The sequence below is a fragment of the Megascapheus bottae genome, chromosome 2 (assembly GCF_031878675.1).
Source record: "Megascapheus bottae isolate mThoBot1 chromosome 2, mThoBot2.hap1, whole genome shotgun sequence".
NCBI lineage: Eukaryota > Metazoa > Chordata > Mammalia > Rodentia > Geomyidae > Megascapheus > Megascapheus bottae.
In genome coordinates, this window is record NC_143510.1 from 61098283 (window position 1) to 61242461 (window position 144179).

Sequence of the window (144179 nt, forward strand, 5' to 3'; positions counted from 1 at the left end):
AATTAATTCTGTAATTTTAACTGGTCTCAAAAATAGTGTGAAGTTTTCAGAAAATTTTATGTTATTATCCTTTAAAGATTAATTAGCTATCATTAGTAAATGTAGGTAGACAGTACAAGGCAAATCTACTATGGGTAGATTTTTTTATTTGCCAGTCCTGGGGCCTGAACTCAGAACCTGGATACTATCCTTGAGCTTTCTCAAGGCTAGTGCTCTAGTATTGGAGCCATAGCATCACTTCTGGCTTTTTCTATGGAAAACCTGGAATAGAATCCAAGTTTTTGTGCATGCTAGGCAAATACTCTACTACTAGGCCATATTCCTGGCCTGTGGGTAAATTTTATTTTAATTTTTTTCTGTGGATATATTTTATTTTATTTTATTTTCTGCCAGTCCTGGGCTTGAGCTCAGGGCCTGAGCACTGTCCTTGGACTTTCTCAAGGCTAGCACTCTACCACTTGAGCCTCAGCACCACTTCTGGCTTTTTTCTATGTATGTGGTACCGAGGAATCGAACCCGGGTCTTCATGCATGCTAGGCAAGCACTTTAACCACTAGGCCAAACTCCCGGCCCCTCTGTGGATATAGTTTAATATATCAGTGAATACTCCAAACTAGTCAGGATACCTGTGGCTTACACCTGTGATCCTAGATTCTCAGAAGGCTGAGATACAAGGATTGCATTTTTTGTTGTATTTTTCTTTTTGCTTGAACTCAGGGCCTGGGCACTGTTGTTGGATATGTTTTTGCTGAAGGCTAGTGCTCTGCAACTTGAGCCACAGTGCCACTTCCGATTTTTCCTGTGTATATGGTACAGAGGAATCAAACCCAGGGCTTCATGCATGCTAAGCAAGCACTCTACCACTAAGCTACGCTTCCAGGCCAAGGATTGCAGGGTTTTTTTGGCCAGTCTTGGGATTGAACTCTGGGCCTGAGCACTGTCCTTGGATTTTCTCAAGGCTAGAGCTCTACCACTTGAGCTTCAGCTCCACTTCCCACTTTTTTCTATGTATGTGGTACCGAGGAATCCATGCATGCTAGGCAAGCACTCTACCAGTAAGTCAAACTCCCAGCCCCAGAAGGATTGCAGTTTTAAGCCAGCCTGGCAGAAAAGTATTTGAGACTCATATCTTCAATTAATCAACAAAAAAGCTGAAAAGTGGAGCTGTGGCTCAAGTGGTTGAGCACTAGTCTTGGAAACAAGCTCGGGAATAGCACCCAGGCTCTGAGTTCAAGCCCCCAGGATGGCACAAAACAAAAACAAAAAAAAATCCCACAAAACTATAAAGACACTTGGTGTATCTCATCTCTTGTCAGCAAAATGGCTAAGAACAACACCAAAAAAAAAAAAAAAGTGGCTAATTGTAAAAAAAAAAAAATGAAGGGTGAAGTGACAAATGATAAATGATAACTCAGGAATGTTGGCAAACATTAGCAAGTGGTCAGCATTGTTTGCTTTGATTTTATCTTGGTTCTGGGGCTTGAACTCAGGCTCAGATGATGTGCCTGAGCTTTGTGTATGTGTGTGTGTGTCTGTGTCAGCCGTGGGCCTTGAACTCAGGGCCTCAGCACTGTCCTTGGGCTTTCTCAAGGCTAGCATTCTACCACTGGAGCCACAGCACCATTCCCAGCCCTTTTTTATATATGTTACCAAGGAATGGAACCTGGGTCTTCACGCGTGCTAGGCAAGCACTCCAAACTCCAGGCCCTGCCTGAGCATTTTTTTTTGTCCTTCACTGGTACTTGAACCATAGCTCAACTTCCTACTTTTTGGTGGGAAGAGTATCAAGGACTTTTCTACCTGGATGGCTTTGAACCATGTTTCAGCTTCTTAGACAAGACTATCACTTGTGTCAAGCCTCCAGCCCTTTGTGCTCTAGCTGAAGTTGCTGTTATTACGATTATGGTACTGTAACTGGAACCCAAGTCCTTAAGCCGGCATTCTACCACTTGGGCCAGGCTCTCAGTCCTGCTTTTTGCTGGTTGTTTTGGAGATGGAATCTATGGACCTTTTCTTGCCTTGCTGATTCGAACAGCCATCCTCCAGAGTTCAGCTTCCTGAGTAGCTAGGGTTTACAGGCATGAGCCATTAGCATGGAGCTGTTTATTGTCAGTACTGGGCTTGAACTCAATGTCTTACCTTCTAGGCAATTACTTTATTGCTGAGGTACACTTCCAGCCCTTTTGAAGGTCCTGGGTCTGGAACTCTGGGTCTAGGCTCTGTCCTTAGCTTTTTTTATTCAAGTCTCTACCACTTGAGCTACCATACTTCTTTTTTTTTTTTTTAACCGAGTAGCTTATTGGAGATGAGTCTCTCCCGGACTTTCCTGCTCAGGCTAGCTTTGAACCACAATTCTCAATATGAGCAAATATGAACTGCTTTTTTTTTTTTTTCTTCTAAACTGGTTACTTTGCTTTTCTAGGCTTCTGAGTTGTGGCTGGAATGACAGCTGTGCACCACCACACCCAGCTCTGGGTTGAGGTCTTGTGTGCATGCCTGGACTGGCTTCTTAAACTGTCACCCTCCCGAACTCAGCCAGCGTCGTGGCTAGGACTGCAGACACAAGACACTGGCGAACAGGCTATTTTTAATCTAAGTTTCGAAATAACTCATTTGTGCACAAGAGAGGCAGCTGGCGTCCTGTCTTTAAAAATAACAGCTATTCGTTTTAGTTTCCTTTTGGTGGCAGGAACACCGGGTCACCAACTTACCCACAGCTTCTCTGCCTCAGAGGTGTAAACACACAAAATACCAAAAAAAAAAACAACCCCGCTGAACTGCGGTCCCAAGCGGAACAAGCGTGGCGCGCTAGGCCCCGCGGGCACCGCTCCAGACCCACGTCTCAGCGCAGAAGAGCAGCTCGTCGGCCGCGCGCGTGCGCGCCCCCGATCCGGAGCGAGCCCCGGCCCCTCATTGGCGGAGCTGCTGGCGCAGGGCGCGCGTGCGCAAAAGAGCGGACGGGCCGCGGCTTCCGGCGCGCTCCCCGGGGGCGGTAGGAGGAGGCGCCCGCCCCGAACTTCGGATCCGTTGGAGGGGTCTGGACGGTCCAGCGTGCGTTCCCTTCAAGATGGAGCCGTGAACTGAGCCTGAGGGGTAAACCCTGACCCCTCTGGCCGCCGCCCTGTCGCTTTCGCCGTCAGGAGCCACCTTTCTCGTCAGACTTAGTGCGTTCGAGCGCCCCAGTGGCCTGACTCTCCGAGCGGAATGGTCGCCGAGCCCCAGGACGTCGGGCTTCCGCGCGCCCCGTGAAGGGAACCCAAGGCACCTTGAAGGACTTCCCCCCCCACTCCCTGCATTCGAAGCCGAGACGCCCGCCACGGGAGGAGCAGGTACGTGTCCGGAAGCGAGGGGCCAGCACGAGGTCCGGCGGTGCCCACCCGTGCGCCCGGGGCGGCTTTTGTGCTGCTCGAGGTGGGGGGGAGGCTGCGGCGCGGAGGGTTTGCCGGTGGGTGGTCCGGGCGCCTGGGCCGGGAGGGGGCGGGGCTTCCTCTGGGTGGGCGGGGCTTCGGGCCCGCGCTCTGGCGGGGTGGGGGCGAAGGGTCCGCTGGGAAGCCCAGCTCGAGGGCCACGTGGGCGGGGGCTGCGGCCCGGGGCTCCGCTGGCCCGCCCACGGACGCGACGCTTTGACAGGTGTCTTGTCTGGGCGAGATCGAGCTGGGTTGACTCAGCTTTTCCTGCTGGGCTGGTCAAGTTCGGACACGTCCCGAGAGTGCCGTCGCTGGAGCTAAGTCCTGACTTGTCTCCATCTGGGGATATTTAAAAACCTTGCCTTTTCCTCCGCGGCTGTCCACTGGCGGACCCGACTCGAGGCATCCGTGTGGCCGAGAGCTCTGCTTCGTCATCTACTACTTTTCTTTGGGGGTTTTTGTCTTCTTTTTTTTCTTCTTTTCCCCCCTTTTTTCTTCGCAGAGGTTTTCATTCAAGGTTTTAGCGTGCGTGTATAAATTTTTCTAATTTCAGGCCAATGTGTAATACCAACATGTCTGTGTCCACTGATGGTGGTGTAAGCACCTCGCAGATTCCAGCTTCGGAACAAGAGACCCAGGTAGGCGTTCTTTTGTTACAAGTATGACTTAAAAATAACTTCGTGGGGGGGGTGATCAAGTAAATTTTATAAACCTGAATTGTGGCAACGCTGTTTACATGTACTGTGTATTTAATTAAGTGTATGTCTAATTATCTTCTGTTTTCACAGGTATAATTGCATCGGGAAAGGGTTAAATGTAAGACTATGCAAATACCATTTTCTTCACCTGTTACAAGGTTTTTATGGGGTTTTTTTTGGCCAGTCCTGGGCTTGAGCTCAGGGCCTGAGCACTGTCCTTGGACTTTCTCAAGGCTAGAGCTCTTACCACTAAAGCCTCAGCACCACTTCTGGCTTTTTTTCTATGTATGTGGTACTGAGGAGTCGAACCAGGGTCTTCATGCATGCTAGGCAAGCACTCTACCACTAGGCCAAACTCCTAGCCCCGGTTTTTTGTTTTTGTTTTTTTGTTTTGTTTTTTAGTGAATACCATTATATTTTTTAACATAAATACTTATTATGTAATTTATGTAATCTAGTTTGGCTTGTCACTTCAAGTGGTTTCTAAGTCACAAAAATAGTTCATACTTACAAAGCTATTCATTAAATAAGTAAAAAGGGAAAATGCCAGTGTTTTATCCCATGCCTCTTATTTTCTCTGTTATATTAACATTTTAAGTCTGTTTGTGTTTGTACTACTAACATATTCATAAGTTATAGTTGGGTAATTAGGTACATGTGATGTGTAATGCCTAAATTAAGGCTATTAACATTTCCATTTAATTAAAGAACATCATTTCTTTGATGAGGATAAGCATAGGTCAGGATGAGATTAGAGGTATTCTGCAACTCATCAGGGTTTGGAGTTTTTTGTGCTATATAGTATTTGATAATATGAATATTATTCTTTTCTAGTTATGTCCTGACAGTTTTAAAAATTGAAAGAGGAAGGGTAGTTTAGCCTAGTGGTAGAGTGCTTGCCTCGCATGCACAAAGACCCAGGTTCCATTCCTCCGTGCCACATACATAGAAAAAAGCCAGAAGTGGTACTGTAGCTCAAGTGGTAGAGCTCTAGCCTTGAGAAAGCTCAAGGACACTGCTCAGGCCCTGAGTTCAAGCCCCAGGACTGGCAAAAAAAAAAAAAAATTTGAAAGAAAAATTTTTCAGTGTTAGGAATTGAACCCAAGGACTACACCATGAAGCTAGTCTATTATTGAACTACTACATCTTTAGCTTTAGATTGACACTTTTTTTTTTTGCTGGTCCTGGTAAATTCAGGACCTGGGTGCTATCTCTGAACTTTTTCAGCTGAAGGCCACTGCTCTGCACTTAAACCACAGCTCAAGTGATTAATTGGAGATAAAATCTAATGTATTTGGGCTAGCTTTAAACTGTGAGCCTGAGAACTCAGCCTCCTGAGTGGCTAGAATTATGAGCATGAGGCATGGGCTCCTGGCTTATGCTGATAGACTAAACTTCTGATTTTGTACAGTACTTTTTTTTTTTTTTTTTTTTTTTTTTTTGCCAGTCCTGGGCTTGAGCTCAGGGCCTGAGCACTGTCCTTAGACTTTGTCAAGGCTAGAGCTCTACCGCTTGAGCCTCAGCACCACTTCCGGCTTTTTTCTATATGTGGTACCGAGGAATTGAACCCAGGTCTTCATGCATGCTAGGCAAGCACTTTAACCACTAGGACTATTTACAGGACTCTTGGTCCTGTAAATAGTACTTTTTTGGGCATACATTTTAAGGCAAGTAAATGTGGTTATTTCTTTAAAAAGGTATAGAACTAAATCTTGAATTATATACATATTTGATTGCTAACTATATAATGTGCTCACCTAAAGGTTGTGAATTGTCACTCCTAATGACACTAAAGCATTGTGTATATGTGTTTGTGCATGCTCTAGTCCTGGGGCTTGAACTCAAGACCTCTGCACTGTTCTTAAACTACATGCTCAAAGAAAGCTAGTGCTCAGCTACTTGAGCCACAGTTTTACTCCAGTTTTTTTCTAGTTAACTGAAGATGAAAGTTGGATGGATTTTCCTGCATATCTTTCAAACCGTAGTTCTCAGATCTCAAGCCTCCTGAGTAGCTAGGAATTATAGGCATTAAAACAGAAGCTTTTTAAAGTCATATAATTGTACATATTTGTAAGCTATAATCTGATAAGATACCTGTATTTGATGTGTAATGACCAAATTGAGGTTACATTTTTATTTCCTTAAAAAACTATCATTTCTGGCCGGGAGTTTGGCCTAGTGGTTAAAGTGCTTGCCTAGCATGCATGAAGACCTGGGTTCAATTCCTTGGTACCACATACATAGAAAAAAAGCTGGAAGTTGTGCTGAGGCTCAAGTGGTAGAGCTCTAGCCTTGAGAAAGTCCAAGGACAGTGCTCAGGCCCTGAGCTCAGGCCCAGGACTGGCAAAAAAAAACAAAACAAAACAAAAAAAAACCTATCATTTCTGCTGGGCACTGGTGGCTCGTGTCTGTAATCCTAGCTACTCAGGAGGCTGAGATTTTAGGATTAGGGTTCAAAGCCAGCCCAGGCACTAAAGACTTTAAGACTTTTATCTCCAATTAATCACTAAAAAAGGGGAAGTAGGGCTGTGACTCAACAGGTAGGGCAGGGCAGGCGGTAGCCTTGAGCTGAAGAGCTCAGGGACAGCCCCCAGGCTCAGAGTTCAAGCCTCACTACCGAAAGGGGGAAAAAAGGTATAATTGTTGTGAATTAGTCTTTATTATTAATGCCTTTTTTTGGTCTTTTTTTGGAGTTAAAAGATACTGTGCTATTTAAATTTGAATATCTGAAGTCTGATGAGGTTGGGTATCTTTTCTTTTGCTAAACTTGTTTATTCTGGAATTTGCCTGGTCTTAAATGTTCATTTTTCTTTGATAAAAAAAAAACAAATATTAATAGCTTGAGTAGTTCTCTGTATTCCAAGCATTTAACTTTTGTTTACAAATTCTACATTTACCTTGTTATGTATTTTCTGTATAATCTGTATTTTCTTTTTTCTTTTTTTTTGTGAATCATGGGGCTTTATCTGGACCTGGGTGCTATCCCTGAGCTCTTCAGCTCAAGGCTACTGCCCTTCCCTGAGCCAAGCCCCACTAAAGGTTAGTTTGAGATGAGAGACGCAAGTCCTTTTGTGCCTGGACTGGCTTTGAACCTTGATCTTCAGCTCTCAGCCTCCTGAGTAGCTAGGATTACAGACATGAGCCACTGCACCCAGCTATAATCTGTATTTTCTTCTAGTATTTTTTAACATTCATACTTGTATCATCATCTGGAATTTGTGTTTTTAAGTATAATATTACAAATTATATATTCTATAGTTTTTCTTATTCATCTATGCTATGTAAACCTTAAGGATTGCCTATCTGGGCAGAAAAGTCCCTGGGAGACTTATCTCTAATAAGGCACTTGAAGTTCAGAAGTGGCGCTGTGGCTCAAGTGCTAGAGCACTAGCCTTTAACACAAAGAGATTCAGGGACAGTGCCCAGGCCCAGAGTTCAGGCCCCCACAACCAACCAAAAAAAAGGAAGGAAAGCAAAAGAGAAAAGAAATTCGTTTTCCATTGCTCATTTTTTACTTTAAGTGCACATTTTTTACTTTGAGTTATTTTATGAAATTTGAAATTAGCATATAGAAAGACTCTGGGAGTGTTTGCTTTGGAAACACATATACTAAAATTGAAACAATATAGAGAAGAGTAGCATGGCTGCTGCATAAGAGCAACATGCAAATCATGAAGAGAAAAACTTCAGGAGAAAACAAGCCATTTTCAAATCCTTTTTGAGAGTTCTTTAATCTGAAAATCAGCTTCTACTATATGCACTTTTTTAAAAGCGTGTGAACAGTGAACAAAGTAACAGTTTAATTCTAATTCCTATTTTAGATTTTCAGTTAAGTGATTAGTTTGTTCATGAGTTAGAAATAGGCGTAGTTTTTAAATTTGGTTTTGAGCATTAAGTCTGAAATGGAGGTGCTTTTAGATTTCATAGTTAAACACAGGATGGGTGATGCTGAAGAAAGGTAAAGGAACAGATTTGTGTGACTGTGGCAAACTAAAATTGAGTGTTGCAAATGTTAGTACAGAAGGTATGAGTATTTTAAGCTCCTATCACATATGCTGTGTATTTTCTTAATGTCACAAGTCAGGCAAACAGTTTGGCTTTGGGATAAATATAGCCTGCTGCCTATTGTTTTTACCATCATTATTATTGTTCATCATTATTGTTGCTCATTATCACTTCCAGTTTTCTAGTAGTTAATTGGAGATAAGTCTCTCAGACTTCAGTGCCTGGGTTGCCTTTGAACCATGATCCTCAGATTTCAACCTCATTAGTAGCTAGATTTAAAGGTGTGAGCCGTTGCACCTGGCCATTATTGTTGTTGTATTATCATCATAGTTGGCTTAAACTTGGGGCCTGGGTGCTGTTCCTGAGCTCTTTGCTCAAGGCTAGTGCTTTAACACTTTGAGCCACAGTGCCACTTACGGTTTTCTGGTGGTTAATTGGAAATACTCACAGACTTTCCTGCCAGGGCTGGCTTTGAATTGTGATCCTCAGAGTTCAGTTTCCTGTGTAGTCAGGATTCCAGGCATGAGCCACCAGTGCCTTGCTTGCCACCTGTGTTTTTTGTTTTTTATTTTATGCTTTTTTTTTTTTGCCATTCCTGGGGCTAGAGCTCAGGGCCTGAGCACTGTCCTTGGGCTTTTTCTCAAGGCTAGAACTCTACCACTTTAGCCACAGCACCACTTCCAGCTTTTTTTCCCCTCTATGTGTGCACTACCACTAGGCCAAATTCCTGTTCTATTGGAATGCAGTCATCCCTATTGAGTGTATAGAATACCTATCATTGAAATCAGATAGTCCATCTGATGTGAAAATACTCAAATATTTGATGTCAGACTCTTCAGAGAAAAAAGTCATTATCAAGTGTTTAAATGTTATGTCTTATTTGTAAATTACTAATATCACTATTCTTTGCCATCTCTAGTACTACTGTTGGGTGTATGGTAGAAGCCTAGTAAGTGTGTAATAAGAGTTTTTTTGTTTTTCTGGTCCTGGGGCTTGAACTCAGGGCCTGAGCACTGTCCTTGGGCTTTCCTCAAGGCTAGTGCTGTACCACTTGAGCCATAGGACCACTTCCAGTTTTTCTGTGTACATGGTACCAAGGAATTGAACCCTGGTCTTCATACATGCTAGGCAAGCATGTATTAAGATTTTTGAGTTAGAGACCACCTAGAAAGAAATGCAAATTGTAGTTGAGGGAAATGAATACTCTGATTGGTTCTTAATTACTCTTGCATGCTTGGGTTATTTAAGTTCTCTAGCAGGAACCTAGTTAATAAAACATTGGTAACAGGAATCACCCTAACACTTTGTTCTTTTCTCTTAAATTCTGTAAATTTTCTTATAATGGGTTGATTGAATCTGTGTAGAGTAGTTGTTTCATTGGGTTTTAACCATTTATGAGTATTAATGTGGCAGTGAGATGATGACAAACATCTGGAGGAGAAAAAAAAATCGTGTCTACAGTCATGAAATTTGTGCTGTTTTTGGACACAACTAATTCTTGATGAATTCACGATATTTGATCTTTCCCAATATTTTTCTTTTTCTTTTTTTTTTTTTTTGCCAGTCCTGGGCCTTGAACTCAGGGCCTGGGCACTGTCCTTGGGCTTTCTCAAGGCTAGAGCAATACCACTTGCTTAAGCCACAGCACCATTTCTGGCTTTTTTCTATGTGTGTGCTACTGAGGAATCGAACCTCCATCTTTGTGCATGCTAGAAACACTCTACCACTAGGTTAAACTCCTGGCCCTTCCCCAGTATTTTTTCAAGCCTCATAATTATTGGTGGTATTTAGTTTACCTAATGTGTTGTACTTAGTGTAAAATGTCAAATTGTTGAAAGTAAAGTTTGCTACTTTTATTGGACTTCTTTCAGGACATTTATAGTTTCAGAACAATTTTGCAATTACCTGATAGCAAATTTTTTATCTTTGTAGGTTAGACCAAAGCCATTGCTTTTGAAGTTGTTAAAGTCTGTTGGTGCTCAAAAAGACACCTACACTATGAAAGAGGTAAGCTGAGTTTAAGATAACAAATACGTCCTATTAAATACACACACACACACACATGCACACACACGCACACACACGCACACGCACGCACAGAGCCATACTTAAGTTTTCAAGAGCATGGTAGAAATTGTCTAAATAGAGATTTCAGTAAGTACCAACATTAAGTTTTTGGTCATCTGGTGTGTGTGTGTGTGTGTAGTTTTTGGCCTGGTAGAAGCCTAGTAAGTGTGTAATAAGAGTTTTTTTGTTATTCTGGTCCTGGGGCTTGAGCTCAGGGCCTGGGCACTGTCTTTGGACTTTCGCAAGGCTAGTACTCTACTACTTGAGCCACAGCACCACTTCCAGCCTTTTCTGTGTATGTGGGACCCAGGAATCTCTATAGCTTCGTGCATGCTAGGCAAGTATTCTACCACTAGGGCATGCTCCCGACCCCATGAAAACATTTTGATTTATAGTGGTAATAATCACAGGTACTAATAATAGTGTTATGATTTGTTACTTATATCTATAATTAAAGGAAAAGCTAAATTTTAATTCTAATACAGTGAAAATAACAAGTTTTTTTCTCTACCCAAATTAATGGACCCCTGAATATTATCTAAAGACTGACTTTCCTGTATCCCAAATTAAGAACTTGTGCACTAGAAATACATGAGTACAGTATTACTGTACTGCAATTTTGGGATGGAGGTGACCTGATTCATGAACATATCTTCTGTTTAATGGATACAGTGTATCAATCTACAGATTGAAATTTTGTTCATTTGAAAAGCATGTTTTCAGTGAGCAATTAGGCATTTTAGCCTAATTTCAATGTGAAATATGCTTGTTCCTCATCTCTCCCATTTTAGGTTGAGGGGCTCATTTTCTGAATACACTAAAGGTTCTTTATCATGACAAAATAGTGGGGAAGGAAGAGATTTCAGAACATTTTCTGTGTTTAGTTACTCTTTTGTAACCTTTCTCAAGGAATATTTGGTAGGAAGAAAAGGTAAATTCTCTTCCTTCTTTTTCCTATTAACTGTCAACAATCTCTCCAACCCATAGTTTTGTAGGAATATTCCTTCAATCTGGAACCATGCCTCCAGTCATGGTTGGATGGCAGAGCACTTGCCTATAGGCCCTGAGTTTAAATCCCATACCATACACGCACACGCACACATACACGCACAAAAATTTATTTCTGCTGGGCCGGGAGCTTGGCCTAGTGGTTAAAGTGTTTGCCTAGCATGCACGAAGACCCGGGTTCGATTCCTTGGTACCACATACATAGAAAAAATCTGGAAGTGGTGCTGAGGCTCAAGTGGTAGAGCTCCAGCCTTGAGAAAGCCCAAGGACAGTGCTCAGGCCCTGAGCCAAGCCCAGGACTGGCATAAAAATAAAAATATAAAAAAAAAATTATTTCTGCTTTCTGGGAAGTAGTAAATTATTAAATTATGTTTTTAGTGCTTAAAATTGATTATATAATTTAAGGAAACAGATATGATTCAAACAGTAGACAGAAGCAAGAAAATAGAATGCTTATGCTAACTCTGTAGCAGAAACAAATTATAGCCCTCTTATGCTAAGGTATTGGTTGGTTCTAGGACCCTTGTTTCCAAAGTTCAAATCTCTTATGTAATCAAATATTTTAAGCTGTGCACCATTGAATTATTACACTAGTAATCCTAAATACACAGGAAACTGAGATCTGAGGATTGCGGTTAGAAGCCAGTATATGCTGAAAAGTATCAGACCAGCAGATGGAAAAAAACGGAATTGACTGGAGGCTGTTAGTACACCCATCTCAGTGAGGCCATAAAATCAGCCCCCATTACTGGCACGCCCCTCAAAAAAATGTTTTAGGTTTAGTTTTTCCATATAACCTTTGTTCCCATATATCTAAATTATCTTCGGGCTACCTAAATTATCTTCGGGTTACTTGGTTACTTGTAATGCCTAATATTTCTACTTTTATCAGTTAAAAAAAAAAGTTGCTGTGTGACATGATCATGGCTGTGATTGCTGTTTGTTTAATGTTTTTTCATATAAATAGGGTACTGGGTATTTGTAAACAACATTTGGCTCATTTAATGTTGAAATCTTTTTTATTTCAGGTCATTTTTTATCTTGGCCAATATATAATGACTAAAAGATTATATGATGAGAAACAACAACACATTGTATATTGCTCAAATGATCTTCTAGGAGATTTGTTTGGAGTGCCAAGCTTCTCTGTGAAAGAGCACAGGTAAATTCTTCTGCTTAGTGTACTGTAAAAAGCCAGGTGGACAAGTATTACTGCTCATCTCTGCCGTCTTTTTTTAATCAGATATATATTGTTTCACTATATCTACACAAAAATGCTAAAGTTCGGTATCTTTTTTGGTAGCCCTGGGTATCTAACTAGGACCTACTGCATGCTAGGCAGTCATTCTACTATGCTATACCCCCGCTTCTGAAATTGAGTTTCTTAGCTTTATACTAAGTATTTGAGAACCTGATCTCTGAATGTTTTTTTTTTTCTTTTGAAGACACTGTGTAGCCCATGCTGCCCTTGAGCTCTTAATTATCTTGCCTCCCAAGTGCTAGGAAAACAGGCATGTACCACTACAACTGGCCTTGATCCTTTGTTTTTGTTTTCTTTCATTTTTGTGATGTAGGTCAAATCCAGGGCCTTGCATATACTCAGAAAGCACTAAATTACTGAGCTACATTTCTTTAGGATATTTATAAGCTTTTTTTTTAACATCTAGCCCAGATATTTACTAGTTCTGTGTATAGGTACATTGACCTACCCTCTTCATAAAATAGCATACTATAAATACCTTGTACTAAGTGTCAAGTATCTTTTTGGGGGGAGAGGGGTCATGGGGCTTGAACTCTGGATTTACGCGATGTCCCTGAGCTCTTCATCCCCACTTTCCATTTTCTAGAGGTTAATTGGAAATAGAATCTCAGGTTATTTTGTGCCTGGGCTGGCTTTGAACCTCGATCCTCAGATCTCAGCCTCCTAAGTAGCTAGGATTACAGGTGAGAGCCACTGTGCCCGGCCTGTGAGTATCTTTTAAAGAGACATTGTGTAAAAACCATGTTTGGCACATGGAATACTTACACATATTAGTACTAGTCATTATAATGATAAATTGTTGACTTCCAAAGTTTACTAGCATGTAGTAAAGGAAATCATTTTCCTCCTACTATGCCAGTTAATTAGTTGAATTTAAACCAGAAATAGTTTAAATTTTAGGATAATTGTATTGATAACTGAAGTCTTTAGTCATCATTAACCTTATATTTGCAATTCCTCATTCTAGTCAGTTTAGTACACTCAAGTTTGTGTTGAGCCTTAGTATTTATATCTTAAATTATGAATACTTTCTACTTAACAGATTGCACTGATATTTCATGCATAATAATAGTAGGATTGGAGGCATAGCTCAGTTGTAGAGCACTAGCCTAGCATACACAGGTTCTGGGTTTTGTCTCTAGCATCACACAGGAAAAAAGTATGTACCTACATACACTATATGGTAAATGGGATGTTTACAACTTCAACTTATAAGCAGTATTTGAGCACTACTAGGAAAAGACAAAGCTCAACACAAGCAGAAAAAAATTTACTGTAGCTTATAACCAAAAGGTATTTTAATTTTAATTTATTTTTTATTTTATTGATTTATTTTTGCCAGTCCTGGGCTTGAGGTCAGGGCCTGAGCACTTTCCTTGGACTTCTCAAGGCTGGAGCTCTACCACTTGAGCCTCAGTACCACTTCCTACTTTTTTTCTATGCATGTGATACTGAGGAAGCAAACCCGGGTCTTTGTGCATGCTAGGCAAGCACTCTACCACTAGGCCAAACTCCCAGCCAATATTCCTTCCTTCCTTCCTTCCTTCCTTCCTTCCTTCCTTCCTTCCTTCCTTCCTTCCTCCCTCCCTCCCTCCCTCCATCCCTCCCTCCCTCCCATTCATCCATCCATCCTTCCATCCATCCTTCCTGGGCTTGGATTCAGGGCCTGAGAACTGTCCCTGGGCTCTTTTTCTCGAGGCTAGAGCTCTAGCTCTTGAGTCTTAGCACCATTTTTGGCTTTTTTCTATGTATGTGGTACCGAGGAATCAAACCCTGGTCTTCGTGCATGCTAGGCAAGCAGTCTACTACTAGGCCAAACTCCTGGCCTGGTATCTTTATTAAAGTTTTACTTCCACTTTGGTGCTAGGGATTGCGTTCAAGGCTTCGTCGATGCTAAATGTATATTCTACCACTGATCTACATCCCAGCCTTCATACTGTTTTGTAATATAACATGGAAGTATCACTCTATTACTAAGTTCTGTGTTTAATATTCATTCATGTTATTTTGTACTTAGCTTTGGTATATAAAATTTCACTTTATTAAGAAATACTTGGAGGTGATGCCGTGGATCAAGTGGTAAAGGACTATCCTTGAGCTGAAGAGCTCAGGGATAGCACCCAGGCCCAGAGTTCAGGGCCTATGACCAATCAAAAAACAAACAAAAGAAATACCTATTGATTATTGGTTGAGTATTAGGCTTTTAAAATAATTTTTGGAGATATAGTTTCTAATAGGAAAAGCATAATCTTAAGGTTATCCTAGATTCGAGACTCTTTTAACTCCCATTTCCTGCATGGGATGTAAAAATATTTCTTCCCATTTCTGTCTACTTTATCCAATTATATTCTATCTTTCTCAAATACTTACATAACAATTATCATTGATTTGAATCTTAAGTTTCAAGCTTAGAGATTGGGAAAATTACTAACTTGAAAAAGAATATGAATAGGAATATGATTTGTGAGTTTAAATTGCAGTATTGGAGGCAAGTGTGGCTTAGCAGTATATACACGTGTATCTAACATATGTGAGGTCCTGGATTCCATCTCTAGCATTGTTAAAAGTATTAATCCTCAGGTAGAAATAGATGGAGTGATACTTTTACTTTACTCTTGAGAATTTAGAGTATTTTTGTTGTTGTTTTTTTTGCCAGTGTGGGGGCTTGAACTCAGGACCTGAGTGCTGTCCTTAAAATTCTTTTGTTCAAGGCTAAAATTCTATCACTTGAGGCATAGCACCACTTCTGTCTTTTCTGTTGATGTGGTACTGAGGAATCAAACCCAGGGCTTCATTCATGCTAGGCAAGCACTCTACCACTATACCACATTCCCAGTCCAGAAATGTTATGTTTTGACAGGTAAACATTGAATGTTAGTTGAAAACAAAAGCAAAAAGTCCTGTATGGAATAGATGATTGTCTTCTTATTGGGATATACACTTCAGGAAGGCACAGATTTCTCAATCTTGGTTTCCCTAGTATCTAGAACGTGATTAATATACAGTTACTTCTCAATCTGCATTTATTAAATGAATGCATACCATTTTGCTTTTCAAAATTATAAGATTAAGAAATTAAGTCTGTCAAATGTCTTTGTATAGTGTGTGTGTGCATGTGTGTGTGTTTGTGTACACACACGTGCATACGAGTGCTTGTATACATGTGTGAGGGTCCTGGGATAACTTTTTTTTTTTTTGCCAGTCCTGGGGCACGAACTCAGGGCCTGGGGCACTGTCCTTTGGCTTTCCTTAAGGCTAGTGCTCTACTACTTGAGCCACGAACCACTTGTGGCTTTTTCTGGGTATGTAGTACTGAGGAATCAAACCCTGGTCTTTGGGGATGCTAGGCAAGCACTCTACCACTAGGCCAAACTCCCAGACCCTAATTTATGTTTAAAAGCAGTTTGCTTCTAAAAAAGCACATTGCTGAGAAATTGTTAATTGCTAATCTGTCCTGTTTGTGCACTCTTATTCTTTAGAGGTCCTTTGATAAAGTTCAAGTGAAGGACAAGTCACAAAATGGAGGTGTAAGTCATTGAGCTAGAGAAAGTAGTTTTTGAACTATAATTAAAGTAGGTGTATATGGGCATTATGTCTCTAATCATGGTGCTTTTCAGGACCTAGAAGTTTATTAGTGATAGAGTAATTGAAACCGTATGTGCAGTAATTCATACTAGATATACTTTGAAATCTTGTTGAATCAAATTTAATACATTTTTACTTAAAAATGTACATTTCTTGATTTTTTTTCTTTCTACAAGGAAAATATATACAATGATCTACAGAAACTTGATAGTAGTCAATCAGCAGGGTAAGTTAAATTTTGGACACTGTGTATATTGTTATGCTGATGAGTTAACTCAATTTCCTTGGTAAAAGTTCTGATTTGTAGAGGTATTGATTTCCAGGTATATTTTCATTTTTAGGTTACAAACATTGAGTTGGGAAGAGGTGTAATGTGAATATGAATATTTATGAGCTAGCCCAGACACATTATAGCTCTTTTAAAACCTGTTCTTCAATTATGATTAAGAATAGCTCTTGCTGAGTGGCTTATGCCTGTAATCCTAGCTACTCAGAATGCTGAGATCTGAGGACCTTGGTTTGCAGCCAGTTTGTGAGACTCTTTATCTCCAGTTAACCACCAAAAAAGCCAGAATGGAGTTATGCCTCAAGAGCACTCTCCATAAATAGAAAAGCCAGTTGAGAGTGTGAGGCCTTAGTTCAAGCCCTGCTCTTAGAAACTTGTTTAGTTTTCAGAGTGATTTGACTGCTTTTTTATGGCCAGTTATGGGACTTGAACTCTGGGCCTGGGCTGTGTCCTTGAGCTCTTCAGCTCAAGGACCCTACCCCTTGAGACAAAGCATTACTTCCTTGACTACTTTTTTTTTTTTTTGCAATCCTGGAGCTTGAGCTCAGGGCTTAAGCACTCTCCTTGGGCTTTCTCAAGGCTAGCGCTCTGTCACTTGAGCACAGAACCACTTTAAGTACTGAGGAATCAAACCCAGGTCTTTGTGCATGCTAGGCAAGCACTCTACCACTAGGCCAAACTCCTAATCCTTCCTTTACTTTTTGATCCCACTTCCATATTCAAGTTTTCTTTCTCTGTTCGTCTTCCAGCTCCCCTCTCAATTAATACGTCAAGGCAGAATTTTTGGATAATACAATCTGTGTGTTCAATTTAAGAAAAATCAGTATAATATTTTACTTTTAATGTAAGAAAAGGTCAACTGTGATAATTTATCATTCCAAAACGTTAGTGTTCAGGCATGACTTCATTAGTGTATGAAATCATGTTTCCAAGGTAGTAGTGAAGAGGATTTGACTGTGACTTTATATATATAGCACCTCAAATCTGGAATTTTGATGTTGAACATCTAATTGTGTACTACGCCTGTTGGCCTAAGTAATTATTTGCCCTCCTAAAGTTTGTTGGTAGTGAATGGGACCACGTACTTATTCACCCAGGTGGAATGTTGCGTATCAGACCCTAGATCTTGTTTTTCTTTTTCTTCTTCTTCTTTTTTTTTTTTTTTTGCCAGTCCTGGGCTTGAGCTCAGAGCCTTAGCACTGTCTTTGGACTTTCTCAAGGTTAGAGCTCTACCACTTGAGCCTCAGCATCATTTCTGGCTTTTTTCTAGGTATGTGGTACCAAGGAATCGAACCTGGGTCTCTCTGTGCATGCTAGGCAAGCACTCTACCACTAGGCCAAACTCCCAGCCCTAGATCTTGTTTTTCTTTTATAACGTTTATACTTATTGCAACATTTTGTTTTGAACATCAAACTGCACTAAAGTATGAGCCATTCATTTAAAGACTTTTTTTTTTTTTGCCAGTCCTGGGCTTGAGCTCAGGGCCTGAGCACTGTCCTTGGACTTTCTCAAGGCTAGAGCTCTACCACTTGAGCCTCAGCACCACTTCCGGCTTTTTTCTATGTATGTGGTACTGAGGAATTGAACCTGAGTCTTTGTGCATGCTAGGCAAGCACTTCATTTAAAGACATTTTAACTAGACATTTGGTTTTTATGTCTTTAATTTCTCTGGATGTGCATTACTGTCTCAGTGCTCCTTTTGAGTATTAGAATTAGTACTGATATTAGTATTCTTTTTAACACCTATTAATATTACTGAAGATTGAATTCAGGTCCCTATGGGTGCTCGGCAAGTGCTCTACTACTTTAGTTACACTACAGTCTGAGCTCCATTCATTGTATTTTAAGAACAGGTCTTGTGAAATTATCCAGATTGTCCTTGATTTGCAATCTTGCTTCAGCTTTCTAAGTAACTGGGATGGTAGACATGTGCCATCACATGTTATCTTCCTTCAATTTTGCCCGTGATTTACCACTCTTCTCAGAAAGGAGTTTAATGATTGCTCTTAAGATATAAGTGTTCTTCGAGCTAGGAATTAGTTTTATTTCTTGGACTAGAACCTTCTTAGTAATAAAAACTGCAAGACTGCCATAGGAAGGATTCTGAAGTAAATGAGAAGAATGCAGTGATGGCACTGCTTGTTGAAATCATGTTGTTTGGCTTGATGAACGGGGATGTGTAGACTCTGACCCTGCTTCTATTGCAGTCTAATAAACTGCAACTGAAGTTATGTATTGGCTTATTTCTGGAAGCATTTACATGTGGTGCATTTCCTTGGTCTAATCCTACATCCAAATACGCTATTTTTTTTTTTAACCTGGACATATCTTTTTTTATTTATTTTTTATTATTGTAATTAATAAAAGGGTTACATGATATTTGCCAGATAGAAGGTGCATTAATTCACATATATTGATACCCTTTCACATGTCTTGGTCCCCATTACCCTCCCCTCCACCCCCCCAATACGCTATTATGAAATCTTTCCTGAGTCTTTGATCCTCAAATCTTCCTTTTATCACTATCAAGTAATTATTGCTCTATTTTCTTTGGTAATATATCCTATAATAAGGGTTTATTTACTTCTTGTTTTCTTTTAAAAACTGAATTTTTTTTTTTTTTTTTTGGCCAGTCCTGGGCTTGAGCTCAGGGCCTGAGCACTGTCCTTGGACTTTCTCAAGGCTAGAGCTCTACCACTTGAGCCTCAGCACCACTTCCAGCTTTTTTTTTTCTATGTATGTGGTACTGAGGAATTGAACCCGGGTCTTCATGCATGCTAGGCAAGCACTTTAACCACTAGGCCAAACTCCCGGCCCAAAAACTGAATTATTTTTGTCTCCAAATTGAACATGTGAGTAGCTTTTGGGAAATGTTTAATAATGTTTGTTGAAAAGTTAATTTGTATGTGGGGTATGTGTTATAATAGTATCTGTTGAATTCCTCTGTTTATTATGTTTATTTTCTCTTAGGACCATCAGAATCTGGTACATCTATGAATGAGAACAGATGCCATCCAGAGAGTGGAAACGATCAGAAGGTATTCTGAATATTTTTCTAATGTTTCTTGAAAATTGAGAGAATTATATAAAGCAAACCTAGCTTCCTGGTGTTAGAAGTTTTGTTGTATTTTATTTTGTTTTTTAATTTATTTTTGAATGCTTAGGGTTCTGGGCAAGAGCTGCAGGAAGAGAAGCCTTCATCTTCACATTTGGTTTCTAGACCATCTACCTCATCTAGAAGGAGAACAATTAGTGAGACAGGTAGATATGAGTATTTGATAAATTAAACAGCTGTTTGATATTCTTTCTCTAGTGAAATCAGTATGTTAAAGCATAATGAAATTGTTTATTTTGGTTTAGTCAGATGAATTCTGTATTTTTTCCTTCAGTGCTGCAGACCAAACCTAGGGTCTCATGCATACAAGGCAAATGTGTTGTCACTAAACTATATCCCAATACTGGGTTAAATAAGTTTCATGAATTTCTGATATTATAATTTGTAAGCCAAATAAAATAATATAAAATAACAGTTGGAGTTTATTTTGCTCAGCTGGAAGTAATAGTTAACCCAGGTGTTTATTACTGAGATAATAAGAACAAGGTTATAAACTCTTAGCTACATTATCTTAGTCATGATAGTGGTTTAACCTCCATCCCACAAGGCTAGCACTCTGCCACTTGAGTCACATCACTGTTGATGGCTTTTTAAGAATTGGAGTTAAGAGTCTCTTGGATTTGTCTGCCTGTGCTATTTTTGAATTGAAATCTGGTAATCAGCCTTCTGAGTAGCTGGAATTGCAGGTGTAAACCACTGGTACCTAGCCTTAAACTTCTGTTTAGTTTTTCGGATGAGATCTTGCTGTTTAGTCCAGAATGATGTGGAACTCAGTTCTTCTGCCCTCAGTTACTGGGATTGTAAGTATGTGTCATTATTTTTTTAAGTCATAAAACATACTATTGAGTTTTAAACAGAAGATAAATGGCATCTTGGAAATTAAAAAGAGGTACTAGATGTAATTGGCTCATACCGCCTCACTGCTTAGGAGCCTGAAGCCTGGAAGATCAAAGTTCAAAGCCAGTCAGGCAGAAAAGTCTGTGAGATTATCTCCAGTTAACCAGCAAAATGCCGGAGACATGGTGCAAGTGATAGAACATCAGCCATAGGCAAGGAAGCCAAGCATATTCAAGGCTCTGAGTTCAAGCCTTGGTGCCATCCAGTACATACGAAAAAGAAAAAAACAGATGAAACTATTTTCTCAGAGAAGAGATAGTGAATGAGGTCAATCTTTTCTATTTAGTTATAATAAGTAAAATTAATCTGTGCAAAAAAAGGAAAAGGTAATTAAATAGAATATACAGACTAAAATTTTAAGTTTTATCATCCTTATTGCATTAGAATCACTCAGGGCAGAAAAGTAGCAACAAATTTTTTTCACAAGGATTATAAATGACAAATAGGTGGAGATAATTTTGGCAATTTTAGCTTTACTGATAAGAATCTGAAAGGATGGCTTAGTCTCTCAAATTAACAAAAACTTTATCCTTGCTCATTTGAGTATTGGTACTCCTATACTGTTGGTATATCCATTGATAGGAATTGGTTGTATCTTTAGAATTATGAAAAGACTTACATATCTTACCATAACCCTAGTGTTCTGTTTCATCTTAAGGATATAATCAAGATTTTATATATAGAACTATTAGTTGGGTACTAACGGCTTGTATTCCTGGCTACTCAGGAGGCTGAATGAAGAGAATCCTTGTTCAAAGCCAGCACAGAAGGAAAGTCCCTCAGACGCTTATCTCCAGTGAAACATCAAAAAGTCAGACACTGTGGCTCAGGTGGTAGAGTGCTAGTCTTGAGCATTCAGGCCTGAGTTCAAACCCCAGGACTGGAACCTAAAACAACATATAATATTTAAAAGAAAACATAGGATATGAGATGATTCAGTGTGTTTTGGGTTTGTTTGCTTGCTTGCTTTTTTTTTTAAATATATTTTTTATTGTAATTAATAGAAGGGTTACATGATATTTGCCAGATAAATGGTGCCTTAATTCTCACACATTGATACCCTTTTACATGTCATGGTCCCCATTTCCTTCCCCCTAGAGCTCTACTCTTGAGCTACAGCACCACTTCCAGCTTTTTATTCTATGTATGTGGTGCCGAGATATCGAACCCGGGTCTCTGTGCATACTGGGCAAGCACTCTACCACTAAGCTAAACTCCCAGCCCCTCTGCTATCACTCTTAATTGGACAAACATGATAAAAAAGTGTTGGCTTTTGAAACATGAATAGTAACTTACTACTTTTCTGTTTGTTTTCATTGAAATTCAGTTTTATTACAAACATGTACTCAAGACTACTCAAGTCTTTTTTTTTTTTTTGGTCAGCTGTAGGGCTTGAACTTTGGGCCTGGGTATTGTTCCTGAGCTCTTCAGCTCAAGGCTATTACCCTACACCTGGAGCCACAATGTCACTTCCAGTTTTCTAATGGTTAATTGGAGATAAGAGTCTCATGGACTTAGTGCCCAGGCTGGCTTTGAACCTTGATTCTCAGATCTTGGCCTCCTAAGTAGCTAGGATTACAAGCGTTAGTCACTGCCCCCGGCAAGACTTCTCAACTTCTAAATCACAGAGCACAATTTAATTATCCATTTTTCTCTTAAATGTCTAGAGGAAAATTCAGGTGAATTATCTACTGAACAGCAAAGAAAGCGCCACAAATCTGATAGTATTTCACTTTCCTTTGATGAAAGCCTGGCTATGTGTGCAATAAGGGAGATGTGTCGTGAAAGAAGCAGTAGCAGTGAATCGACAGAGACTCCCTCAAATCGGGTAAATTTTTCATTTTAAATAAACTAGGTTTTTTTTTTTTTTTTTAAATGTTCATCTGGCAATACTAGTAAGCTTGTAAATGGTATGAGTTCATGTGTATGATGTGACATTGCTCTTTACCACACTGATAAATTTTATTATGAAATAAAATCTTTCCATTTGCAACCCCAGGTTAATAATGTTACCTATATATCAATGAATCTTTGTAGATCATGTACCAGTGGTAAGTTTAGATACACTGGAATTTGGATGTCAGTTTTTTTGTTTTTGTTTTTTTAGTAACAGAATGAAATCGGAAATTTGGCTTCATTATGTATCCAGGGATTCTAAGGCACATTTCCCTTTAATTTTTAGATTAACAGTGTCTTAAGTGCCTGGAAACATAGCTTAGTAGTAGAGCACTTGCTTTCGCTTAACATGTGCATGGTCCCTAGCACCACCCAAAAAATCCATCGAAAACAGCAAAAGAACTTTTTTTTTTTTGCCAGTCCTGGGCTTGAGCTCAGGGCCTGAGTACTGTCCTTGGATTTTCTCAAGGCTAGAGCTCTACCGCTTGAGCCTCAGCACCACTGCTGGCTTTTTTCTATATATGTGGTACCAAGGAATCGAACCCGGGTCTTCATGCATGCTAGGCAAGCACTTTAACTCCTAGGCCAAACTCCTGGCCCAAGAACTTTTTTTTTTTTAACCCAGTTACCAAAACAGTGAAACAGTATGGTTTGAGCCTAACATCTGGAATACATAAGTCTAGATATGAAAAAAAGTGTACTTACTAACAGCTGTCTGAAATGTGGGTATAATTTTGCATGGATATGGAAGAATAATTATCTGCTGATAATTTATCTGCCAGTAAAGCTCCAAAATAGCCCATATGTCAATATTTATTTTTTTTTTTTTTGCCAGTCCTGGGCTTGAGCTCAGGGCCTGAGCACTGTCCTTGGACTTTCTCAAGGCTAGTGTTCTACCACCTGAGCCTCAGTACCACTTTTTTCTGTGTATGTGGTACCGAGGAATTGAACCCAGTCTTCGTGCATGCTAGGCAAGCACTCTGCCTGCCACTAGGCCAAACTCCTGGCCCCCATATGTCAGTATTTTTAATAAAATGCTTGACAGTGTGATATTTTCTCCATCATTAAGCATGTACCTTAATTTTTTTTTTTTCTGTCCAGTTTTAGGGACCAAAAGTCAGGGCCTTGTTCGTGCTTGGTCAGTCGACTACACCTGAACTCAATCCCTAGTCTTTTAAAATGTTTAAAAAATTGAAACTTTGATAATACCATGATGTTCATATTTGTTACTCTGAATATTAGTGAAGAATTTATATTTAGAACACAGAACCAATGTGATAGAAACCCATTCTTTTTACATATTCGGTTGTATACATCCTGTACAGTTTTCTTTCAAAGCAATGCTGGAGAGTACAGATATGTTCTCATATATGTTCTGCAGAGTGTATAGCAGAGCAGGTTATCCAGGTAAGCCATCAGGTCTGAGAACTAGTTCTGTTTTCAGTAGATATTCTGTTTTCAGTAGATGTCCCATATCTTTGCCAGATTTCATATTTGGCATTGCCTAATACAGTGGTAGGTAGATATGATTCCTGACTTCATGGGAGATGGTTATTAACAAATAAAATGCTGTTTCATGAAAAGCAATATAGGTTCTTTTTTTATGGGGCGGAGGTACTGGGGATCGAACCCAGGACATTGTACTTGCTAGGCAAGTGCGTTGCCACTGAGCTATATATCCCAGCCCCCCACAATATAGGTTCTTGAAAGTGATTATGTATGATCTGAAAATTGGATCTAGTTAAAACTTGAGTACACAAACTACAAAAATATTGTCATTATCAAATTTCATTTTAAAAACAACCAATTTTGTGTGTGTGTGTGTGTGTGTTTTAGTTGGTGCTGGTACTGACACGTGAATTCAGGGCTCTGTGCCTCGAGGCATACTTTCATTTCCACCCTTTACTGGTTAATTTGAGGTAGGAGTCTTAGGAACTTCTCTTCCCATACTGGCTTTGAACCAGGATCCTCAGATCTCACACTCTAAGTAGCTAGGATTACAGGCATGAATCACCAGGGTTGTGTGTCTTAACATGATTAACACTGACATTAGCTCAAGCACCTTAATTCCATGAGAATCATGAAATAAATTATGCTTTGCACAATTTATATATGAATGTCATCAATAACCAATGAATAGTAAAGATAATTAAAAGTTGAAAGGCATTTTTGTATTTTGTATGTTGATAGAAGTTTATCCAAAGAAAGATGAGTAGGGTTTAGAAACTATCAAATTAATTCAAGTTAGTGAAGTAAAGTGGAAACTGAAGTGTCAAGATTGGTTTAGGAAGCTGTAGATCTGACTGGATTGTCCATGTACTTAGTAAGTGAGGAAAGGGGGTCTAGTTAGAGACAGACAAAAATGTTAATGGGGTCAGACTATATATTCCTTCAGTGTGGGGGAATTTTCCTTTGTGTAATAGGGTGTGGTTTTTTTTGTTGTTGTTTTTGTTTTTTTTTTTTTGGTGATTCATGGTGCTTGAACTCAGCCTGGGCTCGGTCCCTGAGCCAAGCCCCACTTGCCATTTTCTAGAGGTTAATTGAAGATAAGAGTCTTGGGTTTTTTTTTGTGCCCAGGCCAGCTTAGAACTTTGATCATTAGAGCGCAGACTCCTGAGTAGCTAGGATTATAGGCGTGAGCCATTGAGCCCAGCCTGTAATAAGGTTTTGAGTTGGGTAGGGTGTGGGGTACTATAGTAAGCTGGGGAGGTAGCTCATGCCTGTAATCCTATCTACTCAGGCGCCTGGGATCTGAGGATCAAGGTTCAAAGCCAGCACGGGCACTAAAGTCCCTGAGACCAGTTAACCACCAGAAAACTGGAAGTGGCACTGTGGCTCAAGGGGTTCGGCGGTAGCCTTGAGCTGAAGAGTTGAGGGACAACTCCCAGGCTCAGAGTTCAAGTCCCACAACTGACAAAGAAAAAGAAAAATACTATTGGTAGTATAACTGAACCTTAATTATAGTGCCAATGTATGGGTTTGAGAAGAAATAGGCATAAGATTCATTCATAGGCCAAGGAGTAATATGTACTAAGCTTGCTTTTTCCTTTTCCTTAGGAACTTGATGATGGTGACAGTGAACATTCAGGTGATTGGTTGGATCAAGATTCAGTTTCTGATTCTGATCAGTTCAGTGTAGAATTTGAAGTTGAATCTCTTGATTCAGAAGATTATAGCCTTACTGAGGAAGGACAAGAACTCTCAGATGAAGATGATGAGGTATTTTTCCCTCTAATTAGATTAGAAAATTAAATGTTTTCTGTGTTCATTGGCTTTAAGAGATTGAAGATGTGTTCAGATTCATTTGAAATCCTCTTGGCTTGTTCAGAATAGAATATTGGTTTATGGACTTCAGACTTTGGTAGTTCCTTACTGTCCAACTAACTGTATCCTATTATATCCTATTACTAGTACCAAGAAGTAGACTCTAATGAGCATTCTTATAATGATCAGTTCATGTTTTAAATATTTAACTTAGATGCCTTTTAATATTAACCTGCTTCTCATAAAATCAATACATGCAAAGTTAAAATCAAGTATCCCTAAAACCATTTAGTAATCCTGTTAACTTTTGCCAAGGTAAGTAAGAATTTCATTGTCTTCATTTTCCTCCTTTATACTCAGAATTTTTTGTACATACTAGTATATGCTGTTTGTTGATGACATTGATAAGCCTTTCTGGTTGAAGAAAAAGGAGTTTATTGATACTAGTGACACTTTTTTTTTTTGTAGGTATACCGAGTTACTGTATATCAGGCAGGGGAAAGTGATACAGATTCCTTTGAGGAAGATCCTGAAATTTCTGTAGCTGTAAGTATATATGTACCTTTTTTTTTTTTAAGGAATGAACAATGCTGAGGTCAAAATTTTAAAAAAATGTATTTAATCTACTTCTTGAAAAGAGGTGATTTTTATAAAATTAGAACTTTTAGCCTGTACTAGAAGCAGACACCTGTAAATACTAGCTGTTCAGGAGATAGATCTGAAGATTTCAATTTGAATCTAACCCTGAGAGTAAAGTCCTCAAGTTTTATCCAATCAGCAAAAATGAAAGACTAGAGGTCAAGTGGCAGTGCCGCCGGCTGTGAGTGAAAAAGCTGAATGTGAGAGTGCAAGGCCCTGAGTGAGTGAGTATGTATGTATGTATGTATGTATTTGTTGGCTTTGGGACTTAAACTTAGGGCCTAGGCTATGTCCCTGAGCCTTTTTGTTTGGCTAGTGCCTTACTACTTTGAACTATGGCTCCACTTCCAGTTTTCTTGTGGTTAGAAGGCAAGAGTCTCACACTTTCCTGCATGGACTGGGGTCTTCAGATCTCAGCCTCCTGAGTAGCTAGGATTACAGGGGTGAACTACCAACATCTGACACTGAACTTTGTGTTTTGGTACTGGGAATTGAGCCCAGAGTGATTTACTTATTAGATAGTCACTACTGAGCTACAACCTATCCCCCTGAGTTTTAAAAATACTTTTGATTTAAAATATTTTACTTGTTATTGTGGCATATGTTATTACTTGGTTTTCTCTGAGATTCTTTTTGCTCAAGGCTAGCACTCTATCGCTTGAGCCACAGTACCACTTCTGGCTTTTTCTGTGTATGTGGTACTGAGGAATTGAACCCAGGGCTTCCTGCATGCCAGGCAAGTACTCTGTTACTAAGCCACATTTGTAGCTCTCCAGTGTTATCTTTTTTTGGCCAGTCCTGGGCTTGGACTCAGGGCCTGAGCACTGTCCTTGGGTTCTTTCTCAAGATTAGAGCTCTACTACTTGAGCCTCAGCACCATTTCTGGCTTTTTTCTATATATGTGGTACTGAGGAATTGAACTCGGGTCTTTGTGCATGCTAGGCAAGCACTCTACCACTAGGCTAAACTCCTGGCCCCAGTATTATCTTCAGTGTGTTTTCCCACACCCCTCCTTTGTACTACAGTTCACTCCAGTACTTATAGTCCAGTGTGATACCCATTATTTCACATTTTTTGTTCATATGTGTGTATTGAGTTGTAAAAATATCTAAAAATCTACTCTTGAGTAAATAGCCGGTACACACAGTATTAGCTGTAGTTATATTGTTTTTGTTGACTATTTCTTGTAAAACATGGAATGCTTCCAGCTCCTGGTAGCTTATGCCTGTTATCCTAGCTATTTATGCAGCTGAAATTTGAGGATTGTGGTTTGAAGCCAGTCCAGGCAAAAAAGTTTGTGAGTCTCTTTAGTTAACCACCAAAAATGTTGGAAGTGGAGCTGAGGCTCAAGTGATAAGAATATTAGCATTGAGAGAAAAAGCTCAGTGCCCAAGGCCCTGCGTGCCTCAAAAAAAAAAAAAAAAAAAGGAAGAAAGAAATGCTGAAAATTAAACCATGTGATAGTTTTTAGTTTTGATGTATTGAAGTTGCTAACCTTGTTATATAAGTAGCTAAAGACTTAAGAGAAATTAAATCTATCTTATTTCATTGAAGGACTATTGGAAATGTACTTCATGCAATGAAATGAATCCTCCCCTTCCATCACATTGCAACAGATGTTGGGCCCTTCGTGAAAATTGGCTTCCTGAAGATAAAGGGAAAGATAAAAGGGAAATCTCTGAGCAAGCCAAACTAGAAAGTTCAGCTCAGGCAGAAGAGGGCTTAGATGTGCCTGATGGTAAGAAAATGATGGTGAGTGATTCCAAAGAGACATGTATTGAGGAAAATGACGATGAACTCATGCAAGCTTCTCAATCACAAGAAAATGAGGACTATTCTCAACCATCCACTTCCAGTACCATTATCAGTAGTAGCCAAGAAGATGTCAAAGACTCTGAGAAGGAAGAAACACAAGATGAAGAAAGTATGAAATCTAGCTTTTCTCTTAATGCCATTGAACCATGTGTAATTTGCCAAGGTCGACCTAAAAATGGATGTATTGTTCATGGTAAAACAGGACATCTTATGTCATGCTTCACATGTGCAAAGAAGTTAAAGAAAAGGAATAAGCCTTGCCCAGTATGTCGACAACCAATTCAAATGATTGTGCTAACTTATTTCAGCTAGTTGATCACTCCTCAAAGTGGAATTATGTACTAATTATATAACCCTAAAAATGTATAGACAACATAGATTTTATTTTAATCTACATATTCAAAACAAAGTATTTTTGTCTATGTAAATTCCTTTTTAGTGTAATTTGCCTATCTCGAGAAGAGGAAGAATGAATAGTCCTTTCAAAAAGGAAAAATTTTCCTTTTATATCTTTCCATTTCAATGTTAAATACAGTGGCTATGTAATCTTTTCTCTTATAAGGCATTTCTGTTACATGTGAAGTATCTGAACTTTTAAAGCTCCCAAGTCCTTTCCCCCCACCCCCTTTTGGTGCTGAGGATTAAACCCAGGATCTTGTGCACTTGTGCATACTGGGCAAGCACTTTACTACTTCTACTTCCACTATAAGGCAGAGTCTCATTGCTTCCTTTGCCTGGCACCATCCTCCTACCTCCACCTCCTAGTAGCTGGGATTACAGATGTGTACCACCATGCCGAGCCAGGACACATGAACATGCTTTTCATAGAAGATGAAAAAGTGTGTATAATGTGTAATTTTTTAATTTTAGGTACTCTTTTAAAGTCTCCAATACTTAACTAGCTCTCTGTTTAAAAGTTGTATTATATTTGGTGCTATATAAGTAAAAAACTTTATTTTTCTGGCTTTTTGTTGTAGCATGGGATATAGATACAGTTGTCAGTTGAGGATAGCCATTAGCCTAAAAAGAAAGGAAAAAAAAAAAAATCACTTGTTTTTGGCCAGTCCGAGAGCTTGAACTCAGGGCCTGGGCACTGTCCTTGGACACTTTTTGGCTCAAGGCTAGTGCTTTACCACTTGAGCCACAGCTCTGCTTCCTGCTTTTTTAGGTTTGAGGAATTTGAACCTGAGGCTTTATGCACGCTAGGCAAGCATTTTACCACTAGACTATGCTCCCAGGCTGCCTTCCCCTTCCCGACCCCCTGCCGCTTTATTTTTTTGGTTGTGGGGCTTGGACAGTCTGGACTCTGTCCCTGAGCTCTTCAGCTCAAGGCTACTGCCCTATCCACTTCTGGTTTCTAGTGAACCGCCATCCTCACATCTCAGCCTCCTGAGTAGCTTAGGATTACAGGTGTGAGCTACTGCACCCGACTCTCTCCCTATTTCTAATTGTATTTCATTGTGGGGATAATGTATAGAGGGGTTTCAGTTAAATTCGTCAGGTGGTGGGTACATTATTTCTTTAAACTTGATATCCCTTATGTTTTTGTCCCTCTTTTCCCCCCACCCCCCAGTCATCTGTTCCCCCCTCCCTTTTTTTTTAATAGTATTGATTCTGAGGCTCAAATTCAGCCAGGGCCCTGTCCCTGAACTGTTTTTGCTCAAGACTAACACTGTACCACTTGAGACATAGACCCAGTTTCAGCTTTTTGGTAGTTAATTGGATACGAGTCTCCTAGACTTTCCTGTCTGCTGACTTTGAACTGCTGTCCTTAGATCTCAGCCTCCTGAGTAGCATTATAGGTAAGAAGCTACCAACACCTGGCTAAAAGTTTTTTTGGCCAGTCCTGCGGCTTGAACTCAAGACCTGGGCACTGTCTCTGAGCTGCTTTTGCTCAAGGCTAGCACTCTACCACTTGCCACAGCACCACTTCCAGCCTTTTCGGTTTATGTGGTTCTGAGGAATTGAACCTGGGGCTTCATACATGCTAGGTTTATCACTCTCCCATTTAGCCACATTCCCAGCCCCTGACTGAAACTTTTTTAAGGCGCCCCTTTTAAAGTGTAGAATTTGTTTTTGATATCCTGGTATGTCACGTTCTTTTCTACACTTAATTAGAGTTTTATAGAACCTGTTGTTTTTCTAGGTGAAACAATTCTAGAACACTCAAAAGTACTTTCTTGGGCTCATTGCTTTCTGATAGCCATCTAGGTTTTAGATCTCTGCTTTTATCCAGTTACGATTATTTCAGAAATTTGATAAATAGTTCTATTTATTTAAATACTAGCTGGAAAGGTAGTAATGAGTCCTTTAAGAAAGAATTAGAACATGACATTGTAAAATGATCTTTCAGGCCATATATATTGAGTTTTTGATTTAGAGTAAGAATCTCCAGCAGAATAGTGAAAAATAATCACCTTGATCTTAAGGCTTCAGTATTCTTCTGTGTTTGACAGTTTTATATATACTCTCCAATTAGACCTGTAAGTTTAGAAGAGCTCTAAGGGCTAATTTTACATAGCCTGTTTCTAGCAGTCAATTGTTGGCTTGAATAAAATAAAAGTACCTCTCTGCCTCCACTTATCCATATCTGAGATAGGAGACAAACAGCAGATGGGATCAGGACTTGAGCAGCCTGAAGCAAGGGAGAGAAAGCTTTAGTAATTTCCAACTTAGTACTTTAGGAAGAAAAGGGGATTCAGAAAAGTTTATCCTTCTGGGGAAAGTTGACAGATGATAACTGATGCAAATTAAAGTACCTGCCATGACTGTTGACTCAGCCTTCGACTGAACAGATGGTGTTTCATATATGCGTGTGGGTGGCTAATCTTGTTTGTCTAAATTTTTAGGTTTATATAAATGACTTTATTTATTTGCAAATAAATGATGAAGAACTATTGCAAAAATGTGACTATTGGCTTTTTTTCATAATACGTTTCTATTTCTGTAATCAAAGACAAGTTTGAGTGCTTTTCTTGAAGTGACTTTTCTTTCTACTGTAGAAAATACATGTCATTGAGTAGCTTGATAAAGTTTTGGAGCTTCTGAGTCACTAAGTCAGCAGGTTCATGTTGCAGGTGAGTGGGGGCAAAGCATGCTATTTGCTTTATATGCTATTCATTTGGACACCAAGGAGGCTCACTGAAATAGATTTTTCATAAGAGATAGTGTACTCTCTGGCCTCATTGTAACTGCCTGTTTCCTTCTCTCTTCATCTTCTAAATTAAATTTTATGAAGTCTGAATCTTCTGGGTTATGATGTATATATGTAGGTGCTTAGTAAGAACCAAAGCTGGCTTTCAAACAAGAGCATACAGATCTCAGGTCCAAAAGCCAGAGGAGAAATTCCTAGCATCATTTAGCTTATATTTTCTTCAGTTGATAATAAGCATTTCAATGATAGTAATTTAGTGGATAAACTCATAATAGTTTAAAAAAAATAAAAGTGTAAGTTGCACTATAAAAAGATAATAGTTTGGCCGGGAGTTTGGCCTAGTGGTAGAGTGCTTGCCTAGCATGCATGAAGACCTTGGTTCAATTCCTTGGTACCACGTACATAGAAAAAAGCCGGAAGTGGTGCTGAGGCTCATCAAGTGGTAGAGCTCTAGCCTTGAGAAAATAAGGACAGTGCTCAGGCCCTGAGCTCAAGCCCAGGACTGGCAAAAAAAAAAAAAAGAAATATATATATATATATATATATATATATATATAAATAATAGTTTGTCTTTTTGGTTGGATTCCAACTTGTGTTTTTATAATTTTTTTTCCATTGATTCTGGGTGCTCTCCCTGAGCTGCTTTTGCTCAAGGCTAGCACTCTACCACTTGAGCTACACCACTTCCAGCTTTTTCGGAGTAGTTTATTGGAGCTAAAGAGTCTCACGGACTTTACTTGCCAGGCTGGTTTTGAGCCGCTATCTTCAGATCTCAGTCTCCTGAGTAACAAGGATTACAGGAATGAGTTAGTAGGGCCGGGCAATTTTTTTCTTTTTTCTTTTTTTTTTTTTGCCAGTCCTGGGCCTTGAGCTCAGGGCCTGAGCACTGTCCTTGGACTTTCTCAATGCTAGAACTCTACCATTTGAGCCACAGCACCACTTCTGGCTTTTTTCTATGCATGTGGTACCGAGGAATTGAACCCGGGTCTTCATGCATGCTAGGCAAGCACTCTACCACTAGGCCAAACTCCTGGCCCCGGGCCTGTCAATTTTTTAAAAAAAATCTCTTTTGTCAGAGTTAAGTTTTAATGTTTAATTTTTGTTTACAGCTTCCTAGGTTTTCCCCATTGCTAACTGTACAGGATTATACAGTTTATTGCTTTTTTCCCCCTTTTTGTGCTGGGGATTGAACCAAGGGCCTTACATATTAAGCATACATTCTACTACTGAAATAGAACCCCTAGGCTTGGGCTGGGAGTTTGGTCTAGTAGTAGAGTGCTTGTCTAGCATGCATGAAGACCTGGGTTTGATTCCTTGGTACCTCATAGAAAAAAAAAAAAGCCAGAAGTGGTGCTATGGCTTAAATGGTAGAGCTGTAGCCTTGAGAAAGCTCAAGGACAGTGCTCAGGCCTTGAGTTCGAGCCCCAGGACTGGCAAAAAAAAAACTACCAGACTTGCTCCAGTGTTTTTTTATTCCCACTTAAAAAAAAAATAGGCAATCTTTGTAGTGTGTGATTCATTCACTTCTGTTCTTTTTTTTTTTTTTTTTGCCAGTCCTGGGCTTGAGCTCAGGGTCTGAGCACTGTCCTTGGACTTTCTCAAGGCTAGAGCTCTACCACTTGAGCCTCAGCACCACTTCTGGCTTTTTTTCTATGTATGTGGTACTAAGGAATCGAACCTGGGTCTTCATGCATACTAGGCAAGCACTCTACCACTAGGCCAAACTCCCGGCCCTCACTTCTGTTCTTTAACTATTGAAAAGCTAGGCTCCAGTGGCTCATTCCTATAATCCTCATCAGGAGGTTGAGAGCTGAAGATGAAGATAGCAGTTTGAAGTCAGTCCAGGGAGGAAAGTCCATGAGACTCTTCTCTCCATTAAACTGCAAGAAAGCCAGAAGTGGTGCTATGGTAGGGGGCTAGATGAGCGAATAAGCTCAGGGACAGTACCCAGGCCCTGAGTTTAAGCCCTAGGACTGACACCCCTCTACCCATACTCCACACACACACAAAAAATCTGTGAGGACGATGGACTTTGGAAGAGTTGTTGCAGTATTATTGCCTAGTAGAGAACATTGAATCTGGGGCTGAGAAGTTTGCTTAGTGGTAGAATGCTTGCCTGGCATGTATGAAGCCCTGGGTTCAATTCCTTAGTACCACACACACTGAAAAAGCAATGGCTCAAGTGATAAGAGTGCTAGCCTTGAGCACTGAAGCGAAGGGTCAGAGTCCAGGCCCTAAGTTCAAGCCCCAGAACTGGCAAAAAAAAAAAAAAAAGCATTGAGGCCGGGAGTTTGGCCTAGTGGTTAAAGTGCTTGCCTAGCATGCATAAAGACCCGGGTTCGGTTCCTCGGTACCACATACATAGAAAAAAGCCGGAAGTGGTGCTGAGGCTCAAGTGGTGGAGCTCTAGCCTTGAGAAAGTCCAAGGACAGTGCTCAGGCCCTGAGCTCAAGCCCAGGACTGGCAAAAAAAAAAAGCATTGAATTTGATCTTCCCTAGAGCTTATTTTGTGGTAATCCATTTTCTCTACTAAAGAGGCTTGACTATACTTAGAAAATAGTTATTTTGACAATGAAAAAAAAACTTCACTACATGAATATTCTTTATTGAGAATAAAATACTCTAAACTTATTAAACTCAGAGGTAGTCATGTCCCCTTCCAAATAAACTTTACAGTCCGCTTTTACATTTAATACATTCTTAATTATAATATAAAAGGAAGTCACTGAAAGCTTATAAAATCAGTTATGAAATCTATAAAGGTGTGAAGTTATGAGTATGCTAAATATGCTTATTTGCAGTACTGTTTCTCTTTTAGATAATACCGACTCTTGGCACTCTTTCTAATCGGGCCATTATTTCCTTCCCCTACACCTAGTCATGAAGATGTACATAATTGTTCATAAAATGAATTGTATTCTTATAGAGTAAGAAATATCTCAACAGAGAGCTTACACTGTTGGAATTAAGACATTATGCTATGCTTATTTTTCTAGATTCCCTAGGGAAATGTACTTGCAATCCAGCACCAGTTTATACCTTCTAAACATAGAGCTAACAACAGCCTTTTTAGATAGATTTCAGATGTGAATTTCACTTGTGAAGTTCCTAGACTTTCAGAGGTGTTGAAAGGAGGAGACCCTTAACATTTATGACGTGCCTGGTACGGTGGCTCACACCTGTCGTCCTAGCTACTCAGGAGGCTGAGATCCGAAGATAGTTCCGAGTCAGCCTAGGCTGGAAGTGGTGCTGTGACTCGAAAGTGGTAGGGCATTCGCCTTGAGCTGAAGAGCTCGGGGACAGGGCCCAGGCCGACCAAGGTCAAGCCCCATGAGCTGCCAAAACAAAACATTCAGCATCTCCTGTGATTAAGCACCATAATTAATTCTGACATTTCTGTCTGCAAGGATGTAACATTTCTCTATGATTGACATCTTTTCCATTTAGATTCAAGTTTATGAACATTGCTTTGCCAGTAGTCATGGTAACACTGGTCACATATGAGCAGGCATTCAAGAAAGCTAATGCCTCTTCACGAAAGCTTTGAATATCAGATGACTAACAAATGTTAAGTTTTTCAGGGTAACTTCATTTTTATGTGAGGGCAAAATGCTATTTACTTTTTGTGTGTGTATTGGGGGGGGGTGGGCGTCATGGGGCTTGAACTCAGCCTGGGCACTGTCCCTGAGCTCAAGGGTAGTGCCCTATCCCTGGGCCTGGGCGGTGTCCCTGAGCTCTTCAGCTCGAGGCTATTGCCCTACCCTTGAGCCAAGCTTCACTTCCTGTTTTCTAGACTTCAATTGGTGATGAGTCTCAGGAGGTCCTTTTGTACCAGGATGGCTTTGACCCTTGATCCTCAGATCTTTGCCTCCTGAGTAGCTAGGATTACAGCCGTGCAAGATGCTGTTTATAACAAGGTCTATCCCACCCTCTTCAAATTATCCACCTGAGTACGAGCTGTTCTTCCTCCATCTGGACAAGTATGAAACGCACCAGCCTGTGGTATCTCTTCTACCAGCTTCTAGTATCCAGTCATGGACAGCTGAGGTCTTCATTTTACAGCTAAGAAAACTGCATGAGTGGTAGACTTGAATCAAGGGTTCCTACATTCTAGTTCTCATCTTACTCCTGCCTTTTTATCCTGAAGAGTTTTTTAATCATGTTGGTTTCTCTAGGAAAGTATTACACCTAAACTGCGAAGTGTAACCACCAACTTTGGCTAAGAATAGTGAAAAGTGTTAGGCATTTTAGTGGCCTTTTCTCACCACAGAATTCCATAGGTGTGTTTTGTCTATGGGGGAGGGTGGACATCTTGATGCAGGGCATCATCAGTTGCTAAGCACACACCAACACTGAGCTCCACCCCTATTCCTGTCTGTCTTGGAATGATAGGTTTTAAGTTTGGTTCAGAGACAAATTTTGGGTTAATAAAAAATAACTCACCTTAATGCTTAGGAACCAATTCAGAATTTAGTTCATGTCTCCTTAACTGCCCTCAGGAAAGTTAGACTCTCCAGTTGAAACATGGTGCAGGGTTTGGTGGCAAATCAAGTATAATCTTAATACTTTAATATATAAAAATCAAATTTTGCATTATACTTTCAATTATATAAATTACACTTAAATAAAAATAACCAGGATGTTTAGGTCATTACTAGATTTTACAGGTTTGGTTAGATAATAACAGATGTGCAGATAGAATAAGCTTGGCACCTAAATGATTTGTATATTTCAGTCCTTCACTGAGTTCTAAGCCCAGTGTAGTTTCATTTTACACTGCTATAGAATTGAAGAACTTTAAAGGCAACTCATTGCTTAGAAATCCACAGTACACAAGTACTCTACTCGTCCCCCAACCCCTTGATCTTTCTTTTTTTTTTTTTTTTTGCCAGTCCTGGGCTTGAGCTCAGGGCCTGAGCACTGTTCTTGGACTTTCTCAAGGCTAGAGCTCTACCAGTTGAGCCTCAGCACCACTTCCGGCTTTTTGTTCTATGTATGTGGTACCAAGGAATCGAACCCGGGTCTTCGTGCATGCTAGGCAAGCACTTTAACCACTAGGCCAAACTCCTGGCCCCCCTTGATCTTTCGCTCCCTTACAATTTAAACATCCAATGCATTAACACAGGTAAAATCCTAATGGAAACTGGCTGCTTGAAAGAGAGCACTTTTGAGTAAGAACATTGCTTTCCGATTTTTTTTTAAAGGTAGCTTATACTGCTATTAGGCAAGTAACAATATCCTTTCTGCAAACTTTGTGGAGTGCAAGTGAAAGCACTATTTAGAGTTTTTCTTTACACATCATATGCAAACACTGGTCAGTTGTTACCAGTGAAGCAGAACAATACCTAGTGTCATATAATGATCCAAAGTCCTTCTGTTTCCTGAAGTGTGGGAGGAGCAGGTTTCCGGAACCCTTTTTGTCATTCAGTATATACTTTTAGGCTATGAGGATATAAAAATGAATTCTCCATCCAAGTAGACTGTGACCTCAGAGCTTGTCTACTAAGAAAACCCATGTGAAGTAGGTCATATATAGTGTTGTAAATTCAGTAGTCAAGATCAACAGTTTGATTTGCGGGAGTGAAGAGGTATGGCCTTAAGCTCCAGATTTCCTGGGAAAGAGCGGGATAGAATTGCATGACGTGATGATAAGCAAAGTCTTCCTGCTGGAAGGTGACAGCTGAAGTCTGTCCACGCTGCCTCTCCCCCACGCCAACTCCTGAATTTGAACTAAAGGATTTTTACCCTTGCTAGGCAGGCACTTTACCACTTCAGCTGGAATGCAGTTTTAAAGGTGGGCCAGAAAACAAAATGTAGTGGATCTGAATGTCTTTCCAGACCCATACAGGAATAACATGCTAAATGTTTAGCAGCTCGTTTTTTCTTTTGCCAGTATAAGGACTTGAACTCGGTGCCTTTTGCTTTTAATTTCGCCATTTTTGCTCACAGGTGGTGCTCTACTGCTTCTGGCTTTTTGCTGGGCAACTGGAGATGAGTCTCTTGGATTTGTCCCCACTGGCTTTGAACCTTGATCCATACATCTCAGCTTCCTAAGTAGCTAGGATTACTGGTGGGAGTCACCAGTGCTTAGCTAGAATTAGCCAATATTTGTATCATTTCTTAGTGAATCTATGAACAGATGGCATGATTAAGAAGAAGATTCAGGATGACTCAGACTAATAGTGTAGTGGTATCAGTAATTGAGACAGAAAATATAGTAGGGGAAAACTACTCTGTTCACTGTCGAGTGAGACACCTATGGGTCATATCCAGGTGTGTATGTCCAGTGGGCAGTTGGACATAAATCTGAGGCTTGAAGGAAGGCAGTTATGCATTAGGATATCCTCAGAAACTGGTATCCAGCCGCAGAGAAGCAGGGACACTGAAACTGGCATCCAGCCGCAGAGAAGCAGGGACACTGGCTCTCGAAGGAGAAAGACAACTGATGTGCCGCTTTAGGGCTCTGTAGACAACTTTGCCATCCTATCATAATTTATTGGGCCGCTGAGACATGTTTGCCTATTTTCTCTCATGGCTCGTTGGAACATTAGCAAAGCTAAATATCCTCAGTCTTGTGATCGTTTCTTCCTTTGTGGAGAACTTGTTAGGTATAGCATTTCTTCATAAATAGCACTTGGCAGAGTCTTGTATGTAGTAGGTGCTCAATAAATGTTCATCATTTGCTTGTATTCATCTCGATTTTCATATAAAAATTGACTCCCTTTTTTCTTCCAGGAACTTCTTTTTTGCTTCTCAAATTCAACTTCTTAACAATTTCTAGGATTACTTCAAGATTAAGTGTAAATGGAAAACATCTGATTGTTGTTTTCCATTCTGAAGTGAATCATTCATTACTACCCCGCACACACTGGGGGGAAGACTGTGGAGTTTATTCAGTTGAGGTACTGCCAAAGGGAGTTAAGAGTTGCCATTACCTGGAGTGACTAATCCCTGATTCCAGGTAATGATGGAGGTTGAGTTTCACATTTTACTTGAAAAACACATGCAGAAGAGTCAGTAAAAATAGGAACAAACTAGGCTTTGTTGCAGCTGAGTGACTTGGCAATGTTTTGTATAGAGGAATCATTGGGCATGAATGATTTGATACTAGGATAGAATCCAATTTCCCTTGGGAAGGAAATATAATGTCTTTTTTGAGAGCACTAAAGTCCTGGGATTTCTCTGGAATAACCACGTTTGTGAGGTGTGAGCCATGTCCAGGGACTGTAACCTGAGGTGGGGAGAGGGAGAACAAGAAACAATTGTATGAGTTACTTCAATGTTTTGTAGTGCCAATACTGAAAACATTGATAGCCACCACTAAAATGCATCCTTTGTGCAATACATGAAACAATCTGCCAGGCCTCGTGAGCTGGTAGCTGAGAGTTACTCAAGGCTTGTTGACATAGATCAGTTGTTAATGCTGTTGCCAAGCATTACAGAATGAAAGAAAGACACATGGGTATCTTATCTGGTAAGGCAGGAGAAAGAAGGAAGCAGTAAGCTTCTCCTGCCATTTTCGTGGAGGGCAAAGGCGAAGAGTTATTGTCCCAAGTCTATACTTAATATCCTTTCCTTGTTGGAAATCACAATGACAACTTTTCCCGATTCCCATTTTCCTTGCTGATCTAAATGTATAAATCCTCTTTTTTTTGGGGGGGGGGGGCGATCATAGGGCTTGAACTCTGGGCCTGGGTCCTGTCCCTGAACTCTTCAGCTGGAGGCTAGCACTTGACCATGGTGCCACCTCCAGATCTTCCTTTAAAGGTTTCTTCCAAAAGATCTCTATATAGCCTCCACTGGCCTTGAATTCCTAATTCTGCCTAAACCTTCCCAGTGCTGCAGTTAGAGGCAAGAGTTCTTTTCTCTGTACCATTCCTGGAATTTGTTATTCAATTATTTATTTAAAGACAGGGTTTTGCTGTGTAGGATATTTTTTTTTCATGCATGCCTTGGCTAATTGAATACTTCTTTTAAGATGTACTTGTTTAGTTCTTTAGCCATTTTTTTTCTTTTGCCAGTCCTGGGGCTTGAACTCAGGTCTGGGCACTGTCCCTGAGCCTCTTTGTGCTCAAGGGTAGCACTCTACTACTTGAGCCACAGCAGCACTTCCAGCTTTTTTGAATAGTTTATTAGAGGTAAGAGTCTCATGGGCACTTTTCTGCCAAGGCTGGCTTTGAACCTCGATCCTGAGTAGCCAGGATTACAGGTGTGAGTCACCGGTGCTTGGCTCCCCTGCCCCGCCCCCCTTTTTTTGCTAGTCTTGAAATTAGGGGCTGGGCACTGTCCTTGCGCTTTCTCAGGGCTAGTGCTCTACCACTTGAGTACTTTGTGCTTTTTTTCTGTGTATGTGGTACCAAGGAATCAAGCCTAGGCTTTGTGTATGCCAGGCAACCACTATACCACTAGACCACACTCCCAAACCCTGTAGCCCATTTTTGATTGGACTGTTTTTTTTTTGTTGTTGTTAATTTTTTAGTGTTTTCTAAGTTCCTTATATAACTGTGGAAATCAATCCCTTGCCAATAAGTTTCAGATATTTTTCCCATACTGTAGACTTTCTTTTAATTCTATTGTTTCCTTTGAAACACACAGAAGTTTCTCAGTTTGATATAATCCCATTTTTCTATTTGTATCTTTTGTCTATTTATCTATTTTTGTGATTTGAATGCTTTTTATTTCTTCTGCCTAATTGCTCCAGCTAAAATTTCCAGTCTTATATTCAGTAAGAGTGATGGAAAGCAGTAACTACACTGTTGTCTTCTATTCTTATTTTTCTCCCTTTCTCCTTCCCTCTTCATCCCCTTTTCCCTCCCTCCTCCTCCTCTTCCCCCTCTTTCTCTCTTTCTTTCTTTTCTCTCCCTCCTTTCCTTCCTCCCTCTCTTCTTCCTTCTCTCCTTCCTTCCTTCCTTCCTTCCTTCCTTCCTTCCTTCCTTCCTTCCTTCCTTCCTTCCTTCTGTCCTTCCTTCCTTCCTTCCTTCCTCTTTCTAGTCCCAGGGCTTGAACTCAGGGCCTCGGCACTGTCCCTGAGATGTTTTTTCTCAAGGCTAGCACTCTACTATTAGAGCCACACCACTACTTGGGCTTTTTCTGTTTGTGTGGTTCTTAGGAATCAAACCCAGGGCTTCATTCATGCTAGGCAAGCACTCTACCACTAAGCTACATTCCCAGCCCGTCTTTTTTTTTTTTTTTTTTTTTTTTTAATCATGAAGAGATGTTGAATCTTAGCAGATGATTTTTGGGCAGCTGTTGAAACAATCATATGGTATTTGTCCTTTATTCTGTATCATGTTATTCATTTGTGTGTGTCAAACTATCCTTGCATCCCTGAGAGGAATCCTACTTGGTCATGTGTATTATCTTTGGATATGCTGCTGAATTTAATTTGCTGCAATTTTGGTTTGCTCCCCCCCCCCCCCGCCGCCCTGCCCTCCCATGCCCTGTTTGTAGGACTTGAACTCTGGGCCTGGGTACTATCCCTGAGCTCTTTAGCTCAGGGCTACCGCCCTATCTTTGAGTCACAGCACCACTTCCAGTTTTCAAGAGGTTAATTGGAGATAAGAGTCTCCCGGGACTTCAGTGCCCAGGCTGACTTTGAACCTCGATCCTCAGATCTCAGCCTCCTGAGTAGCTAGGATTACAGGCGTGAGCCACCTAGCCCTGCTTCAATTTGCTGCAATTTTATCAAGAACTTTTGAACATCTGTGTCATCAGGGATATGGTTCTGCAGTTTCCTTTCCTTGGTATCAGGGTAATGCTGGCCTCGGTTATAATAGTTTAGCAGAGTCTCTTCCATTTCAAAATTTTGGACTAGTGTAAGTAACAACAGAATCAATTCTTGAAATGTTTCGTAGAATTTTGCACTGAGGTAGTAAAATCCTGGACTATTTACATTGAAGATTTTTTTATTGTTTAATTTTTATGCTCCTGGTCTTGAACTCAAGGTCTGTGTGTTATCCCTGAGCTTTTTGCTCAAGGCTGGCAGTCTATCATTTGGGATACCCCTACACTTCCAGGTTTTTGGTTGTTAACTGAAGATTAGAGGCATGAACTACTGGTGTCCAGCAGGTAATGTTTTAATTGTTGCTTCAGCCTCATTAGTTACCATTGGTCTTTAAAGGTGCTGGAATCTATGGTACTATCTATAACTGTGTAATCAATCTTTTGGACGCCAGAGGGGATCTGCTCTAGGTCTCAGGAGGCAGCTTGCAGCTGTTACTAGGCCTATAACCCCCCCTAAGCCACTATTGTGTAAACTGTGGGACTCAGATCATACCTTTTCCCTCTCCATGTGAGGAGCCAAAAATCCCAATGCGGTGGTCCAAAGTCTGTGGGTTGTGAAGATGTTCCTAGGTCTTCTGGGGTCTGGGGAGACAGTGTTTGGGCTTGTGGTACCCACATACCTGGAGGTGTGTGTAGGCAACGGAGGGAGACCTTTTCTTGGATCTCTGGGCTGAGAACGGGAGGTAGTGGAGTTTAGTCCTTTTAGTCCTGGAACTGCAGGACATGGATGGATATGTCCCTAAGTCATGTAGTATCAACTCTGGTGTGATTAATATCACATGCCTTGTGATATTGATAATTTCAGTCTTGGAGCTAAAAAAAAAAAGTGGTCCCCCAGGTTCAAGTGAAAGTGAAAGCCAAGGGTTTTCATAGATACAGCTGCGGTCGCAAGACCATAGGCTGGGAAGAAGACGTGGTGAATACAAGTGTTGGGGAGTGGAGCCACTGTGGCTGCATTCCTGGAGTTAGACGTTTTCAGCTCCGCATGGACAGGTATGGGTGAACCTGGGAATTGGCAATGTTGGCTACAACTCTAAGGTTGTAAACGTGTGGGTATAAGGCTGTTTGGTCTTGAAGCGACAGGACTCAGAGCTGTCTGAGCAGACACAGGCTCTAATTTCCTGACAGGGTCAAGGTTAGGCTGCTAGCTCTTCCTTTTAAGCTGCTAGCTCTTGAGTCAAGATGGGGACTAACAATAGCTGTTGAAGCTGTTTGAGTTCTGAGAGCTGAGAACCTTCTTTGAAGCTGAAGAATCATTTTTAGACTAGCCAGCTCTCCAGATTGGGTATAAAGCTGGTAAGTTCCAGGGGATTCTCCTGAATGTTTAGAAGTGTCAGTCTACTGCTATACTTAAGGGTCTGGCAATTTGCTGCTGACCTGATAGAGCAGTTTCAGTCCAAGATTGAAGGGCCAATTACTTGGTTCTTTTTTTTTTTTTTAGGTTGTCTTTCAAATTATCCATGCTGCTAGAGCTCTTGTCACTTTGCTGGCTTTCAGAGTTCTTCCTCATCACTGTTCTTGCAATACAATTTCTCCTTCTCTCTGGCAGTTATACACAACTACATGGACTCCCTTCCAATCTTATTATTAATGAGGTTTAATTATTTTTCATTTTTTACTTTTTGTGGGTCGTGGGGCTTGTGCTCCGCCTGGGCGCTGTCCCTGAGCTCTTCAGCTCAAGGCTACCGCTCTACCCTTGAGCCAAGCCCTCTACCCTTGAGCCAAGCCCTCTACCCTTGAGCCAAGCCCCACTTCCTGTTTCCTAGAGGTTAACTGGAGATAAGAGTTTCAGTCCTTTTGTGCCAGGGCAGGCTTTGAACCTTGATCCTCAGCTCTCAGCCTCCTGAGTAGCTAGGATTACAACAGGCGTGAGCCACTGCACCCGGCTCATGAGGCTTATTCTTTATCATAAAAAATATCATACAAAATAGTTTTGGCTTCAATTAACATTTTTCCAGAATGTTTTCTTTCTGATTTGTTCCTATCATTCCTACTTCAGCTGCGCCCACCCCTTTCAATTACAAGCCTGATGCTGCTTTTGAATTTTCCAGGATTATTTTAGATATCTCCTGGGTGAGTCTTGTGAGTTCTATAATGTTATTAAGAACCAAGATTGCATACTTACATTTATCATATAGGAACCAGGCAAGAGAAGTAGATAATACTCTCCAAATTTGTTGGTTCTAAATGGACAGATATGTTTTCTGTCTTGGACTTCCACAATTACATTGGGTAATGGATTTCTATTATGATCCAAAACTTGTCCTTTTATGCCTAAACACAAAAAATGAGTATAAACATCACATTTTCTAGCATATGGAATATTTTCCTGTAATAATTTAAGGCAAGTATGCTCAACATTTATTAGCTACTTTGGGTTAATAATGTATCGTAGGAGGGAAGGTATTTTTGATCTCTACATTATAGTCAAGCTGCCAGTCTGTTTTTTTTTTTTTTGTGGGTCATGGGTCTTGAACTCTAGGCCTGGGCACTGTCCCTGTGCTCTTCAGCTCCAGGCTACCACCCTACCTTTGGGCCTGGGTGTTGTCCCTGAGCCACAGCCCCACTTCCTGTTTTCTAGTGATTAACTGGAGATAAGAGGAAGGCTTTGAACCACGATCCTCAGATCTCAGCAGCTAGGATTACAGACGTGAGCCACCGTGCCCTGCTGCCAGTCTGGTTGATAGCTTTGTTTAGTTCTGAGTGTTATTCTGCTCATTGTACATATCATCAAAATGAACAAACAGATGACCATCTAAGTTCATTCCTATCATTCCCAAGTTGTTTGTTCAAGCATCAATGTATACTGTAACGTGCCACCAGTGGATTTCATAAAATCCCAAACAAAAATCAATTCCAGTGTATTCATTTCTAAGAATATTTATCTATGTCTTACAGTCAGGTAAACTATGGGGAAAACTTGAAGCATGCAATTGACTGATGGGAGATTTAATAGTACTAAGACAATATTTATGAACACTTAGTAGGTTCCAGGCCCTATGCCGAGTGTTTCAGGTGCATTTTCTCTTAGAAACTTCACATCAACACTAAGTTGTCTGGGGGCTCAATTGTTGAGTGCTTGCCTCCTATGCCCAGGGTCCTGGGTTTGATATCTAACACCACAACAAACAATTCCTCAGCTGATAAGCTGAGGTCCAGACAATTGTGGTTCCAGCTTTCAAACACATTAGGTAACCAAACAGCTTGGGAACTCCCTAGCCACTGGTCCTCTAGGCCAGCTTGTCCATGAAAACAGGCCAACAAGACAGTCACAGATTCTAGATGTGTCTAAGTCTTAGACCTAGAAGCCTCTTAGTGAGTGGTGAAGGTAGCTCAACTTGACCAATTTCAGTAATTTCCTTAAAGGAATCTCAACAAGGGGGTACTTGTCTCTAACATCTACAAATAAAATACTCTGACATTGAGGAGGAGAGAAGATTACTGTAAGTAATAACCATATGCACCGGTATTTTGAAACATTTCATTATTAAACTAGAAAGTTGTCTCTATCTTAAACCACAAGGGGGCAGGGTTGATGTGTGTTTGTAAATACTGGGTTGTTCCCATCAGATTACAGGGACAGGAAGGTAGTTAATATTCTTCAAGCAGTGCACAGGTGGCTCACGCCTGTAATCCTAGCTTTTCAGGAGACTGAGATGTGAGGATCGCAGTTTCATGCCAGCTTAGGCAGGAAAGAACTTGAATCTCCTATCTCTAATTAACCACCAGAAAACTGGAAGTGGCACTGTGGCTCAAAGTGGTAAAACACCAGCCTTGAGGGAGAAAGGTCAGGGACAGTGCCCAGGCCTTGAATTCAAGTCCTATGACTAAATAAATAAATAAAGAAAGAATATATGTACTTTTATATGTGTGCACCAGGACTGGGAATTGAATTCATGATCTATCCCTTAGCTTTTTTGCTCAAGGTTGGCATTCTGTCAGTTGGTGGGAGCCACAGCTCTACTTTTGGCATTTTGGTGGTTAACTGGAGGTAAGAATCTCATTGACTTTACTGCCCAAGCTGGATTTGAACCATTATACTCAGTCTCCTGAGTAGTTAGGATTATAGGCATGAGCCCACTGGTACCTGGCTAAATGAAATTTTAAGCCCTCCAAATTAATAACAGCAGTGGTTATAGTGCAAGTTCTACATTATTTACCATTTTACAATGTTCTTTTTTTCTTTTTTTATTGTAATTAGTAAAAGGGTTACATGATATTTGCCAGATAGAAGGTGCATTAATTTCCCCCCTTTACAATGTTCTTATAATGGCAACATTCTGCCAGCACTATACTTTGAAGGTTACCCTTCCTCTGCAGAGCTTTGTGTTTCCTGCTCAGTTACATTCTCATGTTGATACTGATAAAGGGAGTTCAGAAAAGAATTCACATTGAAGAATTAATGTGGGGAGAGATCTAAGAGAAAGGTTAACTTAATACATACCTCATGAAGAAAAAGTCAAGGAAGGATAAAATGCCAGAATATGAAACAACAGAGGGCCTAAAACCAAGTCTGCTAGCATAATGAAGAAGGAAGCATATGTGTTCTCCTGCCAGTGGGCCTGCACATGCTATATTTTGTGTTAGGAAGGAATCAGTAAAATCATACAGACCTATGTGTACTTGTTTTATATATTCAATTAATGAGGCTTTGTTATCATTCCAAAAGTATGGAAGCTTCTCCTCACGAGGATATTTACAGCATGATAGCTCTAAGGTAATTTCAAAACACTGGGCCCAGATGTAGTTGTAATCTTGCATTCCACCTAAAAATAAGCAAATTTAATTTGTGTTAAGGCCTAAAATTGGAAGGGTGCCAAGTATCACATACACTGGGGACAAGTGAATGAGAAAGTTACAAGAAGAAACACATGAAGCTGGGTGCGGTGGCTCACACCTATAATCATAGCTACTCAGGAGGCTGAGTTCTGAGGATCATGGTTCAAAGCCAGCCTGGGTACTAAAGAAGGTGAGACTCTTATCTCCAATTAATCACTAAAAATGGGGCTGTGCTTAAGGGGTAGGGCGGTAGCCTTGAGCTGAAGAGCTCAGGGTCAGCGCCCAGACCCCAGAGTTCAAGCCCCATGACCAACAACAACAAAAAAGAAAAAAGAAAAAAAGAGAAGAAAAAAATACATGAAAGCATGAATTCATGTTAATATAAACATGATAACATCGGGCTTCACATCTCATTACCCAAGACATGACCAGTCAGTCCTAAATATTCTCATATGAATGTCTTAAAGATGACTGATATTTATTTGTGGTTCACAATTAAGTGAGGAGACTGGTTGCCCTGACTAATGCCTATAGTCCCAAGGAGATGATCAGGAGGATGAGTGTTCAAGGCCAGCCTGGACAGTAAGCTAGCAAGACCCTTCCCCCCATCTCTGCTTTGGGGGAGAGATAAATAGAAGGCTTACAATTCATGCCTATACAAGCCAAAATGTGACATCCCGTGTGAGAAAAGAAAAAAAGAGAAAAGGCTCTGGCAGGCAGAGTATGCCAGGGATCCTGAGTATGTTAAGGGTCCCTAGCTGAGTAGTTGGGCTTGAAATGCCAAGCTTAGGGACTTGCCGGGGGTGGGAGGGGCGGAACGGATAACACCAGCCATGGATAAAGCCAATCAAGTTTGGCCAGCAGAACCTACAAGTGGGTCAGGAAGCTTGTCTCTGAACTTCTCAAGCAGCTGGCTTTACTGCTGATTTCTGTCTGAGGACTCTCATATACATATTTGGGAACAATTTCCAATAGCAATTGTGAGTTTTAGTAAATTTCTGACACATGTGGATTTGTCTTGAAGTAATGTTATAGTCCACATGAAGGACAACTCTGCCACTGGGCTGAAGGGGTCTTCTGCTAGCCATGAAAAGGCAAGGGCAGGGTCTTCCCTGCTGGAAGTCTTAGTGGGTAGGGGCAGATGATAGACATCAGAAAGGGTCGAGGTGTCATGTGTCCGGCTGGACCTGCGGCTTGCACCCATCGGCTGTGGTCTATTTTTATTTTTAGTATCTGGAAAGAGGGAAGTGTGCCAGGCACAAAAGTACCAGTCCACGCAAGATTAATGGACAGCCTCTGCATCCAGAGTGCCATCTGGGAAGGAGCCTTTGGCAGTGGCCTTTGTGCAGAATGTGAATTGCAGGCTGGGGAAGAATGCTTTGCATTCCAGCCTACTGTCTTCCCTCTTGCCCTTCCTAATTTCCTTCTAATGATGTTCAGTTCCTAGACTAATATAAGCCTCGCATCCCTTGGATTTCTTCCCTATAATTCCTTCTGGTAAAAAATATCCTTCCTTTTCATTTGCCCTATATGGCAATCACCCTCTCCCCTATCTGACCATCCTATTCCAGTGGTAGAAAACTAGAGGTCCCTCTTGCTCTTCCTATCTAAACAGTTCTTTTGTTTAGCCTGTGAAGAAGGAGTTTTTGAAACCATGTATATCCTGTGATCAAGTTTCTTTTATGAACTGGAAGGTCTGGCAATATTAGCTTTCCATTTTCATGTAACAATAATTACCTGGATGTGCCTGTCTAGAAAGGACCAACATGGTAAATGTCTCCAAGATCTCTAATTCCTATTGTTTTTTGGCATTATACCCATATGCTATGCTGCATTATTTCAAAATCACTATTCTTTCTATAATTACACAGATACTACTATTATTTATGTACATTACACTTGAAAGTAAGATCTATGTCCTATTTGTCTGTCTTAGCAGACAGATGCTGACTAAATGTCCAAAGAAATGAAAGGGGCCATTGGCAAAGAGGAATGTATCTGAGCACCTTTTAAAGCATCAGTTACGGGGCCGGGAGTTTGGCTGTGGTTAAAGTGTTTGCCTAGCATGCACGAAGACCCGGGTTCGATTCCTTGGTACCACATACATAGAAAAAAGCCGGAAGTGGTGCTGAGGCTCAAGTGGTAGAGCTCTAGCCTTGAGAAAGTCCAAGGACAGTGCTCAGGCCCTGAGCTCAAGCCCAGGACTGGCAAAAAAAAAAAAATAAAGCATCAGTTACCTTCACTGTTCCTGGAATATCAGCAGATAGAGACAAAAGTGAGAGCCTGTGCTGTGCTTGAAGATCTTTGGACAACTTCTGGGTCAAAAATGAATGAGCTTGCACCTCTAAGTAAAAGCAATATGGAGGGTAGAGGAAATGAAGAGAGACTCACCTTGGAGTGGATACCAAGAGTATCCATTTGTAATTCCATTAGGAAAGTTCATTTTATTTTTACACTGATCGCCTTTCGCCATGTTGGGGTTTTTTGAAGCATAGGTATGTGCAAGGTATTGGAAAACATCATCGTCAGGAGTTATGCTTCGGGACAGGAATGCTCCAGTGGCTATATTTAAAAGTCAGAGAAGGACCTTTCAGTTGACTTTATAAGCAGAGGAAATACACACCACCATATTAACAAGTACACATCTGTCATTTCCCTAGAGGGCAATCTTCTACCTACTTCCACAAATGCTTCCTCTACTCTTCTTTTTATTTTTGTGCTAGCACTGGGACTTGAACTCAGGGCCTACGCACTGTCCTTAAGCTTTTTTTTTTTTTTGGTGGGTCATGGGGCTTAAACTCTGGGCCTGGGTGCTGTCCCTGAGCTCTTCAGCTCAAGGCTACTGCCCTACCCCTTGAGCCACAGCCATTTTCTAGTGATTAATTGGAGGTAAGAGTCTCACATTCTTTTAGTGCCCTGGTTGGTTTTGGTCCTTGATCCTCAGATCTTAGCCTCCTGAGTAGCTAGGATGTCCTTTAGGTTTTCACTCAAGGCTAGTACTCTACCACTTTGAGCCACAGCTCCAGTTCTAGCTACTTAGTGGAGATAAGAGTCTCATGAAATTTTGGGCCCAGGCTGTCTTTGAACCATGATCCTCAGATCTCAGCCTCCTGAGGAGTTAAGATTATAGGTATGAGCCACTGGTACCTGGCCTACTCTTCCATTTTTTTTTTAATATAAGGTGATATCACACAAAATAAGGCAGATTCCTCTTGAAATAGTCTAAAAAATAAATCTGCTTTTTGTCACCCTTGCTAATCTATGAAGATCTGTAAAGTTTCCTTAACGTGCCACATGGGCTAAAGGAAGCCACTGTTGTCCTATAGTGGGTGTGGCGTGATGCAGAGGTGGAAGGAGGGTGACCCGTCCCTGTCCGTGTGATCAGGAAGGTCAGGCAAGTTCTTCTGGTTTTCTCTGCTTTTAGCCACATTACCTCTTAGGAGATCATCTAAATCTGCTTGTTTCATTTCACTAGGAAATGCAAAGTAGGTTGTCAGCTCATCTTCACTGCTCTGCTGCTGTTTACAAGTCACAAGGCAGAATGGCCCAGGACTGGAGAAATGAGGCTCCTCGTAGCCCAGTCAGAAAAGGTTAAGTCATCGTCCTTCAGTGTTAAGAGTGTGTGCAGCTCCTGTCTGCACCTGGGAAAAGTGAGCAGACCTCTACGGCTTACCTTGAACACCGTTATCAAATGGATAACTGGCCACCAGGGCACCGCCATGGAGGTTTGCAGAAAGGACAAATGTCTCCGTTTTCAGCCACTTCATGATTGCCAGGGTTTCAGGCTGCCTTGATACGTTATTGTATTCGAAAGCATCCGGGAAATTTCTATTCAGGTCATAGTCATTAGCATTTCCCCTTTAGAAGAAAGAATGTTTTAGGGTTTCCTAGAGGTGTGGGAGAGAGATGATCGTACAGTGCACAGACCTCTAGCATGGGCTTTGGATGTTTTCCCAAATGTGAATGCAAGTGTGACTTGTGGCTTTGGCGGCCTCCAGAACCACACTTGGCATTCTTGTCCCAGGTAGACTCCTCTGTTGTGATTTGCTGTCACCAGTGGGACATTGGCTGTCATGATACAAGCAGAGGCTTGTATCTGGGACTTGTGCTTATTTCCTTTAAGAACCTCAGACACCAGTGATAGGCACTTGGAAAGTTCCCATGAGGAAGTGAAGAATTCAGGTGAAAGCCAGAAGAAGACCCCAGACACATGGTCCCAGGATGGCTGTCTCAGACAGATAGGGTGGACCTAGAGATTGGCTGTTGTTGTTCTGTCCTGCCCAGAATTATGACTTACAGAACCAACATGAAGTAACAAAGTTGTTGTTTTGCATAACCAAGTTTGGAAATGGCTCTTTACAAAGCATCTGATAATAGAAGCAATGGAGAACATACACTTTATCACAACATGGTTGTAAAAAGTGATTGTGTTAGGTATGTTAGAAAAACAAGGCTGAAAGGAATCCAGTGGTGAGATTTTATTTTTCTTATTGGAAAAATATTGTGTGTGTGTGTGTGTGTGTGTGTGTGTGTGTGTGTGTGTGTGTGTGTTTTGAGACAGGTTCTCACTATGCAACACAGACTAGGTATGAATTCCTGATTCTTTTGCTTCACCCTAACAAGAGCTGGGATTACAGGCATGGTCCACTGTGACTGGCATGAAAAAAAAAACAACTACACAGGTGTATTAGATATTTGGGAAATATTTGATATCTGGGAAATTCTAAACCTCCTAAGGTAGCTTGAAAGGAAATAAAGTGTTCAAACCAGAACTTATCTAAGAGCTACTCTTCTCTGGTTAGTTCTTAGCCACTGACTTAGTAAATCAATGGTAATTAATTATTGAGGACCTGGGTTCTGTGATGGGAATGAGGGAGTTAACTATCATGAGTAGTCAGGGCTCCTGGCTTCCACAGCATTTCCCAGTTCTGGGTGCAGGGAAAGAAGAGACATTAAACAAGGGACCAGACACTAAAAATTGTACTCTGTAGTTGGGTGCTGGTGACCCAAACCTGTAATCTTAGCTACTCAGGAGGCTGAAATGTGAGGCTTGTGGCCAGCCAAGGAAAGGGAATTCTGTGGATTCTTTTTTTTTTCCCAGTCCTGGGCTTGAGCTCAGGGCCTGAGCACTGTCCTTGGACTTTCTCAAGGTTAGAGCTCTACCACTTGAGCCTCAGCACCATTCCGGCTTTTTTGTATGTATGTGGTACCGAGGAATCCAACCCAGGCCTTTGTGCATGCTAGGCAAGCACTCTACCACAAGGCCAAACTCCCAGCCCCTCTGTGGGATTCTTATCTCCAGTTAACCATCAAAAAGTTGGAAGTGGAGCTTTGGCTCAAGTGGTAGAGCCTTGAGTGACAGAGCTCAGGGACAGTGAGTGCCCAGGACCTAAAGTTCAAGCTGTAGTACTAGTACTAGAGAGAGAGGGAGAGAGAGGAAAAGAAGAAAAAAGCGCTCTGAGGGTACAGTGCCCAGGATGGGAGAGTTTACCAGGGCCTCTCTGATAGAGCACACATGGTTAGGGCATCTTTGAGGGACTGCTACTCAAGCAGGGGGAGAGGTAAACAGGTGGAAAAGGAGGTTTGCGCAGTGCCTGAGTAGCAAAAGTACCTGGTCATTACCAAGAGATAGATGGAGGATTATGAGAGAATCTGACGAAGAGGAGGCTGAGGGAGTGTGGCCGAGGGGTAGAAGGTGGAGGGGACAGGTAGGCAGGAGTGCTCACGACTCCATGTTTCATCCTACCCGCCACAGGCAGGAGTTAAGAGCATCGACACACCTGACAGGACACAGGCTCTCAGGACTATGCTGTTCTGTGTCTTGTCTCCTCGCTGGGCTGTCAGGTACCTCCATGACGAGGAGAGCCTTTCCACTATTTTGTCTTATTTTTTAATCAGGTTAGATCTACTCATCTTTTACCTTCCGCGATTATAGAAGCAGTCAGGCCTTTTGACAGATTCGAAGCCATCTGGGTTCATTGAAGGCATGATGTGTATCCGAGTAGAGTTGATGAGCTTTGTAATCTCGGCCTCCTTCCCGTGGTTGGTTACCAGATAGTCGATCAGGTGGAGCAGCAGCTCCCGCCCCACAGTCTGTGTGGAAGAGAAAGGAAGTGCTATCAGATCAGACACACGAAGGAAAACAGTTTCCCCAAGTTACAGTCCCCAGAAGGGGCCTGTACACATGATATTTTTAGACCAAAGTAGTTTTGGAGACCACTTGTCAGACAGTCTGACAAGTGAGTCAATTATGAGGTGTGCCGAGATGTATTTGTTAATAAAAATTTAAGCACTGATTTGAACAATTTCACTTGTGTGTATATGTGCAGGATGGAGTGTGAACCCAAAATAACTTACTTTTTTAAGAATGAGTTAGAGTGCATGTGTTCTGATCATAGCATTTTTTACTTGCTTGTCATCCACAATGCTTATGGAATGGTAAAGAAAGAAGCAGAGTTGCAGAGAGGGCCTGCAATTGTGTTTGTCTCTGAGAACAGACACCATTACCCCAGGTAACATTGTAGAGACTGAGGTTATTTATTAACCCAGTTAATCATTTAAACAGATTTCACATGTCTACAGCCTCCCATTATAAGTCCTCTTCCACATTTCTGTTTTTTTCTCCCTGATTCTGTGCGTTTCTAATCCATATTTTATGTTTGTGAACCTTTAGCCATTTATCTTTGTGAACTATTAACCACCATTTTTTGCTGCATGTTATTTTCTTTTAAAGGAACTCACTATTCTGCTTATATTAAAAATAAAACTAGGGGCCAGGAGTTTGGCCTAGTGGTAGAGTGCTTGCCTAGCCCAAGGATAGTGCCCAGGCCCTGAACTCAAGCCCAGGACTGGCAAATAAAAAAAAAATAATAAAATAAACAAATAAATAAATAAATAAAACGAAGCCAGGGTAGTTCTTTATTTGCTTCACTGGCACATAAAAAAGCCATCCTTTATGTACTCTGTTATCCTAATGAACACAGAATAGTTGAAATGGTCTAAAAATTGGGATATGTGATTTTTTTAAATTTAATTTTATTGTTAGGGTGATATATAGAGAGATTACAATTACATAGAAAGGTAGTGAGTACTTTTCTCCTAGAACATTGTTACCCCCTTGAGATATGTGAATTTTATGTTCACAGATGGTAATAAAATTTATAGTGGAAATTACTAAATTTGACTTCAGTTTTTTTTCTTACTCATTTTTCTCTTCCTCTTCCACAACCATGACTTTTTCAATCATTTCAGTTTTAGTCTCTGGTTAATATATGTACATATAATTAAATTTCATACATCTTATTAATAGGTAATATATACAATGTGCCATATAACTTGTTTTATATTCTTTTATTTTTAACTTATTTTTATTAGTATACCTTGATTGTACAAAAGTGCTTCATTGTGCTATTTCCATATATTCACATAATGTATTTTGATCAAATCACTCTATTACTCTATCACTCTTTCCTACCTCCATTACCTCTCATTTACTATAGAGTTATATAAATATTTGATAGTGTGTGGAAAATATAATGGAAGGCTATTTTAGCTAACAGTATTATGACTTTTATCTTATTTTTCTATTATCACTTTTAAAATTAAACCTGTGCTATTTTTACAAAAACAGTAAAGCCATGGTTCAGGAGATAAGCATATAACTAAAATGTTCTGTCTCAGTGCTCGACAATTATCATGTAATCTTCATTGCTGGGACTAGAATAAACAACTTATTATGCATAGGATAATTTCACAAATACTGAAGAAAACAGATGAAACTTCAGAGGGAGTTAAATAAAACCCTCTTTTTCTATTGGGCCACATTTGATATGTCTGTAACAGCAGATTTATGTCATTTTTTTCAAATGAGTAAAAATATCTCCAATATTCATTTATGTTTTATGTATAACCTTGCTTCCCTTCCTAATTTTAAGACTTTAGAATGAAGTTTTTGAATATAAGACCTTAGAGAGTTCAAATTTTAAGAAAGAGTTGGTCAAATCAGCACACCTTCACTTAGCCAGCATTTGCTCTGTCATGCGCGCTTCCTTACTGTTTGAATTAGCCCTGCTTCAGAGAGTACTCACACACAAGCTTCTGGAGCCTTTTACAGGTGACCTAAAGGCAGTTAGAATGGCAATAGTCCAGAAAGTAGAACACAAATTCCCTATCAGGTTTAGTTCATTTTCTGCCACTGTGCAATTTGCCAGATAGGTAAAAATGAGCCAGAGTCTAGCTCCCACAAGAATATGCTTACAAACAGGAAAAATTTTGAAGAAATCATCACATAGGTAGTAGTAGTAGTAGTAGTAGGTGTGTGTGTGTGTGTGTGTGTGTGTGTGTGTGTATGTGTGTGTAAGAGAGGGGAAGGAAAGGAGAGAGGAAGTGAAAGAGAAACTTTGGCTTTTCTAGTGGACTGTTTTTTAAAATGCTATAGTGCAAGGCTGTTTCTAGGAGGAAATGATTAGTTCTGGAACTCCATTGTGATATGTAACCGATTTGATTCATTTATCTGACTGCCTAGTTAATTCTTCTTGTTCAAATATCAACCTACACTCACTCCACATTATCTGTTGGAGACACCCTCCTCCCCATCTCAAGTTAGTCTAACTTATTCCATTTTATATATGCATTTTGTCTGGCAGGAAGGCTGTTTGTTTTGCTTTGCAGAGATTGTTCTTCTAAACTTAAGCAGAACCCAATCAGTGTTTTGTTTTGACAATATATTCTTTGAAAGGATTGGACAAGAGGACAAACAACCCCCTTGCCAAAATAAATAAATAAATAAATAAATGAATAAATAAAATAAGTCAAGAAATCAGTGACTCCAACCATTTCTTAGAATAGCTAGCTGAACTCAAACTACAAAACAAAATGTCAGCAACACATTCCTTCTCTCTAAGCATGGATGCCTATAAACCCTAGCCCTAATACCACGGTGGACACTTCTTACACTGTAGGCACTGATACATGCATATATCATCGACCTGGCCCCTTACCTCTCCTGGGAAGTGAACAAACCTTTGCCACCTTGCCAGTCTGCCTCTTGGTGAATTTTTTTTTTTTGCCAGTGCTAGGCCTTGAACTCAGGGCCTGAGCACTGTCCTTGGGCTTTCTCAAGGCTAGCGCTCTACCACTTGAGTCACAGCAGCACTTCCAGCTTTTTTCTATGTATATGATACCAAGGAATTGGATCCGGGTCTTTGCGCATGCTAGGCAAGCACTCTACCACTAGGCCAAACTCCCGGCCCACTTGGTGAATTTTTTCACATCCCCTGTACACAGCCCAAAGACCCCAGAATTAACTTTATCTGTCATACTTTTCCTGGTGTAGCCCTCACATCTCACATCTGTGCTAGCCAATGTTGTTCACATATGTTACAGTAACTGAACTAACCCGCCCTCCCCCACTGCATATGAGCTACACAAATGATAAGGTGATTCCAAGAATTTTCCATACTGAAAAAATGTTACAGGGTTCATTTCTGCTTATGACAAAAAGTTGAGGCAGCTGTTCACTGAAAAGAGAGGTGAATAAAAGGGTATTATTTGAGGAATCTAATATATGCTTAGAATAAATTAAGATGGTGTATTACCCGGAATAATCAATGAAGAGCTTTGCCTAAGTTCAAAAAAGAAACAAGTTTAATTATTTAAACACTGTACCACTAAGATCATTTTGCTGTTTTAGAGTAGTGGTAGAAAAAAACTGGGAGGTAACACAGGGATGAACAAGTTTGGCTTTTTTTCTGGTTATGGGGCTTGAATTCAAACCTTCAGTTCTTGCTAGACTTTTCACTCAAGGTTAGCTCTCTTCCACTTAACCCACCCTCCCATTCTAGTTCACTGAGATGAGAGTCTCTGTCTGTGTAGCTAAGTTTATAGGCATCAGCCACTGGCATGTGGCTAATTTTTGGTTTTGTTCTTTATAAATCTGGAACCTCTATTACATGTTAACTACAAATCCCAGATTTTCCTACGATAAGCTCCAGTTCACATACTATGTCTGTGTGGCAATTAATATACCCTGTAAACACAAGCATTTTTTTTTTCCTTTGTCAGTTGTGGGGCTTGAACTCTGGCTCTGGGCAATGTCCCTGAGCTCTTTAGCTCACAGCTCAAGGCTATCACTGTACCATTTAAACCACAGTGTCACTTCCAGTTTTCTGGTGGTTAACTGGAGATAAGAGACTCACAGACTTTTGTGCCTGGGCTGGCTGTGAACCACGATCCTTAGATCTCAGCCTCTGATTACAGGTGTGGGCCACCAGCACTGGGCAAACACAAGCATTTAAGTCTATAACATGTGTCTCAAACTATTTATTATATCCAGAGGGTATCTAAAGAATCATTTGCCCTTACTTTTTAGGTTGAATACTCACTAAAACCTAACCTAAACAATCATTTTCCTTTCAACTTTTATATCTAAGATATAATAAAAATATAAGTAAATGCTACTAAATGTGAAATTCTACATATTATGCAAACTTTTCAAGAGTCTAGATATCTAAAACTATATACAAACTGAATAAAACGAATTCGGAAGCTTAACAAATTCCTTGCCGAGCGCTGGTGGCTCAGCTGATGGTGTAATCCTACTACTCAGGAGGTGAAGATCTGAGGAACAAGATCTGAAGCCAGCTTGGGAAGGAACGTCCCTGAGATCTTTATCTCAGGCACCAAGAAGCCCAACGCAGAGCTGTGGCTCCATTGGAATACCAGCCTTGAGTTAAAAAGCTACAAAATAAAAAATAAAAAGATCCCAACCAAAATGATCTGAATATCTGGAGTAAAGGACAGGAAGAACCCCGTTTAGTGTGAGCAGGCTCAACCCTTCTAATTAAAATGATTAAACTTCAGGTGTGTCAATAGCAGTCTACATAAATTAAACCTTGAATTGGGTCTTCTAGAACATTCCAATGTGTATGCAAAGCAGGGTCTGGAAGAACCAGAAAAACATCTGGTAGGCTTATTAAAATGAGAAAGGCAGGAACTCAGAAATGTTTCTTTGTTATCCTTAAGACAAATGTTCATGTGGCTAGTGTCTGTGAGCTTCTCAAGGTGACTTTTGGGGCGGGGAATGTGGCTTAGTGGTAGAGTGTTTGCCTAGTATTAATGGAGTCCTGGGTTCAATTACTCAGTATCACATCAACAGAAAAAGCCAGAAATGGAGCTATGGCTCAAGTGGTAGACTGCTAGCTTTGAGCAAAACAAACAAACAAACAAACCCCAGCTCACACACAATGCCCAGGCCCTGAGTTTAAGCTATGGGACTGGCAATAAAAAAAAAATAGCATAAGCTGGGTGGTGTCTCATACCTGTAAGCCTTACTAACAGGAGGCTGAGATCTGAGGATCATAGCTCAAAGGCAGTTGGGGAAGTAAAATTTTAGAGACTACCTCCAATTAACCAACAAAAAATTGGACTGGATTTGTGGTATTGGTGGTAGAGTGCCAGCTATAAGCGCCACTGCCCCGCCCCCCCCCCAAAAAAGCCAACGAGCCAGGAATTTGGCTTAGTGGTAGAGTGTTTGCCTAGCATGCACGAAGACCCAGGTTTGATTCCTCTGTACCACAGAAAAAGTGAGAAGTGGTACTGTGGCTCAAGTGGTAGAGCTGTAGCTTTGAGAAAGTCCAAGGACAGTGCTCAGGCCCTGTGTTCAAGTGCCAGGACTGGAAAAAAAATAAGGCACATGAGAGAACAAAGCTCTGAGTTCAAGCCCACCAATACTATCCTAACAACAAAAAGGAAGAAAATACCATACTATTATTAGATAAAAGTACTTTCATAGGGCTGGGAGTTTGGCCTAGTGGTAGAGTGCTTGCTTAGCATGGATGAAGACCGGATTCGATTCCTCAGTACCATAGACATAGCAAAAAGCCGGAAGTGGTGTTGAGGCTCAAGTGGTAGAGCTGTATCCTTGAGAAAGTCCAAGGACAGTGCTCTAGCCCTGAGCCCAAGCCCAGGATTGGCAAAAAAAAAAAAAAAAAAAAAAGTACTTGCATAGACTCTGCCAGAAGGGTAGAGTATGTATAAGCCTCACATTTAGAATAAGACATTTCTTTTCTTTCTGTCTTTTCTTTCTTTCTTTCTTTCTTTCTTTCTTTCTTTCTTTCTTTCTTTCTTTCTTTCTCTCTCTCCTTCCTTCCTTCCTTCCTTCCTTCCTTCCTCCCTTCCTCCCTTCCTTCTTTCCTTCCTTCCTTCTTCCTCTCTCTCTCTCTCTCTCTCTCTCTCTCTCTCTCTCTCTCTCTCTCTCTCTCTCTCTCTCTCTCTCTCTCTCTCTCTCTCTCTCTCTCTCTCTCTCTCTCTCTCTCTCTCTCTCTCTCTCTCTCTCTCTCTCTCTCTCTCTCTCTCTCTCTCTCTCTCTCTCTCTCTCTCTCTCTCTCTCTCTCTGCCGGTTCTGAGGCTTGAACTCTAGGTCTGGGTGCTGTCCCTGAGCTCTTCAGTTCAAGGCTACCACCCTACCCCTGGAGCCACAGTGCCACTTTGGCTTTCTAGTGGTTAATTGGAAGTAAGAATCTCAGGGACTTTAGTGCCCGGGCTGGCTTTGAACCATGATCCTCAGATCCCAGCTTCCTGAGTAGCTAGGATTACAGGTATGAGCCACCGCAACTAAGACATTTCTTTCTTTTTTTTTTTTTTTTGCCAGTCCTGGGCTTGAGCTCAGGGCCTGAGCACTGTCCTTGGGCTTTCTCAAGGCTAGAGCTCTACCACTTGAGCCTCAGCACCACTTCCGGCTTTTTTCTATGTATGTGGTACCAAGGAATCAAACCCGGCTATTCATGCATGCTAGGCAGGCACTCTACCACTAGGCCAAACTCCTGGCCCAAGATATTTCTTAATAGTCCTAAAGAACTCAGATCGTGCCACCAGTTGGGATACGAAAGAAGTCAATATAATATCAAGTCTCTACCTCAAAGCACATTGAGACCTTTTTTTCCCTCCTGCTTAATCTCAGAGCTTAGCATTCTTCTAAGAATCAGAGTGAACTAGCAGTTCTTAATTTGATGGGGAGTACCAACTAGTCAGAGAGAAAGATGCCAGAAATTTGGGGAAATGGAAAGAAATTCGGTGAGAGCTTATCTCTGGAAGTTCCTGAGGATTAATATCTAAGCAGCAGACTGCAACCTCTGAAATGCCAGGAATTCAATAAGCTACTGGAGACAAAAAGAGCCATCTGTCTCTTATTAAAAATGGATTTCACGGGACCTTGATAAATAGACTAGATAGTAAAAGGAAAAGGAAGTCTAGAGGGCTGTGTGAAACAGTTGTTTTATTAAAAGCAACTTTGATCTAACATCCAGCAACATAGTCTCTTAGAAAAACAGTCTTCTATGCTCAGATGGATTGAGTTTCACCCTTCCCCAAATTAGATTCAGGGACCTATTCCTTAGAGATAGGGATGCACATCTTAGCTTCGACTGCAAGAAGTCCCCCTTTGGCGGGCAAGTTGGCCAGCAGGCTTGGCAGGGGCAAGAGGTGTGTGTCATGAAGGTAGAGCCAGTTCCTATGAAGTCTAAGCCAAATCGGGAAGCTTAGCACAGACCAAGGCATGCTGCTCATATTATCAAAAATCCCCAGGGGTGTGCTACATTGGCAGAGTGTACTGACTGGAATGTGCATTGACTGACTCTTGTGTATGTATGTATGTATGTATATGCGTGTGTGCATTCTGATCCTTAGCTTTTTTGCTCAAGGCCTGGTCTGATACCACTTGAGCCACCTGTACTTCCAGCTTTTTGCTGAAAGTAGACATGAGTTTCATGGATGCAACTGCTCAAGCTTGCTTTAAACTGTGATCCTCAGATCTCAGCCTTCTGGCACCCAATCTGTGCTACATGTTCTAAATGCCAAGCAGGAAATGAGTCAAGGCACCCAGCTGGTAGGAGTTCAGAGCTGAGTGCTGTGGCTCATCCAAGCCCCTTCTATAAAAGCAGCTCTCTGGCTTCTCTCTGAGGGCACTGAGCATGAAAGCAAATGGTTGAGCTGTATTAGACCTAGCCTCTTAGGATCCCCCAGAGGTCCCAAAACTTTCCAGGCCTTGCCGTTTTGTTATGATACATGACACTTTGCCTTGCTTCCTCTCTAGCAATACCCAAAGCTCAGCCACCTGAGGGGAAGTTTCTCTGGTGAGATTTCAGAAATGCACAGCATGTACATACCTCATCTCCATGCATATTCGCCACATATTTGAATTCTGGAATCCCAACTCTGTGTTCCTTTGGATACCGGCCCACAACAAGCACCCATAGGTTTCTACCTTTACAGAGCAGGGGGAAAGAAGAGAAAATTAAGTTGTCTCTTAAAATGTCAAATCAACATTGGGAGAATGAGAGTAGGAGACCAGCGAGGCTGTTTCTCCCATCTGATTATGTTCACGTCTCATGGTGCCTTAAGTTTCTTCATCTGGCTAACATTTCCGGGTTTAAAATGATCTTCACTGGCTGCCAGAAGTTAAGGAAATTCTTTCAATGTAATACAAATATTCTCCAATGTGACTTCTAAAATGTGACCACTTATTAAGTTACATTGCCCTTATTTTTATATAATGTTTATGTACTTTGTGCTGAGATCTTAGGCTCTCATAGAGACCATCTTGCTAAAGTACATAGTTATATAGGGCTAAATTATAGTTGATGGATGACTGGAAGAGTGCCATAACTCAAATTACATAAAAAGTGATAAAATGACAGCAATAAAACTTATAATTTAGGAGGAGAGTTTTAAGTAAATTCTGAATCATGGGCTGGGAGTTAGGCCTAGGGTAGAGTGCTTGCCTAGCATGCATGAAGACCTAGGCTCCATTCCTTGGTACCACATACATAGTAAAAGCCAGAAGTGGGGTTGTGGCTCAAGTGGTAGAACTCTAACCTTGAGAAAGCTCAAGGACAGTGATCAGGCCCTGAGTTTGGTCCCCAGGACTGGCAAAAAAAAAGAAAGAAAAGAAATTCCAAATCTTGTATTAAAATGCTGATGTGATATGGCCCTGTGGCTGTATCTTTAATGGGCACGAGTTTTGCCAAGTAGACAAGGAGTCACACCCATGCTAACAATGCTAAGGAAAGTTCAGCCCTAACCATGCCAGAGACTATCAGTATGGCCAGTGGAGATGAACAAGAAAACCACTGAGGATCTGCTGCGTGCAGACCTTACAGTTACACTCTGCTTCATGTAATCAATGACAATCCCTTGTCATGAGCCTCTGAGATGGCTTATTTTATTTATTCATTTATTTAGTTATTTTTGCCAGTTCTGGGGCTTATACTGAAGGCCCAGGCACTATCCCTGAGCTTCTTTTGCTCAGGGCTAGCACTCTACTACTTGAGCTACAGTGCCACTTCTGGCACTGAGGAACTGATCCCAGGGCTTCATACTTGCTAGGCAAGCACTCTACCGCTAAGCCACATTCCCAGCCCTGAGAGGCTTATTAATCAAACTTTATAAGTGAGAAAACCACTCTTCATAATGCCAATAATAAGTTATGAGTTGAGGCCTAAAGCCAACAGTTGAACTCTAATCCACAGGTCTCCAATTCTAGTGCTCCTCTACTCCCAAAGCTATCTATCTTTCAAGGGGCTTTGTTTCCAAGAGGTAAAAATGAGGTAGTCTCTTTCAATTCTAAAATTGTCCGGCTCTTTTAATAACAGTCTAAAATCAGTGACTGAGGTATGCTTGACATCTAGCATGCATACACATCCATCTGTGATAATTAAGCTTATGTGCAATGTTGGACTCCAGAAAAGGAACAGCAAGTAAGGGGTTAATATTGAACAGATTTCAACAAAATTTCATTCTTTAAATCTGGGACCCCACATTCAGTCACCATGAGAGATGAAGAAACAGCTGTTGGATCTGTCTTTTTTCAACAATTATTAATGAGAATAACAGTTTGGGATAATCTGCTGTGATAGGACATTGTTTTAGTTTGGTTACTACAGGAATTCTCCAGAAATACCAACAAAATGTAGTTTATCTGATTTATACCTCCTGTTCAGAGTTTTCGTTCATTCATACATATACTGAGTGGATTGTACTAAGGGTACTGTTGAAGAGAAGAATAAAAGAAATGGTTAACTTCTTTTCCAGGGAAGAGATGCTGAAACACTTCACAGATGTAGGGTTTCACACGTGACCTTTATGAACAGGGTCTGAAAACTGACTCTGAGTTGTCCACGTAAGGACGTCAACTCTATCAACTCATTCACCAGACCCCTCTGTTCTCCAGTGACAGCAATCCTCTCTGGTCACCTGGAACTTCAGTCCTACAAAATCAGCATTTCTGTGTGAGACTAAAAAGGACTTTTTAAGATTAAAAGTTTGTTTCTAGATGGATGCCAGTGGCTTACACCTGCAATTCTAGCTACTTAGGAAGCTGAGATCTGAGGATCATGGTTGGATGCCAACCCAGGTAGGAAAGTCGGTGCGACTCTTATCTCCAATAAACTACTCAGAAAAAGCTGGAAGTGGCACAATTGGGAAAATGCTAGACTTATGTAGAGAGAGGCTCAGGGATAACACCCAGTATATGAGTCCAAGGCCCAGAACTGGTAAATAAAAGTTTTTTTGGAGGGAACTAATAAATGTGCTCAAGAGTTCTGAAGTGCGTTTGCTGCCTCTTGTCTGTTCTACAAAGCCAGTGAATGTGGCTTCTAGATAACTTCGGTATCATTATTAACTCACTCAGGGTGTCACACAAATCTTGGACTGTGACATGGTAGATCAGAAGGTTTGTGGTTTAGAAGGATTCAATAATATTTATCAGACAAGAGAGCAAATAGTAAGTGCTAGCCATGTATTCTTTCCTAACTTCTAGGAGTTAAAGGTGGGGAGGGGGAGAAGCAGAGGTTTGGAAAAGTAAGCAAAGCTTCAACAGGTAGAAATAGGAGGTGCCACTCCACAGCAGAACCTTCGAGGATCGGTGTGAAAAATGCCAGTTCCTGAGCCCCAGCCTCCAGTAACTGGATCAGATACCACATGTAGACATTGAACATGTGCTGTGGTGACTCTGAGCTCCATTCAAGTTTGAAATCCACCAAGGGCAAGTTGGTGGATGTCCAGACAAATTTGGCAGCAGTGGATCTGCAGATAAAGCCATTATTTCACATGGAATCATGAATATGCTTGCATGTGAAGAGATTCACTTTCCCTACATTTTTAATATAGTTGCTGATTTTTTTTTTTTGTCAGCCAGTCATAGGGTTGAATTCAAGGCCTGAGCACTGTCCTTGGACACTTTTTGCTCAAGGCTAGCACTCTGCCACTTGAGCCACAGCACCACTTGCGGCTTTTTCTGAGGATGTGGTGTGCACCACTTCCAGTTTTCTAGTGGCTGATTGGAGATAAGAGTCTCACAGTCTTTAGGGTCTTTAGTGCCCGGGCTGGCTTTGAACATTGATTCTCAGATCTCAGTCTCCTGAGTAGTTAGGATTACAGGTGTGAGCTACAGTACCTGGCTCCAGTTTTTTTTTTAAAGAAATTAAAAGAAGAGCTGGACACTAATGTCTAATGCCTGCAATTATTGCTACTTAGCAGGCTGAGATCTGAGGATCATGGTTTGAAGCCAGTGTAGGCAGAAAAGAGATTTAGCTCCAATTCACTAGTAAAAAAGTTAGATAAAAGTAGAGGTGTGGCTCAAGTGGTAGAATGACAAGCCTTGTATGAAAAAACTAAGCAAGAATGTGAGGCCTTTGAGTTCCAGTCCCAGTAATAGCATGCACACACCTGTGCACACATTTATGCATACACACACAAAGAAAAACTAGAATACCAATTGCTACCACTTTTTTCTTTTTCTTTTTGTGGGTCATGGGGCTTGAACTCTGGCCTGGATGCTGTCCCTGAGCTCTTCAACTCAAGGCTACAGCCATAGTGTTGAGCCACAGCCCACTTCCTGTTTTCTAGTGATTAATTGGAGACAAGAGTCTCATGGCTTTTTATTGCCCTGGCTGGCTTTGAACCTCAGATTTCAGCCCCCTGCATAGCTAGGATTACAGGCATGAGCCACCGCACCCAGCAATTGCTACCATTTTTTAAGTCCAGATATTGTATGCCAGGGCTATGACAGTAAGCACTCATTCTATTTGTGTGGCTAGTATGCACAATCGTCACTAGGGAAGCCAAGTGGCAGAATCAGACCTGACTGCTCCCCAAACTTGGGCAGTTTTGATGGTACCAGACTGCCTCAATCTCATTAAAAGTATCAGTACTGAAACACAGCCATACCAAAATGGTAGTTACTAGCCTGTTGGAACCTAGGCCACCTGACTCGAGGAATCAGGAAATGTCAGCAAAGACTCCAGCCTGACCACAGGTATGAGACCCAGCTGAAAGCAGTGGTTGGCACCGAGGCCTTAGCTGCAGCCTTAGTGGGTAAATGCAGCTGCCAGAGGCGACCAAACCTGTTTATAAGTTCTGGCATGAACTTAAAAAATCAGATACATATTCATTGTGTAAACAACACCCTGTACAAAATTTAATATTTAATCACTTAGCCACTCAAAAAAAAATATGTTCACGATGCTTATCTTGAATGTGGCACCTGGTAAGATAAAACAAATGCAAGTCACTAACTGATTCTATTGTTCTGAGGAAAAAAGCCTACTGCTTTTCTGTTTCTGACATTACTTTCATAATTAAAAAAAATTAAGACCAATTTAAGCATAATGCTTGGTAAAGCTAGTGCGTATTGGGGAATCACCTAACTGGGGACTGGAAAACTCACTGCGCTGGCTTTCCTTGCCACGGTGCCCACAGCATCAGCATGGCACCTTGCCCTAACAGCACCTCAGGCCTCTCATGATCTTCCGTCATAGTCACAGATCAGTCTTTAACTGTTTTTGTTCTCACAGGAGCCACCCACCATATGACACCTTTAACACATGTTCTCCCTTCTGTATGGAAAGCCCCTAGCCTGGCAGAGCAAAGTGGCTAACTTCCTTCCACGTGACATTTCAAGGCTCATGTAAAACTAGCTTCCTACCCAACGCTTTTCTCACTCCATTGCTGGCCTCAGCTTAGATGATCCCCTTGAACTCTCCTAGTACCCCTGTCACCCCTCGTCTAACACTTAACTGGGAGGAATAACTGGGTTCCTGTAGACAAGGGACTGTGTATCTTTGGGCTTGCAGAGTTTAAGCATTGTCCTGGAGATGACTGATGAGTGTTTGCTGAATAGATGGATGAATGGCTAAATTAACATGCCAGAGGGGCTGCAATTAGAGGTTCAGATATTAGATGGACATCAGCTGGTTTCCACTATGGATGGAAATGTCTGTGACTAGTCTACCAGGCGCCTTCTTGTGTGGACCCTGGAAAGGACTCAATTTTCTAAAGCATCTCCAGTGTAGTTGGGTCTTCTTGGAGTATTTCTAGAAAAAAGTGCTGACATCCCAACCAAATATCTAGTTTCAAGTTAGACTCTTTCACCATTACGGGGAGGTAGAATTTCATTTGCAGACACATCGTCACCATGGCACTAAAGTTTTGAGTTCATGCCTGAGAAATTAGTGTTGAACAGGTCGGAAGGAAGGGCATTTGGAGTTTTCAAATCTCAAATCTCAGACATTCTCATTTTATTTATTTCAGTAATTAATGTATTTATTTTGCCAGTCCTGGGGCTTGAACTCAGGGGGCCTGAGCACTGCCCTTTTCTCAAGGCTAGCGCTCTACCACTTGAGCCACAGCACCACTTTTGGCTTTTTCTATGTATGTTAGTGCCAAGGAATTGAACCCAGGGCTTTGTGCATGTTAGGCAAGCACTCTACCACTAGACTATATTCCTGGCACCTCATTTTTAAATTAACTAATTAAGCAGGGTAGTTTTTCCACACATCTTCTCTCCCTCGATTCTTTTGGTGCCAGTTCTGGGGCTTGAACTATAGCCTAGGTGCTGTGCCTGAGCTTTTTGCTCAAGGCCAGTTCTCTACCACTTGAACCAGAGCTCTACTTCCAGCCATTTTTTTGGTAGCTTCTTGGAGATAAGAATTTTATGGACTTTTCTATCCTGACTTTAAACTGTGATCCTCAGAGCTAGCTCAACCTTCTGAGTAAGTAGGGTTACAGATGTGAGCCACCAGCACCCAACTATTGACTTTTTGTTTTCAAGTTCATGCTAGAATTGGCAAACAGGTTTGGTCATGTCTGACAGCTGTCTTTGCCATACTGAGGCCGCAGCTGCAGGCCACTCTGCCGACCACTGCCTTCAGCTCTGTCTCATACCTGGGATCATGCCAGAGTGTTTGCTGTCAGTTCCTGATCCCAAGTCAGATGGGCTGGGTTCCAGCAGGTTAGTTATTATTTTGGCTGCGGTTGTTTCATTGAATACTTATTTGGCCTTCTCTGACTGCCTTGCTGAAGTCTGGCCCCATTTACTTGACTGGCAGATGGAATGTTGATCTCTTTGCTGTCTATGCCTCTGTGTGTGTATGTGTGTGTGTGTGTGTGTGTGTGTGTGTGTAGATCCAAGCCAGGGCCTATGCAAGCTAGGTAAGCAATCTCCAGCAAATTACACCCCCAGTCTGACGTTCCCTCCGCTCCTTTTTGCTTTCTTCCAGTCCTGGGGCTTGAATTCAGGGCTTGGGCACCATTCTTGAGTTCTGAGCTGTTTATTTGTTTGCTTTATTTGTTTCTGCCAGTCCTGAGGACTGAACTCAGGGCCTGAGTATTGTCCTTGGGCTTTCTTCAAGGCTAGAGCTCTTGAGCCACAGCACCACTTCTGGTTTTTTCTATGTACATGGTACTGATGACTCCAACCTGGTTTTCACGCATGCTAGGCAGGCATTCTACCACTAGGCCAAACTCCCGGCCCAATCCTTGAGCTTTCCTTTTTGCTTAAGGCTAGCACTCTACCACTTGAACCATAGCACCACTTCCAGCTTTTTCTATGTATGTGGTACCGAGGAAAGGAATCCAGAGCTTTGTGTATTTTAAGGCAAGCTGTGTACCACTAGGCCAAATTTCCAATCCCTCCCATTTTTTTATTGAAAGAAAAATGGAAAGGAAAATATCTGAAGGCATGTCAGGTTGGAATAATTTTTTTTTGCCAGTCCTGGGCTTGAGCTCAGGGCCTGAGCACTGTCCTTGGGTTTTCTCAAGGCTAGAGCTCTACCACTTGAGCCTCAGCACCACTTCCAGTTTTTTTCTATGTATGTGGTACGGAGGAATCGAACCCGGGTCTTCGTGCATGCTAGGCAAGCACTCTACCACTAGGCCAAACTCCTGGTCCCTGGAATAAATTTTTTTGTTTTGCTTTCAAGATAGTTAAGACACCCAGAGAAAACAGAGGAGCTTGTCCTGTTCTCAGCTATTGTTGAGCCCAAACAGGAAGACGGCGGGGAATTCCTCCAGCCTCCCTCTCTTCTCCGTTGCTTCGTCTATTCCTGAGTCAGAGACTGCCTGATGCATCAGTTTCTTTCTTTTTAGCATCCCAAACTAGAAATTTTCTAACACAGAGTTTTAAAAACTAGAGACAATTCTCATGCGTTGATCATACCTTTTCTATATTCCTTTTCAGTCTTTTTATTTTGTCACAGAAAACTTGTTTTTTAAGTCCCCAAAGTTGAAATCCTCTAGAGGCCCAATACTATATAAAAAGCTGAGAACTTCCCTTTCAGTCCCTTGGGAGAGAGGTCAACATGATCAGATCATCTGGAAGGAAGGTTTAGTAGCACAAATGTGAAATTGAGCATTATCTAAGTACCAACAAGTACTTACTGGAATTTCCTAAATCTCATTTTTAAATTTTTTTAGTGTGAGAGACCAAACCTAGGGCCTCACAGATGCTAAGCAAGTATTTTTCAACTGAGCTATATATACTTCGTGGTACTTACCACATTATTGTAACACATAGAATCTCCCAGCTAGCACTGTAATGAATTTACTGTCTACGTGGGGTTTCTCTTGGGTGGTCACCAGGGGCCTTCTAGTTCAGTGGTGAGGTTGTGATTCTTCCTGTCCCATTCCTGTTCTCATTTCCTAACTGTGCCTATAGCTAAAAAGAGTGTTACCTACCTGTCACTGACAAGGAGATTCATTCTGAACCATTTCACAAGAAGACAGCTTGTTGGTGGTCTGCTTATTCATTTTTTCTTTTTGCCAGTCCTAGGGCTTGAACTCAGGGTCTGAGAACTATCATTGGGCTTTCTTTAGGCTAGAGCTCTACCACTTGAGCCACAGCACCACTTCTGCCTTTTTTTTCTATGTATGTGGTACCAAGGAATGGAACCCTGGTCTTCATGCATGCTGGGCAAGCACTCTACCACTAGACCAAACTCCCGGCCTTATTTTTATTGTTATTTATTATTACCTTAAGAACTCATCTTTTTGTGGCAAGAACAACAGTTCTTTATTTAGTATGCTATTCTCCCCAGAAAAAAATTTGAGAAAGAAGGACTTTACTTTAGGCATCATACTCCCCAAGTTTGTGCCCTAAAGTGAAGCAGGACAGAGTCTGGAATGAAGGATGCTAAGCTCCCCAAAGGAAAAAGTGTGAAGTTACCAAAATGAAGTTCCTTCCAGGACCTCAGGATCATTTTGACCTAAATCTTGTCTCTCTAGTGACTTAACAAAGATGGATTTCTCACTACTGTCATTATCTTGACATTTAAACTGCACCAATAGAACAACTAGTTTAGTCAGGACATCAAAACCAGTATTTCAGGGCTGCTGATGTGGCTCAGATATAAAGTGGATTCTGTCCCCAGCATGGCAAATCTAACAACAAACTAGTTTCTCAGTGGCACAGCATCTGCCACTCTGAACAGCACCTGAGATTGCTTAAATGCTATGCAGTTTCTGTAGTGGCGCCTTACAGAACAATGTGGTACACAGGTTCTAGAATCAGGTTGCCAGGGTTTAAAACCAGCTCTGTCACTTCCAAACCCTGTAATATTGGGCAGGTTGCTTCATCTCTCTGAGTGAATCAGTTTTTCTCATCTATGCAAAGAGAGTAAGGGTACATATACCTTTGGGGGGGTGTGTGTGTCTGTGCTATCTCATTTAATCCTCACAATTTTTCAGGGAGGTGGAAGTGTAACTCAGGGATGTCTAGCGTGCTCCATGCACTGGACTCCATCTTTAGCACCAGGAAAAACAAAAAAAAATCAACTAAAGCTATCAGACACACAGTGAGCATATGCACAGGTTTGCTGGGGACCTCAAATGCATTCCTGGGCTGCCGAGAGAAAGATATAAGTCCTGGCAGAAGCTGCAGCTTTACAGTAATCACAGCCTAATACCAACAGTCAGCTGAAATGTATGTCCTACAAGCTCTTCATCTCAGTTTGGATAGACCAACACCCACCTAGGTGTTAAAAAAGACAAGAAACTGGACAGTGAATTCAGAATGTAGAAGAACTCTTTTGAGAGAACATGTCCTTCAAAATGTCATAGGAAAAAAACAGTCACAGAAGTGACCAGCACCAGGCCACAGGTAAATTTATACTTTAGGGCCAAAGACTAAAGCTCATTCACAATTCCCAGGAGCACGATGCCAGGGGATATGAGTGCCCACGCTGGAAGCAGCATGCTCACATCACTCCGAAGGCAGGCAGGGAGCCAGGTCACTTCTGCGGTGTTGGATGATTAATGACAAACACATTTTTTTCACAACGTTTTCTCACGTGGCCTGTTTCCAGAGTGACCGAGGCCATCATACAGATTTTAACTCTTTCCATGTGCATGAGGTTGGAAACCATGTTGAGAATTTCTAGTTTAGCTGCTAGGGAGAAAATCCAACTTACTATTTTAAGAGGGCAAGGTAAGAGCTTGTAAACAAGGAACATACTTGTTAGAACTCAAACCAATGGCATGAAATTGGTTCGATATGACTAGGTCAGTGTCAACAAAAAGCACAAAGGCTGTCCCAGATTTTGAGATTAAAGAGACATACATTGCAAACAAATGGATGAACCTTAATTACAGTAGGTAGGATTCACAGGAGAGAAAGCAAATGTGGCAAAATGCTCTTCATGAAGAGCATGGGGGTATTTATTTTACTGTTTTTTTCTTCAATAGGATTGAAAATCTTCAAAATAAGCTGAAGGGATTAAGAGGCAGAAAAAAATGAGCCACAGACTAGAAAAAAATATGTACCCAAACCCTATCTGATAAAGGACTAGTATCCAAAATATAGAAGCACTAATAAAACTCAAGACAATTGGAAGTTTCTTACAAAACAAGACCTATTTTTTTTTTTTTTGCCAGTCCTGGGCTTGAGCTCAGGGCTTGAGCACTGTCCTTGGACTTTCTCAAGGCTAGAGCTCTACCACTTAAGCCTCAGCACCACTTCTGGCTTTTTTCTATGTATATGGTACCAAGGAATTGAACCCGGGTCTTCGTGCATGCTAGGCAAGCACTTTAACCACTAGGCCAAACTCCCGGCCCACAAGACCTATTTTTTTAACCATAGGATTCAGCAACCACTCTTTGTTATACACCTCTCCCCAAGGGAGATGAAAATTATGCCTTCATAAAAGCCTGTGCATGAATGTTTGTAGCAGATAATCAAAAGTTGGAAGCAACCAAGATTTCCTATAGTAGATGAGTGCGTAAATAAACGGTGATACATTAGACAATGGAATATTAGTGTTAAAAAGGAATGGTCTACCAAGTCATGAAAATACAGGGGGAAACTAAACATAAGTATTTTAGAAAAGGCAAAACTATAGAAACAGTAAAATTACCAGAGGTTGCAATAAGTTATTGAGGACAGAGGGATGAAAAGATGATACATAGAGGGTCTTTAGGGCAGTGAAACTAACTATATGATACAGTAATAGATCTGAGGGCGGGAGCAGAGCAGGACTAATGGCAGGAGAGGAAGGGAAGGGGGTAATCTGCAGGAGAAAGCAGAGGCTGCTGGGAAGGAAAGTACAAGGAAAAAAAAATAAACAGCCTCAAGGTCACATAGCTTGTGAACTCAGACTGAGGAGCTCTGCTTCAAAAGGAGTTACTACATAACTATGTACATGTCATTGTTAAGGATTCCGTCCATTTATCCATTTAACAAAATGCTAGCACATTTTCATCAAACTTAAGAATCACTCAAACTTCTTTCCAAGAAGTTGAGATATATGAGAGCAATTTGAATTTCTGAGATCTGAGGATCACAGTTCAAGTCTGAGAGACTCTCCAAGCACACACACACACACACACACACACACACACACACACACACACACACACGCACAAGTGGAGCTGTAGCTCAACTGGTTCAGTGCTAACCTTGAGTGAAAAAGCTAAGAGATAGCCCAGGCCATGGGTTCAAACCCCAGTATGATACAAACAACAGCAAAACACCCGCCCTTCAAGCATTCATTCCACCATTTTAATGCCCTGCTTTCAGAAAATTATCAGCAATTGACTCAAGCTTATCAGTGCAATAGAAACATGCTTTTTGCAGACCCATCAAAAATGACCACTCATCCAGGCTGAGCTGCTAGAGTAGAAATGCCTAGTGCTTTGGGGTTTTATGCAATGTTTCACTGAGGTTCTGATGATTAGGATGACAGAGCCTAACATATATAAATGATGTAGTAGTTATAGAAAAAGATTTCAGGCAATCTTACCTGCTTTAAAATCTCACGTTTTACATAATTTCAAAAGCAGGCAGTAAGGATCACCCTCATTTTTCAGATGAAAAGATAGTCTTAGGCAGCCATGGCTTTGGCTTGGTCTTGCACTGTTTCTCAAAAAGCTAATGTTTTCTTTCCATGAACAACATAACTTCCTCTGCTACCATCTTAGACGTAATTCATCTTTACCTTCCCTGGGAGAAAGAACTTGAAGTATTTAAATGCCCCCAAAAAGCAAGAGTTTTGTCTCTTATAGCTCTCCTCTGACCCCATAGCAGCAATGATTGACAGGTCATGTACTAATAGTGACACTCATCATTGAGAAGATGTCCTTTGGAAGACCATATATGTTTATTTTCTTCCATGTGTCTAAGGACTTTCAGAGTGCCTCCAATTGAAAGTCAATGTTATCTGTAAAATAGGTCTGGGCACACTAGACAAAGAAGTCATAATTTATTTTGGAAATAGAAATTTCTCAACTGTTTCTTGGGCTGTTTATTTATACCACTTGCTGCTCCTAAGTCTTCACCATGCTGAGAATTGTACCTTTTGCATGTAGTGTGTGTGAGCATGCGTGTGCATGTGTGTGCCGATGCTGGGGGCTTCAACTCAGGGCCTGGGTACTGTCCTTGAGCTTTCTCAAGGCTAGAGCTCTAACACTTGAACCACACCATCACTTCCAGCCTTTTCTATGAATGTGGTACTGAGGAATCAAATCCAGGTCTTGGTGCATGCTTGGCAAGCACTCTACCACTAGGCCAAATTCCCGGCCCAGATCTCAGTTGAGTAATCAGGATTACAGGAGTGAGCCACTGAAGCCTGGAAGACTGTAGCTTTAACAATGACATTTAAATAAGTTTAGTTTTTGTTCTAAAGGAGAAACCCTGAATGCAAAAATTCTGAACTATCTGCCAGAGAAGATCCAAGATTGCAGGACTGCAATCTGTTTGAAGGTCAGGAAAATCTAGGTCATAATCTTCCACTTCCATCAAATCAGCTCACATCTATCTTCAAATGTGGGTTCAGAAAGCAGCTGTTAATAAGCCACCTGAGTTTACCTATCTATTACATCATATCTTATCTTTATCTTAGTTTGTATTCATTTAATTAACAGTGCATGCTCTGCCAATTTCTCCAAGGACAGGAGGGAGCTTGGTCACATAACACATTGCACACTGGCAGACTGTTCTTCAGTGTGGCCTTGTGCTGATTTCGTGCCATATGTGCATACAATTCAAGACAGGTTTCTGGAAAGGGACCTACTTTTACACAGGGTATGACACAGAAACCATAGCAGGAAGTCCAAAGGATTATAAGAGGGCTGGGAGTATGGCCTAGTGGTAGAGTGCTTGCCTAGCATGCATGAAGACCCAGGTTCTATTCCTTGGAACCACATATATAGAAAAAAGCCGGAAGTAGTGCGGTGGCTCAAGTGGTAGAGTGCTAGCCTTGAAAAAGCCCAAGGACAGTGCTCAGGTCCTGAGCTCAAACCCAGGACTGGCTAAAAACCCAAAAGGCAAAGGATTATAAGAACCACTCTAGTGACAGACCTTCAGATATCTAGCCATTTTGAGATTTTAGATACTTCTCACAGTATGTAGAGTTGGTCTTAGTTTATCTTACTGGGAAAATCATAACTTAGTACCTATTATCTGCAGTACTTAGTGGCCAGTCTTATCCTGTCTCCTTAGTTGAGTGTAAGGCATTTGGAGATAGGAATCCTATCCAAACTGCCTCTATCTACTTTTCCACATTCCATCAATGGATGGGCTGCAAACATGAGGCAGATCTGTCGGGGTCCTTTGTCTTTGGTCCCTCTCGACTAGTAGGAGGGATGGGGAAAAACACACCCCGACCAGTCCAAGCTGCGAGAGGAGAGGGCCCACTGTCCTCCTGGCACTCAGCCTTCTTTCCCCGGAGCAGGAATAGAGACGCAAAGCAGCTTCACCAAGGCAGGAAAATCTCTCTCCCTCCAATAAAACCCCCCCTCTGAGGAAGTCCCTCCAGCTAATCTACCCTCACTCTAGGTCCCAGCAGAGACCGATAAACAATAACACATTTGTAACCAATGGTAATCAAGTCTCGTAATCAAGTCTCGCGCCCTGCCTCTTGTGCCTTGCCTTGTCTCAGCAGAAAGTTATTAGACATGGTGTTACTCGGCCCCCAACACAGATCGATCGATCGATCGATCGATCGATCTATCTATCTATCTATCTATCTATCTATCTATCTATCATCTAGTGTGTGTGTGTGTGTGTGTGTGTGTGTGTGTGTGTGTGTGTGTACTGGGGTTTGAACTCAAGGCCTGGTACTGCTCTCTAGCTTTTTCACTCGATCACATGAGCCACACTTCTACTTCTAACAGTGATTAATTGGAGGTAAGAGTTTCATGAATTTGATTTTTCTGCTCAGGCTGATCCCAGGATCCCAAAATCTCAGCCTCTTGAACAGCAACATAAGCTGCTGGCTCCCGGTAAAAGTTATACATTTTTTAAAAACTCCAACATTTTAGAAATAAATGCAAAGGAGGGGAAATCTATCCACATATTGTTTCATTCCTCAAAATGGATTCCAGATGAATTTAGTTGCTAATAACTAAAGCTGTAAAAAGTACGGAAAAAGTAAAGCAGGCATTTATGACCTTGGGGTAAAGGTTGGCCTCTCAACATGAGACTTAACATGCAAGTTGTAGAAAAATGAGGATGAATATAACCTCATGCAAATCAAAAACTTCTGTAAGGCGAACACATTAAAAACAAAACTTAGTAGATAAGTCAGGGTGAATGTCTTAGATACACATTGAAAGGACCAAATATAAGAAGGCCTGTGAAAACAGAAATGTAGACAAAAGGCCAGAAGAAATACAAATGACTGATAATCTTTGACTGTAGGCTCCAGGAGGCAGGGGCTTTGTTTGGCTACTGTCTCCAGCCCCCTCTTCAGTGTTTATTTAATGTTGAATGATGGCAAAGAATGGTCATTCTCACTTTTAGTCATGAACAAGGAATTTAAAGTGGAGATGATGTTTTGCTATTTGGGTAGGAAAAACAGAGTGTTGGTTAGGATGTGGGGAAATGAGCTTCCAGCCAGGTGCCAGGTATGGTGGTTTTGTTTTGTTTGTGATCATCTTGGGCATGAACTCAGGGCCTGGATGCTGTCCCTGGGCATTTTTTGTTCATTGTTAATGCTTTACCATTGGCAATGGCTACAGCTCTGCTTTTGGATTTTTTTGGTAAGTGTAGATAAAAATCATAGAGACATTCCTGCTTGTGCTAGCGTCAAACCTAGAAATTCAGATCTCAGTCTCCTCAGTAGCTAGGATTACAGGCATGAGCCACCAGTGCTCATGTTAAAAAAAGATGTTAAAAAAAGAAAAACTTTATTGAGATAGAATTCACAGAGCATACTATTGACCCATTTATTATAGGTATATGATCCAATGGATTTTGGTGCAATATATCATTTTTAAAAATTATACCAAACTATTTAATATTTTTTTGCTAGTTCTGGGGCTTGAACTTTGGGTCTGGGCACTGTCCTTGAGTTTCTTTTGCTCAAGGCTAGTGCTCTTACTACTTAAGGCAGAGTACCACTTCTGGCTGTTTCTGTTTTTATGGTACTGAGGAATCGAGCTCAGGGCTTCATGCATGCTAGGCAAGTACTCTACCACTAAGCCACTTTCCCACCCCCCAAACCTGTCATTTTTAACAATTGTGGGATTAATTAGATGACCATATTTCCAGAATTTTTTTCTTTCTTTTTGTGTTCAGGTACAAGAATTTGAACTCAGGGTCTCATACTTGCACAGGGTCTTGCCCTTCCACTTGAGTCATGCTTCTAGCCCTCTTATTTTTTTTCTGGTTAGAGATGGAATCTTTTAGGTTTTTTTTTCCCTGGCTAGCTTGAACCACAAGTTTCCAAATCTTAGCTTCCTGAATAGCTAGGATTACAGGCATTCCACCAGTGCCTGGCTCCAGTTTTTACTGTGTAAGTATTTACATAAACACTGTTTATCAACATACTCATACTTTGTATGGATGTTTCCATAGAAGTGAATGTTCAATGTGATAATAATAAATATAAAGGAAAAGGGTAATAGAGGAAACAGATTGGTCTTTTCCTAAGACTGCGTTACTGTTAAACATATTTTTAAATCTAGACAAGAGTGACCTCTAAATATTTAACCTCATTCCCTCAGGTTCCTCTCTATACAACACAGGGCTGGCCAGAGTGCTGTCACTGGTGTGGCCCAGATCCAAGGGTGTGCTCGCACAGGACAGGAACAAGGTCAGTCTCAACCTGTAAATGTGATAGGAACAAGGCTCTGACCAGGTACTTGTCTTGTGGCACCAGGTAGGTTAAGTCCTGGCAAGGCAACCTCTGCCACTGTACATGGGCATTTGCTCCACAGGGAACCAAAAGATTCAATAAAGTAAGGCACAATTACTGCCTGGCCAGCTGGGCATATGAAACCTAAGATACTCTTGGTAAACTCTTGTTTTTGGTGCCAGTCTTGGGGTTTGAACTTAGGGTGCTGTCCCTGAGTTTCTTTAGCTTAAGGCTAATGCTCTACAGCATCACTGCCGGCTTTTTTCTGAGTAGTCTGATGGAGAAAAAGAGTCTCATGACCTTTCCAGCTGGCTTCAAACTGAGATCCTTGGATCTCAGCCTCCTGAGTAGCTAGGATTATAGGCATGAGCCACTAGTGCCTGGCAAACATGAGAGTTTCAAACAACAAAGCATGTCAGTTCTATGTTCCACAGATGCCAGCCAGCACAACTTACATAATAGCCATTATGTAGCATATATTCTACAGCATTTGTGTGCCAATCATGTCCGGAACACTGGCCATTTATTAACTAACTTAGGTTCTGGTAGTCTATGAAGCAGCAGTCATCATTTCCACTTCAACAAACGCTGAGAGGGCAACATACTAGTTCAAGATCCTTGACTTAGAAAAAAATCCTATTAAGTGAAGTAAGCCAGACTCAAAGGAACATAGGCTCAATGGTTTCCCTCATTTGTCATAATTAGTAGAAACCTTGGGCTCTCCTGGTAGAGATTTTCAATGGAACAAAATCTAGATACATAAGACCATATACTATGACGCTAAATGTAAGGACCTCCAGGATATAGAAACAAAAGCCATATAATGAGTGACTGTTGTCTTTAATGTACTATGTTATCTCTCATCTCTTTTGCTGTCCCTTGGCTATCTCATATTGTTACAATATTTTACCTTGTTAACTAATATATTGTATATATGCTTATTTGGTTATTTGAAATAGGATAGGGAAGGGGGGAAAACAAGATGAGGGGCAGGGGTGGGGGGAGGGAAATGGGGACCAAGACATGAGAAAGGGTATCAATGTGAAGTAATGCACCTTCTATCTGGTGAATATAATGTAACCTTTCTATTAATTACAAAAGAAATATGGAAAAAAAAGATCCTGACTGCTTAACGGCAAAGCCAGGATTTGTACTTAAACAATTTATGCCCTTCAATGTGTTTGTTTTTTATTTTTTTTACACTGAAATTGGAACTCAGAGTCTTGTGCTTGCTAAGCCATGCTCTAGCCCTTTTTGCTTTTAGTTTAATGTTTTCTTTCTTTTTTTTTTTTTAATATATGGTCCCGTTTTTTGCCCAGAACCAGATTTGGACCTTGTTTCCTTTTATCTATGTTTCCCACATACCTGGGATTATAGGAATGACTATCATGCCCAGCTTTATCTCACTTTTTTTTTTGGACCTAGTTTGCCTTCAAACTACGATCTTCATAATCCCTGTCTCCAGAGATGTGACACTGTACCTAGTCAAGGTCTATACATATATATATATTCCTTTTTTTGTGTGGGTCATGAGGCTTGAACTCTGCCTGAGTGTTGTCCCTGAGCTACCCTCCTATCCTTGAGCCAAGCCCCACTTCCTGTTTTTCTAGAGGTTAATTGGAGATAAGAGTCTCAAGTTTGGGCTGGGAGTTTGTCCTAGTGGTTAAAGTGCTTGCCTAGCATGCACGAAGACCCGGGTTCGATTCCTCGGTACCACATACATAGAAAAAAGCCAGAAGTGGTGCTGAGGCTCAAGTGGTAGAGCTCTAGCCTTGAGAAAGTCCAATGACAGTGCTCAGGCCCTGAGCTCAAGCCCAGGACTGGCAAAAGAAAAAAAAAAAGAGTCTCAAGTTCTTTTGTGCCTGGGCTGGCTTTGAACCTTGATCCTTAGATCTCAGCCTCCTGAGCCTCCTGAGTAGCTAGGATTATAGGTGTGAGCCATCGTGCTGGGCTTAGTTCTCTAAATTTTATGCCTCGTACTAAAATCCACATTTTTTGAAAAAAAAATCAAGATAATTCTTTGCCAAACTATTGTCCTCCTACTACCTAATTAAGAAACTTTTCCTTTGTCTTTTTTATTCCCCCATCCCCTCCTCCATTTTTAAAAAATGATCGCCAACAAATAACTTGTTCTGACACCTACCAGAACAAGAAAAAGAAGAAAAAGTACTGTTGAACTCCTCACTGGGCATTTCTGATCTCTAGTTTACCCTGATTTGTGAGCGCATGGCAGTTGTGGAAATCATATGCTTAGTGGTTGACTTGTGCTGGGCTGTACTCCACGCCAGTAGTGACTTCTCCTGAATTGCACTGACTTGCACAGTAGTCCATATTATGTTCCTTCCAGGAAACAGACTTTGGATTATCAGCTGAGTAAATTCCAATGTTTGGGCAGCTTTGATTTCTCTGAATCTACCCAGGATAAGAAGCTATTTTATTGACTTCCTAATTTACCCCTTTCTCCATCTGTAGCACACAAGGAAAAGCTGTGTCTCTCCTCGTGCTACGAAACTGTTCACGACAGTTACTTGTGTCACCTGACCACCCACTTTTGAGTACTGGTCTCACCTCTGAACCTTGGTACTGCACCTCTTCTCTTTCCCCACTGGAAAGATGTTGAAAGGGCTCCATCCTACCAGGCAGAGTTCTAGGGGATCTGCACTCTTCCCATCTAAAGTATTTCTGGCTGTTCTTCCTGGAAAACCAAAGTTCCCAATGCCTCGCCCCTCTCACTCCACTTTGTCCCTCCATTGAGCCTATAGTGTGACTCTTGGTTGTGAGCAGGGAGGTTCCCAAGCTCAGGGAAATCAAGAGAGGCAAGTTTATGTTCTGGAGCCTTGTGATATTCAGAGACACACGGCCCAAGGCAGAGCAAGCACGTGGGAGTAGGTGAGGTCATGAACACAGATGATCAACTGAGACACCTTTTTGTTTATATAACCTCCAGGTACTTGGCTTGATATAAAGAGTATATACAATATTTTCCAACCATCTTGTGTTTTGATTGGTTTCAGAGGGCTCTGAGCCTTCAACTAGAGGGCTACATTCCAAAGCACAGGGACTAGACTGACTTCTTGGCATCCTCTAGAAAGGCAGAATCATTGACCTCTGATACAGCTTCAGTTTCCTCTTGGACAGGTATGAGGGCAAGGAAATATGTTTCATGCTAGTCACTGCTGGCCATGGAACCTTTGTTCCAGTAAGATCTTATATGAAAACCCAATGCAAAAAGTTAAAGCTGAACTGCTGTGGTTTAAGGAAGGCAGCTACATCATCTTCATAGAAGCCTTCTTGGATCTACATAACTACTGCATGTGGTAGCTGGGGCTTTGAATCCTGAAACACCTGGATTTGAATTCCTATCTTTTTCCTTATTAACCCAGTTGTCACAGGCTGACTTGTGCTGGTCACTAGTGGCTCATGCCTGTAATCCTAGCTACTCAGGAGGCTGAGATCTTAGGATTGCAGTTCAAAGCCAGCTTAAGTAGGAAAGTCTGTGAGACTATTTCCCTCCCCCCAAAAAAAGCCAGAAATAGAGCTGTGGCTCAAGTGATTAAGTACTAGCCTTGACCAAGGGCACTGGGATGGGGAGAGGGAAATGGGGACCAAGACATGAGAAAGGGTATCAATGTTTGTGAAGTAATGCACCTTCTATCTGGTGACTATAATGTAACCCTTCTATTAATTACAATAAAAATATATGAAAAAAAAAGTTCAAGGGCAATGCCCTGGTCCTGAGTTCAAGCCCTAGGACTAGTGCATGTGTGCGTACTCCCCCCCCACAAAGTATGAAACTTGTATTATTCATCTTCAAATACTATTTTAATCCTTCTTGTTTCTGAAGACAGTATCCTCAGAATAGAGAACAGGATGTCCTATGGAAACACAGTTCCCTTGAGGATTCAAATATCACCAATTTTAGTGAGAAGTTCTGTGTGTTGAAATACTTTCCTTATTTATCACTGTTCTTTGAACAAGTTGTTTTCATAAACAAACCCCATGACGAAACTATTCTTTTTTTTTGCCAGTCCTGGGCTTGAGCTCAGGGCTTAAGCACCGTCCTTGGACTTTCTCAAGGCTAGAGCTCTACCACTTGAGCCCCAGCACGACTTCCAGCTTTTTTCTATGTATGTGGTACCAAGCAATCGAACCCAGGTCTTCGTGCATGCTAGGCAAGCACTTTAACCACTAGGCCAAACTCCCGGCCCTGACGAAACTGTTCTAAAACTTCATATTTTCAAGTGACCATGAACCAGGCTTCCCTGGGGGAAAAAAGTGAGACTTTATCCTACAAATAACCAAACCAAACCAAACAACCCCACTCCCCCCCAAAAAAAAACCCAAAACAGAAAGTGGTGGAGGTATGGCTCAAGTGGTAGAGCACTTGCTTTGAGTGACAAAGCCAACTAAGAGTACAAGGTCCTGAGTTTAAGATCCAGTACACACATACAAAATCCATTATAACAATACCCTTCCTTGGCTGGAGTTTGGCCTAGTGGTAGAGTGCTTGTCTAGCTTGCATGAAGACCTGGATTCGATTCCTAGGTACCACACATGTAGAAAAAAGCCAGAAGTGGTGCTATGGCTCAGGTGGTAGAGGTCTAGCCTTTAGAAAGCCCAAGGACAGTGCTTGGAGTTCAGGCCCAAGATTGGAAGAAAAAAAAAAGTACCCTTCCTTGGCTGGGCACAGTGGCTCACACCTATAATCCTAGCTACTCAGGAGGTTGAGATCTGAGGATCGCAGTTCAAAACCAGCCCAGGCACTAGAGTCCATGAGACTCTCATCTCCAATTAACCACCAGAGAACTAAAGTGGTGTTGTGGTTCAATGGGTAGGGCAGTAGCCTTGAGCTGAAGAGCTCAGGGACAACACTCAGGCCCAGAGTTTAAGTCCCATGACCACCACCACCACCAACAAAAATACCCCTTCTGGGGGCCAGGAGTTTGGCTAGTGGTAGGGTGCTTGCTTAGCAAGCACAAGGACTGGGATTTGATTCCTCGGTACCACATCTACAGAAAAAGCTGGAAGTGGTGGTGTGGCTCAAGTGGTAGAGCTGCAGCCTTGAGAAAGTCCAAGGATAGTGCTTAGGCCCTGAGTTTAAGTCCCAGGACTGGAAAAAATACCCCTCCTGTACTCTTCCCCCCAAAAAGCCGGGCACTGGTGGCTTGGGTCTGTAATCCTAGCCTATCTTGGAGGCTGAGATATGACAATCATGGCTCAAAGCCAGGCCAGGCAAGAAAGTTGGTGAGACTCTTATCTCTACTTAACCATCAGAAAACTACAAGTGGTGCAGTGGCTCAAAGTGGTAAAGTGCTAGCCTTGAACAACAGAGTTTCAGGGACAGTGCCCAGGCTCTGAGTTCAAGCCCTAAAACTGACAAAAAACCAAAAACCAAAAAGCAAAGAAACAAAAAGTACTGGAGGTATGACTCAACTTGTCCCTAGCAGGAAAAAGTTAAAATCCCAGTACTTCTATCACAATAACAGCAAACAAAACAAAACAACAACCCATAGAATGTATCATTTTTTCAATGAGGCATAAATTCCTAGTCTTTCCCCTTGGATAAAGCAAAAAGGTTTCTTCATGTGTACCTCACACCATCCTCTGTCCCCTCCAGCTGTAATGAATTTGTTTTGTTCCTTACGGTCAATATGGTCCTTGATATCCAGACTTTTGAGGATAATACTTATTGCCTTGCCCTCCCTTTTCACCTGCCTCAGGCTTCCTGATCCTTCCAGCCTTGCATGCTAATCACATCTGTACTTAGTAGATGCCATTTCCATTCTATTCACCCCAACTCTGTTGGTGGGGGGCAGGACCATGCCTAACATTTATTTTGCCAGTCCTGAGGCTTAAACTCTAGGCCTGAGCACTGTCTTTGGGCTTTCTCAAGGCTAGAGCTCTATCACTTGAGCCACTGCATCATTTCGGGCTTTTTCTATGTATGTGGTACCAAGGAATAGAACCTGGGTCTTTGTGCATGCTAAGCAAGCACTCTACCACTAGGCCACACTCTCAGCCCTATGCCTAACTTCTGTATCCCTAGCAGTAGGCCAGAATATGCTACCAATTATAAGTATCCAGTAAGTATCATACAAGTCTGTCTGCAGAGAAATGGAATTTCCTTAAGCATTCTTTGGGACCTATTGTTCAGCCTTATGAATTTCAGTGTTGAATGTTCAGCAACATTTAGCATTAACCACCACCTTGAAAGGAAAGAGTTAACATAACCAATCTGCTTTACTTATTTCTGGGAATGCCTGAGTCATGGCAATGACCCTGAATCATACCCCAGCACTAAGGTCTTGAAATGTTCACTAATTATTGAGGTTATCTTGTATCCTAAGGCAGTGGGTCAGGATGTACTAAGCCTAAAGAAAGCACTGTGAAAGTAAAGGTGAACATTCGTGATGAGATGTGTACCAGGCACCGAGTGAGGGGCTGCATTCCAGGATTCGTTTGCTTGAAGAATTCTGAACACCCAAGACTTGAGTGGGCTTCCCTGGATAGATGTGTTTTTCACATTGTCTCTGTATTTCATAGCTGGAGGAAACACATGGGAATCCTCCAGAGAAAGGACAAGGAGCAAAGCTTTCTCTAGCTTTTGCCAGTGTGTGTTCGTATCCTACAGGTCTGGCACTGTAGCCTCTGCTGTAATCTTTGCTTAGAGTCTAACTTAGGTTGAGCTGGGAGTCCTTCCAGAAACTCACTATAGGGGGAAGGTCATAGAATGTCTCAAACATTTAGTTTTCCTCCTGCCTCATTTCCAATTTCATTTCCACCTCTACTGTTGATTCCAGTAGATCAGATTCAAAGCTGGCACATCCTGTAGCTCTATTCTGGTCTTCTGTTTATCTTACTCTCTTGTTATTTTTTTTTCTATTACTCCCATGGGTTTTAATCCCATTAGAGAGTTTATGACTTCTAAGCCAGACTTTTTTTCCTAAGCACCTGGTGTACAGTTACCTTCCTGTCAGATAGCCCAATGAAGTAGCTTCTAAAGATTTTAAGAAATTGTAAGAAAATTGACTAAGTCAGTGTCCATAATTTTATTACAAATTTGTCCTCGTCTTCTTTTCCCCATCATATACTAAATTGCCAAAACATGAAATCCAAGGGTTACCTTTGATTTTTCTTTTTCCTCATATTTTCCCCTCTCCTAATCCAATTCATTATGGATCCACTTCCAAAACAAATTTCAAATCCCTCTGCTTCCCTCCATTACTAAGATAGCATTTCAATCTGAATCACCACTGTCAACAACTTGCCTGGATTATCTATTTTTTTTTTTGCCAGTCCTGGGCTTGAACTCAGGGCCTGAGCACTGTCCTTGGGCTTTCCTCAAGGCTAGTGCTCTACCACTTGAGCCACAGCACCATTTCTGGCTTTTCTATGTATGTGGTACCGAGTAATTGAACCCGGGTCTTTATGCATGCTAGGCAAGCACTCTACCACTAGGCCAAATCCCAGCCCTGGATTATCTATTTTTATTTTCCCTGCCTCTATACTTGTTCTTTTCAGATGCTCTTTAAAAAATGTACATTCATTTGCACTACTCTGACTAAGACCATTTGAGACCATTGTTCTCAGAAAACAAGTTGAACTATGCAGGTGAGACTTGATTTACTAGGTGCTCTGTAATCATTTCCTTTACATCTCTCCACTTTTCCTTCCTTCCTTCCTTCCTTCCTTCCTTCCTTCCTTCCTTCCTTCCTTCCTTCCTTCCTTCCCTCCCTCCCTCCCTCCCTCCCTCCCTCTCTCTCTCTCTCTCTCTCTCTGTCTTTCTGTGGGTTATGGGGCTTGAACTCGGCCTGGACATTGTCCCTGAGCTCTTCAGCTCAAGGCTACCACCCTACCCTTGAGCCAAGCCCCACTTTCCATTTTCTAGAGGTTAATTGGCAATAAGAGTCTCAGGTCCTTTTGTGCCCGGGCTAGCTTTGAACCTTGATCCTCAGATCTCACCCTCCTGAGTAGCTAGGATTACAGGCATGAGCCACCGTGCCCGGCCTCTCCACCTTTCCTAAATGCCATCTTCTCTCATTTACCTTGTTCCAGCTACATTGGTCTCATCTCTATTCTTAGAATTTAGCAGTCCAGTTCACCTAGAGATCTTTGTGGTATCATGTAAATCAGGCTGTGAGAACGAACTCTTTCTCATTATTTAGATCTCAGCTCCAGTCTTTTATTCCTATAATATCCTTCCCAACAATAACTTCCAGGAAATCCTAGGCACTGAGAACATGCAGGGGATACATTCTAAGATCCCAATGGTTCTCTGAAACCCAATATGTATTATATTTTCCCCTACACATATCCCTATGATAAAGTTTAGTTTATTAATTAGACACAGTAAGATACTAAAGAGAATAAATAGTTATAAATGAAGAGAACACTATTAACCATAGCTAATATAAATAAAGAGAACAATGAAAACAATACACTATAATCGCCAGCTTCACTACCCTTGCTCTTTGGAACCATTATTGAGTAGAAGGGCTATGTAAACACAAGTGTTGGTGATACCATGACGATCTGATAACTGAGATGGCTACTAAGCACCGAAAGGGCAGGCAGCATATATGGGGCAGATATGATAGGTAGGGAGGGATGGGTCATAGACCAGGCTGGACAAGAAGGAATGGCATGAGATTTTATGCTATTTAGAATGGTGTGCAATTAAAACTTTTAAATTATTTCTGGAATTTTCCACTGCCTATTTTCAGGTCACACTTAACCTTGTGTAAATTAAACAATGGGAAGTGAAACTGGAGATAAGTGGAGACTGTAATAAGTAAGATGGCTTGGCCCCCTTCAAGTACTTCAGTTCCAAAGTAAGTTACTCTCTATGCCTTTTCTATGTGCCTCATAGTCATTATGAAAATCTGAGCTTGCTTTTGTCTCTCATTTCCCTCCCTCATGGGGCAATGTAAGACATAGAGCAGATGGGCTAGGAGTTTGGCCTAGTGGTAGAGTGCTTGCCTAGCATGCACGAAGACCCAGGTTCAATTCCTCGGTACCACATACATAGCAAAAAGCCAGAAGTGGTGCTGAGGCTCAAGTGGTAGAGTGCTAGCCTTGAGAAAGTCCAAGGACAGTGCTCAAGCTCTGAGCCCAAGCCCAGGACTGGCAAAAAAAAAAAAAAAAAAGAAATAGAGCAGAGATTCTGTTCATGCACTACAGTAGCCTTAGCCTAAATCAGTGCCTGGTAGAGACAGTTTCATGTTTACTTGCGAGCAAGAATCAACATACAGAACATGCAGTCTGAAAAGTCTGAAAGCATCTGTCATTGCTCCACATGCTTGTGTGTCAGGACTGTGGGCTACACAGTCCAAAAACTTACTGTGTCAATTTAGAAGGCCATGAGCTGGCATTTCTAACTTACCATTCTATATTTCTCCCAAATGGAAAGGAACCTACTAATAACAGAGGATATACCCACAAAGCTTATCTGTAGGTTCTCTGTTATTACAGTAAGGTTATTTATCTGAGTCCCAAAGAGCAAGAGAAAAAAAATACTTTCCTCTATGTACCTTTGGTATTGTGTGGAAGGTATAAATAAGTCTTTCTGATTAAAAATGTGAAATAATACTGGGCACTGGTGCCTCATGCCTACAGTTCTAGATACTAAGATCTGAGGATCTCAGTTTGAAACCAACTGAGGTAGGAAAGTCCTTGAGGCTCTTTTCTACAATTAGCCAACAGAAACTGGAAGGGGAGCTGTGGCTCAAAGTGGTAGATCACTAGACTTGAGGGGAAAAAGAAAAAGCTCAGGGATAGTGCCCAGGCCCTAAGTTCAAGCCCCATGACTGACAAAAAAAGTGAAAAAACTTCTGTGAAATGTCATATATTAAACCCAATTATTTGCTTTCCATATCTGCAGATGTCTGCATTTCTGTTAAGTAAATTCTTCTCGTTAAAAGGATTTAAAAAATATCTACTCTTCCTTTGAATACCTGTTTGAGGGGTAGATAGCATGTATGTAGGGGTAGAATGCCAGGCTTCTCAGTGAATATCAAATTCCACTATGTCTATTATTACTAGAAGATGCCAACTTTTCTGAGGCTTCCCACTGCAATCTAGTGACTCATTCTGACTGACACAGCACTGTGAAGCTCAATTCTACCTAAGTTATCACACTACTTACCATCAAACTAGTTTTAGCAAAAGAGATTACAGTGTAAGAAAGGAATGACACTATCTTGAGAGAGTAAAGCATTTTCATTCAACATACATAAGTATAGCTAAACATCATAATGTAAAAAATATATATACATATCCTGCATACATATATAATTTGTCATAACCTAGAACAGTATCTGTAGACTTTTATGTTCATTTAAGCATGGTGAACCTTTTTTAGGCTTAGAGTATCACCAAGCACATATTAAGACCTAGTATGCAGTTTCAGGGAGCCTGATAACTATCCTCCAGATACAAAAAATAGCTACCAGGAGATTCTCAGAAACACAAGATTCTGGATCTGATGGGAAATAGCAAAAGGCCTCTTGGAGGAATTAACATTGAACTGAATCAAACTAAGTTTCAGTTAATGGAATAAGAAATAAATGCTCTCTAATGTTCATTTGCACTCTAAAAATGTGATGTTCTATTAAAATTCACTTGATTGCATTCAGACAGACAGAAATCCAGCCCCCCACCCCGCTCCACAAACACAGAACCCAAACACTTTCAGACTGCTGGCTACAGAAACTTGGTTTGTCTTTATCAGCTTTTTGTGCCTGCAGTTTTAGACCAGATTCTTTAAGATGATGCATCATTTTGTGTCCAATATTTTACAATTCCTACTTTGCTCTGGCATATGATTCATAGCCCTTATCCACAAATGTAAATACATAATTCTAGAAGATCAATGTAACATTCAAATTAAATATAAATGAGAAACAAAAAAGAGCAATTTATAAGAATATGTCACCAACACATAGACACTTGGGGACAGTGCCACTAATGACATATTGGTGTCAGATTTTGCTTTGTTTTGTTTTTGGTCAGTTGTGGGGCTTAGACTCTGGGCCTGGGTGCTGTCCTTGAGCTCATCAGTTCAAGGCTACAACCCTACCTCTGGGCCTGGGCATTGTCCCTGAGTTCTTCAGCTCAAGGCTACCATCCTACCCCTAGAGCCAGATCACCACTTCCGGTTTTCTAGTGATAAATTGGAGATAAGAGTCTCATGGACTTTAGTGCTCAGGCTGGCTTTAAACCGTGATCCTCAGATCTTAGCCTCCACAGTAGCTAGGATTATAGGCGTGAGCCACTGTGCCCAACAAAGGAGGGGTATTTTTTTTCCAGTCTAGGGTATGGAACTCAGAGCCTGAGCACTGTGTGTGGGCTTTCTCAAGGCTAGAGTTCTATCACTTGAGCCACATCAGCACTTCCAGCTCTTTTCTACGTATGTGGTACTGAGGAATTGAACCCCTGTCTTCATGCAAGCTAGGGAAGCACCAAGGCAAGCCACCAAGCCCAGCTGAGAGTCAGATTTTTTTTTGTGGGTTATGGAGCTTGAACTCTGCCTGGATGCTGTCCTTGAGCTCTTCAGCTCAAGGCTACCACCCTAACTTTGAGTCAAGCCCCACTTCCCAATTTCTAGAGGTTAATTGGAGAGAAGAGTTTCAGATTCTTTTGTGCCCAGGCAGGCTTTGAACCTTGATCCTCAGATCTCAGTCTCCTAAGTAGCTAGGATTACTGGAGTGAGCCATTGTGCCCGGCAAGAGTCAGATTCTTATAGCTCCACTCCAGAGTCCTAATGTACACATGGATTACAAGTACAGACTGGTTCGGTTCTGTGGGAACTGATGGTAGGATTTTCTGCAAGGAAATAGGTTAAGCTTAAGTTGAGAGCAAAACACTCTGTTTCCCCTTCATTTACGTATAGTTGTGCTCCTGGGAAATTCAGCATATATAAGAACCATGAGAAATATTTTGTGTTGGTACATAAACAGTTGGTTTTAGGCTTAGATAATTATAAATTCTTCTTTTATATATGGAGGACACTGGAAGGTTTGGGGGGCAGAGTCTTTCAGTGTGCATGACTATTTTGTCTATTGCTGGCAGGTGGAATAAATGAGATATATCAGGAAGGAAACTTCCCAAAGACCCATAAATTATGGCCAAATCTTCTTGTCACATTTCCAAATTCACCCATAGGGGGCAGCATAACCTTTAATGAGAATCCCTTTTCTTAGATCAACATCTTAAACTAAATATAGCTATCTGGTGGATATGTTCTCAGAACTGAAAACCACAACCACATTCTCTCTTTTTGCTTTATAACCAAATAATAGAGGGGGGGGAGACAAACAAAGGCTGGGATTCAATCTACTTGGGATGAAACTGACAACAATGAAAAGGAATCGAAGAATTCTACTGGAGATCACTCAACACAGACAATAGACTTAATTCAGATATCTTCTTGCTTGATAGAAAATACCTGTTAGCTTTCAGAATTATAGGGACCAGAGGACAGGGGTGGAGGGGCCAGGTGCAGGAGCAACGTAGGAACAAGAAGAAGGGCAAAGATGGCTGGGGACAGAAAAAATGCTTGAAGATCCAGTCTTTGGCACAAGTCAGACTTGGGTTCCAGTCAAACATGCATTATCTACTAACCATGGATCATTTTCTTACTCTTATTTGTTAAAACATATAAATTGTTTTTCATACCATTGTCAGAGTGGGATGTGTGCAAAGTGACAGGCAAAAAGTAAAATTCAAATTCTGGATGTCAGTATTTAAAAAAAATCACATGTCACTTGTCTGTGGAGCATTGATGCTCAAATATATTTACTTGAAATAATTATGACTACTAGATGTTAGCAGGAAGAGTAAACTTCTATGTTACTTTTTGGATACTCTCTTAAAACATCATGTTAAAATATGGAGGGCATCTAACTTATTTCCTGAAAAGAAAAAAATGTAGATTATTTTAAATTTATTAAATAATCATAAAATAAGGCTTATTATTTAAGGTTAAAATGTTTGCACAACTTTAAATAAAAAAATGCATACTAGTCGGGCACTGATGGCTCATGTCTGTAGTCCTAGCTAATCAGGAGGCTGAGATCTAAGGATCAATGTTTGAAAACAGCTCTGGCAGAAAAGTCCTTGTGAATCTTTTTTTTTGTCGGTAGTGGGACTTGAACTCTGGGCCAGGGCATTGTCCCAGAGTTCTTCACATCAAGGCTACCACCCTACCCTTTAAGCCATTGCACCACTTCTGGTTTTCAGGTGGTTAATTGGAGATAAAAGTCTACGATTATAGGCATGAGCCACCTCACCCAGCAACCTGTGAGACTCTAATCTCCAATAAATTACTCAAAAAAGCCAGAAGTGGCCCTGTGGCTCAAGTGGTAGAGTGCTAGCTATGAGTACAAAGAGACTCAGGGACAGTGCCCAGGCCCTGAGTTAAAGCCCCAGGACTGGCAAAAAACAAAAACACTCCCCCCCTCAGTATATTATAGTAGACATTCTTTTATGGGGAGGGGTAGGGGTTGGTCAAGGCCTGGGTGATATCCCTAAATTCAGGCATAGTACTCCGCCCCTTTGAGCCACAGTTCCAATTCCAGTTTTATGGTGGTTAATTGGAGATGAGTCTCATGGAACTTCCTGCCAGGCTTGAATCTTGATCCTCAGATCTCAGCTTCATGAGTAGTTATGATTATAGGCAAGAGCCCAGCTTTAGTGGAAATTCTTACATTTTAGTGTTTTTCTTGATATTTAATACTTGATATGTTAATATTTACAACACAATAAACATATTATACAAGATCTCAAACTAGTTTTAGGAGAACATTTGGCAAATAGACAAAGTATAACTGAAAACCAAGTATTCTGCCCAAATATTCTATCTAATATTCTTTGTTGGGGGCAGACAATCAGCTAAAATCCTAGTTAATCAAGGGCAGAATGTGAACATAGCATATGCAGTGTAGGGACCAGATTCAAAGTCAACTTTAGGATGATTGCTAAACATTTGAAAGGTATAAGGACTCCTAGAAGAGACATACATTAAACTGCTACTGATTGAATATGTGACAATGACAGTTCTTGCAGAAAGAGACATAGTAAAATTTTCCTTACATTTTGAACCTAACAATGACAAATAAATACTATAATAATTTCTCAAGGCACTACTACTGAGTGCTGGTGGTTCAGGTCTAGATCCTAGCTACTTTCAGAGGCTGAAAACAAAAGGATTTAGCTAGAGGCGAGCCTGGGTAGAATAATTCTTGAGACCTTATCTTAAAAATATCAGCAAAAAACTGGGCTAGATGTATGATTCCAGCAGCAAAGTACCAGAGTAGCAAGTATGAGACACTGATTTCAAACTTCAGTACTACTAAAAAAGAAAAAGCACAAGCAACAGAATTATATACTATCACAAGCATACTAATTATATTAGACATGAAGACATTGTAAATTTTAGATGAGGTATTTTTTCCTTAACATAAATTTCTTGAAATTATAAATCAAGATAATCTTAAAAAAGGCCAATGTAGTAAATAATAATATTAATAGTACTATAATAATTATAATGAATATCTTGTCTTTGCTATGACAGCATTCTCTATCACATTGCTTACAACAGGAAAATGGCAGAAATGAAGTAAATATTATGTGGCCATCTCCATCTGTGGCAAAGTTGGGAGACTAGAGTTTGAATCTTTCTCTAACACTTATTTGCTCAGGGATTCCCCAGCAGGTTAATTAACCTGCCTATATTTGATATGCACTGATATGTATCAAACAGTGGGAGGAAAGTACATGATAACAGAGCTAATTACCTATCCAGGCCTTTTGCAATCTTCCTTACCTAGATAAAACAGATTAGATTCATCAGGAAGTGAATCAAAACTCTCAAAAGAGAGGTGGTAGAAGTTTCATTTAAAGGGATGCTTTGGCATTTCATTGGCAACACATCAGCTCCTTTGCTGTCATCTATAAGAATTCAGTCCTTAGTACAAAGTGTTTTTAGGGGAAAAAAGGAGAAACAATAAAAATAATCCTAAACAGGGTCAGGAATGTGGCTTAGTGGTAGACTGCTTGCCTAGCATTCATGAAACCCTGGGTTAGATTCCTCAGGATCACAGAAACAGAAAAAGTAAACGTGGTGCTGTTAGCTCAAGTGATAGAGTGCTAGCCTTGAGCAAAAAAAGTTCAGGTTCAGTGCCCAGGATCTGAATTTAAGCCATAGGACTAGAAAAAAAAAATCCTAAACTAAATTGGAAAGACAGGAAAACCCTGAAAAAACCTCTAAAAATACATGTGTATTTGAAAGTAGGGGTTCATGATGGCAAGAAGCAAATGGAACACATTTTGTAACTCAGCCAATATGCAACCCATTAAATATAGAATATTAATTGTATTCCAGGCCTCTTGTTAGACAAAGGAGTAGAGAACAAAAATGGTAGATGATCCCTAACTGATCAGAGGAAAGAATGAATATATGGCACCTTTTCTGATTTTTTTCTCAACTCAATACATACTTTTAGTTTTAGTTCCTTCTCTTGTTTCACCTATGTTTTTCTCTAGTATCACTAGGAAGTGGTAATTCCTTCACAAGACTCAATGGAAAAAAAAAGTGTAAAAACAATTGTATGTGTTCAGCTGGGTGCCAGTGGCTCATGAGTATAGCCCTAGCTACTCAGGAGGCTGAGATTTGAGGATCACAGTTCAAAGCCTGCAGGGCAGGGAAATCTGTGAGACCCTAATCCCTAATTAACTACCCAAAACTTGGCAGCCAGGCTCAAGTGATAGAGTGATGGCCTTGAGCACCAAAAAAAAAAAAAAAAAGCTCAGGCATGGCACCCAGGCCTGAGTTTAGGCCCCAGGCCCTCCCCACCCCCCAGGTATATGTATTCAACTTCAAGTAAGTTTCAAAATGAAAGGTGAAAAAAATCCCCAATGATAATTATCATGACACAAATCAATGGCTTCATATCATCCCTACTTATATAAAATTATTCCTAGCTGGATGCTAGTGGCTCACTCTTGTAATCCTAGCTCTTCAGGAGGTTGAGATCTGAAGATTGAGATTTGAAGACAGCCTAGGCAGAAATGTTTATGAGACTCTTTTTTTTTTTTTGCCAGTTCTGGGCTTGAACTCAGGGCCTGAGCACTGTCCTTGGATTTTCTCAAGGCTAGAGCTCTACCACTTGAGCCTCAGCACCACTCCTGGCTTTTTTCTATGTATGTGGTACTGAGGAATCGAACCCGGGTCTTCATGCATGCTAGGCAAGCACTTTTTTTTTTTTTTTTGCCAGTCCTGGGCTTGAGCTCAGGGCCTGAGCACTGTCCTTGGACTTTCTCAAGGATAGAGCTCTACCACTTGAGCCTCAGCACCACTTCCAGCTTTTTTCTATGTATGTGGTACCGAGGAATCGAACCCGGGTCTTCATGCATGCTAGGCAAGCACTTTAACCACTAGGCCAAACTCCCAGCCCTAGTCAAGCACTTTTAACTAATAGGGCAAACTCCTGGCCCCTGTTTATGAGACTCTTATCTCCAATTAAGGACCCAAAAGAGCCAGAGATGGATCTGTTGTCATGACAGTAGAATGCTAGCTAGCCTTGAGCACAAAAGCTCAGGGACAGAGCCCTAGGCAGGAAGGAAGGGAGGGAGGGAGAGAGGGAGAGGGAGAGGGAGAGAGGGAGAGGGAGAGAGGGAGAGGGAGAGGGAGAGGGAGAGAAAGAGAGAGAGAGAGAGAGAGAGAGAGAGAGAGAGAGAGAGAGAGAGAGAGAGAGAGAGAGAGAGAGAAAGAAAGGCGGGGAAGGGAGGGAGGGAGAGAGGAACAAAGGAAGGAAGCAGAAATTATCTCTAAAGATGTAAATAACTAAGAAACGACATAAAAAAGAGGTTAAAATACTATACAGAAATGAACTCTGTCATTTCCTCGAAAGAGTAATGAAATCATATAAAATGGGAAAAAGTGTAATATATTCATAATTATAAACATGAAAGCACCTGTGATACCCACATACAAAACTCCTAAATGAATCTGTCTAGGTAGGATTATTATTTTCTTTTTTCCATGGAAAAAGTTGCCCATGTTAATAATAAAAATAAATAAATTACACTTATCGCAAAGCCTGTCTGCTTAGCAAACTTACCCCATACCAGTGGGCATAGTGGCTAGAGAAAATTGTCCATTGAGGAAAAAAGGTATTAATGAAGGCACAGCATCTTAGTTACCACCCTCATATGTAGATACTTCAGCAACTGACTCACATTAGTGCAGCATAGTTTAACCTACTACTTAAAACCTAGGGCATATTTGAATAATTAATTACGTGAAGAAAAATCTCAGAGAAACATACTCAGTGCAAACATTTGGCCACCATGGTCACATTTTATTATTAAATGATAATCTCTAAATCCTTTAACCATAAGAGTGCATGCAAGGGGCTGAGAGAAAGGGAAGGGAAGATACTGTATGGAAGGAAATATTCTCTCATTACCTGACTTATGTAACTGTACTTTCTTTGTACATCACAGTTATAATAACAACAAAGTAAATTTTAAAAGAAAAAAAGAAGAAAGAAAAGAAATCTGTGAGCCCGTGGCTCATGTCAGTAATCTTAACTACTCAGAAGTCTGAGCTCTGATGATCATGGTTCAAAGCCAGCCCGGGAGAGGAAAGTCCATGAGACTCTTTATTACAAAGAAACATCAGAAAACTGGAAGTGAAACTGTGGCTCAAAGTGGTAGAATGCTAGCTTTGAGCAAGAAAAAAAAACAACAACCTCAGGAACAGTGCCCAGGCCCTGAGTTCAACTTCTACAACTGACAAAAAAAACAAAAACAAAAACAAAAAAACCCCCAGGCACTGGTGGCTGTAATCCTTGCCACTCAGGAAGCTGAGATCAGAGAATTTTGGTTTGAAGCCAGACTGGAGGAAAAGGCCAGGAATGTCTGTGAAACTCTTTTTTTTCAGTTGTGAGGTTTGAACTCAGGGACTGAGAGCACTGTTTCTGGAGCTTTTTGAACCACAGTTCCACTTCGGGCTTTTTTTTTTTTTCTTAATTAGAGATCAGAGTCTCATAGACTTTCCCAGGTGGCTTTGAACCATGATCTTCAATTCACAGCTTCCTGAGTAGCTACAATTACATGGCATCCATGAGAGTCTTATCTCAAATTAACTACTTAAAAACTGGAAGTGGAGCTGTGGCTTAAAATTGGTAGAGTACTATCCCTAAGTACAAAAATTCAATAATAACATCCAGGCCCTGAATTTAAGCCCTAACACTGGGGAAAAAAAGGAAAGAAAAGAAAAATATAATTAAGCCTGTGGGTTTTCAGCATTCCTGTAGTTTGATTTCATGCAGGTCAGGTCAGAATAGTTAATTCACACTTTCAAAGAGATTCTTCTTTCTACTGTCACACTTTGTGCTTGAAAAAATGAAAACTTTAAGTACTTAAAATTAACATCATCATCATCTTGCAGCTTAAATGATGACTTAACAATAACTCAAGCTAGCTGTGTTCTATATATTCTTTATTCATGTAATTAGTATTCTTAGATCTTTTAAAATTGCTCAAGCCCTAGGGGGAAATGATTTCAAAAGATTGAATGCATGTGCTGATTTAAGATACAATTTCTCACACATCCAACCTCTATAATTTGGACTTATAGAACAATATAGAATAATTCTGGCACTACCTCTTTGGCAGTGTTTTAAAATTAAGGTGTTATTATACAGAGCTTAATTCTTTTGAAAAAATGACTGCTTAGGAATATGGTCATAAAGAGATTTTCAACTAACTTAAAAATTCAGAGCTAAACTCCAAGTAAAGCTCAAAGAGTTGGAATCTAAACTCTTCAAATTTCATGAAACTTTTCATTCAAGCATTAAGTTTTCTGGTAATGTCTTGGAAGGAGTGCTGATGTAATAAAAGATTAAGAAATAATATCATCTGATGTAATTATTTGCCTTGGGCAAAATAATCTGGGTATCAATCCTGATAAAATCCTGATTTAAAAAAACTGTATATTTAGCTTATGGATAACATGCTAGCATGTTTGAGGCCCTGGGTTTGATTCTCAGTACTGGAGAAAATCATCTGGGTGAATTTGAACAAAAGAATTAATTTCTCTATGATTCAAAAGTTTAGTCTCCAAAGGTGAGAATTATATAAATGAGCATTTCTAGAACAAATGACAAACATGAAGATAGTGGAAGAGTAGTAAATCACTAGGGACATTGCTATCTAGCAATTGTCTTCAAATGGATACAATTTTTAACCACTTCATTTTGCAGGATTTAATACACGTGACAGACCTTATCCAGGAAACTGTCCTGACGTTCTAGTTCAAGAGACACTGGAAGAAACCCACACTTTATTTAAAGGAGCCAAGGAGAAAGGGAACTGGGATGGATGATAGCTTTTCTTAGGGTATGTTAATTTTGAAAAAGAACTAAAAGACTGGGATGAACTGGGATCTGCAAGATCCCTAAAGACAGAACTCTAATAATGAAAATGACTCAAGGAATTACAACAGCGGCTCAGTAAAACTCAGTTCTTCCCCCTATACTCCTGACAGGGCAAAATAAAGTAAAACAACAAACCCGAGAACCACCACTTGGCGAGGCACTGGTTTACCTGCTTGGAGGCTGTGGTGGTAGCTCCCCGGGCGGGGGTGGAGCGGGGTGGCGGGGTATTTAATGAGAAAAGGGCCCGGCGAGGGGAACAGCGTACAGGAGACCGACCCTACCTTTCACAGATTTCCCAACACTGTGTAAGTGAGTGATGGAACTGTAGTTTTGGGCAACACCTTTCAAGAACGCTTCCATCTCTTCTTGGTGGTGATATCTGAAATCCAGCGCAGATACCAGGGGCAGCAGAAGCCCAAGCCAGAGGCACGGGAAGTCCATGTTCTAGAGATGAATAAAAATCAAGAATAAAGTCGAGGGGAAGACATAGGAAGCCAGGGGACAACGGCTCGCCCCAGCTCAGCGTTCCACTCCCGGATGCTTTTCCCGAGGAGCACCAAAGTTGGAAAGCAACACCTTCGGGAGTTAGTGCCATCAACAGCCGAGAGCTCCGAGAGCTCCGAGAGCCCACGGTGCGGTTCTCCCCGCTGCCCGCCCCCTCCCGGCAGCTGCAGCAGCTGCGCCCGGCGTCGCGCTCCCCTACTCACCACGGCTCAGGCGCGCGTCTATTGCCCGCCCGCCAGTCGGCGGCCGCCCGCAGGGCCTTAAGTTATAGTCCGGTCTGGGGGCGGGCACTCCCTGACCCCTCCCCCAGGACCTCCTATGGTCCAATCAGGAGCCTTATGGGTCCCTTGTGGGAGGGGCCTCGGTCGCCTTCGCACCTAGGAGTCTGTGCCCACGCCACGCCGTGCGCCAGGAGCAGCATGGGCCTTAGGAGGCCGGGGGGGGGGGGGGGGGGGGGCGGGGAGGGGGTGCGGCCGCCCGTGCAGGTGGGCGGTGGGCTGTGGCGGCGTCGCACAGACTGGGCGTTTTACAGGACCCCAAATGAAACTTGGGCCCTGGCTTGGGCCGTGGCTGCCCCAGAGCGCTGTGCTGAGCAGACACTGTCAGCAGCGGAGGCCAGGATGGAGATGGTAAGGTTGTGTGACTTTTCTGAGGGGTGGCGTGGGGTGGTATGGCCGTCCTGCTCTGAAAGACACCCCACAGCCTCCGGGGGACTGGGAGAGCCCTGTCAGGCCGTAAGGACGCAGAAAGCTCGGAAACTGCAGATTTCAGAGAGCATTCAGATAGGATGGGGCCTCCTCCCAGATGAATGCAACAGAATTTCTCTGGGATACGGGTAGGAAAATTCGAAGTCAGGGCCTTGCACTTGCTAGGCAGGTGCTCAACTACTTGAGCCACGTCCATAGCCTTTGTTCCTTTAGTTATTCTTCGTTTAAGGTTTTGCGTTTTGCTCAGGGCCCACCTAAAACCACGTGACTCCTTCTTAAGGCTTTCTGCGTAGCTGTGGGAGCTGACACGTTCCTACCTCAGCCTCCCCAGTTAAGTTAGGCAGTTAGGTTTACAGGTGTGACCCACTGCATCTTGCAAGAAAGGGTATTTTTGGAGACCTTGAGTGAATTCTGTGTGCCTTCCAAAGTTGAGAATCTCAAAGTCAAGCCCAGATGTTATTCCTAGAACTTGGGGGAGGAGGAAGTTGTGGGGAGGGGATGCCTAGGTCTCCAGAGATTCCAAGGCAGTGGAGCTGGGGAGTTTTAAGAGCTGAGACCCTGGTGGCTGCTTCCAGTCACTGTGCCATAGTATCCTGGCCTGTAAAATGGAGACCATATTTTAGCTGAAGGTAAAATTGGTAGGCATGTGAGAATTCAAGGGCACTCTTGGTCAGCTTGCTTCCTGTTGGCTAACACTCTACCGCTTGAGCAACCTCTCCAGTCTGGCATGTTGCTGGTTAATTGCAGATAGTTTCTCAGACTTTTCTGCTCCAGTCGGTCTGGAACCTTGAATCTTCAGATCTACAGGCATGAACCAACAGTGCTATCTAATTCATAAATCTGACAGGTTTTGGAGTGGATTTTAAAAACTTGCTCAGTCTTTACTATGTTAAAAATGACTTCCTCTCTCCTGGTTTGAAGAGGTCCTTTCACTTTCTATGGAATAACAGGCCTGAGGGGAGGGACTAGGATTTCAGGAAATTGAACTGAGGTGCTACAGGGAATGGGGAAGGGAGGTGATCAAGAACAAAGGGCAGGGTTGTTTGCACAGTGGGCAGACTCTGTCAGTAACCGAAGCAAATGGAAGCTCTATGATTTCCTAGAGGTGTTGTGACTGGCGACTAAGGAGATGTCGATTTTCTTAATGCTGAGATAGAGAAGTCAACATGGTTATTCCAGAAAAAAGGGAGGGGCGTGTGGCTGAAATTGCTGCCTTCAGGGGTTCACATGAGGTGATGGGGAAACAGATTCAGATCTCTACTCCCAAGGATGAAATAGGGAACACAGGAATGAATGAAGTCTGAAGGTTTTTAGGTCCTAGTTATTCCTCTATAGTCTTCATCCTAGTTCCAGCAAACAAGTGTGATCTATATGGTTCAAAGCCAGATGAGACAGGAAACTCCATGAGATTCATCTCCAGTTAACCACCAAAAAAGCCAGAAGTAGAGCAACAGCTCAAGGGGTAGAGTGCTATCATTGAGCAAGTAACAGCGCCAGACCCAGAGTTCAAGCCCCCAAGTTTAAGCCCCAGGACTAGCACACACACACACACACACACACACACACACACACACACACACGGGAAGTGTGATCCAAGGCACACTTTCACAACTTAAGGAGAAAGAACATCTGCTCAAAAAAGACTGGCACAAAACCAGCCTGAACAAAAAGTTAACAAGACCTCATCTCAATCAATAATCTAGGCATGGTGAGACTAGACTGTGGAACCATGTAACTGGTTTTGTGCCAGTCTTTCTGACCTCTGCTTCCCAAGTATCTGGTGTTATAGATATGAACTACTAGCTAAGATTTTTTTTTTTGCCAGTCCTGGGCTTGAGCTCGGGGCCTGAGCACTGTCCTTGGACTTTCTCAAGGCTAGAGCCTCTACCACTTGAGCCTCAGCACCCCTTCTGGCTTTTTTCTATGTGTGTGGTATTGAGGAATCAAACTGGGTCTTCATGCATGCTAGGCAAGCACTCTACCACTAGGCCAACTCCCAGCCTAGCTAGGAGTTTTGAAGTGAAAGCCTGACACAGAAAAGAAACAAAGATATCCAAGATAATTTTCCCCAGGTCTTTCCATTTCCTTATGAATGGTGCAATATCATTCTTTCTGATGGAAGTATAGAATTCCACTGTGTTTATATATCATATTTTTTGTCCATTTATTCACCCATTGAGGGGCATCTGGGTTGATTCAATATCTTGGCTATGGTAAACAAGGTGCAACATGGTTGTGCTAATAGCTTTAGTTTGGCCTTGTTCATGTTCTATTGTATAAATGCCTAGGATTGGAATTACTACGTCATAAGTAAGCTCTGTTTAGTCTTTTAGGGAACTTCCATACAGCTTTCCAGAGTATTTGAACAAGTTTACATCTTCACCAACAGCATGTAATGTTCTTTTTTGGCCATATCCCCACCAGTACTTGTTATTGTTATATTTCTTGATAACAGCTATTCTAACTGGGGTGAGGTGGAATTTCAATGTTGCTTTGATTTGCATTTCTTTTATGGCCAGGGATGTTGAACATCTCTTCATGTGTATATTGGCCATTCTGACTTCTGAGAAGTCTATCTTTTAAGTTTTTAGCTCATTTATTGAGTTGTTGTTTCTTTAAGAGATAATTTTAGGGGGGTTAATTTTTGAGCTCTAAGTATATTTTCCTTGTTAAAAATATATTATAGAAGCAGTGTTCTGTTGTTATATTCCACATAGATTTTTTTCTGTCTCCAAATGTTGGAATTCTATCTGGCCATTAAGCCCTGTCTCAGAAAACACAGTCTTTCCAGTCATCTTTCTTGACAGTCCTCACACTATTATTCCTTTGGGATAATAAATAAAATTCCTTCCTTCCTTCCTTCCTTCCTTCCTTCCTTCCTTCCTTCCTTCCTCCCTCCCTCCCTCCCTCCCTCCCTCCCTCCCTGCCTCCCTCTCTCCCTCCTTCCTCCCTCCTTTCTTCCTTTCCTTCCTCTCTCCTTTCTTCTTCCCTTCTTTCCTTCCCTCCCTGCCTCCCTTCATTTTCACTTTCTTCTCTCTCTCTCTCCCTCCCTCCCCCCTTTCTGTACTGTGGTTTTAACTCGGTTTCATAATTGCTAGGCAGATGTTCCACACTGAACCATGCCTCTAGCCCTGATTTTCACTGATTATTTTTAAGTCTCACTTCCTACTTAGGTATGCACCTGAGATGCCATCTGCCTACTTTAGCCTCCTTGTAATTATTAGGATCTCAGACTTTTCATCACCACATTCAGCTTCTATTCTGTGATAGTTCATGGACTTTTCTGCCCAGACTGACCTGGTACATGATTCTGCTTATCTTAGCTGTCCATGTAGCTTGAGATAATAGGTACATATCACCAAGCCCAGTTATGGATTGAGAAGGGGTCTCATGAACTTCTCTGCCCAGGATGGCCTCAAACTGTGATCCTTCCATTACCAGCCTCCCATGTTGCTAGGATTACAGGCATGAGCCATGGGCACCTTAGGTTTATATTTTCCTTATTAATCTTGTAATATATACTAGTATGTTTATTCAGTCATTTACTGAGTACCTACTACATGCCCAATATACTAATCATCTGTACTTGAAATTCATTCATGTGTTCCCGAATGCTGACTATCCTCTGTATCTAGGTATTAGGTTACCTTGATAAGCCACACAGACTGAGTCCCTGTTTCAGAATTGGCAGCCTGTTGGTAAAGAGAATTCTTGTTAGCTTCTTGAAGACAGAGGCTGCGTATGATTCATATTTGTGTCTATGTCAGGAACCAGTATGTCTCCTTCATATCTGTTCAATAAAAATTTTGTTGAGTGAAATAGAATATGACTCGATTTCAGTAGCACTTTGCCAATGAGTAATATTAAGGTCTGACACAATTCTAGACAAATATTTTGCAGGTTGTAGGATTTGTAATAAAAAGGATGCCATCACCACAGAAGTCTTCTGCCCTGGGTTTATGGTACCTTTGTTAGCATTGCAACATAGAAATTCATCAGGCATGACTTATTCCCAGCCAGCTTTTTACAATTGCTTTTTATTAGTTATTCCTTCATGATGTCTTAGAGAGCTACTCCATAAATTTATTTAATGGTTATTTAGGAACTCTTTCATGGTATTTCCAGATTAATGAGCTATGTAGGTGGCAATGAAATTTTTATAGCATTTTTTTGTTGTTGTGTATTTTCTGTGCACATTTTTTTTCAGTACTGGGGCTTGAACTTAATGCCTTTAACTTTTTTTTCCCCGCTCAAGTTTGGCACTCTATCACTTTAACCACAACTCTGTTTCCTCAAGTTTGGCATTCTACCACTTTAACCACAACTCTGTTTCCTCAAGTCTGGCACTCTACCACTTTAACCACAACTCTGTTTCCAGGAGTTTGCTGGTTAATTGGAGATGAGTCTCATAAACTTTTCTGCCTAATCCTTAGATCTCCGCATCCTGAGAAGCTTAAATTTCAGGTGTGAGCTGCCACCATCTTGCTGCACAATTTTCCCCTCCCTCTTTTCCTCCTTTCCTTCCTTCTTTCCCAACCTGGAGGAAAATGGTATAGAGATCCCCTTAATCTCCTCATCTCTGTGAAGCCACTCCTATCATAGCTGCTCAGTACCTCTAAGGCTACTTACCTATCTGTCCCCAGGGCAGCCTTAGAGGGGTACTGGGAATAATTTCTATCCCTCTCTTCCTGTTTTGGCTGCTGAGGAACAGTGAACTTTACTCTTCTTATGGTTCCTTGCAGATTGCTGTGTTATTTGAATCTGTTCTTGGCTCCTTGTCTTCTCCCTTTACCCTCTCTCTTTAGATAATGGCTTTAACTTCTGTTCATATGCCTTTGGCTGTCCAATATCAGTTTTCATCCCTGCTTTCTCTACTGCACTCCAGTCTTGCCTATCTAAAAGCTCACTTGACTCCTATGTGGATTTCTAGTAGACATCTCAAATGTAGTATTTTTCACATATGTCAGTCTTGATATTCCCCTTGAAGCCTGTTCTATCCAATCTACCCAGCCTCCCACTTTTCTGTCTTGGGAAATGATGGCAGCATCCGTTTAGCTATTCAACCCCAAATAAACCCCAGGAGTTAAGTCTTTAACTCTTCTGCCTTTCCCTCACCATTCTCTATATGTGATGCAGTGGTCAGTTCCGTTGAGTCTGTCCCACATACATCTTGACTCTGTTGCTGACCTGGTCTGGGGGTCATCCTGCTATCATCCCTACCCCAGTTCCCTCTCTGATTCCTTCTGCTACAATTCAAAGGCCAACAGTTGGTTTTTGCGTCATAAGCAGCATGCCATTTCCATTTGAATGGCTTCTAGTCACACACACCCATTTCTACCTCTCTTCTTCTCAGACCCTAGAGACAGTCTCATGTCTGGTTCCTTCTTATCATTCAGGTCTCAACTTCAAGACTGCCTCCTCAGAGAGGCCTCAAACTCTCACCTGCACTCCAGCTGTCACCTCTTCACATATTCCTATGTCTTATTTTATTATAGTAGTTGGTATTACTAAGTACTTTTCTATTATGGATTGAGCTCAGGGTCTCACTCATGCCAGGCAAGTGCTCTACCATTGAGCCACATCCCCAGACCACTCAATACTTCTCTATTATGTGTTTATATGGACCACCCCATCCCTAGAATGCAAGATTAAACCAAGGCGCTGGTCACAAGGTAAGTCCTCAGTGCATGTTTAATGACTGAATAAATGACTAAATATGCACCTTTTCTTAAAAAATCAGTCCTGATTATAATGAGATCCAGCAGTGTTTCAAAATCCCAAACTTTTATATTTATGTCATTGTCTTCTCTCTTAAAATATCATTGAGGGCTAGGAATGTGGCTCAGTGGTAACATGCATATGAAACACTAGGTTTGATTCCTCAATACCATATAACAAAAAACGCCAGAGGTGGCGCTGTGGCTCAAGTGGTAGAGTGCCAGCCTTGAGCAAAAGAAGCTCAGGGACAGTGCCCAGGCTCTGAGTTCAAGCCCCAGGACTGGCAAAAAAAAAAAAAAAAATCATTGGTATTATATTAAAATGAAGAGAGAGTTTTCTGAGTCCCTTACAGATGGTAGCATTGTGTTACATGGCTTGGGATAAGAAAGAAGTGAAAACTGAGCTCTGGACCTCAGAACTTTCTTTTTTTTTTTTTTTTGCCAGTCCTGGGCTTGAGCTCAGGGCCTGAGCACTGTCCTTGGACTTTCTCAAGGCTAGAGCTCTACCACTTGAGCCTCAGCACCACTTCCGGCTTTTTTCTATGTATGTGGTACAGAGGAATCGAACCCGGGTCTTCATGCATGCTAGGCAAGCACTTTAACCACTAGGCCAAACTCCTGGCCCATCCCTTTTTTTTTTTTTTTGATGGGTCATGGGGCTTTGAACTCTGGGCCTGACCTCTTCAGTTCAAGGCTACCACCCTACTGAGCCACAGCCCCACTTCCCAGAACTTTCTTGAAAGCTCACTACGTGGTGACTTTTGGTGAGAGCAATGGCCTTTGACAAACAAGGGACTGATGTTTCAACTCTGTTATGTCCTGTCTCCTCTCCCAGTATCCATTTAGTTCTCTACAAGCCAAGATCTGTTAGCATCGGGGTTTATAAAATTCACTAAAATATACAAATGTCAAAGCAAAGGTTACCCTGCTGATTTGGGATGGATTCTGGCAAGAATTCTGAGATAAAGATACAAATAGAGTCTTTGTTTATTTCCATGAATTGGCCTTTTTTTTTTAAATGGCTTTTGAGACCTAGTTTAAATGAGCAAAAGTAAGAATTCATGTTTTTGATAGGTGTTGGCCTTGCAAAACTGGAAAAAAACACTCACATTTTCTATAACATACAAATATACAAGTGATTCCTTCTTTGGCTCGGGTTAGAGACATTTATTTTTGGCACCCTTGGTTCATCTTACATTAGCTTCACAGATTTTCCTCAGTCAGATGTGACACTGGATGGCCTTCATTCAGAAAGAAACATCAAGATAAATAGAATGACTGATGTTCAGTTACTTGAAACTTGTAAATATTTATGAGAAAATATTCTCTGAAACTTGGAATGTAATTATTGTGTTTCCCTTTATTTATTTGCCATACTAGAGTTTGAGTGAAGGCCTTGTACATGGTTGGCAAGAGCCATGCCCTTCATCCTTTTGCTTCTCTTTGGATGGTAGGTGACAGTATTCATATTGTAATGCTACTTGGCAAAATCAGTATGAAAAGTCTTGTATAAAATGGCTACATTGCATCTTGAAAGAGAGAATGCTGCAAAAACATGAGAAGGGGTATCAGTGTGTGAGAAGTAATGCACCTACTATCAGGCGAACATAAGTGTAACATTACAATTTAAAAAAAAAGAAAGCTGAAAAGAAAAGAAAAGAAAGAAAGAGATAATGCTGCTACTTTATTCATGGAACTTCTCTCATGCCTGGGAACGGGAGCATCCCAGAGTGTATAACCAGCTGCAGAATGAAAATAGGGAACCTTGCTATGGGTTGAAAGTAGTTTGTCCCCTGTGCAACTCACATTGAAATTTATTCTCCAGTTGACATATTACAGTGATTAGGGCGTGGCCTTCATGGGCAGTCTAATCCATTAGTGTGATTAATAGAATCGTGAGTTGTCTCTAGGGTGGGTCTGCTCACTTCCATTTTGGTTGGGTCTCTTTCACATTGCTTGCCTCTTACCATGTGATGACATGTACCACCTGAAACTGCATTGGCAAGAAGGCCATCACCACCAGACCAGTGGTCACACCTGTAACTCTACCTGCGCAGGAGACTGAGATCTGAAGATCATGGTTTGAAATCAGCCTGGGCAGGAAAGTTCATGAGACTGTCTCCAGTTAACAAGCAAAAAAGAAAAGAAAAGCTGGAAGTGGAGGGGTGATTAAAGTGATAGAGCACCAGCCTTGAGGACAAAAGCTAAGGGAAAGTAACCAGGCCTGAGTTTAAGCCCCAGTCCCAGGCTACCCTCCCCCAACATGGCAAACACAAAAAGGAGGCCATGACATTATATGGCTTCTCAACCTTGAACCTCTAGAACTGTGAGACAAAAGAAGTATCTATTTTTGTAGTGTATGCTAGTACCAGGGCTTAAGATCCTGGCTTTCTTACTCACAGCTGTCATGCTACCACTCATGCCTCTAGACAAATTACCCACTGTTTGAGAAAGGTACCAAAATGTATCTCAGAGTTCCAGAGGCCCATCTGTAAATGCTGCCTAAATAATGATTTGTCTTTGCAATGCATTCGCAGCATGGTAGCTTGGAATTAACACAAGGTTTAGTATAGAAGGACTTTATTTTTTGACTCTTGTGGAGCTTGAACTCAGGGCCTAGATACTGTCCTGAGCTTTTGTGCTCAAGACTGAAGCAGCCCTCTGCCCCTTTGAGTCACAGCCCCATTTGCAGTTTTTTGGTTGTTAATTGGATAAGAATCTTAGAGACTTTCCTACGAGGGCTGACTTTGAACTGCAATCTTCAGATCTCAGCCTCCTGAGTAGCTAGATTACAGGTGTCGGCCACCAGTATCTTGAAGAAAGACTTATTTTTTGAAGACCAGTTTTCTTGCTAACAGATTTCATAGAACTTAATGACATTCATCAAACTCAGATGGTACCTTTCTGTCTGTGTGGTAGCATTAAGAAAACTCACAAGCTTTCCATAAACATCCTGCATGTGCTGTGTTAGGGAACTCCCAGCCTCTGAGTCAGTTCCTTTGCTTCCTTTTCCTTTCACCTCATCTCTTTGATTAGAAATTCATCTGACTTCAGTCATTGTGTGAGGCTTCTGCTGGCCTTAGTAAGGGAAATAAGTAAGACCTTATTGTATAGGACAGTTCCTGTCCTAAGTAAGTAGAGAAGATGGGACTCATTTGGGGTGAAAGAACAGTGTAAGAAGACAAGGAACATCTCAGATGAGATGTTATAGACTTAAAGTTGTATATGTTTGTCTCTCTCTCTCTCTCTCTCTCTCTCTCTCTCTCTCTCTCTGTGTGTGTGTGTGTGTGTGTGTGTGTGTGTGTGTGTGTGTGTGTGTGTATTTGCTAGTTCAAGCTCAGTACTAGGGCTTGAATTCAGAGTCTAGGTTGTGTTCTTTAGTGTTTTTTACTCAAGTATGGTGCTTTACCATTTGTGCCATAACTCCCTTCCAGCTTTTTGCTAGACTTTTCTGTTGGGCTGGCTTTTAACTGTATTCCTCAGATCTCAGCCTCCTGAGTAGCTAGGATTACAGGTATGAGCCACTGCGCCCAGTGGAATGTCAGTATTTTACTGGTAAGTAGGTCCTAACAGACAACAGTACACTGTTGAAGGAATGAGCCCAGAGCTGGGCACAGAACAAATAATCTGCTTTGTGCTTCTGTGTAGCGCTGAGTTCATGTGGACACAAATTTGCTTCCATGAATCTACATAGCAATGTAAAAGACTTGGCAATGAATCCACAAATGCTGTTGAGCAGTGCTAAGCTCTGCTGCTTGTCTCGGGGCACAGCAGGGCTCAGTGTGGTGAAGTGGGCATTGTGCAAATGCCACCGTGATGGGAAACACAGCAAATGAAGATCTATGGTTTTTAAGAGCTTTTCCAAAGACATTTGCTCTTTTTTTCTAGCTGTAGTTTTCTAGCTGTACTCTACTTTCATAGCAAGTTAATTTAGTTGATCCGGGTCTTAGCCAGGGACACTCCTGGTCTGGCTAAGTAACCTAGAGACTTTTAATTCAATTGAAACCTCTCTGAAAGAGGAGTTGGTCCAGGGTTGAGAAATGATTGAGACTGGCAAAAAAAAAAAAAAATTCCCAGGCCTATTGCTCATTATATGAATATCTTTTTAGTGCTCTGTCTTTAGTGATTAGATACCTTCCTGAAATTCACAAAGATCTTCCTAATCGAAATAATATGCTTTTTATTGTAGTATTATTAGGCACATAGGTATTGTAATTATCAAAGTGCCACAAAATGTTGTACAGATGTAAGACATCATACACCTAAAACTAAAACCCTTCTCCTCCCACTGTTAATATAGGTTCAGGCTTTAGTGAATTGCTTAGCTCTGCTTTTAGTGTCCCACTCCATGTCATTTATTTAGTGTGCCCTAAAAATGTACATAAAAAAGCAGACAAATGTTTATGAAGGCAGCTGGAGCTCTTCTCTTAATGGGGACTGAAACAATGCTCTCCCTCAGGTTTCATTGGCTTTAGCTAATGTGGCAGGTATATATTAATAATTTGGAACAAAAATACACATGGAACTGATTTCCTGTTGGGTCAGTCATCCATGAAAAAATGTGATTTTCTTTTTCACTCTCCTGGGAGGGCAGACAGGAGTTCTGGGACCTTTGACTTTTAGGTGTTTCAGACCATCCTTTGCTCAGTTTTAGACTACTGGGTGACTGAGAGGTTGGAGATTCAAGGTTTATTCTCTGCAGTGGTAACACAGGCTCTCTGCTCTGGGAGCTAGCAGGCACAGCTGACCTAATGGCCTCCTCCAGGGAAAGTGGAGGTGGAGGAGTCACTTGCATACTGTTACTATTGCTGCCTCCCCAGTCAGTCCTCAGAATCTGACAGTTTGCCAGACCTTACCCTCCAGGCGAGAGATTAGAACATTCTTCTGTGGAAAATGTGTAACCAGACCAGGGAAACTAAAGTATTAAAGTCCATCCATTTTACCCTAGACCTAGATTGAAGACCTTTTTTTTTTTTTTTGGTGCCAGTATTGGGGCTTGAACTCAGGGTTTGGGCAATGTTGTTGTTGTTGTTTTAGCTATTCCACTCAAGGCTGGTGCTTTATCATCTGAGCCATACCTCCACTTTTGGCTTTTAGTGATCGATTGGAATTAAGAATGCTTCCTGGGCTGGCTTCAGTATTTGATGCTCAGGTTCTCAGCCTTCTGAGTAGCAAGAATCACAGGTGTGAACCACCAGCTCTGGTCTAAAAAAGACTTCTGATTAACCACTTTTTAAATATGTCCTTACTTTAGAATATTACTAAGGGAATAGACAGTTACTTTGTTTTCTGTGAGCTTACACACCAGTGGTATGTGTGTGTGTGTGTGTAAAACATAAAATATATAATGTGTTAGAGAATGATGGATGCTCTAGATAAAAATTGGTTGGTGCTGGTTAGGATCTGATATGTCATTTCAGATGGAGTATTAAGTTAGAGGTAGGAAGGACAGGGTGTTATCTAACACCCATTCCACCTGTCCTCCTCATCCAAAAACTTCCCACAGGACCTATGTTTACTTCCTGAAACTAACCTATCCTGTAGCCCTCTGAGCCTTTGTTGTATCAGGACTCTAGAATCTAGCATGCTAGTCTCCTAGCTCAACCTCACCCATTAACTTCTGTGGAAGAACAAGACGGAGGGATGAAATAGTTTCAGATATTTTAACAAGAAAGTTCCATCCTTTGTACTGGTTGAATTCATTACCACAGCCACAGTGAGGGCTTACTGGTTAATTATTGCAAGGTTGGTGAGCAAGTTTACAATGTCAGAGAAACAAATACAATTCTGCACCACACAACATTCTGTTACACAGATGTTGTTCTGTCGTGGCCTCTCTGGTCTCCTGCTTGCAGAGCCTTCCAAATGCCACCTCATACTTCTGGATATCATAAGAACATTTTGCCCTTCTTAGTAAACAGCGAGAAACTTAATTTTATGATTACAAGATACAGAATGTAGGTTAAACTTTAATGGTAATAGGTGTATAAACATTATCTCATCTTCTGTAATTTTTTTTTCATCACAAGGTAATGACTAAGCGAGTGAAGTTGAAAGAATGTCCACCCCAACCCCACAGTTTCTGGGTCTGAAGCTTTGAAATGCCTATGAAATGAAATGAAGATGTGTCTAAAATTTTAGGATGTAATTTCATTTCACTCTCTAGATCTCAGTTCAGTCATCATTCTTCCTGAAATCTCTGATCTACAGAGGGAATTACTATTTATTCTGTCCCATCATAGATTATAACACTAGAGTTGCTTGTTTCCTACTTTTTTTTTTTAACATACCTCATTTGGATGGAAACTACTGAGAACAGGAAATAAATGTATCCTTTGCTCAGTTCAGTCTTCAGGGCCCAGTATAGTGGGTAGCCCTTGGTAAATACAAAATAAATAGTTGTTGAACAAATGACTTGGATGAACAAAGTGGTTAAACTCACAATAAGGCATTGTATAGCTTAGATATTTTTAAATTTATTTTTAAATGTTCATTTAAATTTAATGTTCAGTTAAAGAATTTAACTGTTCAGCTCTGCAAATGTCAGTGTCTTGGTAAAGCCTTCTTGGGCCGTTCTTTTTTTTAAAAATAGTATCATTTAAAAAATGTTTTTATTGTAATATATAGAAGGGTTACAGTTATATTCGCCAGATAGTAGGTATATTACTTCTCACACATTGATACCCCTTCTCATGTTCTTGGACCATTCTTGTATAAATGGCAGTTCCTTACCTTCCCACAACCTCTCTCCTTTTCCTGATGCTTACAGACACTCTTGATGTTGTTCTCCGGTCTTCTGTTCTCTGTAATTGTAGGTGACAGGCATCCAGGTTGATTGTCACAGTGTCCCAGTGCCTAGCTCATGGTAGCAGCAAAAGAATCAATCTCCATAAGACAAATATCAGTTACTAAATGTTGAAGTTAATGGAGAATAATTGGTGGAGTGATGATAGAATGACTTTAAGTTCTTTTTGTTGTTGTTGTTTTTAGTGAGAAGAACAACAGTTACTAGATCCAGTGCTTTTTAAAGGTGCTTAACCATACCTCATGGTATGGATGCATTTTTTATTTTGTGCCATTCTGAGCTTGAACTCAGGGCCTGGGTGCTGTCCTTGAACTTTATTTTTTTAGGTAAAGGATAATGCTCTACCACTTGAACCACAGCTTCACTTCTAGTTTTTTTTTGTAGTTGATTGGAGATAAAAGTCTCACAGACTTTTCTGCCCAGGCTGACTTCAAACCATGACCTTCAGACCTAGTTTGAATAACTAGGATTACAGGAGTGAGACATTGGTGTTTAACATGTATGGATGCATTTTTACATAGTAACATGGCACATCCATATGATGTAATACTCCTATTTATATGCAATGCTCCTTTCTTCCTTTTTCTTTTTGTATTTCTCCTTCCCTTTCTATTTCATTCAAAAAAGTCTGTCTGACCCATTTAACTGACTTCATGACTCACTAATAAGTCTTGACTCAGTTTGAAAAACACTGTTTTAAAGTTCCTTTACTTAACAAAGTACCCAATTCATGCTTTCACCATGCAATGCCAATGTCCTGAAAGTTTCACCATAGTTCTGCTGATGACTGAAAGCTAGACCAACAGTGAATTCGAAATTAGCATATTTTAATTTTTTTTTTCAGGTCTGTTGAATACAATCAAGTCCATTTTTTCCTAAATTTTATTATGTGTTGTTCATAAAGAAGTTTTATGCTGTATAAATAAAGTTTCTCAAGTAGTTGCTCAGTATATAAATTTCAATTAGCTTAATGGAACATTTAGAAAAAAGTTTCAAAGTCTTTTTTTTTTTTTTTTTTTTTGCCAGTCCTGGGGCTTGAGCTCAAGCCTGAGCACTGTCCTTGGACTTTCTCACGGCTAGAGCTCTCTACCAGTTGAACCTCAGCACCACTTCCGGCTCTTTTTTCTGTGTATGTGATACTGAGGAATCGAACCCCGGTCTTCATGCATGCTAGGCAAGCACTCTACCACTAGGCCAAACTCCCGGCCCTCAAAGTCTTTATAGTTGAAATTTAACATAAAATATCTTTGGCAGTAAATTAGTATACTGAAATTGTACCACATCACGTTTCTTAGATACTTTAAAACTCTTCTCTACTTTATAATTAGGTAGCACGTAAGGAGGGAGCAGGTTTTTGACCTTGGGCTTTGATCTGGGATTATATAATCATATGTTCTCTAGGAGTGAAAAGAAATGTGTTATAGTAATCATTAAAGTAATGTTCATTTTACTGAAAAGGAAACAGCTCAAGCAAAATGCATGTACAACAACCCATAAAAAATGAAATGGAAATGACTAATATATGAAAAATATTTAATCTCACTGAAATAAAAAGAAATACAAGTTTGAAAGCAACAATGAACAAAATTTTAGCCTATTAAAATGGCAAATTATTTTTGAAAAGTATCTATTCATTTTTTTTTTTTTTTTTTTTTTTGCCAGTCCTGGGCTTGAGCTCAGGGCCTGAGGACTGTCCTTGGATTTTTCTCAAGGCTAGAACTCTACCACTTCCACTTGAGCCGCAGCACCACTTCTGGCTTTTTCTAAGTATGTGGTACCAAGGAATCGAACCCGGGTATTTGTGCATGCTAGGCAAGTACTCTACCACTAGGCCAAACTCCCGGCCCGTATCTATTCATTTTTTAAATTCAGCATCTATAAGTCAGTGGCCATTTATATAATATCTGTGGAGATGAAAAACTGCTACAACAATTTTAGAAATTTGCAATGTAGACTTACATATATTCTCTATGTTAAGTCCACCTGGGTAGTTAGCTTATAGGTACCATCTGAAATTTGGGGGAACCCTATAAATTTTAAAATCATAACATCAAAAATTTGAAAAAGGTTGATATAGTAATTGCATATTCATATCTTGGAATATTGTATTGTATTGAGATGAGGTCTATAGGCATTCTTAGTATTGTGAACAATGTACAGTGTTGCAATGTTAAGTGATGAAACAAGATACAGATTGTTTATTGAAGGGCCTAAAAACTATTTGCCTGGGCTGGCATCAAACTGTGATCATTCTGAATTGATCTCAGCCTCCCAGGTAGTCAATATTACAGGCATCAGCTGCCATCTCCAACCAAAGTTGACACATATTCTGATGAAGTGTCTAGAGCAAGAGACAGGATGTATGAAGCTCAGTCAATACTCAAGTTTTATCCTTGGAACTGGAAATTTTAAGGAAACATGAAGTTAGCCTCTTGGTCACAAACTAGTTCCTTTCTAGACTATGTTAAGTCAACTGCATTGAGCAGTACTGGGAAACAGACGTATGGGTGAAGTTCAGAGCAGCAGCGACAGGAGGGAAAGTGGATGACCTAGGTAACTTACATGGCAACCAGTAGAGGTGTACACTGAAAATTTGGAAGCACAGTCTTTGCTCACCAGAGTTATTTTTCCCCCCGCTCGGGTAAACACACAGCTCCAAACCGGGATCTACTTTTCTTGATATAAAAATGTCTCAAGGAAGAACTGCCTTATTCAGCAGCCCCGGCATAAATACATCTTGAGTTGTGCCAGCTGTGGAAAGAGTCAGTTCTCAGCCTGGACCACTCAGGCCCAACAACAAGGTTGCAGGACAAGAGGCACAGTGTTGCCTAGCAGCCACTGGACTGCTCAGCTCAAATTTTCACACAGAGCAGCAGTTTAATGATGTTATTTTTCCCTTTTAAGGCAGGGATAGCAGCTGTATTATTCTTACAGAAATGCTGTGGCAGGAATTGGAAAAAGCCATTTCCTATTTTGCAACTAAAAATATGATTTGGGGTGTGTGTGAATTGCCTACTGCCGCAAACTTAATGTTAAAGAAATTCAGATGATTTTTGTTGTTGTTGTTGCTGAAGACGTCTCTTTGTTAGAGGATCATATGATAAGCATTAGTTATATCCTGGAGGACAACTCTGCCTTTTCTCCCCCCTGAAAACTAGACTGAAAATAAGAATAAATGAAAGTTACATATCATTAAGTATAAATTGTTTTAAATTTGTATTTTAATTAGTAATACATACTCATTGTATATTTGTGAAAAGATTTAATTCACCCCCAAACTCAGCACCTACAGACAAATGGTCTATGACTATTATTAATTGGCACAGATCTATTTTTGTTCTTTTTCTTTGCATATATAAATATATGTATATACATAGAGAGGGAGTTTTGTTCTTTAAAAATAAAATGATTCCAGCAAATTAGTTACCAACATGTTGTCAGCATCTTTCCATGATAATAAATATAGCTGTACACCATTATTTTTAATAGGTGCACACATTCTGCACTATTACAATGTTCAAAAAAAGGTTTTCTTTTTTGTGGGTCATGGGGCTTGAATGGACCTGGGTGCTGTCCCTTAGCTCTTCAGCTCAAAGCTTCTGCCCTACCCCTGGGCCTGGGCAGTGTCCCTGAGCTCTTCAGCTTAAGGCTACCACCCTACCCTTGAGCCAAGACCCATTTCCCATTTTCTAGAGGTTAATTAGAGATGAGAGTCTCAGATCCTTTTGTGCCCAGACTGGCTTTGAACCCTGATCCTCAGTTCTCAGCCTACTGAGTAGCTAGGATTACAGGCATGAGCCACTGCGCCTGGCTATGTTCATATATATATATATATATATATATATATATATATATATATATATACATACATATATATTTTGCCAGTCCTGGGAACTAAACTTAGGGCCTGAGCATTGTCCTTGGGCTTTCTCAAGGCCAGAGCTCTACCCACTTGAGCCACAGCACCACTCTGGCCTTTTCTATGTATGTGGTTCTGAGGAATTGATCTTGGGTCTTTGTGCCTGCTAGGCAAGCACTCTACCACTAGGCCAAACTCCCAACTCCCTGTGTTCAAATATATATATTTTAAATTTTTTGCCAGTCCTGGGCTTGAGCTCAGGGCCTGAGCACTGTCCTTGAACTGTCTCAAGGCTAGAGTGCTACCACTTGAGCATCAGCACCACTTCCAGCTTTTTCTGTGTATGTGGCACTGATGAATGAAACCCGGGTCTTTGTGCATGCTAGGCAAGCACTGAGTCCTCTTCAGAATAGGTCTCTTCCCTCATGAAAGGTACATTTTAATAGAGAAGGCAAGTACACACAAAACAAGTACCTTGGCCAAGTCATACAGCTGAATTTGTAGTTGGGACCTGGACCTCATTCTGGCCATGGGACCATTGCAGTATCACACAAAGAAGAGAACTCAGGCTGGGAAGCAGGTTGTTTGTCATCTCCTAAGAAGCCCTAGGATTTCAAGATGTGGTGAGCCAATCACAGGCCAAGACAGTTATCCTAGATCGCTTTTACCACACATTCTGTGTACATGTTAATGGGACCTCATATATTGCTGATTCCTAAGTGTTAACTTATCTTAGCAGAGCCCACTAATGAAGTGAGTGCTGGGCTCTCACATGCCTAGTAGACCAATGGGCAGAAAGAGTTAAACGGACTAAGGCAAAACATTTCTCTGCCATTCAAAACTACCCTTAGAAATAAGGAAGTCAGAGAACTGTTACCTGAAGCCACGTAGGTTGACCTTGACTTAAAATTACCATTCCTTATTCTGTCATTAATGAAACCAACATTCTTCTTGGTTTGCAAATATATTTGACAGAGACATTTCTGAATATCCAGAGTTAATCTTCACTTTTTGAGGTTTTAATTTTTTAAAGAACATATTTATGTTGTCAACTCCTTTAAAATATTTGGAGTGAAGTAGGCTTTTGTCTTACTCCAATATTTATTTGAGAACCCTGGAAATTTTACAGAGGATTAAAGTTACTTTTACTAAACACCATTGGTAATTTAAGTTCAGGAAAAAAAATTTTCTCTGCTATTAATTCTGTGTGATGTATGATATTGTGAGTGCCTTGGGAGTCAGCTTTAAACTTTCTGCTGTAATTTTAAAATAAGTTTAAAGCAGATCTGTGAAAGCTAGAGTGGAAAGAAGATACCCAGAGGAAAAAACCTGCAAGCATCACATAGCCTTTCTATTAACACGGCACAGAAGTGTGGTTTTCCCACTTCTGTAATTACAAGATTTAGGCAAATATAGTGACACATTTGCTATGAAAAACTTTACACTCCCTTTTGATTCCCCCTCTTTCCCTGTCCCTCTCTCACACCCTCCCTTTTCTCCCTCTCTCCCTCTCTCCACCACCCCCAGTATATCATGTGAAATCCTTGCAGACACAGGACCTTTTATTTGTTGACAAATGGAACAGTGGTTCTGGACAAACAATTCTCTTGTCCTTCTTGATAATAAGAAAGGGAATCTGTCCCATATTTTGATGTGAGTAACCCCAGTGAAAACTGACTATTGTGCATTATTTCTCCTTTATTTTGTGAACGCTTTCTACGAAATGATGAAAATCACTTAACTTAAACTTGCTTATGCTTTTGCAAATAACCTGATAAACGGAAACATTCCTAAGCTGTTCAGGGTCAAACATGATACTACTGCCCAAATCAAACAAAGCAATAACTTTTCTGTTTTTGAGGAATTGAGAAAAGAAACTGACCAAATGTTTTTTCTTTGTTTCCTTCACTCCTAGATGGGCAGGTGTTTATTCATTATACAATATGGCCCTAGTTCCTTCTCTGTGCTGGGATATGGTCTGGGCACTGACTAGGTTAAAGATAGGACTCCTTTTGGCAAGCAGGATAAGCAAACAAATCATTATAAGACTAGGAGACTCATGCTTTAATTAGGAACAGCAGGTAAGCACAAGGGACTCCCTTGCCCAGGGACCCACAGTCAGTCCAGGAAGAGCAAATACAGAGCTCAATCAAATAGTGCCTTGATGTAAATTTTGTTGTTGTTGTTGTTGTTTTTGGCAGTCCTGGGGCTTGAGCTCAGGGCCTGAGCTCTGTCCTTGGACTTTCTCAAGGCTAGCACTCTACCACTTGAGCCACCACACTCCTTCTGGCTTTTTCTTTTCTTCCTTTTTTTTTTTGTCAGTCCCATGGCTTGAAATTGGCTTTTTCTGTGTATGTGGCACTAATGAATCGAATCTGGGTTTTCGTGCATGCTAGGCAAGCACCCTACCACTAGTCCAAATTCCCGGCCCACTTCTGGCTTTTTCTATGTATATAGTACCAAGGAATAGAACCTGGGTCTTTGTGTATACTAGGCAAGCACTCTACCACTAGGCGAAACTCCTGTCTCCCCAACTTTTTTTTTTTGTAAAATTGATTCCAACCTGTGTGGCACAGATAGTAACCATTCATTTCTTATAAGCATGGGTAGTCAAAGGCTATAAATTGGGATACAATTTCTTTCTCTGCTTTCAAAGATTACATGGATGATTCCCCATGAGTCTCCCATTAGAAAGAATTTACTGAGTGTCATTGAAGTGCTTTCAGTTTATAGATCATCCCTTCTGGAGTTCCTCACTGACAGAAGTGGATTTATAGGAAACCAGTAAAGTTTGCATTTCAGAGCCCTCAGGACTTTTTTGTTGTTGTTGTTGTTATGGGGCCTGACCTCTAGGCCTAGGCACTGTCCCTGAGCTCTTCAGCTCAAGGCTACCACCCTACCCCATGAGCCACAGAGCCATTTCTTGTTTTCTGGTGGTTAATTGGAGACAGAGCTCACAGATTTTTGTGCCTGGACAGGCTTTGAACCGTGATCCTCAGATCTCAGCCTCCTGAGTAGCTAGGCTTATAAGCATGAGCCACCAGCTCCCAGCTACACAGGACTTTTTAAACCCAGTGGAAGTGATTCAGTCACATACCTGTGTGTTTTTATAAATGCTAATAGTTGTTGCACTAAAATGTATCAGCCACCATCTGCTATAATTTAGGGCGTTTTCCTCCTTTGACTCCAGTTGTTCCTCATTCCCCTTCTTCAGATCACCTTGTAGATGAGTATAGGCATTTTGGGAACCTGGTAGAAGGGTAGGTGGCTTGGGGCTTTATTTAATCTGACTGGATACAATATGGACATACAATATGATACAATACAATAGTTTGCTGAATACTCTGGGACAATCATGAGTTCATAGGATTCTCTAACCATCCAGAGCCCATCAGTTACACTACTGTTGTCATGTGAAGGCATTTCAATGTTAACATGTTCCATGAGATCCACCATCTAAGGACAGCATGGAAGAGAGATGGGTTTGAAATGTTCAGAGTCTGAAGCTAGTTCGTGTGGCTTCTTTTCAGAGCTTAGTGCATAGGTTGAAGAAATATAATAGAGCTTTTAAAAAAAAAATTTAAAAGACTTTATTAACATTGATTTTTACATCATATTTCAAATGACGTGTTTAACAAACAAGTATTCAAGAAGGGAATCTCTATATACAATCACTGGCAATAGAACTTTTTTTCAAATTTTTTTTCTTTATTTTTTTGCCAGACCTGGGCTTGAGCTCAGGGCCTGAGCACTGTCCTTGGACTTTCTCAAGGCTAGAGCTCTACCACTTGAGCCTCAGCACCACTTCTGGCTTTTTTCTATGTATGTGGTAGCAAGGAATCGAACCTGGGTCTTTGTGCATGATAGGCAAGCACTCTACCACTAGGCCAAACTCCTGGCCCCCATAATAGAGCTTTTTTCAAACTTGGCAACAATGAAAACAAACTTGCATGATTTTTAAAAATCAAATAACAGGTCAAAAAACTGAAAGAGGGCCGGGAGTTTGGCCTAGTGGTTAAAGTGCTTGCCTAGCATGCATGAAGACCCGGGTTAGATTCCTCGGTACCACATATAGAAAAAAGCCGGAAGTGGTGCTGAGGCTCAAGTGGTAGAGCTCTAACCTTGAGAAAGTCCAAGGACAGCTCTCAGACCCTGAGGTCAAGCCCAGGACTGGCAAAACAAACAAACAAACAAACAAACTGAAAGAAACCTCAAAAGCTATCAATAGGTTTTTTTAATGTACCATTTTAGGAAAAAGATTAGAAGTGAATTACTAAGCCATTATCGTATGAGGTTGTCATTGAAACTCATATAACTGTTTCTTGATAGTTGTGAGGGTTTGAATATAGAACCTCTTCAAATACCAAGATCCTTGGATGCTATGGCCTTCCTACAAAATGCTGTAGGTAGGTTATTTGCATACACCTACCGACTTCCCTCTATATACTTTAAATATCTCTATATTACTTGTGCTTCCTAATATGAGTGGGGTATAGATAATATTACACTGAATTATCCAGGGACTTTTGACAAGGAAATTTTCATGATGTTTGTATTAGTTTTGTATTTATTTGGTTGGTTGTGGGGCTTGAACTCAGGGCCTAGACACTGTCTCTGGGATCTTTTGCTCAGCACTAGCTCTCTACCACTTTGGGCCACAGACCATTTTTGTTTTTTGTTTTTGAGTAATTAATTCGAGATGAGATTCTCACAGGGACTTTTCTGCCCAGACTGACATCAAACTGCAATCATCAGATCTTAGCCTCCAAGTAGCTAGGATTGCAGGCAAAAGCTACTGCCTTATGCTTCTATTTTTAAAACTAATAAGGGCTCCCTAATTGTAAGCTTTGGTTTGACAAATTGTGTCTGTTTCCTGGCCACTCCACCTGAGGCAATGATTTAGTCATTGCTCATGCTACCAATCTTCATCCTCGCTCAGCATTCATTTTTTTAAAAATATTTTTATTGTAATTAATAGAAGGGTTACATTATATTTGCCAGACAGAAGGTATATTACTTCACAATCATTGCTACCTTTTCTCATGTTTTTGTTCCCATTTCCCTTCAAGTCTTTCCATTTCCTTACAAATGGGGCAGTGTTGTTCTTCCTGATGGCAGCATAGAATTCCATTGCGTATAAATACCACATCTTGTTGATCTACTCATCAACTGATTGCTCAGCATTCTTGACTCTAACTTTTCCCCAGATCAATGCAGAACGCTGCAGGAAACACCTTATGCCTGCCCCTTCAGCTGACTTGCTCCTGATGAAAGAGCCATTTCACCTAGGAGGCTACAACATCCTCATCTTGGGGTGACCAGTGATCCACAGAGATGGAGGTACCCACGCTGCATGCTCTTGCCATCCAGCGCAACTCTCAAGATGTGACTTCCACTTCATTGCAGACTAGATTTCCCTTGAAAGCACACTCCTTGACTTCTTCCCTTCCTGTTGCTGGTCTCTCACCCTTTACAGGATTTTCCTGAGGAGAACACCCTTAGTGAATCCTGCACTTCCAAATCCCTATCTCAGCTCTGTGTCTAAGCCCTTCCTTAATGGAATATGAACTTCAGAGAACAGCAACTCGTCTGATGGTCACTATTGTGTTCCATTTGCCTGCTGATTTTAGCACATAGCCTTTTCCAGAAACATAGAATGAGATAAATAAAACATGATGAACATACACATCACTGTCCCTGTGCACATATTTTCTCCAATCCTCACGAGGATTAGAAAACACTACCAACCCTGAGTGATAGTGTCTTTTCCTATGACAAATGGGTAAGTACAACCCTTTGGTTAAGTGGCTTGATCAAGCTAACACACAAGAGGTTGTATTTCAGCAGCTGTTCAGCTGTCTTGTCCTCTGTTGACACCATCCTCTGACACCAAAGGAAGTGATCTAGCATTTCTCGGTGTCGCTCTGACCCACATCTGACTGAGGACTCCCTTATCCAATATAGGGCCAGCTGTGTGGGAGACAGAAAATCAATGGCCCAGAGTGATACATACCACAGTGAAAACCAATGAGGGGCCCTTTTCTTGGTCCATCCCTGGGAAAAGGAAAGTCATCTTTCCCTCCTTCATTCGCTAATAAAAGTCTGTTAGACAGTGCTATGACACCCAGTCTGTACCAAATGTTAGCCAGATCCAAAGCAAAGGAAGTATCTGTCCCATGCTACCGAATTCCTTCTAGAGTAGGATCTCTTCCCCTGGGTAGCAGACAAGCTGTCATTCCCTTCAAGTGACACTTCCTCATTCATGGACTAACAACGCACTCAGTATCTGACACTACATTTTCCAAATCTGTCATTCCCTCTTAAATAACTCTGCCTCCACAACTCTGAGTGCCTGTCCCACGCTCTGTGATGCTCCTATTTGTGAACCCCTTTAAAATATTTTATTGTCTTTAATTAGTTTTACAGAGAAGGTGCCATTTAACAAAGCAGTTTATGAAATACAATGTATCTTGGTCAGTGTCACCCCCTTAAACATTCTCACCACCTCCCTTCAAATACAATGAATTCTTAACTGCATTCTTTTCTCTTCCCTGTTTTTTCACCTGTGACTCTCCTTTTCCCCACCCCTTATATGTTCCCATTTTGTGGTGCCGATTTTGTTGAGCTTTGACCTAGTATTTTTTTTTTGCAAGACCTGGAGCTTGAACTCAGGGCCCGAGCACTTTCCTTGGACTTTCACAAGGCTAGAGCTCTATCACGTGAGCCACAGCACAATGTCGGACTTTTTTCTATGCATGTGGTTTGGAGGAATAGAACCCGGGTCTTCGTGCATGCTAGACAAGCACTCTACCACTGGGCTAAACTCCTGGCCTCTTGACTTAGTATTTCTAAATAATTTTTCTATTTGAGAATTCCATATTATACTTCAGTTGATTCATTTGTAACCATTTTATACAGAAGAGTAAATTATAATGCATATGATGAGTACTTCATTGTCTAGTCATGGGACTAAGGACAGTACTCAAACTGCAAATAGCACAGAAAGAAAAGTTTTATATAGTAGGCTATACTACTTCTATCTGAGCCTCCCAAAGGAGGGGTCAAGACCAGTTGTTAGTTAGGGCTACCTGAAAATCCCAGAAGTGATGCATTTTTCATGGCAGAGACACATCAGCAAAAATGTTAAGGATGAGTACAAGATGCTGGTTCTCTGTTAGCAACAGGGTTGAATTGAGGGGTTAACTCTCCCAGCTTCCACCTGCTGTAATTTTATCTCTTCCTCAGTACTGGTTCTCTCCCCACTTCTTACCTTTCTTTTCTATTTTCTACTTTCTGATCCTTCTTTTCTTTACATGGTCAATTTGAATCACTACGATTTGTATACGACAAGGAACTCATAAGTCATGTAGTTCTGGGTGTAAACTAGATTTGTGCTCTATGGAAAGTTATATAACCTCTCAGAACTCCAAATCCTTATCTGTACAAAAGATGATACCAATCTTGCTCATTAAATCACTTGAAAGAATAAATAAGGTGATCCATGTCCAGTGCCTAGTACTTTGATGCTTCTATTTGTTCCCTACTTCCTTAATTTTTTTTTCAGTATTAGATAATGCAGTTGTCACTAAGTAGATGGTGGTTGTATGAGTATTTGAAATTGAATTTACTAGACCTTCTGTTATTTAGAACAGTTGAGATTGTGAGTGATTTAATGGTAATTCTTACTTGGGGGCCCTTGCCATATAAAATCTGATATGACCATCCTCAGATGGGTAAAATGGACATTATGCCAAAGGTAACCAGAATATCACCAGAAGCAAGAACAGAAGTATGGAACAGATTTTCTTTCACAACCCTCAGAGGAAGCAAACTGACCAATACCTCACTTATGAATATTTAGCCTCCAGAATTGTGAGAAAATATATTACTGTTGTATAAGCCTCTCTGTCTATGGTAATTTGCTATGGATCCTTAGCAGATGAATAGATTTATATTTTTGACAAAGTAACAAAGGCCACAATTAATTATGTGGCCAAGTGGGGTAGGAGTTATGGACATCCGAGAGTAAGCAGAATTAAGTGATATGAATCAGGAGATCAAAATCCTTTCAAAATTTTGAAAGGCGTGCTATCTATAAAAGGGGAGTTTGGCCATGAAGAGAATTGTTCTAGGTATCTGTAGTTCAAGGTCTAATGTCTAACCAAAATTTCTGATCATTAAAAGTTTCCTATTAATTAAAGTGGGAACTGTTATCCTTAGTTCTAGGAGACTCTAGTTGACCACGATGGTAGCATTCCTTTCCATTTTTGTATTTCAAGAAGACTGGTTAGAGACAGATTTAAGCAAATCAAAACCAAGATATAAGTATGTTTTGTATTGAGAGAGGATCTCTGTAGATTTGATAGATGTGCTAGGTGCCCTCCTTCTCTCATAGGAATTGCTTCTGTTTGTATAGGAATCCATTTTCAAAAATGTTGGGACAGTATAAAAAACCTAAAACCACACTAAGGTTGAATCTGAAAGAAGTTTCAATTTAGTGAATAGAATTTATAAAAGAATTAGAAACAGTTTAATAATGGGTGACAACAGATTAAATTACAATGCTTTGTTTACTTGTGCTTGTCCTAAAACTTGAATTTAGAACCTTGTTCTTGAGCTTTTGTGCTCCAGGCTACTTGAGCCACACCCTTACTCTCTGCTTTTTTTGGTGGTTAACTGAAGATGAGAATAATCACAGGTTCTCCTATGATATCTCTGCCATCTTCTGTTCTCAGCCTCCTGAATACCTAGAATTTATAGTTATTAGCTACTGGCAACAGCAATACTTGTTTTTGTTAGTACTGAGAATTGAACTCAAGGCCTTTGCTTGCCTAGGCAGGCAAGTACTCTACCACTTGAGCTTCACCCTCAGTCTTTTTGCTTTTAGTTGCTTTTCAGGTAATATTTCATGCTTTTGCCTAGATCAATCTGTGTGTGTGTGTGTGTGTGTGTGTGTGTGTGTGTGTGTGTGTGTGTGTTCTGGGATTTAAATTCAGGGAGTGGGCACTGTCCCTGACCTTTTGTTTAAGGCTAGAGCTCTACCATGTGACCCACAGCTCTACTTCCAGCTTTTTTTTGGAATAGTCTAAGGGAGATAAGAGTCTCCCAGACCTTTCTGCTCAGACTGACTTCCAACTTCGATCCTCATATCTCAGCCTCCTGAGCAGCTAGGATTACAGGCCAAAGCCATCAGCACCTGTTGCTTACAGTACTCCTACTTGCACCTCCCAAGTGGTTAACAACATCATATCCAGTGTTGTTATTTGTTTGTTTTGTGATAGTCTCACTTTTACTGGCTTTAACCTCAATCTTCTATCTCTTCCTCTGAGTAGCTGGGATTACAGATGTGTGCAATCATCTTAACAATAATTATTTATTTACTTTTTGGTCAGTTGTGTGGCTTGAACTCAGGGTCTGGGCATTATCCTATCCTTAAGCTCTTTTGCACAAGGCTAGTGCTGACACTTTGAGCAACAGTTCCACTTCCAATTTTCCAGTAGTGAATTATAGATAAGAATCTAATGAACTTGCCTGCTCTGGCTGGCTTTTGACTATGATCCTCAGATCTCAGCCTCCTGAGTAGTTTGGAGTACAAGCGTGAGCCAGTGGTGTGTGGCAACAATAATACTTTTTATTGGGAAAAAATAGCAAACTGAATGCAACTCCATCTGTCAAACCATAGGTGAACAACAGCCACAGTTTGGCTATGGACAAAAGACCTTGGAGAAATTCAACAATGGTATTCTATTAGTGTCAAATTAGTATATGGAACTTAGAATAGAATATTGAGTAGTAGATCATTACTTGGAAATTGTATGTTCTATATATTTACTTTTGTCCCTCTTCCCTCACATTTGCCACCACTTGGGAGACAGATCATTACCAAATGCATGGATAACCAAAAAGACAAATTCAGATGGTGGTCAGGGTTGTGAAGGAATTTGGGCAGTAGTCAGGGTTGTGACAGTGCAGTTGGGAGATTGAGAGAAGCTTATGAGCAATGTTGTGAATGGTGAAATATTACCAGCAATATCAAGATCAGAAATGTTGTGGAAAGCAGAGCAAGTTCAAAGACCATGAGGGAGGAAAGACCATACATTACTATTATGACTATTTGCAGAATCTGCATTGAGGTTTCAAATCTGAAGATTACATTAACTTCTCATTTCACCTATGTATGTCTAGGCAGCTGGCTTTTGACTTCCTTTAAACATTCCCAGAAGATATAGAACTCTGTATGATTTAGATAATAATTGTTCTATGTATTTCTTTCTTGTTTTTCCTCTTTGTATAGTCCAAAGCCACAGCACCCATATTTTTCCATTTTCCTATTTTCTGAATTACCTTTCTTGTACAAGTCTAATTCCATTAATTTGATGCCTCAAGCCCATTTTCCTATTTCCTGTCACCAGATAGCTCTGATCTCTCTAATTGCGTCACTGCTAGGCTGTTTAACAGTATGGTTAAGGATCGGGCCAGGAGTTTGGCCTAGTGGTTAAAGTGGTTGCCTAGCATGCATGAAGACCCGGGTTCGATTCCTCGGTACCACATACATAGAAAAAAAGCCGGGAGTGGTGCTGAGGCTCAAGTGGTAGAGCTCTAGCCTTGAGAAAGTCCAAAGACAGTGCTCAGGCCCTGAGTTCAAGACCGCGACTGGCAAAAAAAAACCAAAAAAAAAACAGTATGGTTAAGGACTGTCTTTCTGTGTCTTTTAAAAAAAATGTTTAAAATTTATGACTCTGCGTCTGTGGCTCGCTTCTGTAATCCTCGATATTCAGGAGGCTGAGATCTGGTGGACTGTGATTTGAAGCCAGCCAAAGCAAAAAAGTCTTCCAGACTCCATCTCCAATTGATAAACAAAAAGTTGGGCTGGAGGTGTGAATGAAGTAAGTAGGGTGTTATCCATGAGTAAACAAACTGAGTGACTGCAAAGCCCTGAGTTCAAGCCCTCTTGAAAAAAAAAAAAATCTAGTTTTGCTTTGAACATGCACAGCTTCCAAAGTAAAAGAAGATAATTTTGCACAGGGTTTTGGTTTCCACATCATTTGGATTTTATTTTAGTTGTTCCTGGTTACTGAAATATGGGGGCCTGCCTGGGCCCCAAGGAAATACTGACAGAAAACTTCCTTTATGGTATAGCCATGCCACATTCATTTCTTAAATGCCAGAGTTCTAATTCATTTCTTAACCACAGCATCAATGAGTATAATGTGGCAGACTTTTAACTTCCCAAACATCATTAAACAAAGCCAGTACTATGATATGTTCAGTCTGAGAGATAGGTGCATAAGAACTAATTTGTAGTTTTAAATTTGATTTCCTTTTCCTCCTTTTACACAGTTTATTTTATTTTATAAAAAGCAAAACTTTTTCCTCTATGGGCTGAGAGGCTGGCCATTTTCTCTCTCCTCCCTTCCCCCAAACACGCACCCTGCTCATCACTAATGCTTAGGAGCAAGCCTGTGGTATTTAATTTAGTTGGAGAAATGATCAGCATTAAACATCAGCTCTGACATGAAACTCAGCTGCTTGAAATGTCAGCACAGCTGCTTTGTGAGATGAGAGCAACATCTCAGCACTGCTCCTTGCTCCTAGGGTGAGACAAGAAAGTTCCTTTATGAACCAACGGGCCCATAATCCATTCCACTTTGCTCCTTTTATCACCAGCTCAGATTTCAGTAGAATGAAACTTAAGTTCAGGAATCTGGAAGCAAATGGAAAACTGTGCAGGTGATTCTGCAAATGTGCGGTATGACAGATTTCAGTATCTGTTGCTTCTTTTTTAATGGCATGACTCATGGAGATTTTAGGGAACCACCCAGGAGGGCCCCATTCACTTGGATAATGAAGGTTCTTGCTGGGTAAAGAACAACAGTCCCTCCCTCCAAAATGACTGGAGATTTAATAGCTCTGCACATCCTGGCCACCCCCATGCCTACCAGGAGACAGGCTTCACCTTGCACTGGTTCTGTTGGACCCAGAGATTGGGACACCCAGAGATTGCTTAAAGTGGTATGTATAAAGGAAAGAGCCAAACAGGCCCCAGGTCACCTCAACAAAGCTGAGGCAGAAGGAAGGTTCTTGACATGCCCAAAGCTACTTTCCTTAAAATTTTATTTTGAGTTAGGCATTGGTAGACTTATAACTATAATCCTTGCTACTCAGGAGCCGAGATCTGAGGATCACAGTTCAAAGTGAGCCTGGAAGAAAAATCCATGAGATGCTCATCTCCAATTAACCAGCAAAAAACTGGAAGTGGAACTATTGCTTATGTGATAGAACACCAGCCTTGTTTGGAAAAGCTTAAGCAAGAGCATGAGGCCTGAATTCTATCCCCACTACTGGTGTGAAAAAAAAAAATTTTTAATGTAGTATTTTAACTGTACAAAGGGATTTGATGGTGCAATTTCCTTGTGTGCTTACGATGTTCTTAGATCAGATTCAGCCCCTCCTCCTCCTCCTTCTTCTTTTTCCTGGGTCATGGGGCTTGAACTCAGGGCCCTGTCCCTGAGCTCTTCAGCTCAAGGCTACCACCCTACCCTTGAGCCAAGCCCCACTTCTGGTTGTCTAGAAGTTAATCAGAGATAAGAGTCTTGGGTCTTTTTTTGCCCAGGCTGTCTTTGGACCTCGATCCTCAGATCTTAGCCCCCTTAGCAGCTAGGATTATAGTTGTGAGCCACCACTCCCTGTAGATTCATCTCTTCTATTTGGTGTTTTGTAGCCAGTTCTCTGACTAGCCTCTTGCTTTTTTAACATCTTAGCTGGAAGTATTTGATACAATCATGACTGCCTCCAGGCAAGAGAATATAGACGTGTGCCAAATGTATAATTAAGCTTAAAAATACTGTATGTGCAAGGGTAGTGATGATCTTTTATTCTCTTCTTGTCTTTTTTCTTCTTATTCTCCTTCCTTGTTTTCAGAGATCTAAAAAAAAGTTTGTTTTTTTTTTGTTGTTGTTGTTTTTAAGAGTCACTTAGGTTTTGTCCTGGGAATGTAGTTTCATCAACTCAGAAGCTATCAACCCAAGCACAACTACATTAAGTTGGCTACAATTCAAAGAGGGAAATGTCTTTAATGACACATTTAGACATACATTGGGTAATGTAGTAAGATCATGGATCTTTGTCTTATTTTTTCCTGAGTTTATATTTGTTCCATTTTTTTCCCGTAATTTGTTAACATTTTCTTGTAATGATCTATTTTTTGTGATTTTTGTCAATGTATATACTCCATTAATAGAATGCCTGGCTAATAAATACATCTTTAAATTAAATATGTAAATTTTTATGGTGAATTCCCTGGTGAGATACTACCAAGTCATGCTTCCAACCCTGTTTTGGGCTGGTTATTTTTAGGATGGGATTTTTGCTTACTTTAAGTGCTGGGGTTGTGATTCACCTGCTTTAAGCTTCCCACTGACTCTGGGATCATAGGTGCCCACAATCACACTCAGCTGCTCTCCAGGGACAAAGCGTCTTTGGACTTTTCTGGCACATGACACTGTGCATTTGAATTGAGCAGGGGGTCTAATGAAAGTTTTCTGCTTGGGCTATTCTCAAACTACAGTTCTTCCATCCTCGGTCTCCTAAATAGCTAGGAATACAACCATTGGGCACCTGGTTTGGAAAACATTTTTTTCCTAAAGGTTTTGTTTTGTTTTGTTTTTAAGTTTTTTACAGTCCTGGGCTTGAGTTCAGGGCCTGACCACTGTCCTTGGACTTTCTCAAGGCCAGAGCTCTACCACTTGAGCCTCAGCACCACTTCCGGCTTTTTTCTATGGATGTGGTACCAAGGAATCAAACCCGGGTCTTCATGCATGCTAGGCAAGCACTTTAACCACTAGGCCAAACTCTCAGCCCCTCAGCACCACTTTTTATGTATGTGGTACCAAGGAATTGAACCTGGGTCTTCATGCATGCTAGGCAAGCACTCTACCACTAGGCCAAAGGGCCAAACTCCTGGCCCTTGTTTTCTTTTTTTTTCTTTTATTTTTTTGCCAGTCTTGGGCTTGGGCTCAGGGCCTGAGCACTGTCCTTGAACTTTCTCAAGGCTAGAGCTCTACCACTTGAGCCTCAGCACCACTTCCGGCTTTTTTTTCTATGTATGTGGTACTGAGGAATCGAACCCGGGTATTCGTGCATGCTAGGCAAGTACTCTACCACTAGGCCAAACTCCTGGCCTGTTTTCTTTCTTTTTTTTTTTTTTTTTTTTTTTTAAGAGAAAACAGATAGCATAAAATGAATGAAGCACATACCAAATCCTTGATTCCAAGCTGTGCTCTGCGGTATCCTGGGGTGTTACAAGCAGCCAAACATCAATGGTTTGTGCCTATGATCCTACCTACTTGGGAGGCTGAGTTCTGTGATCTCAGTTCAAAGCCGGCCTAGGAAGGAAAGTCTGTGAGATGTTTATCTCCACCAAAAAGCCAGAACTAGGGCTGTGGCTCAAGTGATAGATCACTAGCCTTGAGCAAAAAAGCCCAGAGACAATGCTCAGGCCCTGAGTGCAAGTACAGGACTGGCATGGGTGCATGTGTTTGCAGGTGCAACCCACCGTCTTCCACCACACACTAATTTTAAGAGGAGCACAGCAATACTTGACTTCTGTCAGGTACTATGCAATTTATTAGCTTACAGTGCTTGACTTATCAGCATTAAGTTGTACAATGTTTCTTTTCTTTCTTTTCTTTTTGTTGGTACTGAAGTTTGAAATCAGAGCCTCATCAAATGTGGCAGGTGTTCTTCTAATTGAGCCATACCTCCAGCCTGAGTTTTTGCTAGTGTTTTTGGAGATGATGTCTCATGGATTTTTTTTTCTGCCCAAGTTGTCCTCAAATCATGATCCTCTGGATAGCCTCCTGAGTAGTTAGAATTACAGAAATGAGCCTCCAGAATCTATGTATAATGTTTCTTTTTAAATTTTTTTTGTATTTTATTGTCAGGATAATGTATAGAGGGGTTACAGTTGCATTCATCAAGTAGTATGTTCATTACTTCTTGAACCTTGATACACCTTCTCATGTTTTCGTCCCTCATTCCCTTCCCACTTCCCCTCCCAGTCATCTTGTTTTCCCCCTTCCCTTTTTCAAATAAATAAATAAGTGTATATACAGTATACCAATATACAAATTCAGATACATAACCTCATGAGATTAACCATAAGTGGAAACAAAGAGAAAAGAAATAACTTCACATAGTACATTAGGAATAGCAATCACAAAGATAAAGCTCTTGTTTCATTAACTTAGAGTTCATTTTATGTAGTCTCATCCTGTATGACCTTATGTACATAGGTTTTAAGGTATTGTGATCCTCTACTAGGAGAGTCCTAGATGTGTACTAATTATTACAAATGAGGGACACCATGGAGCCTATGCTCCTTTGGGTCTGGCTTGGGTCTGGCTTACTTCACGTAATATGGTTTCTTTTTAAAATGACATTTTACTGGGAGATGATGAGGGGTTGGGGTGAGACACTTTTCAATGTACTCATTACCTGACTTATGTAATTGTAACCTCTTTGTATATCACCTTTACAATAAAAATTTTAAAATGACATTGTATACACAATTATGACATTGTGTCTGCCAGAGTCTAACTTTGTACAGGGCAAAAGCAACAGGGAACGAGGAAGCCTAGTTCTAAGATTTGAGAAAATACACAAGGACTGAGATAGCCCATTGATACATCATTTTCGTTAAAAATAAAATAAATGTATTATTTTCTTTCCTTTCAGCTCACATTGTTTTCAAACTAAAGTGTTGAGACTTAAATATTTATTAAGTTGTGAAGACTTAACTACTGAATTAGACTGTTACTTCTTTTGCCTTAGGGACAGTGAAGGAGTTACCAAGAAATACAAGTATCACAAAGGTTGGGCTTTTCGATCAAGTAATATAAGAAACAAATATGTATAAGAGCCTGAGGAAGGACTGGAGGTATGGCGCAAGTGGTAGGGGGCCTGCCTAGCAAATGGAAGTCCCTGAGTTCAAGCCCAGAATCACCCACCCTCAAACAAAGAACATGAGGATAACTGAAGGTGAAACTTAAATTGAAGATGAAAGCAGAAGTTTTAGAAATCAAAAGGCAGGTAGTCTAAAAATGGCAGCAACTACCAGAGAGGGACCATCATTATGACTGGGTGATGACATCAAGTAAACACTTAGTGCCCAACACACATAGAACCTAATGAGCCAAAAGGATTTGGCAAAGCCTTTCTAAGTATGATAGGATCTGCCTGTACTCCCAGCATTCAGGAAGCAGAGCTAACAGGATTGAATTCAGGCTAGCCTAGACTACTCAGCAAGACCCAGTCAAACAAAACAACAACAAAAAGCTGGGCATCAGTGGCTCAGGCCTATGATCCTAGCTTGTCTGAAGATTGAAATTTGAGGATCGAGGTTCCTGAGACTCTTATCTACAGTTAACCAGGAAAAAGCCAGAAGTGGAAGTGAGGCACAAGTATTAGAGTTTCAGCCTACTTGCAATTAGGTTTCCTTTTTGGAGACTACTGAGAGAATGTTAAAACAAAACTGTAAGTTATACACTATGGAGAGACAGAGACCACTTTGCTGTAGTTCATTCTCATTTTCTTCTCAGTAAAGCATTTGTTGGAGTTCAGAAAAGAATATCCCAATGTGAAGGCCTCAAAAGCAACATTTCTCCCAGACTTTCTCTTGCCTTCCTGCCCTTCATGCTCATTCTTTTCTGAGGCAAGTCAAAGAAACTAGAATTCTTCCTCCAAAGCAGGTCCCAGGAACCAGAAACTCCTTCCCTAAAGCCAAGTGATAAAACCAAAAGTATTACTCTACAATTCCTCTCTGACCTGCTTTGTTTGATTGTAGATAAAGTGCCATACCAGGGATGAAGGAATGCTCACAGACAAGTCAAGAAGAAACTAATAGATAGGCATGGCTGGGTTGATCTGTGAATTTTAAAAAATTAAAATAGACTATCTCCAACTCAAAAATTCCCTAGGAAACCCAGAATTATATAAAGAAGATATTCTTGTTTTGTTAGCGAGTCTGAATGGGTAATAATTCTAGACAGTCTTTCTGTATGTGTGCTGACATTGGGGCTTGAATTCAGAGCCTTATGTTCTTCTTTGGCATGTTCACTACCCCTTAAGCCCCGACTCCTTTCCAGCTTTTTGGTGATTAATTGGAGATAAGGCTCTCTTGGACTTTTCTGCTGACTTTGAATGGTGATCCTTATATCTCAGCTTCCCTAGTAGCTAGGATTATAGGTGTGAGACACCAGTGCCAGATTGGATTATCCTTTTTAGTGTCTTATTTCATGGGTTTACATGGGGTTGAAGAAGAAGGCACAGTTGGAAGACATCTTTGGAGCTGTGCAGAGCTGGAGACATGGTTCACTCGAAATCAGAATTGCTTCTGTCCACTTTGAAAGGATTGAGGTCTTTTTCAGAAAAAGGAATCTGTGGGTCATCTAGTAGGATACTACTTGTAAAAAGAAAAATAGTGGGGGCTGGGAGTTTGGCCTAGTGGTAGAGTGCTTGCCTAGCATACAGGAAGACCTGGGTTCCATTCCTTGGTCCCACATACATAGAAAAAGCTGTTAAGTGGTGCTGTGGCTCAAGTGGCAGAGCTCTAGCCTTGAGAAAGTCCAAGGACAGTGCTCAGGCCCAGAGTTCAAGCTCCAGGACTGGCAAAAGAAAAGAAAAAAAGTGGGGAAAAGTATTTCATGAGAAGAGTCTGAAGAGCATTAAGTGATCAAAGGCCACATGATCATCCTTATAACCAGATGGCAGCTCATGATTTTACTATGTGTGTGTGTGTGTGTGTGTGTGTGTGTGTGTGTGTGTGTGTGTGTTAGTCCTGGAGAATTGAACTCAGGGCTTGGACACTATCCTGAGCTTTTTAGTTCAAGGCTGGTGATCTACTACTTGAGCCACATCCTCCATTTCTGGCTTTCTGTTGGTTAATTGGAGATAAGAGTCTCACAAACTTTCTGCTTGGACCGGCTTTGACCCACCATGCTCAGATCTAAGCTTCATGAGTAGCTAGGATTACAGGAGTAAGACTCTGATGCCTGCTACAAAGAGCATGTTTTGAAATCTACTCCTGAAGTTCAGGAAAGGGACTAAGGAAGAGTGTAAAAAAGCTCAGATGGTGACTGTTTAGGATCTCTTGAACCCCACAGAATGAGTTTGAGGTCAAGGGACTGATAAATAAGGACCTCTGCTTTGGGTACCTTACATCTGGAAGCAAATCTGAGGAAGACAGAGGATCCTCCAAAGTTAGGTAGGTGCTTGCCCAGATACTTCTCTCCTTGGGTGAGAGTCTGAGCAGCTTAGCCTAGTTTCTTTTCCAAGCTTCACAAAATTAGGAGACCTAAGAGGATGTGTGATAGGTCAAAAAATATTAAGAATAGACATGTCATGGAATTGCACTGCTAAAGTGGCTTAAATCTTGATATTTTATTATTGACTTTAGAGTGACTGTAACTAAATTTCTTTAAGCAAAAAACATGTAGGTCCTGAAAAATGGATTGATGTTCATGAATGTGTGTGAGTATATAAGAGTGTGCACACATGTTGGAGAATGGAATGGAACATTTCTTTCTAAATTGTATTCATTCTTGGAAAAATAAATGTACCCACATACCCAATCACTTTCTGAATGACTTTCTGGTTGTTACCAGCAAAAAAAAAACAAAACAAAACCAAATGTATAAAGTAATGAGATCAGGAAAGAAAGGACTATATGGGAAAAAAAAAGACCTGGCGTGGAGAAATGGGTACCTTCTGATGGTGTGACAAACATTTAAATTTTTGTCAACAGATTCTGGCTCATAACTCCTCCAGGCAGTACATAAAAACTTCAGTTTCTCTCACCCAAGGTGGGTCATTGACACTCTAATCTCTTACCTTTTTGTCTAGGAGCTGGCTATAAAGAAACTCTCTCACCTACTTTGTCTGATAGTAGATCATAAAAGTCCCCACTTCAGAAGGCTCCTCATTACACTTGGGAGGAAGGAATGTTGCGTTGCACAGGGGGGCCCAGAGGAATCTGCACAGACAGGCCTTGCAGGGTTTGCCACTCAGTCTGTTAGCATTAGAACAAACCCTTTGTGTCTTGTCAAATTTCTACACAATTGTCTGTGTTTAAATCAAGCTTATACAATGGAGTCTTCATAAGAAGCCCCAAATACAGAGTTTGGAGAGCTTCAAAAGAGCTAACTGCATGGAGAGTAGTGTACTTAGACTGAGCACAAAAACTCTGCATGGCTGTCTCCATACTTCACTACATGCATCTCTTTATCGGTGTGGTTTGTGATACATGAGTAAATGTAAGGGCTTCTCTTAATTCTGGAGCAAATAGAACCAATTAATTGAAGCTAGGTAGGAGGCTACAAGAATCTTATTTTCTAGTCCATATATTAGAAGCACAGGTAAAGCAACCTGGGGATTGTGATTAATGTCTGAAGGTGAAAGTAATCCTGGAGACCTGAGTTCTGAGGTGTGGGAGAGATGGGGATGGAGATGGTATCTCCATTACAATGGAATTAGAGGTCACCGAGCTCATGTTCACTGCAGAATTGAAAGTTTTCTTAGTGAGGACCCACTTACATATATTTGGGGTCAAAATAAATCTGTGTTGTGGGAGAAACTGAGTATGGGCTAATTTTTAATTATGTTCATAGTACCCCTGGCCTTTAAATATGTGAAAAGAACAGATCCTTTTGTGTGTCACACAAACCATGATGAAACTGAAAATAGATACTCAAACAGGTACAGAAAAGACTAGTGAAAGCACTTAGAGAACAGATGCCTATAAGAAAAAAACAATGAAAAGAAGTCACACTACGCACCAAATTTCTAGTTGCTTCCACCAATGAAGGACAGAATGTAGCCATAAACAAATCAAAAGCAAAAATGAAACACAACATTAGTAGAAAGCAAGTTTATGTTAGTAAAATAAGGACTAACCAAAATTCTCTCCTTGCTGCTTTACATTAACTTTAAGAAATTAAGATGGAAATGGCTCTGTGGCTCAAGGGGTGTGGGGGGTAGCCTTAAGCTGAAGACTTCAGGGACAACACCCAGGCCCAGAGTTCAAGCCCTATTATTGCCAAAAAAAAAAAAAAGATATGCCTCCATTTAGCCTATGAGTTGTATGATTGTATGATTGTGTTGATAAGAGTTTGCCAGGCTCTGTGAACCAGTGAACTTTTCAGTGGAAGACCTACAAAACTTTTCAAAGAAGGTATATTCCATCTGGTCACAGTGGCTCACTCCTGTAATCCTAGCTACTCAGGAGGCTGAGATCTGAGGATCTCAGTTCAAAGCCAGACAGGACATGAAAAATTTGTGAGACTTTTGACTCCAATTAACCACTAGAAAACTGGAAGTGGTGCTGTGGCTCAAGGGATAGGGTGGTAGCCTAGAGCTGAAGAGCTCAGGGACAAGGCCCAGGCCCAGAGTTCAAGACCCACGACTGACAAAAAAAAAAAAAAAAAAAAGCGCACACACACACACACACACACACACACACACACACGCACGCACACACACACACACACACACCCCTGGCCTTTTCACATTCAAGGGAGCATTGTTCCTCTAGAATTTATTTTTCCCCATTTTTATTAGCATAGGAGTTTCATTGTGATGTTTCCATAAATAAATACAATGTACCCAGAAAACTCACCCCTGTATCACAAGCAGATAGAATTTATTTTTATGTCTACAGTCAAGAATTGTTTGCATTGCTGTTAGTTTAGTACAACATACACAGTTGCAAATAGCCTAGCCAGATAATCACTGGAGGCGCCAGCATTCCACTGAAAGAATATCCAGGAGTCCTATGCTTATTTCAAAGCTATAACGTTTATAGTACTGACTCAATTCAACAATAATGCATTTTTACAAAATAAGAGTCTGACATAGAAGTACTTAAGTATGCAGACCCTGAAGTCTTGGCTCTTGGACCTGAAGCTGGTAGCTACCATTTTTAGCCATGGAACCTTGGGGAAGTGACTAAGTTAGAAAACAGCAAACAAGCCCAAGGATTCCATCCATCACGCTGCCTAGATTGTAATGTCTAAGCAAAGAGTGTTTTTATATTTTTAAATAGCTGGAAGAAGATCTAAATAAGGACAATATTTTGTTGACACCCTGAAAATTATATAAAATTAAAATTTCAGTGCCCCAAAATAGTTTTTTGGAGGGGATCAGAACCATGTTTATTTGTTTGTTTGCTGTCCGTGGTTGTATTCACTATAAAATGACAAGACAGAAACCATCTGGCCTGCAAAGCCTGAAATATCTGCTGTCTGTTTCTTCCTTGTTTTCTAAGCCTTGTTTTGCTCATCTGTAGAATGAGCAAAAGTGGGGGACCACTTAAGATGATATAAACCTGTAATAGTATCATGACCATCTCCCTGACATTTACACACACACACACACACACACACACACACACACACACACACACACACAAAGCAATAATAAAACATACATTTAGCGAGTCTGCTCTATGTGTGAGGCATTGCTTATTGATGTTGTCTCATTTAATATTTCTGATTACTACTTTTGGCCCTATCTTACAGATGAACAACATACTCAAAGAACATAATTGGTGGGGCCAGGTTCAGGCCTTTGCAGTGTGCCTGGAGGCCATGGGCTTACATTTGTCTTCCCCGTGGAGAGTGCCTAACCCAGAGAGAATGAGATCAGTTCATTGAAGGAGGAAGGCCTGTAAGCTGGGGAAAGAAGGAGATCCTGCCTCTCTTTGTTGACTCCTCTCTTTGTTGACTAGTGGTGTTGTTTTGGTTTGTTTGGCTGCAACTCACTGATTTGTTGTCTTTAGAGAGAGAAATGTGCTGAGAAAAAGAAATGATGATTCAAGACATGAACATTTCCCTCCAATAACCCCCAAGACAGCGGGGGAGGGAAGTCAGATAAACAAGAAACAGAGACACCAAGTGCTAAGAGTTAAAAAGTAAGGGCATCTTAATCATGGTGGTAGTACAATGGGAGAGGTTCAACATACTGTCCATGAGGAAATATTTGGTGCATCTGCCAAATGTCAGGCACTGCCCTTGGGTTGTTATCTTTATATTTCAAACAAGGAACAATAATTTGTATCCTCCAATTTCTGGGGTTTTTTTTATTTGTGTTTCTTATGTGCTGGCTCTAGGGTACTTATGAGGTCTAGGTAGGGTTCTGGTTGGTTCGTCTGTGATGTGGCATTCCTTATAGTTTAATTATGGTTGTACTATGCCAATGTTGCTGTAGTGAGGCCCACAAAAAAGGCTGGGGAAAACAGTTGTTAAAATATAAAAATATAATTTAAAGAAATCATGAGTGTCTTTCCACTAATCAAATTATATACTTGCTTACATTTTAAGTGCTAGCTTATTAAAAGGGGCCCAATTATTCCTCCCTTTCATAATGCAGGTAGTTCTTTAGCCACAATTGTTTGTCAATGGAAAATTGCACACACAAATAATCATACCCACACTTGTATAATTGTAGGCTGAAAATGAATTGCAAAGCAGTTAATTATTTCACAGATGTCTCACATTGCTTGTTATGGCACAGAGATTGCACAAGCTGTCTTTCCCCAGTGAAAGGTAGAGGCTCAAGAGATGCAGTCCACTGGATATGGACCTCAAAAGTGAACCCCTTCCTTACCTCTGCAAGAGGGTGCTTTTCTCTAAAGGGACTTTGATCTCTCTAGCCTACCTGTCACTTGATGGTAGCTTGTCCACTCTGTGTCTTGCTTCTTTATTGCTTCTTTAAGAATCATCTTTATTTCTTTAAGAATCATCTGTACATTTTTTCTGTTTAGTTTATTCCATTTGAAATCACTTCATTTCCTTTTCCCAGACTTTTCTCACACAGAGTAAGACTGCAAAAAATTATTACAGGAATGATAAACGTGATGCCGAATTATTTTTCCTCAATAATTGTAGCTTGTTCAAATCATCAATGATAGACAGAGATCTATAATGTAGGGAAGAAAGGAAGGGTCAAAACAACCTGTGCAATCCTGTGGCAGAGTTCATGTAAAGTGCTTCATTTTGGGGATGAGGTCACTATTGCTCACATGGATATGTGGGAAAGATAGGAAACAAGCATAAATAATAATAAAACCTGCATTCTAATTTGAAAGCTTTATTTTTTTAAGAGGATAATCATTGGTTGGAAGAAATAGGAGTGGCTCTAAATTAAGTAACTTCCTTAACATGAAAGCAGAATAACTGAGATGAGAATCTTGAATGAAAACCTGTGGGCCCAGAGCATTACCTCTTCCCCACCCTGCCCCACCCAAGTCCATCCCCTGCTTCGTGATGAGAAGACTTCCTTTTTGTGAGATACACTTAGGATTTCTGGTCTAGATAGATTCCCAAAGTTTACATTCCTCCACTGTCTTTTAGATATGTCTCTGTTTCTCACCAGTTGCAAAAAAAATCAAGTATCTGGGGAGTGAAATTCTTACCATGACATGTGTTATTTCAATGATTCTTTCTCACTCAGCCTTATCTTTTTATGTCTAATTTTTGTGGCTATTCCCTTAGTAATCTTTATTGTTTCCTCTTGTGTCATAGAAATTCTATTTCTGATTTTAAAAGATAATGAGCAATAAAATACAGTTGCAGGAAAAAATCATAATTAGAATTAAGGATTTCCCATAAAATGCTCTCTGTTAAGACATTTATTGGGTATACTCTGTCTTTACTGAATGTATCAGCTAGGGTTCTTGGTTGAGGAGAGCAGAGGCTATGCTAGCTGTTGAAAAGAAAAAGATCTATGAAGGGATTATTAGAACTCACATATATGAGTATTTCTTAACTCATATAAACTCTTACATTTATAATCATCTGACAGAAGGAGAAAAGGCAACCATCAGAATTACAACAACATGTGCAAGTCATAGAGATTGCCATCTAGAGATTAATATGTGGTGAGAGATTATATCCAGGATTTATAAAGAACTTCTAAAACTCAGCAATAACAGCACCAAACATGATTAAAATGCCTTTAATTGACATTTCTCTAATGAATATACACAAAAGAGCAGGACATGGTAGCCGATACAGTAGTCAAACTCATAAAAGACAAAAAGCCAGAATGATAGAAAATGGTTGGGAAGGGCCAGGAACGTGGCCTAGTGGTAGGGCACTTGCCTAGCATGCACAAAGCCCTGGGCTCGATTCCCTGGAAACACATACACAGAAAAAGCCAGAAGTGGCACTGTGGCTCAAGTGGCAGAGTGCTAGCCTTGAGCAAAAAGTATCCAAGGATAGTGCCCAGGGCCCTAAGTTCAAGCCCCAGGACTGGCAAAAGAAAGGAAGGAAGGAAAAAATGGTTGGGATTTATTGTTTAGTGAGTACAGAGTTCATGTTTGGAGAGTAAGAGTTCTAAAGATGAATGGTGGTGATGGTAGCACAGAAACCGCACAGAAGACAATATAGACAAGGGCCAGAATGAGTGAGCTATGATGAGTCATATAAACTCATAAGGGTGAGTTTATGAACATTCACTGTGAAGTCTCTAATGCTCCTTTCACAGATCCATGACTGAACTGAGTGCTACTGAATTGTACATTTAAAAATGATGTGGGGGGGGTGTGGCGGGAGTTTAACCTAGTGGTTAAAGTGCTTGCCTAGCATGCACGAAGACCCGGGTTCGATTCCTCGGTACCACATACATAGAAAAAAGCTGGAAGTGGTGCTGAGGCTCAAGTGGTAGAGCTCTAGCCTTGAGAAAGTCCAAGGACAGTGCTCAGGCCCTGAGCTCAAGCCCAGGACTGGCAAAAAAAAAAAAAAATGATGTGGGGGCCAGTAGTGTGGCCTAGTCATACAGTTTTAACCTAGCATGGCTGAGGCCTTGGGTTTTATTCCTTGGTACCATATAAACAGAAAAAGCCAGAGTAGTGCTGTGGACTCACATGGTAAAGAGCTAGTCTTGAGCAAATGAAGCTCAGGGACAGTGCCCAGGCCTTGAGTTCAAGCCCCAGGAGTGGTTAAAAAATGTGGATGACAATATCTGTATGATGTATATTTTATCACAATTTAAAAAATTAGGTAGTCTTACCTGTTAGGTTGGCTATTATCAAAAACAAAACAAAAACCAGAAAGTAAAGTGTTGGTATGATGGAAGAGAAACTGAAAAATTTGCACATTGCCAGCCGTAAGTAACACAGTACAATTACTATGAAGCAATTTGGCTGTTTTTCAAGAATAATACAGAGAATCACAATATGATCTGGTTCTTAGGTAAAGAATGCCCAAAGAACTGAAAGAAGGGATGAAAACAGGAACTTGTATATCACTGCAGCATTATTAGTAATAGCTCAGAGGTAGAAACAGTTGAAATATTTATCAGTAGATAAGTGGATAGACAAAGTATAGAATACACATACAAAAAACATTATACAGCTGGTAAAAGAAATTAAAACGCTGATACATACTACCACATGAACGAAATCACTGTGTTAAATGAAATAAGGCAGAGACAAAAGCACAGGTATTTTATCACTCCACTAAGATCGGGAGCCTAGAATATCAAAGCACTTGGTGACAGAAAGTAGAATAGAGGTTGCTGATAGCTAAGACAAGGATAGACTGGAGAGCGGTTGTTTAAAGGATACAGAGTCAGTGATATGCTGGAAAATGGAGAGTGGTGATGCTCACACAACATTGTAGTAAATGTAGTAAATGCTCCTGATTTGTATACTTAAAGACAGCTGAAATGGTATCTCTTACCACAACAAAAAGAAGTAAAAACCATTCTTAACTCATGTACAAAATTATACAATAGTCTGAATTGAGCTCCTGGGTGATGGAACTACTGTGACATAGGCAGAGAAGCTAGAGAAGGACCAGGATGAGTGAAACAATTTAGAGCATCTGCCACCATGGATAAAGAAAGAGTACTTTGCTAGTCAACTATGTTAAGTTGCTCTTCTAGATATTCAAGTTTCTCCGCAAGGATGTTAACATCTTTTTCAACTTATCTCCCTTCTATATGCTATTGATCATACTGTTTCCTTTACTTAGGGTGTAGCAAGACTGACTGCTGTGTCTTTTTCTCTTGATTCTCTCTCCTCCCATCCTTCTGGATTCTTGCCTCATTAATCATCCCTTCTTCCACTGGTTTTTTAGGAAACAAGTCTGCCCTTGCTTCCTCTTAACATGAAAGAACATTTAGTCTTATGTTCCCTCCAGCTACCTGTCTCCCTTATTCCTTTAGCTGTCCACATTTTCAAAAGACTAGTTTATCCTAGAGTTACTCAATGAAACTAAAAAGACAAATATCTACCTACTCACTCTTTCATTAACCCACAACTGACTTCTGTGGACTAAAATGCTCTTTAAAGGGGTTTCCTGTCTATGAGTCCCATAGGTTCCTTTTCTGTGGCATTATGTTAAATGCTCCTCAGTGTCTCAAATCCATCCATACCTACTGAACACATGTTTCCTGCTAGGCACTGTATTGGGAGCTCAGAAAGTGCCCTTTCTTCTGCCCTCTCAGCATCTCCAGACTTGCTTTTTCCCTGATCTTCTTCTGAACTTGTGCTGTAGTCCTTAGTAATTTGGCCACTCCCTGAGTGGTAAGAGCTAATTTTTTTTTTTGGTCAGGCTTATTCTCATAGCTTCACTTGATGAACTCATTTGATCCTTTACAAAACTCTCCTGAGGTAAGTGCTATTAATATCACCTTTACAGATGATAAATGGAAGGCCCTCAAAGTTCTACAGGGATTCAAACCAGGCCATCTGCCCATAGGGTTTGTGTCTCCCTTGGCTCCAGATGTGTCGTCCGTGCTACTACCTGGTCTATGGCTCCACTTTTATACAAGTTCAACTTTAATGTTTGTGAAGCCAGGAAAAGAACAGCTGGAATCCTGTGTTCTAAAGTTGGAAATGGCTAAAATTACAAAGATACTAGCTATCAAATACATTCTATCATCCTGCCTTAACAAACATACCTCTTCTTAACATTTTGGCTCAGATTCCCAAGCTCTGAGATAGAATTGGTGCTAGAACTTGGTAGTACTGAACAAATTGACTCAGCTTATGGATGAGGAGAGCTGCATATACGCATCCTGCATATTTGCCCGGCAAACAACCTGGGCTTTGGGCTTCATATATTTGTAGCATTTCTAGGAAAGAAATTTGCTTGGACCCTGAAGGCAGCTGCAGGGCCTTGATGCCTACAACCCTTTGGGAAACAGGACTGTGGGCTCTAGGTAAACAGCTCCTCTTAGACTCCTGGGCCCTTTCTTTTTACCAGACTGGCCCTCAAAAGCATCATTATTCAATGTGTCATGAAGAATCTTTCCTTCTTTGTTCATTTTCAGTCTGACACAGATTAAGACTTCTTTTAGTACAATAAAAAATGAATTACTGTAAAAACAAAATAAAACAAAAATATGAGCCATACAAGGCATTTTTGTTTTTAGATAGATTTATCATTAGATTGTTACACATTCATTAACATTTCAATCAATGGAATCAGGCCAACTGAAAAGGAGGAGAAAATTTCAAAAATCTACCTGTTGTTAGGGACAGTAGGCATGCAGGTGGATAACAGAGACTATCACTATTACCTTCATAATGTTGTGTGAGTGTGCTGGTACCAAGGCTTGAACTCAGGGTCTGAGCACTGTCTCAACTTTTTCCCTCAAGACTGGTGCTCTATCACTTTAGGCATAACTCCACTTCCAAATTTTGGGTGGCTAATTGGAGATAAGAGTCTCACAAATTTCCCTGCCTAGGCTGGCTTCAAACAACAATTCTGAGATCTCAGCCTCCTGAGTACCTAGGACTATAGGCATGAGCCTTTTATGACTTTTGATTATTCCATGGTTATAACTGAACAAAAATGATGAATAAAACAGGATTTTTCCAAACAAGATGCCCATACACACAGTGACAAACAACGTATATTGAAGGGGTTTAATATTACAAATAAGCTTGCCTGTTGAGTTGATAACAACCTTCCACTTGCAGACAACTATGTCATTTCAACTGCTTCCCTGAGATATTTTAACAGAATAGAAAATATTTCAGAGTAATTTCAGCAAGCTTGAGTTATTCATTTTTAATTTTTTTTGCAAAATTATGGTACAAAATTCACCTTCAATTTTTTATCAGTAGATAGTCCCAACAGCTCAGTCTCACATTATAATGACATGTAAGTGATCTTTTTATGGAAGAAAGGAATTTCAGGCTCACAAATTTCCTGTGTCCCAGAGACTTCTTTCTGGAGGGAGTGAGTGGTCTGTTGATTTACATCCTGGCATGTAGCCTTATCCTGGGTAACTAATCCACGACATTTTCCAGTCACTGCAGCTGTGGCTTCAAAATATAATCCTACTCAAATCCTGAACTCCAGACATACTATGGACAATATAAGCCTTTATCATCTTCTGTAGTTCACAGATGTGTTTATTGGCCCTAAAGCTAAGGAAATAACTCTTCTTACTAGCAATTATATTTAAATCATATATATACCAAAGATTGGCAATAGTAAACATCTGTTCATTTATGGAGCTGCACTAAAAACACTTACTTTGCTAGGGTTATCTTTTCTGTGATTTAGCCCTATATCTGTAGCCAATCCCTAAATATATTTAGTTACAGTTTCACTGGACAATAGCATTTGAGCTACATCCTTTACCACAGCATCACCTAAAATTTTTAAGCTAACAGATTTAAAACAGTGCCTTTGTAATTGTTTGTGTGATTTATTTTCATTTCTAAATACTACTGCCCAAGCAGCCCATAAAGTTGCCTTTCTGTGAAGTAGTTAACATCAATCAGCTTCTGTCAGGTTTTAGTCCAGTACTCTTTCTTTCCAGGAACTCTTTTGATTTTGTACTTCTTCATACATGCCCCGTTAAGTTACAATGCTTCCATTTAACTATAGGGTACTATTTGTAGAAATGTCGTAATTTATTTATCTTCAATCTATGCAAAATCTGGAACAAAATTCCATCTGATTTAGTCAATAAATTCCTTTTTTTCCCCCTATTGGTCATGGGGCTTGATTTCTGGGCCTGGGTGCTGTCCCTGAGCTCTTCAGCTCAAGGCCACCCTGCCCCTGAGCCACAGCCCCTCTTCCTGTTTTCTAGTGATTAATTGGAGATAAGAGTCTCAGGGTCCTTAGTGCCCAGCTGGCTTTGAACCTCAATCCTCAGATATCAGCTTCCTGAGTAGCTAGGATTTCAAGCATGAGCCACCACTCTCGGCAATGAATTTCTATAGATGGTACACTATATTTGTAGCACTCATCAATTCTGACCATAAGGTGATCTTAATATGTGAAGAATTAATGAAGTAATATATATCTTTCCTCTCTCCCTGTTTTTAGGGGGACAGTACTAGAGTTTGAACTTAGTTTCTATTACTTTAGCCATATCCCTTCCCCCTTTTTATCTTAGGTATTTTTCAAGTGGGGTAATATATTTTTGCTCAGGGTGTCTTGGAACAATGATTCTCTTGCCTATAATTTCCTATGTAGCTGAAATGCCAGGTGCATACTACCATACCCATCTTGTCTGTTAAGGATTTCACTAACTTTTTACCATGTGTTGGCCCACTCAGTCGCTGAGATTATAGATGTGAACCAGTGGTACTTGGCTGAGGAATTGTACTTCTGAATAAAATTAGCATGAACTTTCTTGGTTTCATTTTTCTTTTCAAACCCAGCTTCCATTATCACCATCTAACAATACTATTACTACGTTTTGAAATATGTATCTATTCTTGAAAAAGAAGTCTTATAAAGCCGTTCTCAAGTAGGTAGCAAACCCACACTTCATTATATAAGAATAAGCATTATCAACTACACATTGTGACCTGTTAAGGAATACTCCAACCCCTCAAAACATTTCACCTTAACAATTATCTATTTCAGTGTTGCAGATAGTCTCAACTCATAAAAAGTAGTAAAAACATAGTACGTTAAAAATTCTGTGAAACAGAAACACATACATCATTGCTTTTCTTGCTATGAGATGGCTTTCATATCTAATAAAATTATACCTGCTTTCAGCTGGGCACCTGTGGCTCAAGCCTGTAACCCTAGCTACTCAGGAAACTGAGATGTGAAGCTAGACTAGCAAAGCTAGTCTTTTTCTTGAGAAAAAGAATCACAAGGACAACACCTAGGCCTCGAGTTCAAGCCCCAGGAATGGCATGCATGCATGTGCGTGCATGCGTGCGCACACACACAGACCAGCTTTTCTTTCTTTCTTTTTTTTTTTTTTGCCAGTCTTGGGGCATGAACCCAGGGCCTGAGTACTGTCCTTGGACTTTCTCAAGTCTAGATCTCTACCACTTGAGTCACAGACCCATTTCCAGCTTTTTCTATGTGTGTGGTACCAAGGAATCGAACCCAGGTTTTTGTGCATGCTAGGCAAGCATTCTACCACTAGTCCAAACTCCAGGCCCCACACCAGCCTTTTTTTTTTTTTTTTACTGACATCAATTTAAAGCATACCTAAGTATTAAGTGATACACTGTAGAGAAGACTGGCCAAGTGTCCACCATGCTGTTTCTATTGTTCTTATGATCCTGTAGATAAGTTGTCAAATGGGTGAAGGCATGTGGCTCAGTTCTGGCCAATAGATTGCAAGTAGAGATCAGGAAAGACCATATTTTATGGGCATCACCCATAAAACCCATCCCAGAGTTCTCCATGTAATTTCCCTTCCCCATTTACTGTCAGGAACTCAGAGGATTTGATAGAAGTCACTGGATGAGAGAAACTTGGTCCTTAAATGACAGCTTAGGGAGTCTAATCCCTCAACAACCTACATTAGTGGACATGATTATGAATTAATCTTAGTGTACTGTTAAAGCCAATTGAAGCCAATTCTTTGAGTAAGAGCATAACTAAGGTGCATAAATGAACTGATTAATAAAATAGATAGTTACAGTAAATATATCACATGTATGTTTTCTAATCTTTCTTTGGGGGAATAGAACAACCACTAGAATGTTCTCTACTCAAATAGTGACTTAGATTTTCTGATAACCAAGAGGGCTTTCCTGTTTGGATTTAATCAGGCTCAGGTGACAGCTATAAATTTATGTGACTAAATATTTAGTCATGTTGACAAACTGAGTTTCTTGTAATTGATGGTAAGGCTGGAATTAAACTTTATTTCTCCTTTCCCTTCAATTCCATGTTTACAGTCCCACTAGATGACACACCATAGTTTAAATGGTCTTAAATAGTACCAATTTAACTTTCATGTTTTTTTTTTGTCTGTGACTATGTTATCCCTATAATTATTTGGGTGCAGGATATTTCTATAAAAATTATGTTTATTTCCACAACTTCACTAACAAGGTTTTCCATTTCATTAGTATCAGTCCTTTTAGTTTTTTGTTTTTCGTTTTATTTGTGACAAGTAGAATATGCTTCAAGACAAGAAGAGAATTAAATGAAATGGCATTTGTATTGAAAGTAAGCCAAGCTAAGCATTGGTGGTTCACACCTATAATCCTAGCTACTCAGGAGACAGAGATTTGAGAATTTTGATTCAAAGCCAGTTTGGGCAGCAAAGTCCATGAGACTCTTATATTCAATTAATCATCAAA

At 40.8% G+C, this 144179-nt stretch overlaps 2 protein-coding genes and 1 non-coding gene across 3 annotated transcripts; 2 read left to right on the forward strand and 1 right to left on the reverse strand.

The window, feature by feature from the left end:
• Positions 1–2981: 2981 nt before the first annotated feature.
• Mdm2 (MDM2 proto-oncogene) lies at positions 2982–30844 on the forward strand. Its single transcript, XM_090328207.1, has 11 exons — positions 2982–3329; positions 3961–4045; positions 10043–10117; positions 12214–12347; positions 16208–16257; positions 19289–19356; positions 19483–19579; positions 21998–22158; positions 25284–25445; positions 25959–26036; positions 27684–30844. The coding sequence occupies exons 2-11, from the start codon at positions 3965–3967 to the stop codon at positions 28254–28256; spliced, it is 1479 nt and encodes a 492-aa protein (XP_090184333.1). The 5' UTR covers positions 2982–3329; positions 3961–3964; the 3' UTR covers positions 28257–30844.
• On the forward strand, positions 7691–7794 carry LOC150067193 (U6 spliceosomal RNA). Its single transcript, XR_016534701.1, has one exon. It is a non-coding gene; the product is annotated as a U6 spliceosomal RNA (small nuclear RNA).
• Positions 30845–37543: 6699 nt separating the features above from the next.
• On the reverse strand, positions 37544–95443 carry Cpm (carboxypeptidase M). Its single transcript, XM_090328233.1, has 8 exons — positions 95284–95443; positions 59823–59920; positions 51581–51753; positions 49334–49518; positions 48052–48222; positions 45495–45647; positions 43007–43155; positions 37544–38329 (listed from the first exon to the last, which is right to left on the reverse strand). The coding sequence occupies exons 1-8, from the start codon at positions 95441–95443 to the stop codon at positions 38087–38089; spliced, it is 1332 nt and encodes a 443-aa protein (XP_090184359.1). The 3' UTR covers positions 37544–38086.
• Between the last annotated feature and the right edge of the window lie 48736 nt (positions 95444–144179).

Excerpts from the sequence above, each read along its gene's own strand:
- Mdm2 (XM_090328207.1), top strand. The coding sequence starts at position 3,965 with ATGTGTAATACCAACATGTCTGTGTCCACTGATGGTGGTGTAAGCACC. Across the intron at positions 12,348-16,207 it reads TTCTCTGTGAAAGAGCACAG|GAAAATATATACAATGATCT; the intron begins GTAAATTCTTCT and ends TCTTTCTACAAG. Across the intron at positions 26,037-27,683 it reads ATCCTGAAATTTCTGTAGCT|GACTATTGGAAATGTACTTC; the intron begins GTAAGTATATAT and ends ATTTCATTGAAG.
- Cpm (XM_090328233.1), bottom strand. The coding sequence starts at position 95,443 with ATGGACTTCCCGTGCCTCTGGCTTGGGCTTCTGCTGCCCCTGGTATCT. Across the intron at positions 51,754-59,822 it reads CGAATATGCATGGAGATGAG|ACTGTGGGGCGGGAGCTGCT; the intron begins GTATGTACATGC and ends TCTTCCACACAG. Across the intron at positions 43,156-45,494 it reads TATAAAACAAGTACACATAG|GCATAAAAGGACAAGTTTTG; the intron begins GTCTGTATGATT and ends TTTTGTGTTTAG.